The 121896-nt window shown below is 43.2% G+C and overlaps 2 protein-coding genes across 7 annotated transcripts; both read right to left on the bottom strand.

The window, feature by feature from the left end:
• Positions 1-3168: 3168 nt before the first annotated feature.
• Positions 3169-60215, bottom strand: lmo3 (LIM domain only 3). Of its 6 annotated transcripts, none has more exons than XM_082511572.1 (5): positions 60179-60215; positions 51135-51211; positions 50537-50750; positions 13831-13956; positions 3169-4670 (listed from the first exon to the last, which is right to left on the bottom strand). In XM_082511572.1, exons 3-5 carry the CDS (start codon positions 50740-50742, stop codon positions 4565-4567), a joined length of 438 nt encoding a protein of 145 aa, XP_082367698.1. In that variant the 5' UTR covers positions 50743-50750; positions 51135-51211; positions 60179-60215; the 3' UTR covers positions 3169-4564. The 6 variants fall into 6 exon arrangements, with proteins under 6 accessions (XP_082367698.1, XP_082367697.1, XP_082367700.1 ...); XM_082511571.1 differs by lacking the exon at positions 60179-60215 and adding an exon at positions 53041-54112; XM_082511574.1 differs by lacking the exon at positions 51135-51211 and having other exon boundaries at positions 60179-60208.
• A 40979-nt stretch (positions 60216-101194) lies between these two features.
• LOC309693058 (uncharacterized protein) lies at positions 101195-102846 on the bottom strand (the record flags this gene model as incomplete). Its single annotated transcript, XM_082512037.1, has 2 exons — positions 101974-102846; positions 101195-101859 (listed from the first exon to the last, which is right to left on the bottom strand). The coding sequence occupies exons 1-2, from the start codon at positions 102623-102625 to the stop codon at positions 101195-101197; spliced, it is 1317 nt and encodes a 438-aa protein (XP_082368163.1). The 5' UTR covers positions 102626-102846.
• Between the last annotated feature and the right edge of the window lie 19050 nt (positions 102847-121896).

Raw genomic sequence — 121896 nt, 5'->3', positions numbered from 1 at the left:
ATTTGATATTGTGTTCAAATAATTAAAATCTTACTCTCAGCTGATTCGTCCATTCTAACCATCATCATCTGGCCACTTTGAAGAATAGTGTGTGTGTGTGTGTGTGTGTGTGTGTGTGTGTGTGTGTGTGTGTGTGTGTGTGTGTGTGTGTGTGTGGAAGGTGGCTTGCTGTAATCTTCCGTTCATGGTTGAATTGGTAGGCTGGGGCCTAAATGGACATCTGGTAGAAGTTACTGCTACATCAAAAGAAAGACCCTGAGACCCAAGAGGCTGAAAGTCTGCACAGTCCTGCTTTCACTGACTGTTAGTTTGTTTCTATGTGTCCTCATTGCATCGAAGCTACTGACAGTGATAACTTGTGTAATGCTTTCCCTGGACACACGCACGCACGCACGCACGCACGCACGCACGCACGCACGCACGCACGCACGCACACACACAATGGTAGTAAACAGTGCAAAAGTTTGCTTATACAGACATAATAAGCACAGATGTAATGTCTCCACAGATAGTTTGAGATTAGGATCTGAGATACTTCTTTAAAGCAGAGGAAATCAGATAGATACTACTTTGATACAAAGAATCAGTTTTATGTTTGTCTTTTTAAGAAGCAAACATTGCGTTGTGTTTTGTGACCTACTGATTCTGCATTTTGTTGTCCTTTGGTACCGACAGCAGAGCTACGCTTTCGCTAGAAAACTCAAATCCCACACAAACAAAAGTACATTATGCCTACAATAAAGCGCTAATGATCCAACAACTGGGATATACTTTCCAGGATGCCTATCACAATGTAGGGGCCAAAGGATAAGGAGCCATTAAAGCTGTGTTATCTGTTCCAGATAGCGTTGGTATGTCTGTAAAGATCATTATTTTTGCCCCTGCAGCCACTTGGCAAAGGGAGCAGGACTATCCACACACCCAGGATCAGCTGTAAACCATGGATGAAGATGCTAACAATATGCAGGCTTGGAGCGAATCCGTTTTTGAAGGTTCTTAATAGCTGTTAAAGCTCACGAGTGAAGGGTTCTGCATCGTAGTTTTTCTTTATGCTTTGTAAGGTCAGTGAAAATGTCAAGGACATGTTTCTACTGCTCTCAAGGTTACATGTGTTCAGGAGGAGGGAGGGCAGTGCAGATCCCACTGAGAGCGTCTTACACTGTGATTAGAAAGACTCTGGAGTAAAACGAGGTGTTTAAACAGTCTCCAAAAAAGAATGGATGCTACCTAAAATGTAAATAACAGAATGCAGACAATGGTACAGAAAACACATCAGTCAGAAATTTTACTTAAAAAAATGCTGCTTTTGAATTTGATAACAGCATCATGTACAGTCTTATGGCACAATAATCAAGTAATAACTATTACTTATTTCTTTATCTTCAAACACTAATGCATTTGTCTTTAAACTGCAACAGCTCAATTCCTCACTTAGCGACACTGTTGTCAAAACAACAGTTTTAATTGTGCTCTAATATGTATACGTCGTCTTTAGGTTTAAAGCAATTTGCAAATTTTAATTTATTTTATTTGGTTTAATCCAAACTTTTACTGAGAAAAGGGTTTTCAAAAATATGCAAAAGACACAAGTGACTTTATCAAGGTTAACCAAGGGGTTAGATCCACTCACAAAGAAAAAGCGTGTTACACTGTGTTAGTGGTTACACTTTCCTTAGAGGGGCTGAAGCTAAGGAGAGAGAGCAAGTCACCTACTGATCGGTGCTTCGATCCCTGGCTCCTCCAGTCTGCATGTCAAGTATCCTTGGGCAAGATACTAACCCCAAGTTGCTCTGCGATGCGTCCATTGGAGTGTGAATGTGTGTGAATGTAGTTAGAAAGCACTACGTATAGAGAAAGTACTTGTGAGACTGAGTGTGACTGAGTGAATGTGGCATGTTGTATAGAGCGCTTTGGCTACGTTCACACTGCAGGCGAAAGCGCATCAAATCCGACAAATGCGACCATCTATCCGATCATGCTATGACAGTGTGAACGGCACAAATCTGATATTTTCAAATCCGACCTGGGTCACTTTCGTATGTGGTCCTGAATCCGCGTTTGCTGTCGCATTTTATTTGTCGTGTGAACGAGCACACACACACACACACACACACACACACACACACACACACACACACACACACACACACACACACACACACAAATCGGATTTGAGCATTAAGACCTGCAGAGTGAACGTAGCCTTTGAGCACTCCTGGAGAGTAGAAAAGCGCTATATAAGAATCAGTCCATTTACCATTTAAGTTGTTGCTATTGGTAAGAGGTGATTGGTTGTTTAATTGTGATTGCAAATGTTTTTATTTATAATGATGATTATAGAACTCCACACCAAACCTTTCCCGAGTTAAGATATGACATCTTGGAAAATATACAAAATCACAAAACCAGCATTCATCAACATTTGAATGGTGCCGACCATCACTGAGTTCCTCTTCATCATCACCGACACAAACAACATAGACAGTCCAATAATAATCAGCATCGAGATTCAGGGCTGAACATCTGACTTCAGATAAGTTGATAAGAGCACTTAGCATCTGTGAGTAATTCTTATTGGTGCCACACTTAAAATAAAAACACTATAACGTCTCCATGTAGAGCAGAGCAGCTTTAACATCATCAAAGATTTTCTCTCTTTGTCAGATTCAGTTAGCTTAACTGTAAAGTCATGGAAACATCTGTGAAGTCCAACTTCACATCAAATAATTTACCTTTCCAGATGATCCTAAACTGTCAGTGTTGTTGAGGGCTGCAAGAGTAACATGTAAAAGAAGCTTTGTTTTTTCTTTTGCTCCATGAAACATAATCAAAATAGAAAAATTTGACACAAAAAACAAAACAAAAACTCACCTAAGTGGAAAAATGTAACTGTCAACCAAAGCTCTCTGCTCTTAGGTTGTGTGACCCGAACATCAGAAGGAGCAAAGACAACAAACCGATAACTGCACTTCTGATGACTCGTATATCATAAGCTGTAACACGGCACAGAGAACAGCTTCATTCCTGAGGCTGCTTTACAACTAAAGCTGCATCTTTGGGTTTGATACTGAACCCTCACTGCTTCAGCAAACACTGTCAATCAACAGTCAAATCAATAGGAAACAGAAGAAAAACACCATAACCACTGGTTAGACAATAAAACTTTATTACATTTGTGTTTAAAATTATTACAATTATAGTATTTACAGGCATTGTCCTAAAAATAAGATTCTCATGCTGGATGACACAAAAAGAAATCATTGTACAAGCAAGCAGAAATGAATGTACATCCACAATTTACAGATTAGAGAAGCTTCTTCCTGTCGTCCTGCTAACGGTGCCATGAGCTCAGATGGGTTCATACAGAAAGATGAGATGTTTTCCTCTCAGCTGACGAGGACAACGTCCCACTGTGGGAGGAAGGCGTTGTGGCCATGTGTGAGTGAAATGACTGAAACTATCCATGTTCAAAATTCTACAAACCACTTAAACATCCTCGGTGTCCATGAGTATTTCACTTTGACTGGAGGTTTTTAATAAAAGAAAAGCCGTCCCCACCGAAAACAACATAACCCATCACAGAATCATAGTGGCAGCGTCCCAGTCCAAAATACTGCATTTTAGGAACGGCGATAACTCTTGTCAAACCATGGAAATATCTCACACTTATAATCCTGTAACACTTAGTTTTTCTTATAGAGGTTTTTACACACTTGTGGGCTGCAGAAGGAGCTGACATGCTGTACTATTCCCCAATAAATCTTTTGACTGAGGTGTTAGCAAACAATTGCTTATTTACACATCCAGACATGAGGCAACTTCAGCAGCTGGATGTTTGTCCACCTTATTCAAAATGTCCAATATCAAGTCCACAATTAACCTTCATTTTTACCCTGGTTAAGTCTGACATATCTCCCTTCCCTGTTTGCTCTGCTAATGCTGCATGGGCAGCATAAAGGTAAGTGTTTCTCACTTGACTGTTTGTCAGGTTTGGAGTTTCAGGTTTCTGAAAGGATCCATGCAAAGCCTTAAAGGACGTATGACAGAAGTCTGTAGCCTGAAAGGATGTCCATGGACCGACACACGCACTCCCAAAAGTATTATTTTGCCACACTTGAGACAAAATGGATGGATTTCATACTTTTATACTCAGTTCTTCAGCACACAGTTTTAGTGATTGACGATATCCGGGTCGAGTTCAGATTCAATCACAGACTGTTGAACTGTGCAGTGCAGTTGGGTGCGATGGTAGGTGGGACTAGTCTTTTTTAAAAGAGCAAACAATGCCAGCAGTTGGTTAAAAATTCCTTTTCAGGCCAGTATTTGTTGGTTGGTGGGAAAAGGCAGCATCCAAAAATGTTTTTCACACGATACATTTTGTTGTAGGCTTCCAGGGCTTTTCCCTGCCACGGCGTCTTTATGGCTATTCTGTACAACAGTGTGTTTGCCCTCTCAGGGAGTCTTTCTTACGTATGTACACGTGGGGAACATGGACAGGAAGGCATTAGCACTTTTTCTGGAGTTTCTCCCACTCTTCCTCTTCTTCCATGTTGGCCTGTGAAGGTCAGCGGACCTGGGGAGCATAGCCCTCCTTCATTAGCCCCTCTTCATAGTCTGTCTGGCACAGAATCATGTTGTTCTTCAGGAAGAACTTGTCTCCAACACAAAACCTGCACAAAGAGAAAAGAAGGAGAACGTTCACATCAGAGCATCAAAGTTTCATTAATGTGAGGCTTTAAACAGGCCAAGCTTCCTGACAACAAACGCTTCTCCCTAACTACTGTATCCCAACACTGTCCTTTCAACAGCAGTGTTGGGACTATGGTTGGAGATGATGCAGGGGCTGGTTTGAGTGTTTGTGTGTATGCATATGTTTATCTCCAAAGGTTGATTCTGTTCATCTGGACGTAGCGTTTTGTGGGAGAAACGTTTCGTCATCATCAGGCGACTCCTTCAGTCTCAGCTGACTGCAGGTTTCCCCAAATTTTATAAACAGCACATTTGCATAATGACTGAAACCAGCCCACTGAGGGAACAAATCTCATGACCATTGACCAACAACCATGAGTCCCATTCACAGAGAGTTGGGGAATGGCTCCAATCACAGCATTGTAAGATGATGACAGATGTACCCTTAGGCCCCTCCTCCATTCAGAGATGGTCTTTCCCTCCTTGACTCCGCCCTCAAACCAGCGTTCCTCCCTGTCCAGGATGTGCACGTCCTCATCATTGAACGAGTGTCCACTGGCCTGTAGGTGTGAATAGACTGCAGAGTCCTGGCCTGACGAGGTGGCTCTTGTGTGTTGTGCCGTCCGCTTCACCAGAGGTTGTTTTGGTCATGAGAATTGTTCCTTCAGTGGCTGGTTTCAGTCATTATGCAAATGTACTGTTTGTAAGATTGGAAACCTGCAGTCAGCGGAGACTGAAGACGTCACCTGATGATGACGAAACGTTTCTAGGAGATTTTTAGGAGATTTACTTAATGACTGAGGATGCATCAAGATGCATATGTTTATATTTACTAATGGAGTGTTTAGTGTATCCTAACTAATTATCTGTGTTTCTGGCCAGGGTTCCTTTACCCTTGCAGGAGAAACAAAACCCCACTGACCCAGGCAGCCCCACCTTCCTGTGCCTTGTTGTTATGGCGTTATTTTTGTGCCACTATTCTGAGCGCACGTAAAAACTATTTGCAGGTGCAAGTGTTGTATTTGGAGGAGAAATTTATTTTGAGTGAAGAAAAGCTGAATTTGAGTGAACAAAATTCATTGCTGCGTGCAAAAAATGTATTTCAGTGTTTGCTGTTATCCACACACACACACACACACACACACACACACACACACACACACACACACACACACACACACACACACAACAGCAGCCCCTCTCGCTCAGTTTTTGCATTTGCGCTCGCTCGCAATGTGTCGCTCGCACTCTCAACATTTCTGCCCGTGCCTTCAACTCTTTCTCTACACCGTTATATTTGTGCCACAAAACCAGCCAATCACAGACTTGGATGCAAAAACATCTGATTGGCTGTTCTGGTCTCCAATCAGCTCGAAATGACGAAATGCAATATCCCAGAATCCATTTCGTCCAAAACTCAAACGAGGCAGTGGCGGAGGAACACAGAGGGGCGGAGTTTGAAATATTACTCTGTCTGGGTCACAAAATAAACTTTTAAGATATTTTCATGTGAGAATGTTGCTGTGTAAACAACACATGGCGAGCGAGCGCAAATGCAAAAACTGAGCGAGAGGGGCTGCTAGTGTGTGTGTATAACAGCAAACACTGAAATACATTTTCTGCACGCAGGAATGAATTTTGTTGACTCAAATTCAGCTTTTCTTCGCTCAAAATAAATTTCTCCTCAGAATGCAACACTTGCACCTGCAAATAGTTTTTACGTGCGCTCAGAATAGTGGCACAAAAATAACTCCATATGTTGTGAGAGGGCAATGAAGGTTATGATGAACATGTAAGAGCAGTACGTTTTGTTGTATTGTCCTGAGGGCTGCTTATCTCCCTCAGTGTGCAGGCTCACCAAAGTCAGCAAGCTGCAGTGCCGTCTTTACCAGGGGGGAGTGGAGCTGGGATGTGGGGAGTGGGGGGGGGGCAGTGAGCCTCTGACTTCCTTTAGTGTTAAGACTGCTGAGTTCATTGCTGGGACCTCCACACAGTGAGTGGAGCTCGGGTACCTGACATGACCCACCTGTATGCAGGAGTTATTCAGGGCTACATTGCAGGTTCAGAGCATAATTTTTTACATCCACCTCAATGGTAACTTTAGTTACAGTGATTCAAACACACTGTACGAGCACAAACAACAACAACAACAACAACAACAACAACAACAACAACGACCCCCACTCCCCATCCAAAACTGCATTTTTAAATTCACCCTGATCACCCTTCAAGCCAAATGAACACACTATGGTAAAATGAATAATATTGATTTTGAGAACAAAATATTTTGGAATAATTCTGGAATTCAATTCAGTTTTATTCATACAGCACCAAATCACAACAACTGTAAGGTAGACCCTGCAATAATACATACAGAGAAACCCAACAGTCATATGACCCCCTATGAGCAGCACTTTGGCGACAGTGGGAAGGAAGAACTCCTCCTGAATGGTGCAGGGGGGCGGGGCCATCTGCTGCGGCCGTTTGGGGTGATTTCAGTTATAAATGGGAGGGCGGGTTTTCCAGGAAGCAGTCAAGTCACTAAGGCTGCAGCAGCTGGTGTGGATCAAAAGAAACAACTACAACTGGGCAACGACCAGTGAGGGGTAATAGCTACGATGCCAGATGTTGCTGTTGAGACCTCAGGGGCTTGAAGACAGAAGACTAAAGATGGAGAGATGGGCCTGATAGCCGCAGTGAAGTGGTTACCCACGTCTCGTTCAAGACACCAGGTAGGAGAGCAGTGCTGATTACTCAAGTGATTGTACCTTCAAATCCTACAAGCTCTAATTAAAAAACAAAATATTTTATGCCTGTCAAACTGTTACCTTTCGTTACCTGTTACACTTGCAACTATTTCATTTTTACGGTCGTTTCAGGCTTTTCCTCTTCTGCCAGCAACGACATATTAAACATTGAATTGTTTTACACACTGGCTGCACATGCCCAGTTACCAGCACAGGCACAAAGTGACAGAGACCTCTTATTGTCTGTTAGCCGGTGTCTCTGCTTAGCTATGCTGTCTGTTTTTTCCCTTCCACCACATCAGAGTGGAGCCTCCACCTTTATCAGCACTGGCCTTCTCCCAGACTGTCATCAGGCCTGCACTCCTTTGCGCCTTGCTAACTGTAACCTTCCCGAGCCTCTCTGAGCTGTGGCCTTGACTTATTGGAGAAACTGGGCCAGCACAGGAGAGATGATGAGACTTGACAACAGCCCCATTGATTAGCTGTCCCCCAGGGCTGATCTGTGGGTAACTGCTTGCTGGATGAAGCCTCATATCTCCTTCCCTATTCTTTACACCCAGTGTTGCCAACATCTTTTCTCTCCTCAGAACCAGCTACGTGTCTTGTTAGCTCTAGGACAGCACTATTGCTGAATGATCAGATCCACTGTGGGGATCCTTTGTTTTCACTGATAGACCTCGTACTGCATCTAGTCCCCTTTAGTCCCTCAGCTTGATGTCATTTTAAAGAAATTACTTTTCCTTGTGACAAACATGTTATGCCTGAAGTGGGTTCAGCTGCAGATCCTTTTTTCATGGAAAGTGCGGCTGTCAGTTTAATAATGGTGATGACTGTTACCACCCAGCAAGACCTCCTCCTGAAACTGCCCGTGTGGGTGTGTCCTGCTGGCTCTCCTGCCTTTTTGCACAGCTGACTCCCATCAGCAATTAGAAGTATTTAAGGCCAGAGAAAGGTGTGCTAAAGGGGCAGAGAGCCATATTGGTGGTTGCAGCTAGTGAGCTGTGCGTGTGGGTTTGGTGGGAATAAGGTTAATATTAAATAAGTTCTCTAATCCAGTCTCTACATCTTTGCTCTGCACTAACAGCCCCATCACATAAGCATGGCCCTTTAACAGTTAAACATGGCAGTGGCCATTAGAGTCCTGCAGTGAGATGTGTATGAAATCAGAGTAATGACTGACTTTGAGTTTTCTGTCTTTAATCTGTGGGATACAGTGGGCTGGGTGTACTCACAGACCTACTAATGGCATGAAGACATGCCTGAATGACTGTGCATGAGTAGCGGTACATCCAAACCCGGGTGTAGGAATTCAGCTTTAAAACTTCAGCATAGCCTCTAACTAACCAGTCTGCAGGACTGGGGAATAATTAGACTTCATAACCTCGAATGATCTCGGTGTCAGCTCGTTTATTTATCAGATTTCACATGTTCTGGTGCACCACTGAGACATTTCTGGGTCATTTATAAAATTGCTTTATTGAAGGGTCCATGGGTCAAGGGGACTTTCATGTTTGATGGAGGCGATAAAATTGATATAAGTGAACAGTGCATCAGATGAGCGTGCCAGACACAGAACAGTAACACATCTCCATGCTGACAATGCAAAGAAACTGTTCAGAGAAACTTCAGTAAGATGTCAGAACAGATCTCAAGCTGAAAAAACAAAAGGTCACCCAGTTAATCCAGGTTTATGCTTCAGAGACCAGCTAAGACCAGACTTTAAAACGTGTTACCAGTTAGTGCTGACCTCAGCATTGTTGACTTATAGACTTTTAGACGACAGAAATCACAACAACAGGCAGGCAGGAGCTTTATATGTAAGGTAGTCTCTACAGTAACACACTGTTGAAAATTGTTGATGCTAAAATAACAGCCTACCTGTAGACGGGTAGAATATTTTTTGCTTTGTCATTGTGGTTGGCACTGTCTTTTTCTTTGTTTTATTTTGGTAGTTTTTAGTTTTAATGACCTTTTTTCTCTTAATTATTTTAGCTGTGTTGCCCACCTGTTTCCTCTTCTCTTGATTAGCCTCGTTGTGTCTCGTTGTGTTTTCATGCATCAAACTGTTCCCCGTGTGTTTCTGTGCTTCTGTTACTTTTGTTATTTTTTCTGTTATGTTTCCATCAGCCAAATAAACGGGTCGACTCTTGTTTTATCAAGTCTGCCTCTGACATTTGAATTTGGGTCCTTTATTCTACACACAACATGAGAAGAGGCATCTAAATGGTGCTTTCAGTCTACAACATACATGAGACACACTACTTTTATTTGACAGTTTATGAACTGCCCTAATATAAAGAGGAGATATGTACGCTGGCTTAAATGTATTTTAATGTGGGAGAGAAGGGCTGACCTGCCCGGGTCTGCTGATGTCTGAATGATGTCCAGAAAGTAAATGATCAGGAAACTTTCTGCAGAAAACCTGGTCTCAGATCAATCCCACTTTAGGTGGAGCAGCTCTCATTTCTAAAGCATGTTAAGTATCCAGAGTTGGGACCAGGATGCAGACATTTGGTCCTCCCTGCTGTCATCCCCCTCCCCACAGAGACCCCAGACCATTAAAAGACAAACCTAAAAATCAGCAAAATTTAAATAAGTGTAAAAACAAAAATAACACTCAACTGCATTAAAAATGAAATGTTGTGTGCCGGGGTAGTGTCCTGTATTTATGGGAAGGCAGTCGATTTTGCCACTTTAGAAACGTGCTAGAGAGCGTCCCCACCATGAATGGTCCCACTCATACCACAATGAGTTTATTCATCTCCACTGATGTTAAAGTTGCTGAGGTGCTTTTTCTGATTTGGAAATATTTTACAGCGTTTGCCTGGGAAAATATTGTCAGTGCATGTGCTGATGTAGCTATTAACCACCGTTTCATATTCCTGTAAATCAGAACTGCTCTTTTTTAAGGCAGCAATCTTAAACACACCCGAGTTTGTGGCATTGAAGCCGTCCTAAAGCACCAAATCAGTGTCTTCACTCCAAACTTTAATATTTTATTTACTGGAGGGGCTGTTAGAGGAACTGCCTGTATCAGAGGAACTATAGCTGGGTTTGGGGCACAGCCTTCTCATGTTGCTACAGAACGCTGACGGGACTTTGAAAGCACAGTCAAGAAGTTGTAGTTGTTAAAACAACAAACATGTGGGTGAGCAGTCTCATGTTTGGTGATAATGTCAGGCTACTGCAGGATGTAAACAGGAAGTACAGACACAGCACTGAAGTCCCTCAGTAAATAAAAAGGTCTGCACTTCACCATCAGCATTTTGATGTTTGCTCAACAATCTCCACCACCTGAATATCCACACACCATCTCTCCTTAACATAAACTGATACACCTTCACCTTTATTTGCGCTCAAGGCAAGTGTGTCGTCTCCACAGTGAGTGGAGTGGGTCTGTAGATAGATGGCTGAGTCTGGCACACTTGCAGCAGTCCAGGTTTTTGTAAAAATGACAGGACAACACTGGTTTCATGTTGGAATCTTTCCCTGGTTCTTCGCTCCATCTTGTTTTTGAGAGAGCGGACATTAGCTAACAAAAGGCTACAGGCAGCGGTGGTCATGTGGCTCTCGTGTTTGGTTCAGCCCACCTGTTTTGCCACACCTCTGTCTTGAGTGCTGTTATTGATGGCTGCTCTGTGTATTTGAGCTTGGAAGTGTTACGACCCGGAGACCACTCCCTGAAGAGTCACGTTGTGATCGATTGTACGAGCGGCTTGTACTTTTGCTTGAGGAAGATTAAGCTGTGTTCAGATTTCTCCAGTGTGGGGGGAGCAGGCCCACGAGATGTCTGGTCTGTGCTTTACGGGCTCCAGGCCCTTTGAGCCCCAAGACTGGGAGTCATCTGCACACTCCAGACTTACCCTTTGTTGTGGGGGAGGTTTTAGGCTGCATTGGGTAGGGCAATACACATGGCTTTGCTGGCTGTACTGCATGGTGACCTGCCTCTTCTTTTTAATTACACTGGTGGTTCTACGGCCATGGAGGATGGGGTTGGCCCTCCCCATCATTCCCTATTGGATGCTGCTGCCCTCCCTGGGATGTTTGTTGGTTCCAGGGCACGTGGCTGGATGTTCTGATGTGGCTGTTGACGTTGGGGGTGGTGGCTTGGGCCTCTTCTGTGTTGGGGAGGGTTCTTGGGCACCTGGAGTCCTGGGGCCCTGTTCTCAACTCACACCAGGGTGACTGGACTCACCCTGGGGAGGCCAGGGTTGGCTGGCGGTTGCCTCTGGCTCTAAGGGACTCTCAGCCAACTGGATGGACGTGCAGTTGTTGCCGAGATGTGTGGCTTCAGGTCTTCAGTACTCTTGGGGGCTGCGCATGGCCTGGATCTTTCTCTTTCTGCCTCTGGCTCCTGGGGGGCATTACTGCGGCTTCCCACGCTGGTTATAAATTACTTTTCATGACAAAGACACATACACACACCACAGGGAGACAGTTGATTTGTCTATCTGAACATTTTCATATTTTTGTCTTCCAGATGCTGTATGTTCATTGCCATACAGCCTCTGGTTGGAGTCTCAGTTGCCTCATGTCTGCCACTAGACTTGTAGTCAAGACCGCCTAAACCGAGACCAAGTCGAGACAAAAAAGTCTTTGAACTGCAGCCAGGTGCTGCTTCGTTTCTGTGTTTCAGGCATATTTATGTGTTCTTGCTCTCGCACAGCCCTCCTCACCGCTGTCTCACTCACTGAGAGGACAGACGCTCGCTCCACTTGACTGTCGCGTCCATCACCCACATGATGATATTATCCTATATCCTCACATGTGATTGGCCACAATATGGAGGGATTGGAGCATAGCTGAGCCACTGTGTGAGAGCTGAGCAGCCAAAGGAAATTAAGTGAGGAGCAGCTCTCGTTCAGTGGGAGTCGACTCTTCTGATTCACTACAAAGCGCTCTGTAAGCACGTCTCCTACAACTGATGCTTTGGAAATGACACATCATCGAACGTTACGTCGTGTTCATGGACACTGTTGACTCCAGAGGCGGAGCCAGACATTTTATACACCCGGGGCGTAGTATGCATGGTGGGACTAAACCCCAATTCAACCAGACCAGACCCAGAACTGATCCAGAATTAAAACAGGACTACAACAGTTCAAAATCAGGACTGCTTATGACTTAACCGATACAGAACCAGAATCAAAACTCGATGATAGTAGCACTAAAAATCACCATAGACCTGCACTACACTTATTTTTTAATTCTACCAAAGTCCACTATTTAGATTCAGAAAGGTTTATATAATTATTTAGCCTTGTTGTGCAAACAAGCCTGCATAACTTAATACAGCGGTTCCCAAACTTCTTTTGCTAGGCCCCCCTTTTGTTTAACAAGAAAAATGTTGTCAAGAATGTGGGATACTGTTTGTCCGTGATTTAAACAGCCCAGCGCTGCTCCCGATGAAGGGAAAAGCAATCCTGCAGGGAGACCCACCTCGGCACGTGCAGCTGAGGCCAAAGGGCAGATATGCTTCACCATATTTTCTAGTCTTTGGCTTAGAATGAAGTTGGTTTGGTCAGAGGGCCCGGTGGCGCCAGTGTCCGGCAGCCTCGCCTCTGTCAGTGCGCCCCAGGACGGCTGTGGCTACAATGTAGCTGCCATCACCAGTGTGTGAATGTGTGTGCGAACTGCTCGCACTCTAGAGCCGTGAATAGGAGAGGCTGAAGACTGACGTGGCAGAACAATTACTCAGTGCAAACTGTGTATAACTAACTTCTTTTCCTTTAGGATGCTTAGTATGTCTGGTTTGTGTGTGCATGTGGCTACAACAAAGCTATTTGTGGAAAAGCAACAAGTGAATCATAAGGACCTTGGAAACAGATACGATACACTTCACATACTTATGGCAACATCCTGTTTTTGCCATTGCCTCCAGAAAGTGTCTTCAGAAACCCTCCACTGTTTCCATAATCGTAATGAAGTTCTGCGAAATGAAACCTCATGGGCTCCCCTGAACATTCAATACTCATATGCATGTCTCATGAGTCTGTGTATGACTGTTCAACAAATTCCAAGGCTTTTTGGACCAACTGCATCACCACTCAGTCATCTTCTGATCTGAGTAGATAAAACTGTGAGCGTGTTTCCTGTGGCCTCTGCCATCCCACAAAAGAGAAAACGAGGCGAATTAGAAAATACTGAAAACTGTTCAGTTCTTGTTTTTTAAATGAGTTTAAAAAAACTATAGCAATTCAATTAAACCAATCTCTGCTAACTATGGCCCTGTTTTTAACAAATCTTGAGCATCATGATGTGTTGCTATTGTTCCTTTTTGTGCATCTTGTACTGAACTGCAGTACATTGTAACAGTGTACAGTGCCTTGCTATCCTGACCAGCTATTTGTATGAGTACAGATATGAGAAAAGAGCAGAAGTTTGGTCCACTCACCTCTGATTGCAGAGCTGGCATGCGAAGCAGTCCAGGTGGTAGACATTTTCCTTGGCCCTCATAACCATCTCGAAGGCTGGGATTAGCTTGCTGCAGGCTGCACAATTCCCCGTTACACCAAACAACCTGAGGCACAAATGAACAGATGCAAACAAAAATATGTGTGTAAGTTATCAAATTAAGGAATCAGTGGAAAACTCCTTATATATCTAACTTAGCAATTGGCCTCAAAACTGTTTTCTAATTCGTGCCTGCTTTTATTTTTCATACTTTGTGCATTAATTCAAGGATAATTGTAGTGTGAGAGTGCTGTTGAGCCAAGCAAGTAGTAATGACTTTATGAACTTCTTCACAAATAAACTTTTAATCATTACAGAAAAAAATTAACCGTCTCACCGACACATTATTACTTTCAATAGCACTGACATTTATTTAGACTCTTTCTCAGATCGATCTTTCTGAGTTAACTTCAGTAATTATTTCCTCCAAACCATCAACGCGTCTTTTAGACCCCATTCCTACAAAACTGCCCAAAGAAGTCCTGCCATTAAATATGACAGTCTCTCTATTAATAGGCTACATATCAAATGCCTGGGAGCAATAATAAAACCTTTACTCAAAAAGCATCTCTAGACCCAGCAGTCTTAGCTAATTATAGGCCAATCTCCAACCTTCCTTTCATATCAAACATCCTTGAAAGAGTAGTTGTCAAACAGCTAACAGATCATCTGCAGAGGTTTATTTGAAGAGTTTCAGTCAGGTTTCAGAGCTCATCACAGCACAGAAACAGCTTTAGTGAAGGTTACAAATGATCTTCTTATGGCCTCTGACAGTGGACTCATCTCTGTGCTTGTCCTGCTAGACCTCAGTGCAGCGTTCGATACTGTCGACCAGAATATCCTATTAGAGCGATTAGAACATGCTGTAGGTATTACAGGTACTGCACTGCAGTGGTTTGTATCATATCTATCTAATAGACTCCAGTTTGTATAAAAATATTCTGTCTCAGAGCGATGCTGAAAAACTAGTTCATGCATTTATTACTTCTAGGCTAAAGTGTTATACCGACTCGCTTTGCTGAATAGTGATATATCAGGATGTCCTAAAAACTCCTTGAAAGTCTTCTGTTGATCCAAAATGCTGCAGCTGAAATACTGACAGGGACTAGAAAGAGAGCATGTTTCTCACAAACGGGGTTCTGTTCATTGGCTCTATGATTGTAGGGTCTTAGTCTTACAGTATCAGCGTAACTAACAGCTACAGTGATCCAACGACCTGCATCAGTTTGGAGAGGCCTACAGCTCATCACCCTCTACAGAAGTCAGTACCCCCTGATGAGAATTTCAGACTGGCTGATGACCTCAACACCTTCTACTGCAAACTTGAAAGACAACCACTCATACCTCCCATCTACTCACCCTAACCCCACACCCACAGAAAAGACTAATTGGAGTCCTCCTTCCCCTGCCCCTCTGACCCGCTTCCTGTGAGGAAGATGTGTGTCTGCTCTTCCAGAGACAAAGACCCGAAAGCGTCCAGGACCGGTTACGCTAATGCCTGTGAGCCTGTGTCAACCAACCCCCCTCATCTTCAACCGGATCTTTAACAGATCTCTGGAGCTGTGGGAAGTTCCTTCCTGCTTCAAATGCTCCACCTTCACAGGATTACAGTACTACAGGCCTGTCACCCTTAAGTCTGTGGTCACAAAGTTCATTGGAAGAATGGAAATTACATCACAGAGCACCTGCTGGGCCCCCTGCAGTTTGCCTACTGGGCAAACAGGTTGGCTGAGGATGCACTCAGTATGGGATTGCATTACATCCTGCATCACCTCAACCAGGATACTGTTTGTGAACTTCAGCTCAGCCTTCAACGAAGTAATCCCAGACATCTCCATCTGAAGCTCACCCAGCTTACAGTGCCCGCCTCCACCTGTGACTGTATCACGAGCTTCCTGACGGACAGGCAGCAGCAGGTGAGGCTGAGGAGCGTTACATCGCACACCCCAGAGGTCTGCTCTCTCCCCACTGCTCTTCTCCCTCTACACTAACGATTGCACCTCAGGAGAGCCATCTGCGAAACTTCTGTTCGTAGACGACAACAACGCCATCGGTCTGATCCAGAGCGATGAGGAGTCCACGTACAGAAAAAGGAGCAGCTGACCTGCAGTCCAATCCTTCATTAGTGTGCACAAACGTGGCCAAATAAAGAGGATTCTGATATAGAGCGCCTTCAGGTGACTAATGTTGAAATGTGGTACGATACAAATACAATTTAAGTGACTGAATCGAGATGCTTGTGAAGTGTGTTTGGAGGACACATGCATCACCTTATGTTTGTGTTTTGTAAAGTGTTACAGTGGGAAACACAACTTCTTATACCACCACTAATAGTAGGTAGTATTCAGATTTTACTGTGACCCGAGGCAGCTCTACATGTGTTCAGTGCTGAACCATCTGGAGAACAGGAGGAGCTGCACGAGGACGCTCTTCGTGGACTGCAGCTCATCATTCAACTCCATGATCCTCAACATCCTGACCACAAAACTGGACCACCTTCAGATCCCCCAGCTGGCCTCAGTCAGGCTCCCCCCGACGCAGGGCTGTGTCCTCATCCCCCCACTGTAGCCCCTGTTTACACATGACTGCACACCAATCCACTCAGCCAACGTCATCGTCAAGTAGGTTGCTGGCGCCATCGTGGTTGGGCTCATCTCTGACAGAGATGACACATCGTACAGGCAGCGGTAGAGAATTGACCCGCTGGTCCTCCGAAAATAACCTGATGTTGAACGTTCTTGAAACAAATGAACTCATCATGGACCTCCTCCGTGTCCTGACGAAGAATAACTAGAACAGGAGCTGCTGCTGGCCTCGTACCGCTCCTCGTGGAGAGCGTCCACTCTTACTGCTTGGGTGTTTGTTACGCAGGGACAACTGCTGAGAACAGGAAAGCTGTGCAGAAGGTAATTAACACCACCCAAAAAGTAATTGGCTGCCCTCTGCCAGCCCTGGAGGATATTGTAAGCCTCTTCTGCCTCAGGAAAACCAGCGGCATCACAGTTGACCCCTTGCATCGCACCCATCCCCTGTTTGACTCGCTGCCCTCCGAACGGCGCCTCAGGTGAATCGGCTCCACCTCCAGACTCACAGCTTCCTCCTCTGGGCCATTCGGATTAGTAACAAACATCCACCCATCTGAGCCACGGTCTGAGTAACCTCATCGCTCGGGCCGCTCACACACTCAGACCAAATCATCTGCACTACTTCCAAGATCTTTCCCACCTGCACTCCAACATGGGCCTTCCTGTTGTTTTGTTTATTTCTCCTGTTTGTTATTTATTCCTGCTGTCTTATTCTATTCGATTCAATGGCGACAAATCACAAACTTGTACATAAAATATTTGTATGTACAGTTCATGCTCAGATTTGTTCTTACACCCTGTTTATAAATGAGGCCTAATTATTTGTCTTCCCTTTATTTCCACATCGTTATACTTTTTAAAATGAGTTTTTAGTCGTCTCATAGATGTTAGAATATCTGTGAAGGTTCTCAGTCATCCAGCTCATCGTAGTCTAAGGAGCTTGGAAAGAAAAGCGTCTAGACTTCTTTAAGTTGCTTGAAGACGTTTCACCTCTGATCTGGATGAGATGACCATAGATGTTAAACCAGGTCTACAGGTGCAGCTGAAGCGGTCGGCTCGTTGGTGAACGTGTTCGGAAACAGTCAACTGAAATTTCTGCTTTGAGCTCAGGATTTACTTTCACCGTTGAACAAGTTTGACTCCATCTGTATCTCACGCATGTATTTTATTATTCTGGGAAATTCACTAAAGAGAATTATGGAGATGCAAATACTTCTGTTGCTTTTGGTGAACGAGAACGAGAGTGACAGGCGTCAGAGAGGATTTTTCCACTGAGACATACTTGGCCCCAGTCACAAAAATACGCCACAGTGAAAAATAGCAGGGCCACAGCTTGTGCCATCGAAATAGATGGGACGTGGCCAGCTCTGTTGCCCAGGGAGGACCTTATTATTGTGTTCCCTGCTCCAGGGACATTAATGTGAGTATTCGTTACTACACAGTGACCAAGACCAGGCTAGCAAGAGCAAACACATATCTGATAACAAAATCATATTACAAAATAACCTATTAGGCAGAGTTCTGGAGGCACTTTTAGCCTCCATTGTTAAAATGATAAAACAGCATGCCACTCAGTCTGTAAGAGATCACCATCTGATGAATGAACTCGTGGGATATGCAGGGTTGTTTATTAACCTTCAGAAAGGATGTTTCCCAGAGGCAAAGAAGCAGATAGATTGTGCTCATATGAATATCTACAGAACTAAGGGCCGTTGTCAACATACCTTCAGACAGTGAAGCATCTCTCTTGTTACACAGCAATTGGGTGAAAAACAAATAGGACCTATTTGATGGATTAGTGTTGCCTTAATTAAAGGAATTTTGCCTTTCCATCGGAGAAATGAAAATTTGGTGGCATCTCTTCTGATTTGCAGAAAACTGGATTCTGTGGAAGCTTTTGCTGATTTGTCCACTTGCAGAGACACTGAGTGTTTGTGGACAGCAGCTTTATACAACAACTGTTTGAACCTTAAGTTACACTGTAGCTTCCTCACACTGTACACGGGCACATGTGAGGTCTTTGTCATTCAGCAGCTGATCAGTATTTGGATAATAAATGATTGCCCTTCAAAATAAATCATTCAGGACTCTGTTTGAATCTAAATGGTATTCAGTTTTGCCATTTTCTGGGTCTGTCCATGCTCTCTTCTCACCTCCTGAAAATGTATGGCAGCCTGTGCAGTGGAACAGAACCACCACCTGAGGACTTTGCTTTAGAAAACTTTAGCTGAAAGTCCTCAGGTGGTTTGATATGAGGGATGGTTAAATCGGTAAATAAGCCGACGACTTTCCTCTGAGATTGATTGAATTAAAATGTAACACGAGAGCACAAAACCTTGACATTAGTATCATTTTATCTCACGTAATGCAGAAGTGATTGCAAACTGTGCAAGATCGTATGCTAAAACAAAGCCTTTAAATTCCCTCGTGATGTTTGCACAAACATTAACTGACTGCTGCACATACACACCCAAATATGATTGGTTCTTGTCCAAGATGTGTGTTTTGAACAAAACTTTAACTATAATCACTCAAATTTCAATAAAAAAAAAGGATTCATATAAAAAGTTGCACTCTTTGGGAATCTCTCCATGTGTTTTACCTGGTGAACCGCATATTATAAACGATGAATTAACTATACACTATAAATTAGCTTTTCATTGACTTTTCAATCAGCTGAGTGCAACAACTCATTAAAGTTTGTATAACAAATGAAAATAATTAAATGTAAATTTAATAAATTTAACATTATTTTTTTCTAAATGGGGAAAAAATCAAATTAATCAGTTTCGAGGAGACCCCCCCCCCACCCCCCACCAAAATAACAAAACAGTAATATTCAGCTATTAAACTAAAATATTTTTGTCTTATCAAAGATTTGTTAAAATCTTTAACGTTTGCTGCACTTTAATCGGCAGCTCAGTGTTTTATAAGTGTTGCCTCTAGCTAACAGAGTATTAGTCTGAATGAAAATGGTTAATTTTGAAATGATGCATTAATTGATTTTCTACTCAAAAAAATTAATTTAAACTTAAATGTTTCAAAAATGATATGCAAACGTCATCGCCTACCTTTCTGTATGACTTCAACCATCTCCTTAAAAGACTAAACCTTCTACCAACCTATACTAATGGGAACATATTACCAGTTTGAACATTTCCTGGAGTCTCTTAAAAAGCCGAGTCTAAGCAGGGTTCAGTCTTTGTTGTACTGTTGGCTGCCAAAGGCTGTTCAAACAAGTAGTGCACAGTAGACCTCGGCTCACCAAGTGAGGAAGGAGGATGGATGAAGTTTACCTGCCATCAGTCTTTCACTGCTAGACCAGTTGTACAAGACCCCGGGCCTGATGGTACCAGACTGTCACTGGTAACAAATACAGCAGTAAAATAAGTACTGAGGTGCTATTCACATAAAATTCTCCTCACATGTCAATAACAACAAATACAAAGAACCCAAACCATTGATGTCCATAAATGATGTATAACAATGACGGGTAAAAGTGATTGAACACGTTTACTGGAATCTATTTAAGACTTCAGGCAGAAGCCGTGATGAGAGCTTCACGACGCCTCCTGTATGGTGAAACTGGTCGCACAGAGTGTTCGAGTGATTTTGGCCCATTCTTCCACACAAAGTCCCGAAGGTTCGATGACGTTTCAGCACCGGAGTCTTGCACGGTGAGGGTACATGCAGAACCTATTGTTTGTTTGAAACAACCATAGCTGCAGGTGCTCCTCGGCTCTTAGGCAACTCTTCTGACCATTTTTCTGACTCTGTCTGAAATCTTGTGCTCGCTGGAACGACAGTAGATTATTGTGCGACCAATGCCACAGTATATTTGGCAACCACAAGTTTGTGACAGTCTTACGAGAGCTCACCATGAGGTGTTTCTTGTGTGACACATTTTATAGGCCATCAGCTGATCTTAATTTGCACTAAGTGGCAGGACTGCTTTCTAATCACTGATACTGTCATGACTCTACATGCCTTTATGCATCTGCCTTTCTTCATGTGTTCAATACTTTTCCCTGTGTCATTATTACTTTTAACTTAATTATGGACATATATGGTTGGATTTCTTTGCATGTGTGGATCGGATGGGTTATTACTGACATCTGGTGAGAACTGAATAGAAAATTGGTGACGTGTTGCTTATTTTACACACAGATTTGTCATCTGCATCTTGTCCAGACTGTCGGTGGTACAGCGGTTGGACATGTCTAGAACAGTGTTGCTTGTGCTTTAAGAGAACACCAGGCATCACATATGCTTCATACCTGAGAATAATAATGTATCTTTAAAGAGGCCAAATGTTTCTTTTTCTTGATAAAACACGTTTTTGCTCATTTATTCAGCTTCCATGACTTCACCATACTGTCCCACACCACATAGCCCAAAACGGTCGAGTGACACAGCGGCTCTAGTGACGGCTTCTCTGTTGACCTGCAGGCACAGTTAAATAAATAAAGAGACATCAGTTGACCCGTCTATCATTCATTCGTCTGAGTTTTCCAGCACAGGAGAACAATTGGATTAATCCAGCTTGGACAGCAGCTGCTGATAGCAGCAGAGCTTCAAGCAGCCATCTGAAATCCTGATAGCAGTCTTGCTCTCCACTTCCTTCCCCAAACCCCAATCTCTTCTATCCCTCTTATCACATCAGTTGCTCCAGCCTCAGCAGGCATTCATCAGCTGCTGGATTAGAATTTGTTTCCTAACAAACCATTGATCATCAGCCTATTACTAGGCAAATGACAGTTAATTACCCACTACATTAACCACCGGGACCTGGGGACTGACTCCCTGTGCCATCAGTCAACATGATGAATGTGGCAAGTTCAGTAATGCACAACCATTCCCTCATCCGCCTGTCGTGCTGAGAACAACCCCTGGATCTCACTTCTAGGCACCCAGAAAGAAATCTATGGCAATCTGCATAATTACAGACCCTGGGTTAATAACAGCCAAAGGATTTCTAGCATCTCACCACAGGATTTTTAATGGGGTTGTTCTTTGTCCAGTTTTGTCTGATTTGGAATTTAGTCACAGCCAAAAAAAGCTTAAATGCTAAAATACAACAAAAACCAGCAAAACAAACGTTGAGAAAGGCACAAGACGGAGAAGGCAAACAGAAATATGGATCTGCTGCAGGTGCTGATGTTAATGTTAAGGTTGGAAGATCTAATCAGACTCACGCAGTTTACATACCCTGCATGTATGACTACTGATTGTTATTAACACATTTTTATTTCATTTACTGTGGGAATAATCTGAGACTCTCCTCCTGGAGTCCTGAGGAAGTCCTGAACCTGAAGCTCTATTAGTGCTTATCTGCAACTGGACGCTCCTAACGATGAGTTATTGCTTGCTTTCAGAGACTGGAGCCACATGGAGGAACATTGCCCTGACCTGTATGTCCAGAAGAGAAGCCACATTGTTACTTATTTACCGTCTACAGAATTTGCTTAAAGAACCAATGAACTACTGGTGGCGTCAAGCTAAGTTACAATGAAACCCTTAAAAAAAAACAACTTGTGTTTATTTCTTGTTTTCTAACCAGAGCTATCCCAGCAACACCAGTGAACTAGGTCCAGTCTCTGGTGCAATGTGTGCAATGTCGCACACACATAAAGATTAACAGCAAACACACAAGTATGAATCTAGGAAGCATGAATGATTGTTTTTTACAACTGGAATGATCTAAAGTCTTGACTGGTACCAGGAGCAAACTTGAAGTGATCAATAAGTGTGTCCATTTGGCACTAGCTCACATGTGACTGCTATCGTCCAACCTTTCTATGAACAGCACATGTCAGAGCAGGACATTAAGGCACACTGTGAGTGAATGGACAGACACAGACAACTTTTCCAAGAGTTTCTGGGTCTCTGTTGAGGTTAACTTTCATAGTTCTTGATGTTTGGGCTGCCTCAGAGTGCCTCTTACTGATAGGTACAAACAGACTATGATATTTACCCTGAAACGCCAAAGCTAATTGCCCATACCAATCACTCCAGCATCAGTTACTATAGTACTGCGAAGCTGCAGGGCAGAACGTCTCATGTTATCCCAGCAGGCAGTGGTCTTCAGAATGATCAGTTGTTGTTGAGCAGTCCTCCTCTGCCTCGTTAACTGCTGGTTTATTATTGCACACTTGTCTGGTCGAGCTGTCACAACTTTAAAACCCTTAAGGACCCACAGTGACACTGGTGTCACTGCCCCTTTACACTTAGAGAAAAACTATTTATAATGGTTTTAACTTTGACTTTTAACTAATAAAGTCCCTAAGTGACGTCTACTGCACAAACTAGTTCAGTCATGTGACAAGTGAGGCACTCTGGGTGTTCAAGACACCATTTTCAAAGTCTTGGTCCACCTGGTTAGCTAATGAGACCACTATGCTAATTTTAAAATCTTTCTTTTCTTTTTGCAAAGGTAAGCTTTTACTCATTCAGCAATTCTAAACTTTAGATAAGATGTCATAGGTCATTTGTAACCTAGTTTGGTAATATTTCTGAAACAATTTGATCTAGAATCAGTTTGTTAAATATCGCTGTGACAAATATGTCACATCGGGCATTAAACTCCAAATTTTCTTTAAAAAACTGATGTCACATATTTGTCACAAAAAGACAAAAACTGATCCTTTGCTTAGTCAGTTTAGCTCATTCAGTTATTTTAAGTAAACGTATTCTTTGTTGTTAATTCTCAGTCATATTTAACTAAATTCAAGCATAACTAATTTATTAAATTACCTAAATTTGTGATGGAACTTTACTTTAGCTTTGTCGAGGCGTTTTTCAGTTACCCCCCATTTTTTTTGTCATTTTCACTGTTTGGTAGAATGGATAAAAAGAAAAAATATAGTGTTCAAGATGTGCTAGAGTTTATCACTGCAGAGGAGAGTGAGTATGAGGGATGTGAAAGATTCTGGAGACCCTAATTACATCCCCTACAAAGACGTGGAGAGTGATGAATCAAGTGAATCCAGTGATTCAGACAGTTGTGATTCAAGTGATTTAGAGACAGAGCCACAGCCATTTGGACACTGGGCAGCCCAAAGCAGCTATCAAAGGACAAAAATTCTCCTGGAGAAAGAAAACGTTCGAAGCCCCTGAGATCACATTCAAGGGACCCTGTGCCAAACCTCCAGATGAGATCCACACTCCACTGGAGAACTTCAAAAACTTCATCACAGATGATATGCTGCTGTTGTTAATGGAACAAACAAATTTATACAGTGTACAAAACTCCAACCATCTGAGAAATGTAAATACCGCTGTTAAAGAACTAGAAATACTCATTGGTCTCTGAGGATGGGTCTATGCCAAATGCCTGGAAATCGAGCATACTGGGAAAATGACACCAGGTGTCCTATGGTAGCAGATAACATGTCCCGCAACCGATTTCAAACCCTGTTGGGATCTCTACATTTCACTGACAATACAGATTTATTACACAGAGATGCAGAAGACAAGTGCTGGAAGATCCGTCCATGGCTTGAAATGTTTCGTCCCAGAGGAGTACAACTCTGTTGATGAGCAAATGGTACCCTTCAAGGGGACACACGGCCCAATCAGGCAGTATGTGAAGGGAAAGCCCCACCCCTGGGGATTGAAAATCTGGGCCCAGTGCTCATCCTGTGGTATGCTCCATGATTTTGTTGTTTATCAAGGTGGTACTGGGAAGAAGACTTTAGTTGGGATTGGAGGAGATGTTGTGGTGAAGTTGTGTGAAACTCTGCCAGCTGAGCAAAACTACAAAGATTTGCTGATAACGTCTTCTCCTCAGCCTCACTTGTGCTCACACTTCTTCAGCGACAGATCTACCTTGTAGGAACACTTCGTGGAAATCGCATAGCAGGTCGTCAGCTTGAAGATGAAAAAAGTCTTGCCCAGAGAGGCAGAGGATCTGTTGATGCCAGGGTGACTAAGGAGGAGAGCATGGTTATTGTGAAGTGGTATGACAACAAATCTGTTACCCTCATCTCATCCTATTGTGCAACTGAGCCTCAAGATACAGTCCGTCACTTGAGCAAATCGGGCAAGGCATTTGTTGAGGTCAAAAGGCCACACATTGTGGAGTACAACACATTCATGGGGGGTATCGACCTGCTTGACGCCTGCATTGCAAGGTACAAGTACCACATGAAGTCACGGAGGTGGTATCTCTACCTGTTCTGGCAAACCACCATGCTCGGTGTTGTCAACGCATGGTTGATTTACCGCCGTGACTGCAAGCTACGTGGTGTCCAAAAGCCACTGAAAGAAAGAAGCTTCCAGGCAGAAGTTGCCACAAGCCTGATCCTTTGGAAATCACACAGGGGGGCCCATCACAGAACAGAATTCTGTTTTTAAAAGCAAGAAAGTGTTTACAGAATTACTTTCTAAATATGGAACAAATTGTATGCCCAATGTGACGCATATGTGACATTTCAGATCTGGGGCAGTGGGTGGAGCTATTACAAAAAAAACTTCAGAAATGTGTTATATATGATTCATTTGATATAACTTACAACCCCCGTAATTTTCATGAAAGTAGAAATAGGTCTGGGTTTTTAAGGGTTAAGCTCCCAGTTGTGATGATGATCTGAATCTGGTGTGGGTCCTCGTGTGTGAGCACACACCTGAAGACCCGGAAATTCAAGGAAACTGTTTTGTGAGCTTTTAGCTGAGATTCTGATGTTTCTACCAGACCTGGAGGCACAGCTCGTAAAACCAGATGTTCTCCTGCTGCCCCGGTACCGGGGGCGTTGGGGCTCAACAGGTTAACAACACCGTGCTTGTCCGATACAGCCTCAGGACATCGAAGCTCTCTGCAGGCACGTTCAAGAGTTTCTTGATATTCAAGTAATCAGAGAGTCAGTCTCCTTTCTCTTCACCTATTGTGGTAATCCGGTTGTGCATACGCTATAGGAAACTCAACTTTCAGACGATAAAGGATGCGTTCACACTTCCCAATCTGGAAGCCACTTTGGTTGGGTTTTTGGGCCAGCTTGGGGTTTTCTTGACCTAAAGTCTGTTTATTATCAGATTGAGGAAGCAGATAAACCCAAGGCTGCTTTCATCTGCCCCCTGGGCTTCTGTGAATTTAACTGCATGCCTCAAGGTCTGACAAATGCACAAAGCAAACTTCAAAGACTAACAGACCATGCATGGTGGATAGGCAGTTGAAAGAGGTACTAGTTTCCTCAATGACTTGTTGACTGTGTTCTCCAAAACCCTGAAAGAACATGAAGCAAGGTTGTTGGAGGTTGTACTGGTACCGGGCTGTGACATTTATGGTTTTCAGAGTTTTTATCGTTATTTTTTTTTTAAAAATCGTTTTTATTGTTAACTCAGTTTTCCTGGGTCTTTTCCCAGGTGTTATGAATGAATCTTCTTTTTTTTTGGTACTGGTTTTATTTTGTTGTATTTATCCGCGACACCTTAAGGGCCGGTCCATGAAAAGACTGTCGGACATAAACCGGTTCATGGCGCAAAAAAGGCTGGGGACCGCTGGATTAAAACGATCACCTGTAAAATGTGTATTTTTCCAGATCTCAGTGTGGTACCTGGGGCATGTGGAGCCCCACAGTACAGTTGGGATGGTTTCAGAGAAGATCTCTGCCCCGTGCACCTGCCCAGGTCATCAGAAACTCAGAGAAACCCGTCCGACACAAGCCTGGATTGAAGGGTATCGATTCCACAGTTCCAGTTCACTGGATGCTGAGTCAACCCACAACTTTGATGTGACTGTCCACACATCTCTGAATCCAGGCCTATTATAAAATTGTTGGTGTCCCTGTGACAGATTTATTTGGGTTTCCTAAGGAGCCTACATTACATTTTACAGTGAAAAACTATAAATAAAAATTCACCACGTCATATACCATGTCTGCGTCAGGACGGACCCGGCCATAAAACTCTAAAATTTTAACCTCTAAAAATGGGGAACAGGGTATAAACTGGCTTCCAATCTTGGTAAAATGAATTAAAGCTTCAGTTTAGTCACATACTGACTGTTTGCACAGAGGAAAAACTACAAATAGTGTGTCTTTGTCCCAAACATCACTGACGACACTATACACAATGATCAAAAATCCAGTGGAAGGAAAAATGTGTCTTTCTCTTCCTAACTTTCACGTGGGTCTCTCATGAAGACTCTTTAAAATATGATTGGTTAATAGTTTGAATACAGGCTAAATAATAACTGTCGTTGAAGGCGTGCCATTTTCCCCATCAAATTATACAAAACAGAAAAGCGTCCCGCTCTCGACCTCTTCTTCAGTTAATGTGGCCCATCTCATCAGGATGTGAGACAGACATCCAGCACACGTGACCCTCCTTCAAAGTTATTCGCTTGTGATTAAGATCACCCAATTTGATCCTTTAGCATTTTAGCTTACATGTGAAAAGCCCAATTTAATTACAGGAACTCCAGAACACTCAGACTGAAGCATTATTGGGAAGGTAATCGCTAAATGTGTGAAGTGAATTGTGGTATTGGGAGGTTAATGGCAGCCAAGCTTCCCTTGACACAACAGAACAATTATAGGGTGTTTTGGGTGCTTTTAACATCTCTGTGCCACCTCACTGAGCTGCAAGGTGGAAATTGCACAGATAGACAAATTTGCTTGTGTTATGCTAAATGCCATGTGACCCTCTAGCATATGACATAACATGACATAGTCACACAGTATTTACAAACAAGTTATGAGACTACTTTTATGCTTAAAATATTAAATGTATATAATTTAACTTAAAAGCAAATTTGATGCAAAATGAAGCTGAAGCTTGTTGTGACCTGAAAAATGATAAATATGATTGATTGACACACCAATTGTTGCTCTCACTGTAACAAGCCATCAGAAACAATGTCTTTTTATATTTATTCCTAAGTACGAACAGCCTTTATATCAGAATCAGAATACTTTATGGAAGGAAATTATGTTTATCTATATATCACAGTGAGGCATTATGCACAGGAACACCTACATTTGCTGGAGTGTCTTGGCTCCTTATTGGTTGAAAATGCGGTGATGAAGCACAATGTGTGACAAAGAAAAGGCAGACAAATGAATTCTTGATAATGAATCTGAGCAAAGCCCGGGCCTGGTCAAACCCAACGATGACAATCCTCTAAGAAGCTTTCTGTAGCACAAATGTAGATCAAGTTTTTGTCACAAGATGAACAAAAAAGGCTGATACTAGCGTTAGCATTGCTTTACTCAGAACACTTTTCCCAGCTGAGTATGGTTCTGAACTTAACAGTGGCTCATGAATCGCTGCACAGAATATGCACATTTTTGGTAGGAATGTACATTATTGCATGATGTGAAAACATTGATTGTTGTAATATTTCATTATTGGCAGAGAGTTAAGAGCCTAACCTGATACAAGCCAGGAGGACCCCAAGCTTTACTTCAGTTCTTGCTGACTGTTGTTTGACTGTTTTAACAGCCAAACAGATGTTTTTGCCACCATGAGGATTATTTGACGCACCGTTTGTAAAGTGAAACATGTTGAAGTTAACGGCAACATTTTTCCACATTTAGCTCAAAACCTTACAAAAACATGTCTTTTTTGAGTCATTTTTTACAACATTTAGTAAAATAATTCTAAGTTTTTATATTTAAAAAACAGTTTTAATGTTAAATCTAAAATAATTAAAATAAATAAAAGCTTTATGAAAACCTCCGGTGCAAAAGTGTGCTGGTAGGGGTCAGATTTTGGTATTACCAGTATTTTGCTAAATGTTGTAAAGAATGACTTGAAAAAAACATTTTCTGTACGGTTTTGAGCTACATGTGAAAAAATGTTGCAGTTAATTTCAGCATGTTTCACTCTACAAACGGTGCCCATGAGGATTAACAATGAGGTCTGATATCAATGTTGTGTTTAGTGAACACTGAGAAATGCGCATAGAAAATAGTGAGAATAAGATAAGATAAGACTTTATTGATCCCACAACGGGGACATTTTTGCGTCACCTCAGCTCAGGTACAGATATATGAAGGAAATACAAAAATACAATTAAGTACAATCAATGAAAAAAAGTAAGATACACTATATACAATGGTAGCACACACAGTATGTGATTATGGATATAGTTGGAAATATGGAAGACATAAACTATATAGCTTGGAAGGTCATGGAGGGTCCATTATGCATGAAGTGGTGACCGTGGATGTTCACAGTGTCCAGTGACTCATCACATCGTGATTGAGGAGTTATAGAGTCTAACTGCTGTTGGGATGAATGATCTGTGAAAGCGCTCCTTCCTGCAGCTTCCTGTGTTTCAGTCTCTGACTAAAGGAGCTGCTCAGCCCACTCACAGACTCATGCAGTGGGTGATGTGGGTTGTTCATGATGGATGTCAGCTTTACTAACATCCTCCCCTCACCAACCACCTCCACAGACTCCAGGGGGCATCCCAGCACGGAGCTAGACCTCCGCACCAGTTTGTCAATGCTGCTCCTGTCCCTGTCCGTGCATCCACTCCCCCAGCAGGGCACTGCATAGAAAAGGGCAGATGCTACCACAGTGTCATAGAATGTCCTTAACAGAGTCCTGCAGACTCCGAAGGACCTCAGTCTCCTCAGCAGGTGGAGTCGACTCTGGCCCTACAGGACGTCTGTATTTGTTGTCCAGTCCAGTTTATTGTTGAGGTGAACACCCAGGTACTTATAAGAGTCCACTATCTCAATGTCTTTCCCTCGGATGTTCACCGGTGTTGTAGGGGGTGACTTCCTCCTGAAGTCTATGATCATCTCCTTTGTCTTGCTGGTGTTGATTTGGAGTACGTTGGTCTCACACCAACCAACAAAGTCACTGATGACCCCCCTGTATTCCTGATCATTCCCGTCTGATACGCATCCAATGATGGCTGTATCATCTGAGAACTTCTGTAGATGGCAATTGTCCGAATTATAACAGAAGTCTGAACAGGAAAGGTGAGAGAACCGTGCCCTGTGGCGCCCCCGTGCTGCAGATTACCGCCTCGGACACACAGTCATGGAGCCTCACATACTGTGGTCTGTTGGTAAGGTAGTCGATGGTCCATGCAGTCGGCTGTTTGCCTACTCCGGCTCCCTCCAGCTTCCCTCTCAGTAGTGTGGGTTGGATGGTGTTGAACCAAGATGGCGCCGCGTATGGTCGCCCTGGTGCTTCAGTGCGTTACAGAACCTGAATGCTCGGAAAGCTCCCGGCCCAGACGGCGTGTCTCCTGCCACCCTCAGACACTGTGCAAACGAGCTGGCCCCAGTGTTTTCTGGCATTTTCAACTCCTCACTGCAGGCATGTCATGTGCCTGCCTGCTTCAAGTCCTCCACCATAATCCCTGTCCCCAAGAAACCTAGGATCACTGGACTAAATGACTACAGACCCGTGGCTCTGACATCTGTGGTCATGAAGTCATTTGAGCGCCTAGTTCTCTCCCATCTCAGGACCCTCACGGCCCCCCTCCTGGACCCCCTCCAGTTTGCATACAGAGCCAACAGGTCTGTAGACGACGCCATCAACATGGCCCTACACTTCATCCTGCAGCATCTGGACTCCCCAGGAACCTACGCCAGGATCCTGTTTGTGGACTTCAGCTCTGCCTTCAACACCATCCTTCCAGACCATCTCCGAGACAAGCTTTCCCAGATGAATGTGCCTGACCCCATCTGCCGGTGGATCACTGACTTCCTGACGGACAGGAAGCAGCATGTGAGGCTGGGAAAGAATGTCTCGGACTCCCGGACCATCAGCACCGGCTCCCCTCAGGGCTGTGTTCTTTCTCCTCTGCTCTTCTCCCTGTACACCAACTGCTGCACCTCCACCCACCAGTCTGTCAAGCTAATCAAGTTTGCAGATGACACCACCGTTATTGGACTCATCTCGGACGGGGACGAGTCTGCCTACAGGAGGGAGGTTGAACGTCTGGTGTCCTGGTGCAGCCACAACAACCTGGTGCTGAATGCCCAGAAGACAGTGGAGATTATTGTGGTCTTCAGGAAACACACAGCTCCACTCCCCCCCATCATCCTGACTGACACCCCCATCACCTCTGTGGACTCATTCCGCTTCCTGGGTACCACCATCACCCAGGACCTGAAGTGGGAGCCCACCATCACCTCCGTCATCAAGAAAGCCCAGCAGAGGATGTACTTCCTGAGGCAGCTGAAGAAATTCAACCTGCCAACACGGACGATGATGCAGTTCTACACTGCAATCATCGAGTCCATCCTCACCTCCTCCATCACCGTGTGGTACGCTGGAGCCACTATCAGGGACAAACAGAGACTGCAGCGTGTTGTGCGCTCTGCTGGGAAGGTGATTGGCTGCAGACTCCCATCTCTGCAGGACCTGTACACCTCCAGGACACTGCGGCGTGCAGCTCGGATCTCAGCTGACCCTTCTCACCCTGGACACAGTCTGTTTGACCTGCTCCCCTCAGGCAGGAGGCTCCGGTCCATTCGCACCAGAACCTCTCGCCATAAGAACAGTTTCTTCCCCTCTGCTGTTGGACACATGAACAATAACCATATGACTGTTCCCACCACTAACACATGACCCTACGCTGTGTCACTGCATCATTCCATGTTTGGCACTGATCACCACCTGCACTCATGTATATATCTTTCTACGTAGCACTCTTAATTCTTATTCTCATGTATATATCTCATGTATAGCTCATGCACATATCTTTCTACGTAGCACTTTTAATTCTTATCCCTACTTTTATTTTTTCATGTCTATTTAAGTGCTATTTATGACACTATGTTTGCACTGAAGCACCGCAGCAATTTCCTAATGTTGTAAACCTGCTCAACATCCATCCATCCATCTTCATCCGCTTATCCGAGGTCGGGTCGCGGGGGTAGCAGCCTAAGCAAAGAGGTCCAGACCTCCCTCTCCCCAGCCACCTCCTCCAGCTTGTCCGGGGGAATACCAAGGCGTTCCCAGGCCAGCCGAGAGATATAATCTCTCCAGCGTGTCCTGGGTCTGCCCCGGGGCCTCCTCCCGGTGGGACATGCCTGGAACACCTCGCCCAGGAGGCGCCCAGGGGGCATCCTTGCCAGATGCCCGAACCACCTCAGCTGGCTCCTTTCGATGTGGAGCAGCAGCTGCTCTACTCTAAGCCCCTCCCGGATGGCCGAACTTCTCACCCTATCTCTAAGGGAGAGGCCAGCCACCCTTCGGAGGAAGCTCATTTCCGCCGCTTGTATCCGCGATCTCGTTCTTTCGGTCACTACCCACAGCTCGTGGCCATAGGTGAGGGTAGGGACGTAGATCGACCGGTAAATTGAGAGCTTCGCTTTTACACTCAGCTCCCTCTTCACCACGACTGACCGGTGCAGCGTCCGCATTACTGCAGCCGCAGCCCCAATCCGTCTGTCGATCTCCAGCTCCCTTCTCCCATCACTCGCGAACAAGACCCCGAGATACTTGAACTCCTCCACTTGGGGCAGGAACTCATCCCCGACCCGGAGTGGGCACTCCACCCTTTTCCGGCTGAGAACCATGGCCTCAGATTTGGAGGTGCTGATCCTCATTCCCGCTGCGTTACACTCGGCTGCGAACCGCTCCAGTGCGAGCTGGAGGCCCTCACCCGATGAAGCCAACAGAACCACATCATCCGCAAAAATCAGAGATGAGATTCTGAGGCCACCAAAGAGAAAGCCCTCCGCCACTTGGCTGCGCCTAGAAATCCTGTCCATAAAAATTATGAACAGAACCGGAGACAAAGGGCAGCCCTGGCGGAGCCCATCACCCACCGGGAACGAGTCCGACTTATTGCCGGCAATGCGAACCAAGCTCTTGCAACGGTTGTATAGGGATTGAATGGCCCGTAGCAATGGGCCAGACACCCCATACTCGCGCAACACCTCCCACAGGACGCCCCGAGGGACACGGTCGAATGCCTTCTCCAGGTCCACAAAACACATGTAGACTGGTTGGGCAAACTCCCATGCACCCTCAAGTATCCTCGAGAGGACAAAGAGCTGGTCCAGTGTTCCGCGACCAGGACGAAAACCGCATTGTTCCTCCTGTATCCGAGGTTCGACTAGCGGACGAACCCTCCTCTCCAGCACCCTGGCATAGACTTTCCCGGGGAGGCTGAGGAGTGTGATCCCCCTGTAGTTGGAACACACCCTCCGGTCCCCCTTCTTGAAGATGGGGACCACCACCCCGGTCTGCCAGTCCACAGGTACTGCCCCTGATCTCCACGCAACATTGCAGAGACCTGCTCAACATTTGGCAATAAACCCCTTTCTGATTCTGATTCTGAAAGCACTGGAGAAGTCAAAAAACATGATCCTCACAGTGCTCCCCGCCTGCTCTAAGTGAGAGAGGGATCGGTGTACCAGGTAGATGACAGCGTCATCCACCCCAATTCCAGAACGGTAGGCGAACTGCAGGGGGTCCAACACTGAGCCCACCAGTGGCTGAAGGTGGTGCAGGATGAGCCTTTCCATGGTCTTCATCAGATGAGAAGTCAAGGCAACAGGCCTGAAGTGGTTGGGCTCCCTGGGGTGTGCAATTTGTGGCACCGGAACCACACAAGAAGTCTTCCACAGTTCAGGAACCCTCTCCAGGCTCAGGCTCAGGTTGAAGATGTACAGGGCCACCTGACAGAGCTGGTCTGCACAGTCCCTGAGCAGTCTGGAGCAGATTCCATCCGGACCTGCTGCCTTCCTTGCCTTCGTCCTCTTGAGCTGATTTCTCACCTGATCAGCTGTGAAGCAGATGTGAGGCTGGGCTGGAGTGGGGGGTGGGGCTCGCTTTGTTGTGGATAGATGTGTGGATAGGGGTGAAGCAGGGTTGTGTTGAGAGGAGAGCTCAGGTGACAATGGCATTGCACCCGGAGGGGGGCGGCAAATGGAGGGGGGGTTAATGGAACCTGGGGGGTGGGAGAGGTGATAAGTGGGCTATTGTCAAATCTGTTAAAAAACAGATTCAAGTCGTTAGCCCACCCCCGGCCAGCAGACTCTGTGGCTCCTCCATTGTCCTGGAAATGTCCAGAGATTTGTTTCATGTTCCTCACATTTACTGTCTTTGTCCTGTGAACTGACCTTAGTCAAATAAGCACTGTGATGATCACATAATCTACACAAAGAAAATGTATGTTATCATAAATAATCTTATTTTAGCGAACAGGAAATAGAGCTGTGTGTGTGTGTGTGTGTGTGTGTGTGTGTGTGTGTGTGTGTGTGTGTGTGTGTGTGTGATGTTTGCCAGCAGATCTGCCACCTTTGTCTGTGTGAAACAGAAAGCTCAGCTCTCATTGATCAAGCACTCTAAGTCATGGCAGCTGAGAAATCGTCAGACTGACAGCATGGCTGCAGATTGCTTTGACTGCCTCTTTAGCATTTCACAGATTTAAGTCCAATGGAAAACTGATACCTACTATCAGCAATCAATACAGCAGGACCCCCTCAGCACTACTGTGTCTCGCAGCTGCTCACCACTTTGGGTTTTGATGTCGATGCAGAAACACACTAATCATTTCATACCACCAAACCAATCACACACTGGATTTCCTCTCAGTGGTGAAACTTTGGCTTGACTTACATTTTCAGGCTCTTAGCTTGAACAACCATTCTCAGATCTTTCCTTAAAACCATTCAAGCTCCGCCTTTACAGGTTCTTTAAAGTCAGAAAACGCATCTTCGGTACCTTATGTAGCAACAGATAAGGCTTGCAGCAGCCAGCACACACAAAGGGATGCAGAACTGGATGTGCTGTCAGGTAACTTAATGAAGTTGTTAATTCTTTCACTGAGTCACTTGTTTGTCAATGTGCCCTGGCCAAGGGCAAAGCAGTTTTGCAGTATTAGCATTCATCTCTTTGGCCTTTTCATGAATAAATCAGGCTGTTAAAATTGCCACATTTACATCTCATTTTACAGGAGCACAGAAAGACGCTATAACTGCCGATAGTTAGCTTTGCAAGGCTCTTTTCTCTTTGGAGTATCTGTTATCACAGATCCAGGTTTTAGATTTATTTCTTCGTTTATCATGATGCAGAGTACAACATCAAAAACACTGTAACACCTTACAACAGAACTTCATGTTCTTCCCAAGTCAGCACAGAATACATTTGAGCAGTGCTGATTATCTGAAACACCTCACTGGCATGTGCACTGGGAACAGCCTGGAGCTGGGGGAGGGTTACAGTGGTGTCTGACCAGCTAGTAACTGAGAACTCAGAGGTTCAGTACAGATCTCATAGCAATGCCACATACTGTCTGTAGGTGGGACTGCCACCAACCAAACCGACCTCCTCTAACACCTGTAGCCAGATCTGCTTCCACGTCTGTATCTTATGTTCATTTGTAACACATGCAGATTCTAGGTTTGATCAATTCTATTACCATGAGGTGATCGCTTTCATCAGACACAAACAGGCTATGGGATGCATCAGTAACACACAGCAGCAGTGCTCATCACACTGAACCGAACCAGCTCCAGCTAATCTCAAACCACAGCTCGACAACTACATCTGCACAGATCCTCACTGAGCTGTTAGTCAAAATACTCTTGATACAGAATGGCTAGCTAACAGGGGTCAATCTTTCTTTGTCCTGGAACTCTCTACATCCCCAATCTGTTCCATAGTTCTTCAATCCTCCTGTTGCTGGACATTCATGCAAGCCACATGAATCATGCAGATGCATTGATGTCACAATAACCTCCTGTCACCTGCAGCTATTAAACACTAAAAGCTAAAGAGTGTGAGAAGTACAGGTCCACGTGGAAGTTTCTCTCTATGTGACGCTTCACTTTCCAGAAGTGAGGGAAAAACATTTGTGATGTGTGTGTGTAACGTGCATACAGGATGAAAACTGTGGATGATTCTCCACCACAGTACAAAAACCACCTGTGCCAGAACGTGAGGGGCTTGCAGTAGGGTCCATGCTGCATGTCATCATGTGTTAAACAGCAGTGTGTTATCGTACTCTCACATGCCTGTAGAGGAGAAATGGCAGCCAAATGTGCTGCAGCCAGCATTGACTGTAGCCAGGCAAGACATGGAGCCCAGGCTTACACAGTGTCCATACAGGGCACTTTATTCATACACAACATTAAACATGACAAAAAACCCAACAAACAAAACCAACTAACAAAAATTGCTCTAAGCTACAGCTACAAGGCCTCCTGCAACGTAAAGGCACACAGCCCTTTGTGTCGTTCTTCAATCAGTGTCAAACCAACGGGTGTTAAGACCAAGTGATCCTTGAATTTAATAAAAGATGTCAAGAAACAGTTTTGGAAAATGCGAGTCCATCACATCACAGGTTACCAAGTCTAATCCTGTAACCGCGAATTGGATGGATGATGACTTTTGAGTTTAGTTTTGGTTTCTTTACTTCTCTGCAGTGGACAGATGCATCAGTGAGGGTGATGAGCTAGAGTACCGGGCTGTGGTTGGCTGCTGTGTCATGTGGTACAAGCAGAATCATCTATAGTTCAACGTGACAAATACCAAAGATTTGATTGTGGACATTAGGAGGACGCCTGTTTCAGTCGAGGGGGGCGATGTGGAGGAGTATTAATACCTTAGAGTACACTTTGACAGTAAACTGGACTGACCACTGCCCTCTACAGGAAGGCCCAGACTCGTCTCTATTTTTGGAGGCGTCTGAGATCTTTGAACATCTGTCGGACGATGCTCAGGATTGTCTATAATTTATTTCAGTTTGTTACTGCTCTTATTGTCTTGGAGCGATTGTAACCACACATTTTCTTAGGGATTAATGAAATATTCTGATTCAACAAAGGAAAAAAATAATCACAAATTTGTACATCGTGCACAGATAAATGTGTGTCAGCATCCCTGGTGTCGGTTTACACAGTTACTCTCATACTAAACTGACCTGTATGTGTGTTTTTCTGTATTAATGCATAACATCAATTTTTCTTTTTGTTTCTATGAAAAGTTTTCCAGTGAATAACTGAACAAATCTTATTTTTGATTTTCTTATTTTGCTGTAATAACGTACCTTACAACATAAAGCGACTGTTGTTGTGATTTGCTTCTCTATAAATAAAGTTGCATTGAATTGAATTAGTAACTTTGACTTCGTTTTGCAAAGAAAAATTTTTTACTCAGCATTTTTTGGAAGCCAGTCAAGTCCTTCAGGGAATGCAGTGATTGACTTGATGTGGTGATTTGGATTGAGGCCTGCGCCACCAGAAAAAGGCAGAGATCTGAAATATTTAATAATAATTTAAAAACTCTTTAAAAAACTATTGGCTCTGGTGGCTGCTGATGTTGATATTTTTTAAGCACTGCATTTTTATGTTACTATCATGACATTAAAAAAAACCCAACTCTCCCTAATTGTCTTAACTAAAGCCTTAAATATTAGAGCTCTCCTGCCTTAAAATACTCCCCACATAGCAGATTAAAAATAGGCTATACTTAAGACCCAAACCTGTCCTTAATCTGTAAAGCCTCAAGGATCATCAAGAGGAAAAGGGAGGCAGGTAATCCAGTAATATATGCATAGAAATGACCTGTGGCATTCCCCATAAAGATAGGGCAGTAAAGGTCAAATAGCCTCCAAACTGCACTAGAGTTTAATTAAAAAGACAGAAGTGCATTTTGAATTAGAATTTTGTAGTGGACGGGCACATTCACTGTTCAGTGAAAAGGTGAGCTGAGCCTGTACCTGCCCATAAGCCATAGCACCATCTTTCTATTCCTTTAATGTCAATATAGACCATTTTATTAAGACCATAAAGGTCAGTCTGGAAGGACAGAGGATATCAAATAAATGGGATGAGAGTAAAAACCACATAAGCTACCACTGGCAACTTAGTTCAACTGAGCTTGAGTCGTGTCAGAAGGTAGAGCAGCTGACAGTCTGGTGTCGATGACAAGAGTGGAACCCAGTTTCAGACACATGAATGGCTTCCCGGTTCTCATCTACATATGTTCCCCCAGTTCTACAAGCTGTTCGTTCTCGTGCCCCACCCTCCCTGCCTGCCAGGCCCGGGAACCGCTGCCAGCCCCCTTCGATGCCTTCCCCAGACTGCAGCTCGGTTCATGTTGAAGCCTTTCACCTTCATCTACTAAAACGCCTTCAAACCTAAAATGAGGACGTGGAAGCTTCTTCAGCTCTAAGAGCAACTGGTGGACAGTCCCAGATTTGAAGCCCTATGGGAGTGTCCCTAAGTGGGTCTTGGACCCCCTATTGACCCTCTACCTAATCACATGAGCCAAGGTGTGAAACTGGGTGAGGGTCACAATAAGCCAGGGTTTCAGGTGAGCTCATTGTGAAACCTGGCCCCACCCTATCATGTGATTTCCTGAGGTCAGATGGCCCAGGATGCGAGTGGGCGTTAAGGTGTCTGGGAAGACAGTTGGTGTTGTAAGCCCCGCCTCTGTTCAAAGATGGTCGCTCACAGTGGACATAGATGCTTCTTTCACTCCTCTCTCAAACCATCTGTCTTCTCTGTCCAACATGTGAACATTGGCATCCTCAAAGAGTGACCTTTGACCTTTAGATACAGATGGACTGCTGAGTCTTGTCCTGTGGAGGTGGCTCTTCTGTGTTGTGCGTTTGTGAAGTGGCTGTTTGGTCTCTCCGATGTAGAGGTCTGGGATACACCACATTGTTAAGTTTGTGTTTTGGAGTTTTGTCTTTGGGATGAACCAGTTTCTGAGCGTGTTGCTGGGTCTGAAGTAAACTGGGATGTCGTGCTTGGAGAAAACTCTCCTGAGTTTCTCTGGGGTAAGCCCAACTAGGATGACTGCATGTTTCAGAGGGAACCTGATTACTCCAAGTTTGTGTTCCAGAGGGTGGTGGGAGTGAAGGAGGAGGTACTGGTCCCTGTGTGTGTGGGCTTCAGGTAAACTTCAATGTTGAGGTTTGACATCCATGTTTGTGTCTGTAGATATAGAATATTTAGGACGTAGGACAAACCATACAATACTGTATAAGGCTCAGCCACCTATTTATTCCATACTTATTCTATACTTGGAAACAAGTGCAGCAATGTATTGAAACATACAGTGTACAAGAAAAACACAGTATTTCCAATTCACTGCCAGTTCCACCATTACCACTTTATTCTCCAATCCAGACTTGACCCTTTCTCAAGGTTTCTTGTAATTAATTAAGGTACTACTCAGGATTATTTCTCCAGGCTTCTTGAAGGACTTTCCAAAGCCTGGTCCAGGGCTTTCCATTAAACTGGTACTTGGTGCCACATGACCGCAGCAGTCATGTGTTGCACAGCTGTGCGCTACAAAGACTCAAAGTCCAAACATCTTTGCCTCCACTTCCTCTTTATTGTTCAGTGGACATGAATTGCAATTCCTCTCCCGGTTGAACATCACTTACACAACACTTCATTTTTTCACTAGTGGCATTCCTGCGACAGAGAATGTGGTCAAAGGCCATTCCCCTGTTTCCTCAGTGGGCACCTGAATATACTAACCTTTCCAATATAAACGCAGTAGTTCATAAATGGCTCTCATAAGTTGATCCTACACTGCTTCAGTAATGTGGGGTCTGGGCTCAGGGGTGCCCATGTCTAACCCATTTCCTGTTTTTCTACCCAGGTATGCTTTGACCTCACTGGCAGTTGTAACGCTGGACCCGTTAAGCATAGACAGGACGCGGACGTGATGACAGCACTACTTTATTTTCGAATGTGATCACACTGTGGTTTTTGTTGTCACTGGGACACAGACACTCCTGTTCTGCTCTCACGTCTCTGCCCCTCTGACTGTCACTGTGAACATATAAAGAGACATAATCACACTCATGTCCCAGCACACCTGTTCACCCCGCCCCTGCGCCGCCCCGAGCTCACTGCGTCACCCCTCTGCAGCCGGCCAGAGACCACACCCACGCCACAGCAGTATGTTTGGGATCACAGTCATCCTGAAAAACGAAGCCGCTGTCAATCAATCCCCCACACTACTGTCTGCAGTGCCGAACCATGACGTGGCCTCCACCGTGTTTTACAGATGGCTTTGCACGGGTGGGGTGGCTGTAGCAGGTCATTTCCTCATTGGAAGGTTGGTAGTTCGATCCCTGGCTGCAGCCCAAATATCCTCGGGCAAGACACAAACTCAAAGCTGCACTCTGATACGTCCATCAGAGTGTGACTGTAGACAATAGAGCTTGTGTGAATGTGTGACTAAGGCAAGTTGTGCGCTTTGAATGCTCAGAGTAGCAAAGTGCTGTATAGGAACCAGTCGCATTCACACACTCACTGTCGCATCTCAATCCCGACCTCTTTTCATCTATTGAACCAGAAATGTAAAATCTGCATCTATCACTCCATAAGAACTGTCGCCACTGATTTCCAGTCCAGTTCTTGCACAGTTTGAAACACCTCAGCCTTTTCTTCTTGTTTCTGACAAACAGTAGAAGCGACGACTGCAGGGCGAGATACAGCTCTCAGTTATTTGCTTGGTTTTTTCCCCCTTTTTCTTAACGACATGACGCTCAGATGCTGTTAATGTGCTATAAATGTTGAGCATAGTTAAGGAAACCAGTGCATATTTACTAGGGGTGCAACGATACTCGTATCGATATTGAACCGTTCGATACAGTGCTTTCGGTTCGGTACGCATATGTATGAACAATACAACATTTTAAATTTATTTTATCAACTTTCCTTCTGACGATGCTGTCTGTGTTGAGCGCTCAGTGGATCTGCGTTCGACTACTCCGCCTAGGCTGCACTGTCCAGCGCAGATCCACTGAGCGCAGCGCAAGCTAGCAAGACAGAAGCTAAGCCCGTTGCAACATGGCAAATTGAACCTCCCCCACCCTCATTCAGATCTGACCTTTGGAACTATTTTGGTCTTCATGTGACGTATGACCCTGAAGGTAAGCGCGTCATGGACTAAAGTAAAACAGTATGTTGGATGTGCCACGCAATGCTCAATTACATGGGTGGGAACTAGCGTGTTAGCGCAGTTAGCTCGTTAACGTGTTGGCCGTCCAGCCCCACGCACGGGGCGATCCGCGGTAGCTCGTTAACGGAGATTGGCCGTGTTGTGGCGTTAACGTCATTTCAGATTAACGCTGACAGCACTAGTGGGAACACAACGAATATGACTGCACATTTACTCCGACAGCATCCTAGTGCAAAGACAAAAACAACAAGCATGCATGCTACAAACTTTAGCCGAGTCATTTACAGCCGTTAGCACAGGATTCTCCTTATGGGGACCTGATATGTTTAATATGCTGCTGAGAATATAGCCCAGAAGAAGCGTATAGTAGAGCTTTTATTTTGAAAGAGCCATTTCTCTGTAATAAACTCTCTTTTCCAAAGATGAGGGATTCCTCAATCAGTTAGATTTAGTTTTTTATCCCTTTGTTGTTTCAGCAACATTAAATATTAAAAACTGCACTTTTGAGTTAAAATATATATTTATAATTTGAATAAATGACAAATTAAAAAAGCATGAACATTTTTTTGTATCGAAAAAATATCGAACCGTGACACCAAAGTATCGAACCGAACCGTGAATTTTGCGTATCGTAGCACCCCTAATATTTACTACACATTTGTCATATTTGGTTCCTAATTACTTTTTTGCATTTGGGCCACTTAAGGCTTACATCCAGCTTGTCCAGGGCAGAAGGCCATCAGTGCCGACTCACTGCAACATGTGGCCTACATCCACATGCTCACATTAAGAAGGGAGACAGAATGGATGTTGATGGAGCCATGAATCAGTGGAGTTGGTCTAAAAAGACTGAATATTTCAGAATGTCGATTACGACCTTCAATTATTCACTTGAATATCCTGTTCTTTAAAAAACAAGTAATCACACACTAAACTGCTTGTTACATTATTATTATAAATGTAATGATGGAAACAATTTGATCCGAATGAGATTTAAAATACATGAATGTTAGAGGCGAGAGGCTTTTCTATTCGCCGTCTGCCCGCCCCTGCAGATAAAGCTTGACTTGATGTCACAGTCAGGCCTGACACTGATATGGAAACTGACAATGCGTCATGAGCCAGATAAAAGCATGATGCATTTTTCATTTGTATTTACACACAGGGTTACACAGTGACTGTGGAGTAGAAAGTTGATCTCAGTGAGGAGAAAATGTGAACGATTAAACTGACCCATCATGTACATGGAGGCTTATCCCTCACTGATAGCCAGCTTTTCCAAACATTAATAAATCCAGCAGTGTTGATGGTGCTGTGCATTTGCTGGCAGTTACAATCTTACTAAAACCACTGTAGAGGAAAATTGAAGTTGGATTAAAAAATGAATGAACAGATAGATAAATGAGTGTTTTCCTGGTGCTGCCTTTAAAACGGATGCCTACAATTTACAGTTTTCCATTAACAGATGCCCAATCGCCTTTCCACTCCTGCATCCAACCTTGGACTCCTCACATTAGCACCGACACGCACGCCACAGTCTTCCTTTTCTGCACATTTTTAAACTCACATGTGTCAGTCTGTCTGCTCTCCATCCTCCGAGCTTTCATCCCTCTGTACTGTGGAAATCAAATATCAGCATAAACAGTGTTGTCATGCTATTACCAGTATCACCAGTGTAAGCTCTGGTTTCACAGGGGTCATAAAATAATCTTGTTGTATTTTCCCACATTCAGAGAGAGAGTGAAGCACAAAGATCATAGCTTTGACTGTGTTTGCATTTGTGCTGATTCTTCAGGTTTCCCCTGGTGTGTTTATTATTGTTGTTTTTAGTTTTTATTGCAGGTGTTGTGCTGGAGGATTACTATTTCTCTGCTGGTGGGACTACATCGTTCTGGGTTCCAGACGCCTGAAGAATTCTATTAACCTTGATTATGTCAGGCCTAATAACGTGTCACCCTGCTAAATAGTGGGGTTCACGTGGAGAAGGATGTGGGTGCATCATGCACTCGACAAAGCCAGCGGATTATAGAAATCTTCTTGTGATGTTGCTAACCTGAGTGGACAGATTGAGATAAACTAAATAAGTAGAAATAAAATAGTTAAGGTTGGTGTGTGTGTGTGTGTGTGTGTGTGATAGTGCAGTCACTGATTGCCCTGGGTGTGGCGGGCCCTGGGTGTGGCGGGCCCTGGGTGTGGCGGGCCCTGGGTGTGGCGGGCCCTGGGTCTCTTTGTTGGATGGTGGATGCTGCAGTTTGCTATATTTGCCATTCATTAATCCAAAGGCAGGGACCTCACATGACACTAGACATCCAATCAATTCAGTCACCTTGAACTTCGAAGATGAAAGAGTAACTAATCTCATTCTTCGCCGTCATTCCTGCTCCAAAATACTCCCCCCGTGTTACAGTCTAGATTGCTGTTGATCACAAACCGTTCACATCAAGTCAGTCAAGGACTTTTGTTCTCTGACAGATGACAGAAGCCGGCACTTGTCAGCAGGACTGGTCCTCAGCTTGAACAGTATTGTGTTTGAGCATCTTTCAATGCCAGTCTTGATCCGCAGTGAGCTCTTGTGCTCCCAGTAATCCCCGTAACCTGTCTTTGCTTTTCTTAGAAAATATAAAGGAATCTTTAAGTAAACTAAGTAAGGAATTAAAAAAAATTCCCATGTTGTTGCAGTATATGAATGACTAACCTCGTAATGTGGATGGATTATCTCAGTTGTTCTCCTGACTGAAGTTTGGTCCGTTTACAGCATCCTGCCATCATTCTAACCCTCAAACAGAAGACTTGCATAACATACATGTCCTACCTGCCACGGAGAACTTGTAGTAATGAGAATCGATCTGATCTTCATGTTACTCAGGGCTACCCTCCCGACACTGTTCGTGACTTGGGTATTATTCCAGTCTTGATGTACTCGTTTATAAAAACTGTCTCTTGACATTCTTAACAAACTACTTCTGACCTTTTATATAAATGCAGAGACAGAACGAATAAACCTCACTCTGTACCACCTACAGCTCTGTAAGGACCATCGGAGGTAATGTCCATGAAAATGGGAATTTATTAAGGTTGCTCCAGTTATTAATTGGAGATCTGATACTAGAGGCAGAGCCTGCTTGGCTTGTGCTGCTAAACTCGCTGTTGCTCCTCGACTTGACCAACAATCTTCTTTGTTCCTCACTTTTTGTGCTTTGCTGGAATTCAGCTTGAAAGAACAAAGTTTATATTTCAATGATATTATATATAATATTTAAATAAACAGGAGGTTTGTCCTGTTTGCTCATTGAACTCAGTTACTGCACTGTTCACATAGTCGCCCGCCCGAGTGTCGAGTTTAACCCTCAAAGGTTGATCGTCATCACAAGGCAGGCGGCGTTTTGAAAGTGATAACTCAGGAACGAGGCAGATGTTTGAAACTGATACCACAGCTGTATCTACTGAAACTCTGACAAGTTTCAATCTCAATGACCTCAAGGTCAGAGGTCAAGTTCACACTTTGTCATGTTATTATTCCAGAATGAATTAAATTGATCTTCAAACACAGTACAGTGGTGCTGTGATTAGCACTGTTGTCTCACAGGAGGTCACAGATCCACCAGGCCGGGGCTTCCTGTGTGGGTTCTCTCCGGGTGCTATGGCTTCCTCCCACAGCAGGGCTACGTTAGTGTAAGTGTCAATGTGAGTGTGAATGTCTGTGCTTGTTAGCCCTGTGACAGACTGGCGACCTGTCCATACCCTCTCCTCCTGTGACAGCTGGGCTTCCCTGTAACCTCAACCCTTCACACAAAAACTCATCATGACAAAGTTTAAAAAGAAAAAAGTTTGCTTGAAATTCTTGTGAATTCTGTTAAATTCAGAACGATGAGTCTGACGGAGCTGCAGCACGGCTCTGTGGACAGAGGAGAACCTTCTGGAAGGGCAAACAGCACAACACCAATCAGGCCTGTGTGGGGGAACCCACTCCTAAGTAAAAGCCACGTGACACCTGGAGTTTTCCAAAAGGCCCCCAAAGGACCAGAAACCAAATCAACTGATTCTGGAATAAGACCATAAACTGACAAGAATACCGTCTGGATGGAAATGACGCCTCTGCATGATCACAAGCATCAATAACTCCACACACTGGTACGAAGAATGTCCCGAACAGTAACAGCACAGTAACACTAACAATCAGTACATGAGTATTGTTACTAACATGATGGTTGATTCATTTGTGCTGGCTAAGGGTGAAACTCACCGAAAGGACACGAGAAAGATTTGAAAAAAACGTTAGTGTGTCCTCGTTTTTATGATCGACGGTCGAATGCATTTAAGTAACGTACATGTTTTGTACTTGAGTATATCTCACCACTCCACTGCATGTCACATGGAAATGTACTTTAGTCTACTGCAGCTTTTAGCTTAAGCTTTAATGTTTTTAAAAGATGAAACCAGTGGCTCCACCTAACCTGAAGCTGTGGTTTGGGTAATATTTCACTTATCAAAGTGGACACGAAACACTCCACATATTCAGGGTCATTCACATCACGGAGCCCTGCTCTAAAAACTGTCATAGATTTAACTCCATCCATCTGCTTCTGCTTCTCCTTTTCAGGGTCGCGAGGGCGCTGGAGCCTATCCCAGCTGTCGCAGGGCGAGAGGCGGGGTCCACCCTGGACAGGTCGCCAGTCTGTCGCAGGACCAACACACAGAGACAGACAACCATTCACACCTATGGGCAATTTAGTATCTGCATGCGCTTATATAAATGTAACTTAAAGTTATTTAAAGTAATCAAAAAACAACATTTACATTGTACTGTGTTAACAAGTGTTTTAGGCATAAATACTCTGAGTACAGTCGAGGCAGCTCCTGTGTTTTTTCCTTCATCACATTCTGAGTTACTTTTAATAAGTAAGAAATGTATTACACACACTTTTCATGTGGTTGTTTTTCTGTGAGCTGCATTGTTTACACTGAACAGCTGATGGCACTGAATATACCTCTGTGACTGGACTGAACCAAACCTGCTGTCCTGAATGATCTACAGAGGAAACAGCTGAGAGCTGGAGCTAAAGAGCAAAAGGGAGGAAATATGAACAGTCTCATCCTGGGCAATCAGACGTCTTTCAGCAATAAGGTGGGAATGCTACTCAAGACCACGAGGGAATTCCAGGAGTGCAGTCTGTCAGTTGTCCCAGTAGAAACCACAGAGCACTGAACCTGCTGTAGAGTCATTGTGTTTCACAGCAGGCTGAGCAAAGGCTGTAACTAAGGAGTTTTCAGGGTCATGTGATCCACAAGTTTTAAGTGTAATGTTAAAAGTAGAAACTCTAGAAGCACGGGACTCGATGTGGACACAAAGGTAGAGTGGGAAAAATAATACAGTGAGTTCAAACTAGTTTGACGGTGAGAACGCTGTCGAGAACATGTTTCCTGTTGGAGCTGCTGGTCGAATCTGAAGAGGGGGACGAGTCCAACGTTTTGGAGCCCAAACAGAAACAAACGATCCTACAGGAGGAAGAAAAGTCGAGCTGAACAGCAGGTTTATTAGAAATGATCGATGGAAGATGGAAGACAACTACAATGTCTGTGTCTATCGTGGGACAGGATGTTGCCCACTGCTATCAGGGAAGACGATTTGAATTTAAAGAAACTAAAATACTTTTTAAACTTTTGTTTCAATTACGAATAATAATTGAGTCCGATTTGACTAATCAATAGTGCTTTTCATAACACACTGTATAGCACACACACATGTGCATCTGCATATATCTGTGTGTGTCTATACACGCACCAGGCACTTATTATTATTATTAGTAGTAGTAGTAGTAGTAGTACTGGTCGTATTAACTGCAATAACAAAATAATTCCCAATTCGGGTTTAATAAAGTACATCTCATCTTACTCTCTCCTCTGGTCTGTTACTTTGCAACATCTAGCAGGGCAACACAGCAGACACACACACACTCGTTACTGTGTGCTGAATGCAACAAACATGACGCAGTGCAAAAATGCATGTTGTATGTATCACTTTTCAGAGTTTGATTTTGTAAAATTGTAGCAGAGCAGGAAAAGCAGAGTTTTACAGAACATTGGCCAACGACAGCATCCAAACATGAACTCTTACAGCAGGCATAGATCCTACAGTCCCACCCAGCTGTCACCCACTCTCACTGCAAAGATGAAAACAATCTCTCCATTCATAATTCATCTGACCAAACAGGTTTTATCAGTGGTCGACACTCAGCCAATAATACACACAGACTAATTAATGTAACAGATTACTGCTTCATCAGCAAATTAGGAGCCATGGCTGTGTCTTTAGATGCAGAGAAAGCTTTTGAACAGGTAAACTGGGAGTTTTCATTAGAATCTGCACAAATTTGGATGGTTCAGTCTTCATACATTGAATCTAAATGCAGTGTTAGGATAAATGATCTTACTTCCCAAACCTTCAATGTCAGGAGGGCCACCAGACGGGGCTGCACACTTCCCTCCTCACTTTTGGGTGTTTGTATGGAAAAACGTAGATGTTAAAGAAATTCAAAATGAAACTACAGACCATAAGATAAGCCTGCATGCTGACAATGTGCTGCTTTTCCTTTGGAACAAATAAACTTGTCTTCTTAAAACGATCACACTGATAAGTTCTCATCAGTATCAGAATACTCTGTTAGCTGGAGTAAATCAACCGGTGTGATCACCTCCACCACCCCACTGCAGCTGGGTAACATTACAAATTTATGTATACATTTTTCCACCAGCTATTGTTATGATCCAATGTTGTCAGTGTTTGTTTATGTGACTCCTCCCACCAGAGGATGGCTGTGGGTTTTTCCCCTTCTTCTCTTAGGAGGTGGACACCTGGGCGGAGTCTCTTCCTGTCCTGGGATTGGATAATTGGTTGATCACCTCCAGTATGTGTGTGTGTGTGTGTGTGTGTGTGTATGTGTTGTTAGTATCTTAATTTTGTAAATAGCTGTAATAGATTTGTAAAGCAGCAATTGTGTATTTTGTTCCCCTTGTATATATCCTTCACTGCAGCAGCCTGGTAGGCGTGAGGAGCCATTTTTGTTGATTGAGTTTTCTCCTGTTTGTCATTTAGAAACTTTGGTAAGTGAATTGTCTTGTTTTTCATTTGTGTAGGAAAGCATAGGGACCATCAGGGAGTTCTGTTTGTTATTTTTAACACTGCTCACTGCTGAAGCAAATAAATGGCTGCTTAGCACTTTAAAAGATACTGTTTGTTTTCTTGCTTTGGTGGAGTGGGAGTGGGAGTGGGCCAATTTCTTGTTGCGTTCAATACACGCCCAGACAAAGAACGTAACACTATTGAACTATATTCCTCTACTAAATATGGCAGAAGATGATATCACAGGTTAAATCAACTAAATGTTCTGTCATGGCATGAGAAGTGAATACAACATTTTCAAAATCTGGAATGAACAACAGCAGGTTTGTTGAATAGCAGCTGTCCACACGTGTATCCCAGCCTCAGCCAAGCTGTGCATCGTAGCCAAAGCTAACATGGAAACAAATACATCACACATACAGTCCTCACTGCCCTATGCCCAGTTTGTATATTACTCAGTGGTTGGACGAGTGTATTTCTCTCTGGTCCGCACTGATCACTTCCATCACGTGGCTGGTGGTGCTCAGCTGCAGCCCCAGCTCCCCGTGTCTCTTGCTGGGGGTCTGCGTAAGTCTAGCAGCCTCCTGGGGGCCTGGGATCTGTTCTGGGGGATTCTCCTTTTTCTATTTCTTTGCTTATTGTTCAGTCTGGTGTTCGCCCCCCGACTGATGCAGCATAACATCCACAAGACAATATGAATAATAAAGTAAATAAATAAAACAAAAACGTTAACAAGAGGAGCCTACAGCGAGGCTATGGTGCTCCTCCCGGGAGAGCAAATATGTTTGACACAACAAAGGATTCAGACCATAATTCTGCTTGGACAGGACAAAAACCCCAAACCAAAACGCTGCATAAGGAACAATCCGTTTACTATTATTAATAAATTTGTCCATAGCTGTCAAACTGGCCGAGGATGTGAGAACATGATCACAGTGCAGCATACTGCAGCCACTTCTCTGCAAACAAAACCCGCTAACATCAGGTTTTGTGGGACGTGATGCTGATTCGGTCCGGGCATGCTCTCTCAGGTGTTAAACTCTAACACTACTGAGGACAACACCCACAACATGCTCATTTTACCCCTGTGATGCTATGACAGCATGAACTCTGCTACAGCTTCCATGAACGGTTTATTGTCAGTCCCAAAAGTTGAATCTGTTCATCTGAAACCAGCACCGCTGATTAACAATGACCATTGATCAGTGTGGCTGTTGATCAATGGTCATGATAATTTCCGTATTAATGACCATGAAACTGACGTTGCGGCTCACCGTTAGTCAGAGGTGCTGCTTTCAGTCATTATGCAAATGTGCCGTTTATAAACCTGCATCAGCTGAGACTGAAGTCTCATTCAGTCGACTTTGATGGAAGAGCTGCAAAGAAGAAACGTAACGCTGTCAGAAACCTTCATGTCTTCATATCCTACTCGAACTCCATTAAAACATTTAGCTAAAACAGAAGAGTGACCTCATCACAGCGCTAAGCATCGATGTGAAATTACAAAACTTTCATTCTCACAAATCCAAAAATTTAACAATTTCACAAACCGCATGCAGATTAAACTTCAAGGTTGTAATGGCGGCTCGCCATAAACTACAAGCTGATTTAACATGAACGTAACTTCAAAAACAACAGCAGCTGTTTCCTGACATCAGCCCACAGGAGGCCACGACAACACAGAAAGGATCGAACTTAAAGTGTTTCAGTATCTTCAGAATCGTCTTTGTGATGACGTAAAGTCAGAAATGGATATATTTGAAATTTTAATAATAATAATAGTTACATTCTTTAAAAAGATTTTAATTGGAAATAATTCATTTTTATTGGCTCCAGCCACCCACGACCCTGATGGATAATTAATGTTTGATTTATTCAAAAGCTTCTAACAAAGATGATTGTTAGAAGGGAAACACTTACTGTTGCTAATGTTTACTGCATTACAGTGGATGAAAAAACAATTCATTGCAGTGTTAAAATAAATAAATAATTAAAACCTTGTCTGTAAAATTAAAAAATGATTAGTTCCAGATTTTATTCCCATTTAAAGAAGTTAAATGATCCAGTGTTTTATTATCAGTTATACTTACAAATATACCAACGATTGTGTTTCTATACAGGAGCACAGAAACACTCGATTTCTGCCAAATAAAATCTTCTATTTCTATTTGTACGTATCGAAACTACAGTCTGTTCCAGTGAATATGCAGACCACGTGAACACACTTGGTTACACAGTACTACTGAAACGCACACACTGATAAATAGATAAAATATTACACAAAAAGAGAGCATGAATCGTTTGGTCATAATGAAATGTTGCTGTGCACCAATTAGGTTCGAGAGATAATGAATTACTGTGACGAGGTTTATTGTTTCCGGTGCTTTGACTCTTTGTGACTGTTGTTACAGAATCACTAACTTATTTATTTTCTGCTGTTTTTGTACTTATCACACACGTGCCCACAGAGACAGAGTCTGAAAATGAAAATAAAATATTCACATTTTTAGATACAAACGAATAAGTTTCCTTTTTAAAATTTAGTAACAACAGTTCTTATGTTGCAGTTGCCGTCACAGTAGTAAAATACTCCACCATGTCCCAGTTTGTAGGCGAGAGAAGCTATAAAGGACGTGTCACTGCTAATGTGAAATAACGTTTCTATTTATGGGTCGGACTGTTTCTGTGCGGAAAATCAAGTAAAAGTTCTTCAGGCACTTTATTACCTTTTAACTTTATTAATCATGATAATGTTTCAATATCAGAGTTGCTGCCATTTCCAATAAAATCATCACATTTCAGCGAGTAGATACATTAATATTGTAACATCATGCTGTCAGTCTTTTTTTAAAGAATTATGTACATAACTGACCCTTGTTATTCCGATACACCGATGCAGTTACTACCTGGAACCAATTTAGGAAGATTGGCTCACACTCCTGTGATGGTTACTAGTGCCTGTTTAAAAAGATTATATATGAAACAAAATACTAAGAAGATAAAAATAAAATACACATTGAAAATACAATCGAACATTTAACACTTGGTGTGCTGCGTTCGCTTACTGCCAAAACGTCAGCGGTCTCTCTTACCGTAGGTAGTCTCTTCGACACAGGATGAGATTGGCTTTGGTGTACAGAGTGGATCCCACCTCGCCCAGTCTGCAATCACAGCAGGCACACTTGAGGCAGTCCTCGTGCCAGTACTTATCGAGAGCCTTCAGCAGGTAGCGGTCCTTGATCTTCCGGTTACAGCCGGCACAGCCTTTAGGCTTGGTGTCCGGCTGGACGGAAAGCATTTGTATACCTGGGAGAAGCACAAACAAAGCTTTAAAATCATCGAGCAGGTAAACACATGAAGGATCACAGAACGATTAAATGAAAAAAAATCAAAACCTGGATAAACAGAGAACTAGACCTCAAGTTACATACATGTAATGCACTGTTTAAAATCATGGCAATTAAGAACATTGACAAGAAAAGTGAAATAAGACATAAAATCAGGGATAATGTGCTTTGATTTTAATGCAGCCCTCAGTCTTACACTGTCGTGTTTGTACAGTCAGTGTTATCACAAAATGCTCAGAGTTACAGATTTGTTTTTTAATTGGGAACTGTGATGACATTTACTACATGTATGTATGTTGTAGGTATGTGTGTGTGGTGTTTTCCTTTATTTGGGAATATTTACAATAAGAGCTCCGTAGTGTAGTGGTTTACAGATCGGCCCCGTCCAGAGAAGACATAAATACCTTTGGGCTTTTGCACCTGTTGTAAGAAAAATCTGGCAAATCAAACATGCAAAGCTGCTGTGAATCAGGGAGCAGTTCAAAGTAGATCCAGAATGAGGTTTAGTGCAAAGACTGCAGCAGCTTCCATAAAGGTGTTACAGTAAAGACGAGCTGTGCAACATTTATAATTCAGACTGAAACAACAGTTTCCCTGATTAGCACATCAGTCAGAGCAGGATGTGGTGCATTGTCTGATTAAAGAAACACTTCTTACAGGAACCCGACACTTTTCTGACCTTAGCACACATGTTTGCCTTACATTTGATTATGTCCAGGCAGAGCAGCTTTTACACAACCATGAATGAAAACACTGAGTTTCAGTGCATGCCCACACAGACCCCACGCCACAGTTTCCCAGCTCTTTTGCACCTTAGTCTTTGGGGGTGTGGTTAGAGCCGAGGAGGTTTGCAGTGGCCTGTATTGTTTGGCCTGAGCTAACTATGGGAAGCCTTTGTTGGGCCGTTGAGGCGGTGAGAAGGTGGGGGTCACTGAGTTTTTGCATGAGGCTGGAATTAGTATTCTCCTGCCATTCTCCGAGGAGTGGCACGGTCCCACTCCCCTTTGTCCCCCACCCCCGCCCACACACACAGACCACAGTGTTTAAGCTGCATGTTTAGCTCGGGTCATCTTTAAATATTAAAACCTGTCAGAGTTTGAGGGCTGCACCGTGTCGCTGTAGTCGTTTGTCCTTTGAGGTTACTAACATAGTTTTATTATGTTAGTTGGCTTAGTTGTAAGTGCAGACTGATCAGTATTTATTACCAGATAACTTGAACCTGCTGTTCACTGGAATAAACACAGCGTCCTCTATCGTGTTTAAATGTCACATGAAAACTGCGTTGAATGTGTTCAGCAGCAGGAAACGATGCAGTTTGAATGACATGTGTTTACAAACTATTAATAATCTGTAAAAACAGATGTGCGTCCTTTTAATCTCCCACAAATTCTGTAAAAAGTTAGTTTTTCTGGCCGCGGTGCGGGAGGCGGCTCAGCTCGTTTGTGTTGTGTTGGGGCTGCCGATTTGTTAATTGGCTGGATTTAGAGAACGGAGCGCATGGCTGCTCCCCCGCGCCCGCTCAGCGGCACTGATCCGTCCGGCCTCGTTAACACTACAAAGTCCCCGCGACTCATTACCAAACCAAAAGAAGCAAGAGTTTCCACAGCCCTTTTACTGTGCCATAAACTCGGCAGAGAGGAGGGGAAGCACGGCAGGAATGTGGCCGCTTCGCTTTTTCGATTGCCGGGGAAGTGCTGAACAAAAGCTCCCAAAGAAAGCTCGGAGTACTAATCATATCTGTTCACTTGCTGCTGGCTCGTAGCCTCCCTTTCCCCCGTTCATTGTGGGCTTCTAAGCTGCTGCTGCTGCGCGTCCGCAGCATCATCGTGTGAATCCCGAACGAATGGAGGACGGCGAACAGAGACAACAACGGTGTTCCAGTGCGAGCTGATGCTCGCGTTTTCACCCCGAGTTTAATCACTGTTGTCGTGGGAGCGCATTATCGTTAGAGGCCAATGACGGATTTCACAGACTCGCATTTCCACGCACCTCGCACAAACACATGGAACAGCACCGTGTGGACCTGTCTGCCGTTTAATTACCGACAAACGCACACCGCTCTCACGCATTCGTGAGGTGCTCTCGATAAAATGAGGCAAGTTAGATAATGGATCGTTTCTAGCAAAAGCAGGTCAGATGTGAACGCGTCGCCTTCGACGCAGAGATGCTGTAACTTGTCGTCGCAGAACACTCCAAACACACAGAAAACGTTCCGTTCATACAAGCCGAAGCCAAAGAAAGCGTCTTACCGAAACTTTTCTCCCTTTTCTGCATTTGTTGAGCCGCTGGAGCAGCCGAAGCACCACCATGCAACCCGGAACCGCCTGGACCGGAGATCAGCTGTCTGCAGGCAGACTGAGATCAGGCTTTGTTAGAGAGGGAACAATCCAGCACGGCGGCCAAAGTGGAATGAAGAGAAGGAGAAACGCCGGCTAATAAAACGCAGGCGGATGCGTTTGCTCCCGTCGGGCGTCGCACAGTGTGTGAGAGCACGTTTATCGGTGCGCAGAGAGAGGCAGGCAGCGAATGACAGAACGACAAAGAGATGCTTCCCCTCCACGACACTGGCAACCTCATCACAGCGGCTCCTGCTGCATGCTGCTTGGCTCATCAGCAGGCAGAGCAGAGGTTACGCACAGCGGCTCCCTCACCGAGCAGTAAGCGCGCTCTTCCCAAACTCTTACACGTATGAAGCCTTGTTTTCGACGCTATTTCTGCCACCTTTGTTTTCAGTGAGGCTCATTCTTCTGATCACTCACCTCTCTCAGCAAGTTTCAACCGAAGCCTAAACTAAAGCAGCGAATTGAAGCAGCTACAGATTGCCAGAGTTGGAGCAACTGGCAGCGCAGGTCGCCACATTGACCTGGAGCTTGGAAACAAAGACTTCCAGGAGCGACTGCTTGGTGTGTCAGCAGCTAGCTACAGGTGGAAGCTGCAGGGAGCTCGGGTCTGTCAGAGACTGAAGTTTCTCTTAGTATTCTCCCACCTCCAGTCTTCTCAGCAGTGACACGATATGATCAGTTATTAGCAGCTGTTTGGTTAAAGGATGCCTCCCGTACACGCCCACTTTCTTTGATTTTGGAGGGTCTACATTATAGATACAGAAGCAAATGCAATAGTCCACGTGTAGGTAGAGCAGTTTACTCCTAACACTGACACTAATATTGAGATGAGCAGCTCTCAGAGAGTCACAGAGGTAACTCCTTGCATTGTTTATTTCAGCCTACAGTACATCTGCACAGGGTTCTAATTATTAACATTTAAAAAGATCAGTCCGAGTTTAAGCCCCCAAAAGAGAAAGAAAGCACTGTCTACTGCTTGCACTTTTGTTTGGTAAAAGACTAGTGTGAGAAAATGCAAACATCACAGTGCATATAATGGCTCTGTGATTACACCAGCCTGTGGCAAAGGGAGGTCTCCAGCTGGGTTAACATCAACAACTCTGATTATCATCTCGCCATAGTTGCTTTTAATCATTCTTGTATTAAAGGACAAATGCATTCGCCAGGTTTCCGTGTCAAGTCGTGCATCAATTAGCGACCTAGTTTAGATGAGACGAGGCAGCGAGGAGGCCCGAGTGTCACGGTATGGTTACCCCATACCTTCCTCCCCACCGCACCACTGCTCCCTATCACACACACAGATGTGTCATATAAATATGATGATAGACAAATGAAAGTGTGGAAGGCACTGAAGGAGGAGACACAAGTCAATAGTTGGCATGCAACTCCAGCCAAAAATGCAGCAATAATGAGTTGGGTCATAAAATGCTCTCCGCGCCATTATGAGTGATGAGATGCATTAAAGCTGACAGGGTATTACCTGCCAGTAATTAGGTTTTGTCATGGATTGAATTATTTCAAGGAGGCCTATCTCGGTAATCATGCAATCTGCTGCAGTGTGTGTGAGGCTTCCACCCCTCTCCTGGTGCCCTTCCACCCTCCTTTCACTTGCTGTGTTCAGCCAATTATTCATTCTCCGTATGAATATAAGATGAAGACAGAAAGCAGGAGTGTATGTGGAGAGCGGGGGGAGCGGTGAGCATCGCGCGGCTAGCCGGGTCTTGTCATGCACCATACAGTACTCTGCCAAACGCAAAACCGGAGAAAGGGGACTTCTGCTACACACTATGACCCCAACCATCAGCCTGTAATGAAGACACAAACGAACGTGCACCAACACCAGACACGCTCTGAACAGCCTTGCATACATGACATTTCAGCAGGAAGCAAATCTGCTACATTTCCATCCGATCTCTTCCCTGGGAGCTCAACCAGCTCTTTACACGCAGCCCTCGCTGGGGCTAAGCTTTGAACCAAGAGAAGCAGAGCACTGATAACACATACCTTGAAGGAGCTACAGCCAGGGATGCCCAAAACAAATACTGCCGTGGTTTCGTCTTCTGTGTTCTCTTGACTTTGAATGAAAATCTCCAGAAGGTAACTTTGTGAGAGCTCGGCCAGCTCCCGCTTTTCTAAAGAAAACTTTGCCGCCAAAGTTTTATGGTTTGATAACTGTTAATAGGTGAGCTTTGACCCTAAACTCTGCTCCCCTCGCTGCTCTGTGGCTCCTGCAGCTCTCTCACAGAGCATCCCTTTCCCCCTTCTCCTTCCCTGCTTGTATCTCTGTGTGTCTCTCTGTTTCTCTGACAGGGAAAAGCAGCGCACAGTCGAGCCTCCTCTCCTATTTAAGCCCCTCCACCAGGTCCCCAGTCAGCAGCACACTCCAGCTCATCCAAGAAGCTGACAAGCACCGTTAGGGAAGGCAGCGCATGTTGCTCTAATGGACCTCATTAAGCTCTACTTACAGATGTTCTCTTAACATAATTGATCTGCAGCGAGTTGAGAGGACGGCAACCTATTCCCCAGCCCCCAATTATGGCCCGGTAATTAGATCCCCAACCTCCAGTTCTCCACATTCACCCTTCTAACATTCCGAAATATCAAAGTATCTCTTTCTCTCAAAGCGACCACCCCTCCCTACACCACCTCACCTCCGTGTCTCCTCCCTCCTCCCCACAAGACACTATTGACAGTCAGATCTGCTAACCTTTGTAGTGTAGCCAGATTAGCAGTGAACTCACTGCTATTGACAGCGCTCACTCAGTTTTCTATTCCTCCTTTCTCTCTCCTTGCCTTTTCATCCCCGTTGGGAGACAGAGAGAAAGTGAGTGGCACAGATGGAGGAAAGGGAGAGCGAGCGAGGGGGGAAACTGAGTCGGCATACACCATAAAACATCCTAATGGTAATATTTGTCTTCATCTTTTACCTCAAATAATTCCTCTGATGCCAACTTGGAATAGAAAAGGTGTTGGGTGGAGATGCCAGGAGCTACAGAGTCGTGATAATGTAGCTTAATAGTGCCAGTCAGTGTCACTCCTGTAGCCCCAATGTTGAAACAGAAAGCGGTTGAGTAGAATGTCCTACTTTTGCATCACGTAAAAAACAGTTTATGATGAAAAGTAATAAAATATTGTTCCCAGATCTTTAAGTTTTCACAAATGTAACAAAATAGTTTTTCAGGATGTCAGGAAACGGGACACATACTCATTTTACATCGAGTCCACTTTGGTCCTAACTGATCAAACTCAATCCCTGATCTCAACGTAAGCTAAAGAAGTGCAGTTTCAAACACATGCATTCATTTTTCTACATGATAAATGTGTCTAAGTAAAAACTTTGATGTTTATTGTTTTATATATATTCAAAAAAATTTGATGAAATTTAAAAACTAACATTTCTATTTCCAGCCACCAGGCTGAAGAAAGAGTCCCACTGGGCTTGGTTAGCCTGTGGGACTCCGGAGGCAGCTGACAGGTATCGACAGGCCAAGCAGAACGCGACGCGGGCGGTGGCGGAAGCAAAAATTCGGGTGTGGGAGGAGTTTGGAGAGGCCATGGAAAAAGACTTTCGGACTGCCTCGAAGAGATTCTGGCAAACCGACAGGCGTCTCAGGAGGGGAAAGCGGTGCTCTACCTGCACTGTGTGTAGTGCTGGCGGAGCGCTGCTAACGTCGGCTGAGAAAATCGTCAGGCGGTGGAAGGAATACTTCGAGGACCTCCTTAATCCCACTGACACGTCTTCTTCATCTGGGGAGGAGGGGAGAGACCCGCCAATCTCTGGGGGCGAGGTCACTGAGGCAGTTAAACAACTCCCTGGTGGCAGAACCCCTGGGGTCCACGAGGTCCGCCCCGAGTTCCTGAAGGCTCTGGACGTTGTAGGGCTGTCCTGGTTGACACGCCTCTGTAACGTTCAGAATCAGAATCACTTTATTGATCCCTGGGGGAAATTATTTTTTGTTACAGTGCTCCATTATAAACCAACATTAAGACAAGACAGACAATACACTAAGTAAGAATAGTACAATATATACATACATACATACATAAGTCACTCATTAATAAAAAGCTGGAAAAGAAACATGTGTAGTTGTAGCAGTAAACAGTGTGTTAAGTGGATGCGTTGTACAGGGAGCCACAGGCAGGAATGATTTCCTGTGTCGTTCAGTGGTGCTTTTCGGTAATCTCAGTCTCTCACTGAACGAGCTCCTGTGACTGACCAGCATGTCATGGAGTGGGTGGGAGGTGTTATCCAACATTGTCTTTATCTTGGACAGCATCCGCTGTTGCGTGGAGATCAGGGGCAGTACCCCTGGACTGGCAGACCGGGGTGGTGGTCCCCATCTTTAAGAAGGGGACCGGAGGGTGTGTTCCAACTACAGGGGGATCACACTATGGCAGGGTGCTGGAGAGGAGAGTCCGCCCGTTAGTCGAACCTCAGATACTGGCTCTGTCAGGGCTGCCCTTTGTCACCGATTCTGTTCATATTTGTTTGGACAGGATTTCTAGGCGTAGCCAAGCGGCGGAAGGCTTCCACTTGGGTGGTCTCAGGATCTCATCTCTGCTTTTTGCAGATGATGTGGTCCTGTTGGCTTCATCAGGTGATGGCCTCCAGCTTGCACTGGAACGGTTCGCAGCCGAGTGTGAAGTGGTGGGAATGACAATCAGCACCTCCAAATCTGAGGCCACGGTCCTCAGCTGGAAAAGGGTGGAGTGCCCACTCCGGGTCAGGGACGAGAGCCTGCCCCAAGTGGAGGAGTTTAAGTATCTTGGAGTGATGGGAGAAGAGAGCCGGAGATTGACAGACGGATTGGTGCAGCGGCTGCATTGATGCGGACGGTGCACCGGTCTGTTGTGGTGAAGAGGGAGCTGAGTGTAAAAGCGAAGCTCTCAATTTACTGGTCGATGGTGGTTCGGGCATCTGACAAGGATGCCCCCTGGACACCTCCTGGGTGAGGTGTTCCGGTCATGTCCCACCAGGAGGAGGCCCCGGGGCAGACCCAGGACACGCTGGAGAGATTAAATCTCTTGGCTGGCCTGGGAACGCCTTGGTATTCCCCCGGATAAGCTGGAGGAGGTGGCTGGGGAGAGGGAGGTCTGGGCCTCTTTGCTTAGGCTGCTGCCCCCACGACCCGGCCCCGGATAAAACTGAAGAAAATGGATGGATGGACATTTCTATAGTAGACAGTGAAAAACAGAACCTTTCCTTTAATTCTTTATCTATTAATTGTAATGAATTAATGTAACGACTGTGGAGGAGCTCGGTATCAGCAGGAAAAGCTGTTAAAATTTATAAAGAAAACCAATTAAAAGCATGGCTGCCTTCATATTTTTCAAAGCCATGCAGGGGCCATATCCCAATCCTTGCTGGCCGATTCTGTTCAAGTCGAGAAAATTTGGTAACCTGACACTCAGCACATGTTATTAGTCTGTGTCAGTGACCTTCAGTGTTCATGTTAGAGACATGTGCCATTATAGACACACACACACACACCAGAGGTGTGGACTCGAGTCATTAATTTTATGACTTTAGACTTGACTTGAAAAAATGTTGTAAGACTTGGGACTTGAATTGGACTTGAACCGGTTTACTTGAAAAGACTTGATATTTCACCCCAAATATAAAATTTAACATGCATATTATATAGAGATTGAAAATGTGACGTCATTCATGGGTAAAACCGCAAAGGATTCTGGGAACTCGTGGCAAGCGGTACTAGCGCACGCAGGCTTTCAATTGAAATCAGTTATACAGCGATAAAAAGAAACACAAAAATGTCAAGAAGCTGTTGTATTATTAACTGCAATAGCCGGTCGCATGACAGCCACGGGAAGCCGACGGGTAAAGAGATCGGTTGTTATCGGATTACGTCGTTGAAGAGAAATTGTTCGAGCCATGTTTCCAAAGTAACAAAGAGGCGACGGATGGCCTGGATTGCAGCCATTCTAAGACCAAATATAACGTCCCAGAACCCTCCAGCTCACAGGTTAGTCTGCTCCAAGCATTTACACGAAGGTCAGTCTGCTGTTGTAGTTAATGCGTCATTTTCATAACATAATTAGTGATATAGGTTACAAGTCTGGCGCTGAACAGAAATTGTCGCGCTATGCTCCTTTGTTTATTGTGCATAAATAGTGAATTGTCCTGACACAATATTGCGTTTCGCTTCTGTTATTATGGTACATTGACAAAAACATATAGTTTTATTCACAGGATAAAACAGTTGTTTTGTATCACTAATTGCCCAGTACGATTACAGCATACAGTATTATTGTCACTGCTACATTTCTGTGATGCTACCAGAAATTATTTCCACTGCTAATTAATTACCGTTGAGCTCAAAGGTCCTATTAATAAACGGTTAAGGAATGTGTATTTATGATGACGATTTGTGAGACTGGTAAACTTATGATACGTACGATGGTCTTTACTTTCTACACGGTGCGTTTCAAGGTCCTGCACCCATCCGTCGGTAAACTGTACCTGGGCTTGTTGCAGTGACCTGAAGTTACTAAACTTCATGAGTGTATGCACTCACTCCAAGAACCGTATGATTATAAATATGCATATAAATATGCTACGATGAGATAGCTGACTTCATCTAACTAGCAAATGTTGTCCAGGCTACGTTGTTGATGCAGTTTTTTTTAATGTGTATGATATTTTTGTCATGCGATTTTAAAGCCGGTCCTACAACCGCATCCAAGAATAACATGCAGCTTATCTCAGAACTGTCGGTGAAAATTATTCTTGGAGCTAGGTTTAATTGAGCTGCATTTTAAAGAGGTGCAATTTCACAATTTGTGTATATTTTCTAAGTTCACTATTTTGTCATGTGTTGAGAAAAACACAGATTTTAAAATTACATGGTCTAATATTTACATTTAGCATAACTGCAACATTATTTTTTCATTTTTTTTTTAAAGACTCGAAAGGACTTGAAATTCAAAGTTTCAGACTTGAGACTCGACTCTGACTTGCCTGACATTACTTGAGACTTCACTTGAGACTTGACTTGAGACTTGAGGATAAAGACTTGAGACTTACTTGAGACTTGCAAAACAATGACTTGGTCCCACCTCTGACACACACACACGCACACGCACACACACGCACACACACACACACACACACACACACACGCACACACACACACGCACACACACACACGCACGCACACGCACACACACGCACACACACACGCACACGCACACACACACACACACTGTAGGCGTTTGTTTCTAACTGTCCTGTAAGTAGAAATACTCTGAACACGCTGCATATGGACGGATTTGCAAATATAAAATTTAAATTTTACAATAAAAACAAACATCAGGTTAAAAAAACTTCCCAATATTTTTGTACATTAATTTTTCTTCTGATATTCAAATATTAAACCAAAAATATTTGTTTATTGTTGTGTAAACCTGTTTAAGCAAGTCGTTAAAAAACATTAATATAAGAAATTTTGATATAAATTAAGACTAAACACTAAAGGAGGCAGCGGTTAAAATCAGGCAAAAGCCAAAGTTAATACACTTAAAAACACTGAGTTGTGTTGGAGTCATTTGTCCAAAGGACCATGTAAAGTAGATTCAGACCAGCTGATTATTCAGACCCAGAATCAGCTGACTGATTTATTTTTGATCTTATTATGAGACTGAAGGACGATTTATAATTCTTTTTATGTTTGAATGTTTTTTTCTTATGCAAAAATAAAGATTATGTGAATTATAGAAATGTGGATGCTATGGTAATGCAATTCTGCATAACCGTCCAAAAACCCAACACTCCCAGAGGCTGGCATCCAAAGTGGGACTGAATCAGGTGGTGAGTAGAGCAGGTCAGTTCACTGGAAACCAGAACAACAAACACTGAGTCGCTGGGCAAAACTGGCAGAGATTCTCAGGCATAGCTGGAGGTAAATACACAGCTGATGATCACAATGTATGCAAAGAGCCAGCTGGAGGTCTGGCTCCACCCAGGGCGTGGTTACCTGCTTCACCTGCAGCAGAAGAGAGAAAAACAAGCATGCCTGACAATATTTCAGTAATCTGTGCTCATTTATTTATTTATTTAAGATTCTGATGTTTAATTATTACAGATATGTTTCCAGTAGCCCGTGTCTTGTATCTCAAATATTACACCAGAAATAATTTGTTTGTTCTTTTTCAACCAAGTTATTAGAAAAACATGCTAATAAAAGACTAAAAAACTACACCGATCAGTTATTTATTGTGGAACATGTAGCTCGACGTTTGTGTGTAAAGCTTGTGTATGAACAAACTGCCTGGTCATGTCAATGTGCATTATTTCACTATGGGAATAATAATAGCAATAATAATTAGTATTATTCTTAACAATATTACTGAAAATATGAATAGAAATGATGAAGAAACAGAGGGTCTGTGTGGGAACTGGGAAGAATAATCACCCTATGCTGGAGATGACACAGGGACACAGACCTCGTTGGTCGTACTGTGTTGTTTCAGACGGGGGTGGTGTCATTATTGGTCAGGTGAATAGTGTTTTTGTTCTTTTCCCAATTTCTATTGTTCTGTTCGATCCCAAGCACACCAGCAGACAACAGAATGAATGATCAAGGTTGCAGCAGCCCAGTAAAAGTCCGGACCTCGGCCTGACTGACGCTGTGATGGGACTTTAAAAGAGCTCTGCACAAACACAAGCCTGCAAACGTCAGTGATCTGAAGCAATGTTGGAAAGTTTCAGTTTTTCACACATTGCTTTTGCATTGCATAAATGATGACATGGTGTGACTGTCCCGTGTTGTAATCTTTGTTTTGTTGTGTTGTTATTATGAGCAAAACCCAAATCCTGCTCTAACTACGCGCACATCAGCAGCACATAGAGCACTAGAGACGTTTAACTGGCTACAACAAACAGGACTGGCTAGTTTTGTTTGTTGTAGTCATAATTTTTAGTATTTTATATAAATACTATGTACTCTTTAATTTTCAGTATGTACCCTTGTTGCCCTTGAAAATGAAACTTTTAGCATTACTAGTTAGAAAACTCAAACAGGAACTAAAAATGTGTTTATCACAGTGCAAGATGAGCTGTTACAAGCCAACAGAGACACGCGTCCTGTAAACTGGAAACTCTTCTTTCATTTTTTCATCTTTACTTCAAAGGCTAATTGTTGCTAAAGGTTATAAGACTCGAATTCATTTTTTAAAGCAGTCTTCGAGACATTACTCAAAAACATCATGTATTACACATTATTTATTATTTTTCTTAAAAGTAAAGGAGTATGTTTGGTAAATACCAGTTAACAATAAAACTTTAGGCTACAGTCTCACACACCAACACAAATCTGCACGCTATCAAAGACACACAAACAATCTTTCTTTAGTGTTTACATATGAACACAAAGCAAAAGTTAAAAATCAGCTGCGCAGTGATTGGACTTTAGAACGGAGTCTGCTAGTTTGAATGCTCATCAGCTCGTTACCTGTTGAGGATCAGGTAGTCATACTTCAGTCAGTCAATCTGGGGATTATGTTGCTTAACCAGGGGTGACCGAGAACCAAAAGTGTGTTTGGAGTTTTAAAAAGGTATAGCACTGTTTGATCTGAGTGATTACCTGAGAGAGAGATACTGGTTTGGTGCAGTGAGTGATTTTCTGGTGTCACGTTCCACCCAGTGCCTAAACCGTAACGTTTCAGGAACTTTCTCCAGCCACTTCCAGCAGAATCAAATGAACTCGAGTCTCGAGGTTATCCGTGTTCCCAAATGTTATTGTCCATCCAGAGACACATGGCTACCGACAAGTCTAGTGAGTCAGGTAATTTATTTGCCAAAGCAGATAAAAAAGCGGATAAACTAGAGCCAATTCCACTAACTTTTTCCAGTTTCATGATTAGGCATTGAATGGATGTCTTCGTCCAGCTTAACTAGGAAGCAGTTATAATTATTCATAGGTGGGTTAATCATATCAGGTGCATAAACTGACAGGCAGGAGCAGGTGAAAGAGCTGCCTCTAAAAGCGTGTGGTTAATTCACCCACACACACCCATTGTTTCCAGCAGGGATGATTCACAATTCTCCATTTGGCAATCTGATGGATGCATCTGGGTCTGGAGATTTCCAGGACAATAGTACTTGTCGGACTGCATTGTGCCAAGTGTAAAGTTTGGTGGAGGGAGGATTATGGTGTGCAGTTGTTTTTCAGACTCTTAGTTCCAGTGAAAGGAACTCTTAATATTTCAGCCTACCGACACATTTTGGACACTTTCATGCTCCTAACATTGTGGGAGCAGTTTGGAACAGGAGGTGCCTTCCACAATGTGTGCATCAGTGTATAAGTGCACAAAGCAAAGTCCATAGAGACATGGATGAGCGAGTTTGGAGTGGAAGAACTTAACTGATGTGCACAGACCCCTGACTGCAGCTCCACACAACACTTTTAGGGTTTATTAGAGTGGAGATGGCCTGCCAGGCCTTCTCGTCCAACATCAGTATGTAACCTCACAAATCTGGTTCTAGAGGAGTAGTCAAAAATTATCGGCTAGCATCGTATTAAACCCTATAGATTATCAATAAAAGCTCAATGAGTAGCTTGGAAGAGCTTCACAAGCAGGGGAAGACCTCGAGCTCATTGAGGTTGTGCTTGAGGATGACCCAGGTGTCGGATCCATAGCAAAGAATGGGCAATACCAGTGTGCAGTACAGGTGGATTTTGGTGATGAGGGTGACGTTTGTCGTCTTCCAGACGCACCATCAGAGGGAGGCGAAAGCCGCTGACGCTTGACTGATTCTTGAGTGTATTTCCGCCGTTGATGCCACTTTCCTTGAGTTCCCGCACTTGTTCGATTTGCACGCCTTCGAGATGCACGGAGGCTGCCGACCCATCAGTAGTAAGGACTTTGGGCTTCTGAGCACTGATCTTGAAGCCATATGGTTGAGTAAACTGGGCGACGTCGTATAGGATGTCTGTAGCCTCGGCGTCATCTTCGGCAACGATGGCACTGTCATCTGTGAACATCAAGTCGGTTGCAGATTGGTCATCAGCGAACTGGACTCCGTGGCAGCCGTTGAAGGTCCTGCGCATAACTGCAAAGTTGAAGAGCCGGGGGGATACCACGTCAACGTGCCTGACGCCAGGACTTGAAGTCGAAGGCAATCACTGTCCGCTGTCCACATCGAACCCTTCGCTCGATCAGGTGGTGAAGAACAAAGACCTGATCGCACATGCTGCGAGACTGCTCGCAATGCTTTTGTAGGCTTGACTGAATGATTTTCATGAAGACCTTACCAGTGATGGAAAGGAAATTCCACGATAGTCCTTGCACTTGCAGGTGTTGTCTTTCTTGTGAAGTGGGATACTGTCTGTATCGGTACCCTTTTGGCTAAGATTAGCCAAGGGGCTGATCAGCTCTGCAAAGACAAGCTTTGAGACAAACAACGTCTGTGTCGCACTCTTTGCAGAAATGGTGCACAGCAGCACTGTTTCGGGATACCGCGTTGCATAATCTACCAGAAACTATACAGAGCAATATCCATGTGTGCTTGGAAACAATGTGTTTCATACAACAGTGCATTTAGATCAAAATTCTGATTGCAAAAGCTGCCAGACAGGTTTAAAATGAATATAAATACATAAGCATGTTTTATTTAAATTATGTGACATCCCTCAATGTCATCTTCTCATGCATCTCACCAACATTAATGCTGAGCTTCATCACTGGGCTTGAGCGCTAGGACTCCAACTATAATCAGGAGACCAATCAACATTTTTCAGTTTCAAAGTCCACATTTTCCAAGCCTCAAAGCAGTGTCCTTTAAGACTTTCACAAGGTTGTGAATTCATCCCCAGAGTCAGACTGGTAATGAAGAGCTCTACTTCACAGTCCTGAGATGTCTGAGGAAGCACGCTCAGAGGGAATGACCTGAGCTTTGGTGGACAACATCCAGCTCACATTGCAAAGGCACAAAAGAGCAAAAAGTGTTAGAATTCTGACAAACAGACTGTTTTAAATAGAATATCAATCAAATTTGTTCCTATATTTATGGGTGAAGCCCTGATACAGCTCACCGTTAAAATCCTTTCTGACACCAAGACTAAAACAATCTGTTGCCAACGTGTCATAAAAACAGGAATAGACGATGACTAATATGTCCATTCGCTTCCGCTTATCAGGGTCGCGGGGGGCGCTGGAGCCTATCCCAGCTGTCATAGGGCGAGAGGCGGGGTACACCCTGGACCGGTCGCCAGTCTGTCACAGTGACAGACAACCATTCACTCCCGCATTCACACCTATGGGCAATTTGAATTAAACAATTAACCTATCCCCACAAGCTGCATGTCTTTGGATGGTGGGAGGAAGCCGGAGTACCCAGAGGGAACCCACGCAAACATGGGGAGAACATGCAAACTCCACACAGAAAGACCCCGGCCTGATGGTGGAATTGAACTCAGGACCTTCTTGCTGTGCGGCAACAGTGCTAACCACCGTGCCACCGTGCAGCCCGGTGCATCAGTAAAAGCAGCATATATTTTTACATAGCTTGTGTTTAAGGTTAGATTTATCGCCCTCTATCATGGTTTGGTGAAGCAGTCCTGAGTTTGTCTGACTTCAGGTAGCAGCGAAAGGACAGTTGGTAGAACCTTCACTGAAGTTTTAAACTGCAAGTTTTTTTATGTAATATTCTGAAAACAGATTCTATAAATCTGGAAAGTTCAAAAGTTGTATTTGCTGATATAAGATATATCGCTGAAATCAGATTCAGATTCTCTAGTTTCTGCAGAGAAATGATTTAAAGTCTTTGATGATGCTGATATTAATTTAACATTATCCTGAGCTTGGGACTGTTAGCAATGAAAACACAACTAATGTCCTGCACAACAGTGGCAGAAGAACTTATTGTCACGTTTCAGGAGTAAAATATTAAATAAACTGTTATGTTTAGTATTGTGTGAAATTCTGGATGTAAAATACAGAGTTGAAAATGAATTTGATGATGATCTTAAAGTGGATGATAAATAGAACTTTATTGGGATTTAAAAATTCTAAAAACAACAAAACAGGCTTTAAACAGAAATACAGGAACACCAGGTTAATGAGACACAGCTCCAATCAAATCCAAGAAGACAAGACAGCGAAAGCAAAACTGGAAACAAGGCAAATGAGTTCATGCTACCAAAATAAAACAGGATATAACAAAATAAGAGCACATTTAACACAGAAACAGACACAGAGAACACCGGGGGAGGCAGGATAATGAAATCAGGACGGGAACCAAAACAAAGGAGCGAGAAAGTCGAAAGAACAGTGACGGCAGCCAGGAGGCAAAACAGAGGAGCGGCCAGAGGCCAGTGTAGGTGGAGGGGACAGGATACCCCAGGAGGCTCAGGCTTAAAGCTGCCGAACGTCGTAGAAAGCCTCAGCTACTCTGTGATGTGATGAATATTTAGAGCAGTGTAGTTAGATAAAAAGATGAAGTCAATTTAATTTTATCTATTTATCACAAGAACCCTCAGCGCAAGGTGCTTTGTTTTTAAGGTAAAGACCATAAAATAATACAGTGAAAACAATCTGATGACCTTCTATGAGCACTTGGTGACAGCAGGAAGCAAAAGCAGCCTCTGCATTAAGCTTAGGAGAACCTTCACTGAAATGAGAATAGTCCAGAGTGTGGAGGCTTCAGGCTGTAGGTGAATGCATGCAGACTGGGCCCGGTGAAGAGGAGACGAAGGTAGACGGTGTGATAAGCCTTCACCGCTCTACCTTTACAGTAAACACTTTATTAGTGGGCAGCTGTGTGAGGAATTTGAAAAGCCAATGATTGATTCAGTGTGTTACACAATCAGTACTGATTTTTATCGCTTCTTTAGTCGCATCTATTCCCCTGCTTTAGTATTACTAATACAATGCATTATTAACATTTTCAGACTCTTCTTATTCTACAATAATTTAATAACTTAAATGTGCTGAGTATTGTGCTGTCTGTAATAAGAATCTCAGAATATGTGAGATCTTACTTATTATAGGAGAAATAGATGAAAATAAACAAGAAATTATCAAGAAAGTAGGGCAGCTTTCTATTAAAGCTGAAGTGGTAATAGCAGGGTAACAAGGCAGAAACAAGAGCATAATAATGGGGGTCATTTCTAAATTATTACCACTCAGTTACCAAACTGATAACTACTTAATATCCAAGTAATATGATGGGAGCAACAGTGGCTAACATGTCTCAGGCTTTGGTGTTAGACACCAACAAATAACTGCATTTCAGAAATGAAAGATCTGACATTTTAGAAAGCACCAGCAGTTAACTAATTACAGTTGATTTATCTTTGTATTGTGCGAGTGTGTGAGGATGATTAGTTTTTCAGTCATTACAGACACCATTCACCCACATAAAGGTGATTAATAAAGTTACCTCTTCTTGGATGTAAAGGTATTTGGAGAGCATGTCGTCTTCTAATGGAACAAATGCAAATTTGCAGACAAATCACAGCCACATAAGCAAAGCACACTAACAATCAAATAATATAAAAGAGACGTTTTAAAAAGCCTGTGTGCCTCTGTGCTGTCTACATGGATCATTATTGAAGGAACCTCCACAATGTCAGCTGAGTCAATCAGAGTTTATTCCATTGGTAGGGATAAGACACAGAGGCTTGCTATAATGGCTCATGTTAGATAATAGCCAAATGGCACTCATTTTCCAAGAAAAATATCAGCAGTCAATCAATAATGCATTCAAGGTTCACTTTGAAAGTGATCTTCTGCTTGCAGCTAATATGTGGCTGCTCAGCTCCAGCCCTCTGTCTCTAAATGAATTACCTGGCTAAATAATCAGCTGCTATGGTGTCACTGGCTGCTGCACAGCAGATATTTATCTCCAGGGAGGACAGCTTAATATTGCCGGAAACATTCATATGAGAGGAAGATAAGTAACTACGTGTGAAGATAAGATGACTGCTATCAAGCAGCCTAATGATTTTCAACTACCACATGTCAATAATAGGAAAGCTTATGCATTTGTAGAAGTTCTGCTTTATTGCCGATTTGCATAGAAATTGCCTTATTTTAGACTAAATAAGGACTTTTCATTCACTTAATATGGTTCTTTATCCAAGGTCTATTATAAGATATGGTATGGTTTGTGTGTCTGTGCTAGTGTGGAGCCCACTGACCGATACACAACACTTAGGAATCACCTATTCGTTCAGTTGTTGCTTACTCAATACAGTTATACTTTATGCTCATTGTGACTTTTTTCATGCCTTTCCATTCACTGTACACTACTGGAACCTGAATATACTAAAATAATGTATTCAAATATTTATTCAGTATAAGCTTTAACTTTAGGCTGGTGTAATGTTGATTCAAACAAAAATAATATTTTAAATGTTTTTGACCAAATATAAAATGAAGGGTACAACTAGTCCTTGCTGCAGTACTGAACAGGGACAGTTCACTTAATGCTCTAAAAGCCCCTCAGATATATTTAGGTATAGATATTGCAATTAAAGAATCTGTATTGTATCACATCCTGATAAAACTGTGTAGAGGAAATATGTTATCCACGGCACGGCTGCTGACATGCATGAATTACAGCTGCCTCCATAGACCCTACAAATGGTTACTGATGAAAATATAATGGTGGACTGCGCTCTCCCTCTGTGGTGCAGCGTTGGCACATGAAGACCAGAGGAATAATTATTATTTCAGGAGAACAAATATTACCCCTTGGGCTCCAATTATTTTCATGCATTGGCTTGTTTGGTGTCTGACTAGGGTCTTTTTTAATGGTAAAAAAATACTTTTGAATCCACCCCGTGTGTGAACATTGAGCTACTACTGATGCATATGATATTGACTTGATATTCTCACTGTATCTGACCTCTGCACAGCTAATACCACCATGCAGTGTCAGTTTATCTTTCAGTATTTTCTAAAACTTTATGTTGGACATGTCTAAGGTAATCTGTACATCTACGTAGTTCTCAGCGTTGTGGAGCCTCCCCGTCTGTGGTAATAGTGTAGATGTAGTACCTCGTAGTGTGATCAAGATTCGTTTATGTAATAGATATAATTCGTAAATGACACACATCAAACTGTTCCCTGATGCTAACGCAGATGCAGAGCTATTAGTGATTAAAACATGCTTTGGGACGTCACTCTGTTATTAGTACGGTGCGCGTACGAGTAGGTGTTAGCTATGGAAAACGATTTGTTTAACACCACCAATGAGAAATGCAATCGAAGAGTACAAGGCCTTAAAGCCTTCAGCTGCTTCTTCTGTACAATCTCTACTTTTAAGATGTGGTTTAACATTTTCCTATTTAATAAAGCTTTTAATAAATGCTGCATCAGGGGACCCTGATGCAGCTCAAGTAACCATCCCTTACTTGAGCAGTTGGGCATCTATCGATCGATCGATAGATCGATCGATCGATAGATAGATCTGTATCCAGTAAGGGTCCTAAGGCTAGACCCCCTATGCCATAGGTGTCAAACTCTGGCCCGCGGGCCAAATTTGGCCCGCAGCCTAATTACATTTGGCCCGCGAAGCCATACCAAATTATTATTAGAGCTGGCCTACTGGTATTATACAGCTAATATATCTATTGTTTAGTATCAAGCTTTGCTTGTTCCACATTCAGTTTTTCAGCAAAACTTGTTTGAGTCCATAAGAAGAGATTCATTCTTAAATCTGGAGGAAGATATTTTTCAATAAATATTAACGTTAGCCCGCGACCTTGTTCCAGTTTTGAATTTTGGCCCACTGTGTATTTGAGTTTGACACCCCTGTGCTAAGCGAGCCTACCACAGACATGAGCGAGACAGATAAATATGAAGGCGTGCCGGCTCGGACGTCGCCCGGATCAACAAGGTCCGCGTCAGGTGTTGAGGAACCAGGGCACCCTGACGAGAAGTGGGCTACTTCGATCATCACCAAGGTCCAGTAAACTCCGGAGTTGAGCGTACAGTTGTCTCTACAGTTCTGCCTAGAGCTGATTGTTGGTGTGAACCAGCCATCAGATTATCCAATCCAACTGTATTTATAGAGCACTTTAAAAACAACACGGCTGACCAAAGTGCTTTCCAGTAAAAAAACAGAGATTAGTTAAAAACCATACAGTAAACAGACAAAGAAATAAATATAAAGAACAATAAAAGATTATAATCATCTTTGAGTTCATCACAATCACTGTAAACTATCACAGAAAATAGAGTAGAACCACTTAAAAAACAATATTATGTGTAATCTGTTATGTATCAAATGAAATGTATTAATATATAACATAGAAAAGGTTACACAATAATCTTTTATGTGTTATGTTATCACCATTACTCACAAAGCTGTTGTTTATTGTTTTATACTGAAATATTAAAGGATGACAAACAATTAGATATGCACAAAGCTATTCTTTACCATGTTGTGTCCACTTTGTTTCGTGTATGACTTAAACAGAACAGAACAAGCAGCAGAGTTTAAGAGGTCATTTAAACAAATCAGCTGACCCGTGAACATTAATGTCTAATGGATCAGATATAAAATGATATCTATAATTACCTGTTACACACAGTTTATTCCAGTTATTTGGGAACAACAAAAACAAGACTGAACACTGGAAGAATAAAAAGCCGAATATTTTTCTTGCTCCTTTTTTGTTTATTTGTTTTTAAATGTGTCTGTTTTCTTTGCTCATTAATGATAAAAGAGCTCCATAAGTCCCATGTTGATTGACGATCACTGAGATGTATGACACCTCTCAACTTGTCATAGAGGAGTTATTTGTACTCTGCTGCAATCCATTCTGTGCGGAAAGACCAGATGTCTCGTCTTAATTAGGCCGGCAGTGATGTTTTTAATGACATCTAGCCCATTACAGACAACAGAAGAGTTTTCAGATCTTCCTCCTGTCACTCCTGTGGGCCTGCTGCTCTTTGTCTCAGACTCAAATGTGAGTTTTGACACATTTAAATCCTCCTAAGACATTCATAGAGAGAGAGAGCATGTGTGTACGAGCACACAGACACATGAATGACAGCAGAAAACAAAGCTTTGTTGAAGAACAACTAATGTGTCCACTGTTCATTTATCATGTATACTTCATTATGGGAATTTGAGCACGCATTGTAAAATATGTTGAGTTCCTATTCTATAAAGTAGAAAAACTAGGTCATCATAGTTGATGGAGGATTTGCTGTGCGCTCCTGAAATAGTGGAACAGAAGTTAAAAAAGAAGAAGAAAAAGCAACCTCTTAGGAATCCGTGCGGTGCTCTCTCTAAGGTTTTGAGTCAGACAGCACCTTCTTTCCCTTTCTTCCCTCCCCCTTTGCTTCGCTTTCTTTTGTTTGGTTATTCTGTTGTTCCTCTTCCTGATGTTTTTCTAGTTTTGTTTCTTTCTTTGCTTTTTTGGCACCAAAATATTGACAGTAAAAGTCTTTCCTCTGATTAATTTTGTCTGGATTGCTCATGATGAAAACCATCTGAAGATGCAGGAGATGAAATATGAATGTAACCTATTTGCGGTCGTGTCCTGTGATGAGGCGTGGCAGCGTGTAACATCTGCAGACTCATGTTAGCGTTAGCGCCCACACCACCTTTCTATTGTATCTGCAGCACACGAACCACCTAAAGGTAAAAGATAGAAGTTTCTGAACAAATGTTATTGCTTGCTGTAACGAGGGTATAAAATGTTATTAATATTTTAGAACAAGCCCTATTTTTCATTTCTGAAACCCACTGTGGGGCCTCTTTTCAAAGGGTTCAGTCAAAACCCAATGGGAGATTCAATTGACTTTAATCTTGCATTCGTTTGAAAATTTGAGCCCATTAGTTAACTTTGCCTTCTCTGTGCAGTTTTCATTGCATTTCAATGAATCCGCTTTCCTGTGGTGTTAAAACACTAATAGTTGCTTCAAATAAAGGAGAGAGAGAGGATGTGAGTCTAAGAGTGAATAAAAGAGGAGGCAAAGACGAAATGGTTCAAACTGCAAAAAAAAAAAAAAAAACAGATCCAAAAATAAATCATGAAATAAAAAAATAACTGCACAAATACTCTCTCTCTGCTGGTTATACATATATGTATGCATATACAGGTGGTCAGAATAAAAACATGACGGGTAAATAAGGATGCGACCTGAACTGCTCCCTCTGATGTGAGATGCTCTCCAGTTTCCATGGATCGGTCTTTTTCACACGTTGTGGACGATGTTGAACACGTCTGTCTTCCCTCTGCTGTCACATTGTTTGAATGACACTTGAATCTTGCACACGATGAGCACTTATCTCCCTTTCAGACACTAAGTAATAAGGGTCTCAGAAAAGCACCTTAATGGGACTGATGCTGTCATTTGGTGCTACATAAATACAGCTGAGCTGAATTTGCAGAGCAACTCTCCCAGCAATGTTTTCACCAAAGAAAATTCATCTTGCTTTTTAGTGAGCCGCCCGTTCAAACCTGCGGCATCGCTCAAACACGATAGAAAAGACACCAAAGGGCAGCGGCAACTGTCTGGCCATCGCCTTTAACCAAATGTCATTATGCTTTTCATCACAGGCTAACCAGCTCTCTTTTCCACTCCGAATCCCCATTAATGAAAAGTAGGTCAAGAGCAGCGCTCCAAAAGAAATGCCAAAATCTCCCACCCCTGCACTACTCCTTCTCCTCACCAGACCCCATGGAAAAAACGTACACAGAAGCAACTCCCCAGCGATTTGTCATGCTTCTCAGCCTGCTTTGGCTCACATAAATGTCCGTACACATCAAAGGAGTGAGAATGGCTATTTCACCACCACTCTTTGCATTGTTACTCTACCTAAATGCCTGTTGTGCTGCGAGCAAGGCTGTGTCAAAGTGAAGCGAGTCAACAGATCTCATAGAAATGGATTTTATAGCATCGGCCTCAGCGCGTTGTTGGATTCCTCCCATCTCATTGTATGCGCTCCTCAAATGAAAGCGCATGTTGCTGTGTCTTCTGCTGTGATCGAGCAGCCCCCCTCCCCAACATCATCACCAGCTTCTGACACAGTGCCTAACTAAGCCTGTACCCAGCTTTGGGATATGGAACCCACACAGTCAAATGAGCAAACAAAGAAGCTTAGAAGTCGTCCATGATGGATTAAGAAGGTGTAGGAGTAATGGTGGGCCGCAGACACCCAGTCAGTGAGCACGAGAGTAACCCCAGCCCCCTGTTACAAACAGCCAAGTGTCTCAGACTGTCTGAGCCTGGTCTGGCTGTGTCCATCTGTCAAGTCTCGGTCATGTTGTGATCGTCATCAACCTCGGCCGTGTTCGTCGTCTTTTCAAGCACCGTTACCATAGCTGTTAAATGACTGTCAGCGATGTGCTCCTGGACAAACATGGAAGCTTTAATAAAAGCTAATTCACACATTCTGATCAAATCTGCAATAATATTTTATAATGTTATCATTTATTTAGAATATTATTGTCTCAAAAATAGACCCAACAGCTGGCTGCTGGCCGCGTTGTTGCAGCTGTGTCTTGTACCCTGGTGTTTCCATTATTATGTCATGTGTCTGTTTAAAGCCTGTGTTCCTGTAGCGCGCCCTTGTGTGTTAACCCTGTAAATGTATTCAGATTACCTGCTTTGGCTGTGACATTGCCTTTGCCTTGCTAAAGCTGTGACTCTGGGATTTTGGAATAATCAGTAACAATAATAATATGTGCTGTGTGATGGTTTCCATGGGAGGAGAGTCAAAATCTACAGGGTGGCCATTTATATGGATACACCGTAATAACATGGGAATGGATGGTGACATTAAAGTCCTGTTTGTGGCACATTAGTATATGTGAGGGGCAAACTCCTCGAGATGGGTGGTGACCATGGTGGCCATTTAGAAGTCGGCCATCTTGGATACAACTTTTGTTTTTTCAATAGGAAGAGGGTCATGTGACACATCACACTTATTGGTAATGTCACAAGAAAAACAATGGTGTGCTTGGTTTCAACGTAACTTTATTCTTTCATGAGTTATTTACAAGTTTATCTTTGTTCACAGCCATTGACATGTCGAAGAGGTTAACACGTGAGGATCGAAATCGTGTTGATATCTGGTGAACGCAGTAACCGGGTCATTGCAGCAGATTTCAATGCAAGACACCCTACGAGACCACCCATCTCCCATGCTACAGTTAGCAAACTTCTGTGAAACTGGTTCAGTGTTGGATTTGCCAAAATGTGGACGCAAGAAAACTGTCACTAATGTGCCACAAACAGGACTTTAATATCACCAACCATTCCCATGTTGTTACGCTGTATCCATATAAATGGCCCACCCTGGACTGTCACTATTTTCTTCAGCTGCTTCTTTCAGTTAGCACTGTGTAATGTCAGAGCGATAGTTCCTCCTCAGCACAGGGCAGGTGTGCTCCTGTTGCTTCAGCGTTCACTCTTCTTGCCAACAGTTGATGAGATGCTTGAACTTCCCGAGGAGCAGGACACACAGGAGCCTTTAATGAAAACAGCCGCATGTGACTGTTGTTCCTGTGTTTTGCCAGCTTGCAGTACGTTATCTTTCGTCTCGGAAACATGCAGTTTTACTGTAACTCGACAGTCGGAGAAAGAATTCCCAACACAACAGCTAACTACTGGCCCACCGGTTTATTGGCCGAACAGAAAGGCTAAAATAAAAGAACGGCTTCAGTTTGTTGTTTGAACCAAATATGTTCTCAGCTTTACCGAACGTAAAAAATAAAGTTCAGAAGTAACAAATAACAAAACAACAATCTTTACATACATGGAAGGGTATTGAAAAGATGTTTGTAGAGAGAGTCCACATTTGCTTTAGATTATGAAGCGAGTGCGATTTAATGCTCAGCAGGACTGTTCAAAGCTGCTGATCTGGAACGACGCCTATATTCCTAGCTGTGTGTGTGTGTGTGTGTGTGTGTGTGTGTGTGTGTGTGTGTGTTTAGAGGCTGTATTTTTGGAGATGTATATGTGTGCCACGTACAACCATTTAAAGACTCGGTCACTGGACCCAAAGGGAAAGGAAGTGAATGGAAAGGCACAGGGCAAAGTTGCAGTGTGGGGGTCTATATCGAACCGGGGCCATCTACCCACGATCCCTGCTGCATCCAATTTCAGCACCGACGCTTCCTGTTAAACCCCATCAAACAGTCACACTGTGGCACAAAGGAAAACCTCATCTCCACGGGAAACTAATCCACCGGTGTGCGCTGTAAGCCTGTCAGAGGTTGTTTTTTTTTTTTATTGAAAGAAGTCATCACTCATTTTGCCAAAGATTAAAAGTATGGCTAAATTGAGAAAATCCGCTTAGGAATTCTGAATTTAAATAGTGACTTGCGGTGGCAGCTAGGAGAGATGCCAAGGCTTGTGGGGAGCAGGCAGGTATGGGAGGTGAGATAAATTGAAAATATACATATTTGTTTTTGTAGTTGGATTTTCATAACAGTCAGACTGTTTTTCATTTTTTTAGAGAAAGCAGAGGGTGGAGGGGAGCTGGAAGCTGGAGGCCCAACCAACAGCACATAAAAGCTGTAGGAAATAAGTGAACCTCACCGCTCCTGATTGGATATTTCAGCCGTAGATACACACACATGCAAAATGACTTCCTGTAACTTTAATTGCCTTGTGTTGGCAAGAAGTTTTTTCCACAGGGACATGCCAATTTCTCACCAGCTTGCCATCAATCAGATATCTCTGTAACATGCAGCTCATGAGGTTTCACCAGTTTAGCAGCGATAAAGAGAAGCATCGTTCTTCTATATCCAGTTTTCACCTTATAGGAACGTTTACATTTCTGCATGTAGATTTTAATGAGGCGACAGAATCGATTCTTTAATGTCTGGAGCCTTAGGTCTTACTAATGAAGGCTACTTTTTCAATCCCACACTCATCGGGCTGAACTGTGATTTTTCACTGTGGGAATACTCGCATCCCTCTCTCTGTTAGATATTTCAAGCCCTGACCAGAGAGCCTGTGTCTAAGGTGATAATTATGTCAGCTCCTAGACCAAATGATGTATTATTTATTTTGGTGTAACTTCTGCTCCCCTCTCCCTCGAACGGCTGGCTGAGACGTGAGCCCCTGGAGTGGTCATTAATCTGATATCTGGCTGGCCTGGGTGCAGCCCCTGTGATCCTGACCCAATCTCAGATCCTAATCCAAGGAGGAAGAGGGCTGCAGGCCAGGATTTGGAGGCCTCAGCTATCTCGCCCTCTATAATTGATAGGTTTTAGGCTATTAAACATTTCACATGATTACAATCTATAACAATGTATTGATTGTCCTGTACTGGGATCCAGCCAGGCGGGTTTTCATGCCAGAGACACCTGCACTACCCCAACATCCAGGATCTAGATGCTGCAAATTCAGTTTGGAGTTATTTTTGGACAAATGATTGCAAGAAGTTATTAGCTTGAACAGGATTAATGAATAATACAAGGCTGCTGTGATCTTGCTCTATTATTCTCGCTGACGCGCACCCGAGTTATCATGTTTCACTGATAATGATAAAAGGTGTTTGCTGTGTGGACTGTGTGACTATATGATGAGTAATATAAGGAAAAAACATCACTACTGTCAGTGGAGCTGTCCCTTTTTCCAAAGTACTGTAATCTGATTTTTGTTTCACGGTAAGAACGAGCAGCTTTTCTCAGATTTGTGTTTGTGTCTCATTAAATTTACTCACTGACATTTGGATCCTGATATAATAAAAAGAAACATAGAAAGATAAGAAGTCCTGTTCAGTGCTCAGTCACATCGCATCACGATTGTTGATTTGTGTATCTGTGTTTTTCCTCCATTCTTTGTTCCTGTCTCAGCTCTGACATGATGTTCAATAAACTTCTATGTTAGACATTTACTGTGAGCAATAACAGAAATAACAATAATAGAAATAGAACACAAGAATAAATCTGTAGAGCTTGTCAGACTCAAACTACTACACAGTATTTGTCACGGCCTGCTCTGGTGACCTGGTGCTCATATCTATTTTGTTTCCTTGGGCTGGCGATCCTCTCTGGTCGTCCGACCCAGGAATCTTTAAGTTTTTAAGGTTATTGTTTGTGTTGGTTGTACTCTCTCTCCTGTCTTTCTCCGCGTGTGTGTGTGTGTGTGTGTGTGTGTGTGTGTGTGTGTGTGTGTGTGTAGGGCTTTGGAGCGTGAATTCACGGGAGGGGGCGTGGCCTCCGAGGCGCTTTTTTAGCAGGCCAAACAAAGGGCTAAAGGAGCGAAAGCATCAGCAATGGTTCGCACTTGCTGTGTGGTCGGTTGCAATGTTAGATCGTGCGATCGGGAAGGGAATAAACTGGAAACTGGCTCTTTTTATCGTTTCCCCACCTGGAAGCAGCGTGAGGGAGCTTATAGGATGTTACCAAAAGAAGGCGTCTAGCCTGGATAGCAGCTGTGAGACGAGCTGATATGACCCTTCTGGATAAGATGGCGAAGGTTTGCTGCGTTTTGGTGAACATGTGCCCCAGAGTGGCAGTAAAACCAGGGAAAAATGCGCTTGTTAAATACTCTTAAAGGTCTTGTCCTGTATATGTAGTGATAAGTTTTCAAAAGAGACAGTAAAGTTAAATGCTGTCGTGATTTTATGTGAACATTTTGTCATTTTAAACTATAAACAACATGGATTCCACATTGTAGAACATCACATCAGTAACAAAGTGGTTTTACTAATAAAAAAAAAAGGCAAACATTTGTTTCTTTATTCAACTTTTGAACAGTGGTACTTAGTAAGTACATATTCAGTAAGTGCAAATTTACATGGCAGCGCACTACAGGCACAAATGTAGACCCCTAAATACAACATTATGGCTCATTCAGAACAGAACTATGCTTGGAGAAATATTGTCCCATCAGTTGATCCAACTCCTCCACAGTAGCAGGTGGAAGCTTTCTTTTTTGAGGACGGCTTCTTTTACCTGTCACTACAGATGGTCTGTTTATGTTTTGATCGAGAGCCTTTTTTTGGGCAGCTGAAGAGGAGAAGTCTATCTTATGGCCAACCTCTGGCTGTATCTCAAATTCAAATTCAAATCTTGGTCATATTACCAGGCAAACCCAGTATGCAGGTTCATCTGTAACAGTCCTTGTGCCACAGATCAGCACTGTTGCTTCTACATTAAACAGAAGAGCAGGGACATGGCTGCAATGCTGGTTCATTCAGTCTTTGAGAGTGCAGCACCTGAAACACAGACAGACAAAGTTAATTTAAAGACAAGAGCTATGAGCCAAGGCCGACACAAATGTGGTTGATCTACTTTCAAATCCATTTATCATAAATGTAACAAAGTGTTGAGAAAGTTAGCACAGACATGTAATTTTTTATCTTTTTATGTGTCCATCTATAGAACGCTGCATGGTATACCCTAAATCTGCCTGCTCTCTTTTTGTTTTGTGGCATCAGAAAATGAACCTAAAGTAAGGATGTCATCACTTCAAGAGGGAGAAAGCATAACGTTCGACTTTAAGTGACAATTATGAATCACTTAATACGATAAGGAGATTCTGCAGGCCATTGATCAATGTATAAAACTAAAATAGAATATTTTTAGTGACAGCACACAAACAAGGAAGCAAGATGTGTAATTAGGATTATTTATAATTAATATGAATTGATTTGTGCAATTTCTTTAACCATAGAGAGAATGACTAAATGCTTCAGGACAATGTCACATCAGTGCACTGAGCTCACTATGTTTTCCCTCTAACAGCCTCCACATGTTCTCACTGTAGTTTCCCCTCATGATTGAATTCATGCTGCACTAATCTGAATGTTCGGAGGGAAATCAAACGCATTTTACTCGCAGTACTCGAGCTGACTTACCTTTGTTTGGATTATATATTCACGACGTAGAGGCTTGAAAATAGCCAAATCTTGTACCCATCCTTGGTGAATTGGATGTGCGCCTCCAGACATTGATAATTGCGAAATTGGTCCGCCGTGTACGCGCTGACTCCACAGACAAGGCACGAGAATATATCAGGCTAAGTCAATAGCAGTTGGTCTTCAGGATTTCTACTCCACTGCCGTTATTTCATACAGGTACACATTTCCAATGCACGCTATTTATTGCAAGTACCGTCTCTTTGCATCCAGACGCAATCTGTCTCCATACCGTCCTTTTCTTTTGAGCTGCTTTTAACTATTGTTCGTAGCAATCTTCCTTCCAACAACGTGTGTTTGTTTTGATTCGTGGCCTGCTGAAATGGTGCCGCGCTCCCACAATGTTTATTGGGTCGCTGGAAGGATCGCGACCCCGGAAGTCCTCCTGCGCTGGAGGCGGACACACCTGCTGCTCGTTACCCGCAGCCAGCTGCGGCAGATTACGCTCCATGCACATTCCATGTGACAGACCTCAGTGTGCCCATAGTTGTGTGTGTGTAGCTAATGTTGCACGCTGATGCTCAAACGAGTGAGGAAAATGGAAATATGGGAGTCAAGTGTAAAAGAGGAAAAAAAAAAAGTCTGATTATGTGTGTAAATGTTAACTTATACTTACTGATGGTTTTTATTTATTATGATACCATGTTGAATTAATAATAATAATGACAATAATACAGAGTCTTATCTGGAATGGCTTTAATACAACCAGGGAGTGGTGTCGGCTGCTGTTTTTAAAAACCACCATTTTTAAAGCAGACAAAGAAGGAAATGGCTCCAAAGACGCTGCCGTGGTCCCTGAGTGTGACGAAAAGCCAGCAGGTATATCCTCGCATTGACGTCCATTCTTCCTGTAGCGTTTGTATTGCATACTAATTACATCATGGGATGCTCAGCCACGTTGCTATAACGACAGCCATGCGCAGTGGGTGGTACTCGATTGTAATGGAAAACCAGTCGAGTCGTGGAGAGTCGACCCAAGAAGGTATTAATGTTAAAGAGGCTAATGTGTCAGCCCTGCAACAGACTGGTGACCTGTCCGGGGTGCAGCCGGCCTCTCGCCCCGTGGTAGCTGGGATGTGCTCCGGTCGCCCCGGATGAGTGGGAAAGAACAGCTGGACGGATTTCCAAGATGCAACACCGACTTAAAGATGGGACACAAACGTCTTATGATGTGGTTCTCATTCACCTCCATGATACACTGCTGATATTCCAAGTTGCTCATGTTTCCATATTAATGGAAAATGTGTAAATAATGGTTATACTGGAAACCATATTTATTAATGCATTTCAAAGTAATACTGCACAGAGACAAAGCCCCGTCGTTTCCTCCCAGAGTGCATTTCTCTCAGCAGGGCCAGAATCACCGTCTCATTCCAACATTATGGCACATTTTTCTTTTTATCCTGCTCTGTCTTAATCTCTATTGAGTGGCTGTCATTACCCTCTGGCAGTAATTAGGCACGTACTCTAGACAACAGCTGAGCCAGCCTAGCTTGTCTTGAAAAGCAAATTACCTTTAGCTTATGGTGAGCAATATTCCATGCCAGACAACTTTAACTGCTGATTAGCAATTAGCCAAAACTAGCAGCAGCCAAAGCGCTAATGTTTAATTTGCTCCTCTAATGAAATAAAGTGTAGAAGTGAAGGCAACTAGAAAAGGAAGGAGAGTAAATGTGTGGATTTCTAACTAATTCCTTTGCATTTATGACCTGACAGGCCACCAGGTAGGAAAGGGGAGCGTTTTTGTGATCAGTGATGGCAGCAGACGAATGCTAAGAGGCCCACACACAGACAAGGCTCTTCCCAGCACAGGCTCAATTATTTACTGTTTGAATAATAGGTTCTTTTATTAGTGCACACATCTGCTTCTGTAGGAGACGCAGTTGTTGGGAAGATGAGCTAAACGGACCCCAAAAGGTATTACAGAGACCCCTCCGAGTAAATGATTCTGGCACACTGTCAGTGTAACGTTGATTCTGCCTCCTATGGCCTTCAGAAGTATCCAGAGAAAATAAGCAAAGTGTGAGCAGGGGAACTAATAAAGCTTTTAATGGAATTATGCAGAGCTCTGTATTTGTGTGATAAAAAGAATTTTTATTCCAAAATGTCACTACTTACACATAAGAGCATCGTTGCTCAGCTGTGGCTGTTTTGTGCCTGATGTCTGGTTTGCTGCAGAGATTTTGGTCGTTTGCAAATACAAGCTTTCAGTATTAGAAGAGTAACTCTCAGAGGACTCCCATAATGTGGGGTTGATTCTTGTCTAAACTAAAACGCATCACTGGGCTGGACTTGACAAATCAGGTGGTCTGGACAAACCTCCGGTGGGCTGTGTGTGGAACAGGGGCTTGTTAAAAAGTGCAATGGGCACCGTGGGAGTAGACCTTTCCTTCCCCGGGGTTAGGAACTCCTCCTCTCTAATGAAGCTGGAGGATGAGGCTTGTTATGTGCTGCTGCCTGTTATTCTCCAGGCCATGACTTTCTCACTGTCACTCTCTTCCACTAGATTTAGAGCAGCAACCACAGCGTGAAACCAATCGGGCAGACCAGTTTAGGTCCTCCTTTGTTTGCTTTGCTCTAATAACTGCTTTAATGTTGTAAACATTTCAGGGGGGAGTGATTTAGACATGTGGCCCTGAGGACGTGGAGACAAATGGAGGCAGTCAGTACTGAACATCCACTCTATGAACAGCTGTAGAGCTTCCAGTGTGATGATGACGATAAGATTAGTATAGCAGGTCATTAAAGCTGTAACTATGACAGTCACTCACTGGCCTCAGATTCATATTGCTGGATCTCAAACACAGAAACAGCCAGTTGCAGTTTTCTGTTCTTTATGCCCACATACTAGTGGGTGCACAGGAGCGAGTGTACGATCGATGTATGATTATTGTTCACAATTTGTTTACAAAGACTTTTAGCAGGAAACCTTCCAGCTAACAGTTCAGACAGCAGAATATTCAAACTTGATATTCTAGTTCTGTAATCATGTTCTTCCACACCTGCTGTCTGTGGATGCATGCAGGCATGAGATACAGTGGTGGGAAAAGTGTTTGGCCCTTCCTGATTTCATAGTGTTTCGCATATTTGTCACACTGAAATGTTTCAGATCATCAAACAAATTTTACTATTAGACAAAGATAAATAAATACGAGTAAACTTAAAAAATCTAGCTTTTAGAGACTAAGGCAGAAAAGTTATCCAAAGTTTTCCTTATGAAAAGGTCATTGCCCCTCTTGTTAAATCATAAAATAACTGCGATTAACCACCAGCTTTATTGATGGGAAGAAACTGAACGACACAGTGGAAGAGAGGGTAACCTAACCCTAACCCTATACTGAGGACGTCATCAAGGAATTAGAAACCGAAGGGGAACACAGCTGGGAGGAATGAGACCTAACGAGACAGCAAAGCTAGAAACACTGACGTCACACATGAACATGAACCTTCAAAGTAAAACAGAAAACAAGACACTTCACGAAGACACGGACTCGACAGAGTGAGACTAGACACTGAACTAAACCTGCAATAATAACAAAATACAACCAGAACATTAATCATAATACAGAAATTTACCAGAATCACTGAAACATAGATTTATCATAAAAATCAGCAAAGCACCAGAGAAACAGAAAACAATCCATCATTCAAAAATAAACCAAAACATAAGAAATTCAAAATGACCCAGAACACAATCTGAAGAAACATCTGAGAAACAAAGTCACTGACATCCCCGGGGATAAATATAGGCGCTCGAAATAAAAGCCTGATGGTTTTTCAAGAATCCAGGGAAGAGTGGCAGTCTGCTGATGAGCTCATCAGAGTTAGATGGCTGATTTCCTTATGTGTGCAGAGCCGAGGATGGGAACCCAGAATGAGAGAGTGAGAGCACAGACAGCAACAAACGATCTCAGATAGAAGAGAGGAGAGATGAAACTGAAGCAGAGAGAAAGAGAAGACGAAGCCTGGCATGTCCAAAAGTCAGACATGACATAATGCTTAATACATTTTGTATCTCACTGAAATGTAACTGCCTGAAACACGTGACCAGAATTAGCCCCATTATGTGAGGTCTGCAACCACAACATGCGGACAACAGGACTGCCTTTCACATTGACTGCGCAGTGACAACAAGGATGTGTCTTAATATCATTACTTTGATGCAGATTTGTGTTATTCCTCTGCTCCAGTCAAGTTTGAAAATTCAGATCAATTCAGTTTTATTTATATAGCACCAAATCACAACAACAGTCGCCTCGAGGTGCTTCATATTGTACAGTAGATACAGAGAAAACCCAACAATCATATGACCCCCTATGAGCAAGGACTTTGGCGACAGTGGGAAGGAAAAACTCCCTTTTAACAGGAAGAAACCTCCGGCAGAACCAGGCTCAGGGAGGGGCGGGGCCATCTGCTGTGATTGGCTGGGGTGAGAGAAGGAAGACAGGATAAAGACATGCTGTGGAAGAGAGACAGAGATTAATAACAGGTATGATTTAAGACAGGTGAATGAAGAAGAAACACCCAGTGAATCATGGGTGCAGCAGCATACTGTGAGGGCTCCTGGGGTGCTGACCCGGTGTTTTCGGGTCTCCCATTGTCACCCTTTAGTTTTCACGTTTCCTGTTTTATTGTGTTAGACATCTGTCTGTGTGTATTACGTCTAGTTCTACTTCCTGTGTTATTAGTTAGATTAGGTTCAGCTGTCTATGGTCCACCTGGGCCTTACACAGAGTTTGTCTGATTTCTCAGACTTTTTATCTGATTCTCAGCTCAGATAAAATAATTATTGTGGGTGATTTTAACATCCATGTAGATGCTAAGAATGACAGCCCCAACATGGCATTTAATCTGTTATTAGACTCAATTGGTTTCTGTCAAAATGTAAAAGAACCCACCCACCACTTTAATCACACTCTAGATCTTGTTTTAACATATGGCATAGAAACTGAACATTTAACAGTGTTTCCTGAAAACCCTCTGCTGTCTGATCATTTCCTGATAACATTTACATTTACAATAATTGATTACACAGCAGTGGAGAGTAGACTTTATCACAGTAGATGTCTTTCTGAAAGCGCTGTAACTAAGTTTAAGAATATAATCCACCCACTGTTATCATCTTCAATGCCCTGTACCAACACAGAGCAGAGCAGCTACCTGAACGCTACTCCAACAGAGGTCGATTATCTTGTTAATAATTTCACCTCCTCACTACGTACGACTCTGGATACTGTAGCTCCTGTGAAAACTAAGGTCTCTAATCAGAAGTACCTGACTCCGTGGTATAATTCTCAAACACGTAGCCTAAAGCAGACGACTCGTAAGCTGGAGAGGAAATGGCGTGTCACAAATTTAGAGGATCATCATTTAGCCTGGAGAAATAGTTTGCTGCTTTATAAGAAAGCCCTCTGCAAAGCCAGAACATCTTACTATTCGTCACTGATTGAAGACAATAAGAACAACCCCAGGTTTCTCTTCAGCTCTGTAGCCAGGCTGACAAACAGTCAGAGCTCTGTTGAGCCAACCATCCCTTTAACGTTAACTAGTAATGACTTCATGAACTTCTTCACTAATAACATTTTTATCATTAGAGGAAAAATTACCAGTAATCATCCCACAGATGTAATATTATCTACAGCTACTCTTAGTACCATTGATGTTAAGTTAGACTCTTTTTCTCTAATTGATCTTTCTGAGTTAACTTCAATAATTACTTCCTCCAAACCATCAACGTGTCTTTTAGACCCCATTCCTACAAAACTGCTCAAAGAAGTCCTGCCATTAATTAATGCTTCGATCTTAAATATGATCAACCTATCTTTAATGATCGGCAGTATCATTAGAAGACATAGCATACATTTACACTGCTATGCTGATGACACCCAGCTCTATCTGTCCATGAAGCCAGATAACTTTTTATTTACAACAATTTAAAATTATACACAAAAGGAATTACTAATGCAAAAAAACCCGTGGTTTTACATATATGTTTATATATAAATGTATATGGTGGCCCCTAGAGACAAAGCACGTACAAACTCCAAAGCACGTTTCTAGTGTTGACTGAACTTCCAAAACAGAGCTACCTACAGTGGCTTGCAAAAGTATTCGGCCCCCTTGAACTTTCCCACATTTTGTCACATTACAGCCACAAACATGAATCAGTTTTATTGGAATTCCAGGTGAAAGACCAACACAAAGTGGTGCACACGAGAGAAGTGGAACAAAAATCAAACATGATTCCAAACATTTTTTACAAATAAATAACTGCAAAGTGGGTCCCCAATCTCAGTCCACGAGGGCCGGTGTCCCTGCAGGGTTTAGATGTGTCCTTGATCCATCACAGCTGATTTAAATGGATAAATTACCTTCTCAACATGTCCTGAAGTTCTCCAGAGGCCTGGTAAGGAGCTAATCATGTGATTCAGGTGTGTTGACCCAGGGTGAGATCTGCAGGGACACCGGCCCTCGTGGACTGAGATTGGGGACCCCTGGCCTAAGGGAAGCATGTATAATGTAAGCAGAATTGGTCCTAGCACTGAACCCTGTGGAACTCCATAATTAACCTCAGCGTGTGACTACGACTGGTTTTTGATTGGTTTTGGAGGTTGATTAATTTAAACTAACATAATCATCCTGCTGTAACCAGGTTTCTGTAACGCAGAGTAAATCGATTTGTTGATCAATTGATCAATTATTAAGTCATGTACTAACAGAGACTTGGAGGAGAGAGACCTAATATTTAATAATCCACATTTCACTGTTTTACTCTTTGGTTCAGATGTGGATACTGTATTGTTCTTTCTTTGTGATTGTTTATCTTTTTATGTCGTTTTTTGCTGGTTTTTAGTTTGTTTTTTGTCTGTTTGGGAGCTGACACAGTCGCTGTGGAGATGGGTTTTGGGGGGGTAGCAGGAGGAGAGAAGCTGCAGAGAGGCCTGTAAGACTGCAGCTCTACTTCCTGGTCCCAACTCTGGGTAGTCATATTTGGGGGGTTTAATACATTTGGCCAGATCTCTAGAAATGTGAACAACATTGTAATACCAAAAACATACACAGAGACAGATGCATTATTGAAGTCACCATCTCAACATGACAATGGGCATATCGGATACTTACCTCCCAAAGAAAGTTTTTCATTGTGTTAAAAAAGTAAAACTGTGGTAACAATTTCTGATATAATGGCAGTGGGCAAGGACTTATGACAGTAAAATCTCTGCAACAAATCCTTAAAGTACTCCTTTGGTATATCTTTACTAACTTCTATGGGCTGTCTGAGGCGGTCCAAGGATGCTGCTCTCTCTTTGTTAGGCTCTAGCATGTAGGCTAGCTTGCTCAGTAGCTGCCATTTTTCCTCCTTTGCCAATGACAATTCGATGTCCCGTATTAGAACATCTGAACCTATGATGTCACCTTAGTGTTGAACATCTGCGTGTTATTAAATCTCTTGGATTTCTGCATTGCTCCATTATGTGGACAGAAGTTGGCATGCTATCCCAGCTGACACCACTGCTCTGTGGTTCACCAGTAACAGCTCAACATTTATGCTTTTGAATAGTATAAACTGAACCAAACACGAAGTGAAGAAAAAGTCTAAATTTCCTTCTTAATACTTCATGAAACAGTAAATGTAAAAACCTGACTACTGATCCAGATTAGTGGACAGCACGTCGAGGGACAATTGACCTCCTGCATGTGTGGAGAAGCCTAATCAGCTGATCACTTATCCTTTACTCCCACAAAAGGCTTTGAGAGGCCAATGAGTCAAGACAACAAAGACTGCCGTAAGAAGTGACACCCAGAAAGATGGCTTCTGAAGAAGAGGGACCCTTCACAGGAGGAGAGGGATGAGCTCCGTTTGAGGATCAGGAAAAAGAAACAGAAGATTTTGAAGGTGACCTCTGCATCCTTCACACAATCAACCGATCCAGGACAGAAATGAACCTATTTGAACGAGAATGTGTCTGAAGCAGTCTACAGAAGCCAGGTCTGCTGACCTGAGGGGGTGGAGTGCTGGTTATGGTGGTGATAAGACTGGACAGTCTACTGAAACAGGTCACTGAAACTCCCTAGTGCTGTTGTGAAAGGGGAGAGCCTGTGAAACCTCCAGATAAACCAGCAAATTATCACAAAGAAGATGAAAGAATTTGGTGAAAAGTATGAATGATTGTTGTATCATGCAGTGAAGCAATGATCTCTGTTGGTTCTGAGGGCTGGTGTGTGAGGTGGTAAAAGCAGACACAGTGGAATAACTTATTGCACGATACAATTCTTCATAAATCTCCATGAGCTTTATATATATATTTATATAGACCGTGGCTCAGGGGGTTGGGAAGCGCATCTGTAACCGGAAGGTCACCGGTTCGATCCCTGGGCTCTCTGTCCTGGTCGTTGTGTCCTTGGGCAAGACACTTCACCTACCACCTACTGGTGTTGGCCAGAGGGGCCAATGGCGCGATATGGCAGCCTGGCTTCTGTCAGTCTGCCCCAGGGCAGCTGTGGCTACAACTGTAGCTGCCTCCACCAGTGTGTGAACGTGAGAGTGAATAAATAGTGGAATTGTAAAGCGCTTTGGGTGCCTTGAAAAGCGCTATATAAATCCATTATTATTATTATTATTATAAATGCTTTAAATCTGGCATCAGAGCACACCACAGCACGGAGACTGCTCTCATCAAACTCACCAATGACCTCACTGGTGCACATTCGGCCACATCCTCATTCTCCTGAACCTTTTAGCAACTTTTGACAGATTCCCTTTGATCACTCGTCTAAGGAAGCGGGCCTCACCGGTGTAGCACTCTCTTGGTTTCAGTTGTATCTTGTTGATAATAGAAACAGAGAAACTGAAGAAAATAAGCCCAAACATAGCTGCCCTCCTTGATCAGGTGCTGCACACCCAGGTTACTTGAATTTATTTTTTATTCTCATGCACACTGCTGAGCAATGCCTGTTGTGTATGTTGGTGTTGTGAAAGTTCAAAAGCGAGGTAGCTTCCCCCCCACTCTCCTTTTAAAGTCCACAACCTCAAACTTTTCCCAACCTGTGCTGCAGGTTTGCCCAGGCTCAGGGGAGTCATAGTGTGGAGGAGGAACAGGGAACTCGCTCTCATCTCCTCACACAAAAACACACAAAAAGGCTGACAGGCAACTGGTTCAAAGCTCTCTCTCCCCTCTCCCTCCGCTCTGTGCAGAATTTCAATCTTCCATTTTTTTCTCCTGCAAACTTTTTTTCCAGTGAATATCTTTAAGCCTCTCAAAGCTCACAGAAGAATTTACATAAACATCAAAATCTTGGCAACATTGTTCGCTGCAATTACATTGCAAATGCAAATGCAAGACATTTCCTGTGTTTTGTCTTAATGTGCAAAATAGGAATTTTCTACACACTAGGGAATTACATACTCATTACAGGAGAAGATTGTATTTATCAGCAGGTAACGTGGTGTCACCAGTATACTCAGCAACACAGAACAACATCAGCTGTGGCTGCTTTCCCAAACATTTCTACACAATCGATTTCTAGACTTCTTTTTTCAACCTTGGGAGTTTTCACTATAAAGTTTTACATTTGAACTCACAAATGAATATATATATATTTTGTATATAGTCTGTAGTTATTTCAGGCAGAGTGGACAATGTGTGCGTTCAGCTTAAATTTGAAACATAGATTAGGGTAATACGGTAAAGTATATGTAAGCGTAGCCATGTCTTTTAAACAACGACACCAATATTCAGTGTTAACCTCCCAATGTTTTACCCTTTCACTCAGTTTTGTAACTCTTCTTTAATATTTCTGAGAAAACAAACAAATAATCTGTCAGTCCTTTTTACTAATGTTACTCTGCTCTTGATTAACCCTATAACACAGGTATTGAGAGTACTTTGCTTTCATTTTTGTAGCATTTCTAGATACAAGACTTCCTTTAATTACAATCTGTCAGCAGTACACTGTAAACAAAAATAAAGATAGAATTAAGGCAATTAAAATTTCCATATTTTTGGGACAATGCATGTATGTACAGTAGTTTTATGTTTATATTGACGTGAAATCTTGTGTATTTTGTATGTTAAATAAAATGTAATTGCATGTGTAAAAACAATGAAACGATATAACTCTGTTATTAGTTGGGCTTTATTATTTAATTTTATGTGAAAAGTCATGTACTTCTATTCCAAAATTAGTGTAATAATGTGATGTGCCACCCATTAAACAAAAGTCAAAATCTTTTTATGAAACTAATAAATGGGTTTAAAAATTAGAGCAGTCTACGGTTCATTATGTCAACTGTAAAATGGGTTTTTACGTGTTTTCTAACAGATCTTATGAAGCGCATACTGACGGGTGTGGATGTTGAAGTGAGTTGTGCTCAATAAAACATTAGCTTTACTTTGTGTAATACTGCTGTAATACAACAGTAAGACATTTCACTTTCCTGTATTTGCTCTTGAAAAATTTTAGTAGTAAAAATAATCTACAGCTGTTGTGAGACTCTGTGGTTGAATGACATAAATTAGAGGATGATGAGATTATGAAACTTTTAACATTTTTGTTATAAAAAACAAAAGCGCTCTGTTCAAGAGGCTTTTAATGAGCAATAAAAAACTAACAAAATTCAAATAATTAAACCAAAGTACCCGAATCACAGTGAGCATAGCAAGTTTCCCTCGTGCACCGAAAGATGTTTGGACACGTTTCAGTGTGCGTGCAGTTAACAACAGGTGCAGCTTTCAACTGCAATCAGTAATCAGTGACTAAAATATTATATCGTTTGTATACGCGTTTGTAACCTGTCATAAAGTGTGGAAAAGGAGGCCTGAAAATGTAGCACTAAATTAAGATGCGAGCCAAATATCCACGGGGGGGGGGGGAATAAAAGCAAAATCCAAACTGTAAAACTGTAAAACGCACTTTAGTCTAAACCAGGCTTTGTTGATTACTACTGATACTGTTCATCCAGCAGAATTGTATTAACTATGGTTGCTTTGGATATTTTTCTTCAGAATAACCAGTTGGAGAAAATGACTCTGCAAAAGTTACCCTGCCTTTGGGAGTACCCGACTCTGTACTTAAAAATGAGATTAAGAGACAGTGTAAGGTGTTGGGAGAATTTAGACTACAATACAAGGACACTGGTTTTGATGACTTTACAAACCTGACACCACTCTGACATTCAAAACAAGGCTACTATTAAAGTAGGGTACTCCCCAAGTGCTTCATCCACAAGCATGGTTCCCATTTGCCTGTGGGATTCCCAGGTACTTGTAGCTGTCCTCTGTGTCTGCAATGTTGCCTTCTGGTAGTTCGATCCCCTCCTCTGGTATTGCTGCGCCCCACTCATGTATTGACCCATGTGCCTGTTCATCTTAGCCGCTATGATGCCTGAAAGGAGCTTCCACGTGGTGCTGAGGCAGGTTATTGGTCGGTAGTTGGATGCGACCGGTCTCTTTTGGTGGTCCTTGAGGATCAGGACTGACCGGCCTTCGGTTAGCCATTCCAGGTTACTCTCATCGACTAGCAGCTGCTTCATTTGTGCTGCCAGACACTCGTGGAGTTCAGTCAGCTTCTTCAGCCAGTAGGCGTGAACCATGTCAGGGCCTGATGCTGTTCAACGCTTCATACTGGAGACCCTTTCTTGGATGTCTGCCACTGTGATGGTTACTGGACCCTGTTCAGGGAGGTTGCTGTGGTCTGCCCTCAGATCCACTAGCCCCTGAGCATTGCTGTTATGGGTTGTGTCCATCTCCCATATGCTCTTCCAGTATTGCTCTCCAGCCTTGGTGGTGCTGTTCTTCTATTGTTCACCTGCCACTGAGAGGACAGCTTGGCTGGTTCTGTGAGAACAGCTGGTTTATCCTTCTGGCTTCTATTTCTCAGGTGAACCTCTTCAAACGGGTAGCCAAGGCTGTGAGTCTTTGTTTGGCAGTTTCCAAGGACTCAGGTATGGACAGCTTATTAGACATACATATACACTGAACAAAAATATAAACGCAACACCTTTGTTACTGCTCCCATTCCCCATGGGATGGACGTAGAGACCTAAAATTCATTCCAGATACACAATATAACCATCCCTCCCAAACAGTGGTCACAAATCAGTCCAAATGTGTGGTAGTGGGCACATCTGCTATATTGAGATAATCCATCCCACCTCACAGGTGTGCCACATCAGGATGCTGATCTGACATCATGAGTAGTGCACAGGTGTACCTCAGACTGCCCACAACAAAAGGCCATCCTGGAATGTGCAGTTTTGTCTCACAGCAAAATGCCACAGATGCCACAAGCAGTGAGGGAGCGTGCAACTGGCATGCTGACAGCAGGAATGTCAACCAGATCTGTCGCCCGTGCATTGAATGTTCATTTCTCAACCATAAGCCGTCTCCACAGGCGTTTCAGAGAATATGGCAGCACATCCAACCGGCCTCACAACCGCAGACCTCGTGTAACCACACCAGCCCAGGACCTCCACATCCAGCAGGTTCACCTCCAAGATCGTCTGAGACCAGCCACCCAGACAGCTGCTGGAACAATTGGTTTGCACAACCAAACAATTTCTGCACAAACTGTCAGAAACCGTCTCAGGGACGCTCAACTGCATGCCCGTCGTCCTCATCGGGGTCTTGACCTGACTCCAGCTCGTCGCCGTAACAGACTTGTGTGGGCAAATGCTCACATCCGATGGCGTCTGGCACGTTGGAGAGGTGTGCGCTTCACGGATGAATCATGGTTCACATTGTTCAGGGCAGATGGCAGCTGAGAATGTCCCAGTTCTTGCATGGCCAGCATACTCACCGGACATGTCACCCATTGAGCATGTTCGGGATGTGCTTGACCGGCGTATACGACAGCGTGTACCAGTTCCCACGAATATCCAACAACCTCGCACAGCCATTGAAGTGGAGTGGACCAACATTCCACAGGCCACAATTGACAATCTGATAGACTCCATGCGACGATGTGTTGCACTGCATGAGGCAAATGGTGGTCACACCAGATACTGACCGGTTCTGGGTCCCCAGACCCCCAATAGCGCAAAAAACTGCACATTCCAGGGTGGCCTTTTGTTGTGGGCAGTCTGAGGTACACCTGTGCACTACTCATGATGTCAGATCAGCATCCTGATGTGGCACACCTGTAGGTGGGATGGATTATCTCAATATAGCAGATGTGCCCACTACCACACATTTGGATTGATTTGTGACCACTGTTTGGGAGGGATGGTTATATTGTGTATCTGGAATGAATTTTAGGTCTCTACGTCCATCCCATGGGGAATGGGAGCAAAAACAAAAGTGTTGCGTTTATATTTTTGTTCAGTGTATATACATGTACATATATATGGTAAATGGTAAATGGCCTGTATTTATATAGCGCTTTTCTAGTCCCTAAGGACCCCAAAGCGCTTTACATATCCAGTCATCCACCCATTCAGACACTGGTGATGGCAAGCTACATTGTAGCCACAGCCACCCTGGGGCGCACTGACAGAGGCGAGGCTGCCGGACACTGGCGCCACCGGGACCACCACCAGTAGGCAACGGGTGAAGTGTCTTGCCCAAGGACACAACGACCGAGACTGTCCGAGCCGGGGCTCGAACCGGCAACCTTCCGATTACAAGACGAACTCCCAACTCTTGAGCCACGATCGCCCCATATATACATATACATATACACTAGGGGTGCAACGATACACAAAATTCACGGTTCGGTTCGATACTTTGGTGTCACGGTTCGATATTTTTTCGATACAAAAAAATGTTCATGCCTTTTTAATTTGTCATTTATTAAAATTATAAATATATATTTTAACTCAAAAGTACAGTTTTTAAATTTAACCCTAACCCTTGTGCGTGTTTTTTATTTTGACAGCGAATGCGCACCTGCGGACCACTTATGTGCAGCCCTGGTTATTTAGCTCGTCATATTGCTGCCACAGAAATTCTTTTGTCCATGAAACCATAAAGCTGCACTTTCTTTTTGCCTTATAGTCTGATTTGTCATAACTTCTCCGTTTTGTGGTAAGCTTTTCTTTGGCTGTCACTTCTTCACCCTGACCTGTCTTGTTTGGCTCAGCAGAACTGAAATGCTGAAAAGGGTAACACCACCTGGGTCTGGGTGCAATTCCCCCCTCCAGGGACAAGGGTACCTAGACCCGGTTTGTAGAGTACGCTTGGGGAGTGTGATTGTGTGTACAGCGTCTCTTTATGTCTGTCTCCACGTTGGTTGAGTGTGGAGTAAGTGCATATGAGAGCATGAGGGTGGGAATGGATGTTTGTGTCTGTGTGTGCCTGTATGTCTGTGTCTATATGTCAGGTTGGGTGTCAGACGCCACCTCTCTGGGGACACCTCAGGCCCTCCAAGGTTTGGAGGCCTATCTCCACCCACCACCACTTCCCCTGCCGGTGGCGGACTCCCTCAGGTGTCGGTGTGTTGGTGGTTCTTTGTGTCTGGGGGTGGGCGTCCAGGTACACACCGGCTCACTCCTTGGCGGCCGCTTGTCGGGGCCTGGGGCCTGGGGCTCGCTCGGGCCCCTTTGGAGGTGGGGTGCCCCCGGCCTCTCGGCCTGGGGCTCGGTCACTCAGGCGCAGCTGGGGGCCGGCGGAGCTCACGGGCGCGTCACTGCAACTGCCCCTGACTTCTGCTCCGCGGCTGCTGGGCGAGCCCTCATCTGGGACTCTCCTCAGCTCTTACTGGGACAGTGGCGCGGCTGCCCCTCTGTTGGTCTTCCATGGTCTCTTGTGTTCTGGGGGCCTCTGGATGTCTGGAGTTTTGATCTCCTCCATACCCGCTTCACACCCTGGAGGACGGGGCTGTGGCCCCCCCACACTCCCTAGCAGATCATTACATGGAGAAACCTTTGGAATGCAAGCATGCTGATCCACACAGGTATGCACACATGGGTATGCACAGACGTGGACTAAAGCTTTCTTGGCTGCTGCCTCAAAGCACACTGTGCGCTGTCTATCTTGCGTGCTGCACAATATCGTTTATTATTTAGTAAATATTGATATCTATAACTAGCTAGTTTATTGTGATGGTGCTTTGTTTTCTCTATTATTATGTTGCTCTTTGTTGTTTGCTGTCTCCTCTGTTTGTTTTTTTTGTTTGTTTGTTTTTTTTCTCCATACAGGTGACCCAGGAGTTTGTTTTTTTTGTTGTTTGTTGTTTTTTTTCTCTCTTCCCCCCCTTCTCACCGTCTCTTCTCCCCTTTGGTTTTCTTTCTTTCTCTCATTCATTCCCCCTGTCCTATTTATTAAAAAAAAAAAAAAAAAAAAAAAAAAAAAATGACAAAGGATGAACTGAAGCTCTGCCATCACGTAATGTCGCATACTGCTGTTTCTGATGTCATTTAAAAAAAAAAAAAAAAAGAACTGAAATGCTTTTACACACGCACTCACATAAGCTCAGCGATTCTCTGCGCGATCAACCTCTCACATGTTTAAGCTGCAGGAGATTTCACTTGTCATGTTTGCATAGTAAGCTAACGATTAATAAGACGATGTCAGAGGAATTGGTGCACAAATTATCATCACTCACAGATCAGTGCTGTATATACATATATATATGTATATACATATATGTGTATATGTATATATATATATATATATATATGTATGTATGTATGTATGTATGTATGTGTGTATATATATATATATATATATATATATACACACACACACACACACACACACACACGTATACCACATATATACATACAAATATACTGCAGCCACCCATCCACTTATTTTTCTGGGTTTAATCGTGCAGCTATCTGAGCGGAGAAGCACAGACTTCCCCATTCTGGCCACCTATTCAAGCTCATCTGGGGACACCGAGTTGTTCCCAATCCCAGTCTCCCCAGCAAGTCCTGTCCCAGGGCCTGCTCTCAGTAGGACACACCCAGAATACCACACGTAGTAGGCTGCCTATTATCACGTTCTCTTAGGACATTTCCACACCCTCAGTTAATTTCCGCGGGTCCAAATGAGTTGATGAGCTTATAGCTTTCCCCCCATTTTTGGTTTCTTTTCACACATCGAAGACAATACATAGCTACAGGAAGTTATTTAGCTCGGCTTACAGCCTGGTAGTTTGGAACAAGATCAGATTGTGTTCACACCATGAGCAGACTGCTCTGGAGTTTATTTGGAACTGCGCTGAGACTCCCTTGAGAAGGTGGTCTTAGGCTACGTCTACATCTGGACAAATTTGAAAATGGTGTTTTCGTCTAAAAGCCCTCTGCGTCCATACTATTGTTTCCGAACAGTTGCTCATGCACACTGAAACGATCGAAAATGCTACGTTCCAGTGCTGCACATGGGTGAAACGTAAGAAGATTCGACCTGCCTCATTTCTGTCTGCCGTTTATTTACTTTCCGGCTCTTTGGAACGTCGCGTCTTCATGCCAGTTTACAGAGAGCTCACACTCTTTGTGGTAACCATCCCCCACAATAATGACACAATTACTAGTGCAGATACTGACTGTTAGCCTAGGGCGCTAAATGTCGAAGAAAAGCACCGAGTTTGTTAAATGGACTCACAATGAGGTGGAGTTGTTGCTGCGAGTAACACAGAAGTACAAAGTTGCAAAAGCGAGTGAGAATTAAAGAATTTGAAGAAAAGCTCTCTGGAGCACGTGCAGGCTGATATTAATCTTTAATTGGGCTGTCAAACAAAACAACAGCTGTATAACGCCCTCCACTATCTTTGTTTAATTGGTCACATGACTGCATCACATGACTAAAATACGTCATCGTTTTCAAAAAGGCTCACAGTCCACACTGCGACACAAACACGATACTTTCAAATGTAGCTGCTTTGGAGAGCGTATTCAAAAAGCTCAGTTTTCTTTGACTGGAAACTCGTCTCAGTGTGGACGGACGGCCAAACGGAGAGAAAAAGATGCATTTTCAAAAGAAACGTGTTAGTGTGGACGTGACCTCTGTGCAGTTCGTTGTTTCATTGTTTTGTTTGGTTCAAACCCAAGTGTGATTACTGTGGTCACATCTGCAGAAACGATCCACACCAAGTGGGAAAACAAACCAGTGATTAAATGAACAGTGCAGGTGGGAAAATGCCCAAAGTTACCAGTTTACAGAGAGCTCACACTCTTTATGGTGACCATCTCAACAATAATGACACCATTACTAGTGCAGATACTGACTGTTAGCCTAGGGCGCTAAACAGGAAACATAACATGACATGAGCGCAAGAGCGATGAAGACTGGTTTGGTATCAATCTTGAATTTTGATTGATTGGTATGGTAATTAGCGCATTATCAAATATCATAATGGGAAACTGCACTGATGGAAATCCCACCACAGGTCATCATCATCTTGTTCACTTCCACGACCTCTCTTTGCCCCCACAGCTCACACAGACTGCCCTACCCACTTTTGCCTGCAGATGTTACTGTTGGGTCATTTTAATCTGAATTTCAATTATGAATTTTTTTTTTTTTTTTAAAAAGAGAGAATTTTTTAAAATAAATTGTGATAAGATTTTCATAAAGATTTATTTCAGCCAGTTACTCTTCTTTTTAACAAGCTTTTACTTCCTTCCTCTCATTCACAGAAGGTCGTCACAGTGGATGAATCCATACACAACAGATTTGTACACCAGATACACAAATGCAACCCTCTCAGGTGTTTGCACCTCTCTGTTGATCTGTCATATATTAGGGGAACGTTTTAGCCACTATTGCTCTTCCTCAGCTCTCTCCAAAAACAGAGGACGAGCGACCACAACACGTCACAGAATAGAGCCTTGATGTCATAAACATCATCTGCATGGATGGACTGCATCCTAATGGAACATCCAAGCATCATTTAAAGCTAAGCTGGAAATGTACTTTTACTCATAGACTTATAGCTGTGATTAGTATGAACAGCTTATTGAATTTAAAGCTCACTGGAGACAGAATCTGCTTTATGGAAACAATTTAATTTAGAAATTTAAATTTATAAAGTTCAAATTTTCAAATGACAGTGAGGTACGGGTTAGAGCCCCCCCCCACGCACACACTTTACTTTACACATTGTGGCTGCTACCGACTTTAACTAACACCCACACACGCAAACGGATGTTTCTTCCCATCCTACACTCCCTTCCCCAATCGTTGTGCTGTTCCTGATTAACCATAAACGAGCAAATATTTTCCCAGTGTTCGCCAGGTTAGATCCCCATTTAATTAAACTGGCTCATTATGTCGGTCTCTGATGAGTGGAGGAGAATCAATTATTCAATTCACAAACATAGGCCGCAGGAGCTGGAGGTGCACAACGAACTGCTCATTTAATTCCAAGGACACTAATTAGCTACAAAGCAAGCACTAACTTTCCCTCTCTGTTTTCCCCCCTCCCCTGCCTTTTTTTCCAATTACCGGACACGCAGGACACTTAAAGTTTGCAAACAGAGGAGGAAGAATCGCAGGCCTGCCAGTGGGTGGTGTTTTAAGGAGGTGTTTTGGGAGAAGTAATGGGAGAGGGGTGTGGTAGGTCAGTCTTTTGCGTATCCACCCGGATTCTCTTCTAGTTAGTGAGGTTAAGGAGAAGCAACGGGCGGGGGGAGCTGATATGTAGATCACTGAATCTAAGCTTTCAGGAAAACCCCGGAGATTTGAGGATGTGTTGAGTTTGTTACTCCGACTTTTGTTGTCTGCAGTCAAAGAGCAGGCAATTATCCAAATTATTGACAGCAGATTTCTCATTTTGACTGCAAATTAAGCCTATCAATAAAGCTTTCTGATGCAAAAGTGACTAATTAACCAACGAAGTGGAGCTCTGGAGCCTTGATATAAATAAATAAAAAAATCCAGTCGGCTGCACGTTGTGGAAACACAGGGGAACTAATTAGTTTAATTATCAAAACAGCTAATTAAAATTACACAGTTGCCTAATTAGTTCTGTGCTTCTTGCTGTCTCTTTCTCCCCCTCTTCCTTTTTTCTTAGCTACCCTCTCACTATTTAATTGACAGGTTGAAATTAAATATGAAATTATAGGAGGAAAGAGAGAAGAGTGTAAATGTGTTTGTGTGTGTTTGAGGAGAGAAAGAGGAGCTGCTGCGCCAGAATCCAGCGAACGGACGACTGTTGTCCTGTCGATGAGATGATTCAGTTCCCCAATAATCTGTCACCCAGACTGAGCATGGAGAGGGAGCAGGGACACATACAGACGCTGCTGTTAATCACATAATAACGTGACCAAATACTGCTGCACTATTGTACACTTAAACCATAATTGATGTTGTGAAGTTATATACCACCCATAAATACAGTTGTAGACATTGTTGTGCTGTAATATAGGTTTTTGCACGTAACATTACTACAAATCTTCTATATTTAATAAATCATTACTGTTAAAAAGTCATTTTGACCTATGAAGCTATGAAGCCTCATCTTTTTAAACATATCCAGAAAGTGATATTGTTACATCAGGTACAAATGAGATATGATACACTCAGGTGCATTTATGGGATAGAAATGTGAAAGACTTGCACTTAATATTAGCTTTACATTATTTAACATGATCATTTATGTCTCTGAGTATATTTTTGTCTCACGGTAGATTTGTGATTAGATGTCATGTGTTATTCCTGTTTCACTCTTAGTTGAAGTCAGACATTATTTATCATTTTCTTCTTGGTTTCTGTGTTTGTGTTCTTGTCTAGTCTGCATGTTTCCTCTTTTACTTTGAAAGGCCTTGTTTCTTGGCCTTACTCTCGCTTTGTCTTTATGTCTCATTCGAGTCAGCTGTGTCCTCATGTGTCTCCACTTCCCCTCATCACCTCGTGTGTGTCCTCAGTCTTCCTGTGTTCAGCGTTGCATCATCTGTGTTACTTTCTCTACCTCTTATCACAGTTTCCCCAGTCAAGTCATAGTTTCCCAGTTTGTGTTCAGGTTTTCTCTCAGTTTAGCCTTGTTGTATTTTCGTGAGTTTTCAGCCCTAAATCAAGGCTCGCTTTTCATCCAGTTTTGTCTCCTCGCCTCTGTCTGCACTTGTGTCCCCTGCTCGCTCCACACAGCCTGCCCCGGCAGCCCGTGAAAACTATGTTGCTATGTTGTCTTTAAAATATTAAAATAATCTACTGTTGCTGTAAAACCACTTTATGACTTCATATATACATGTTTATTAAAATTGCTGGTAACATAAAACAGCACAAAGTCCATTCATGGTGAACATCTGCACCAGGATGGCGCTTCCTGAAGTGCAGCTGCAAGATGTTTTGCTGTTACACAACTGCTCGTCACCTAAAGGAAAAAAAGGGCTATGAATAAGATAGGAAATAAATATGAAAATTAAAAAGGGTCAATTTAACTATAAAAATTAAAGTTGAAAATGAAATAACTGTACAACAAAATACACAAATACACAGTATAGAAATATATAAGAATGTATGAAGACATATGACGAGTATTTGCTTATTTGTTCCAGGAGGAACAAAACACGGCTGGTTCCTAAAATGACCTCGTGCAGAGGTGATCAACGTTTCACGCTCGTACACAGACGATGAAAATTGGTGGTGATGGTAATCAAGACATTTCAAAGCATCATGTCTGAAGCCAACTAACGTGCCTGCATGTGCCGTATTTTGCACAGACCTTGATAATGTGCACTGATCAGTATTTACTTTTAAAGTCCTCATGTTTTTAAATTAGATGTTGGGTTTGTACATGTGACATCATTTTTTTTCTCTCATATTGTGAAATGTGCTTCGAAGCAAACCAATGCAGACTGTCTTTGAAAGGCTGAATGAAAATCACTCACTCAATAAATTTTATATGTATGAAGGAAAATTCCATTTGAAATTGAAATTCCCTTTGCTCAGCACATTATACTAAACTAAATCGAGGTGTGTACATTTATTAGATTTTGAATAAACTACAGTTTATTCTGATCTGCTAATAGTATTTTATTATTACATTAATATAGAACAAGGTTCAGTTTATTTTGAATGAAAATAGATGATAGAAATGTCCCCCAAAGATCTACGTCTTACGTTCTCAGAGTGGTAAATGGTCTGTATTTGTATAGCGCTTTACTTGGTCCCTAAGGACCCCAAAGCGCACAACACTACATCCACACATTCACACACTGGTGATGGCAGCTACATTGTAGCCACAGCCACCCTGGGGCGCACTGACAGAGGCGAGGCTGCCGGACACTGGCGCCACCGGGCCCTCTGACCACCACCAGTAGGCAACGGGTGAAGCGTCTTGCCCAAGGACACAACGACCGAGACTGTCGGAGCCGGGGCTCGAACCGGCAACCTTCTGATTACGAGTCAGTATGTTTTGTCTTTTACTTGAATACATTGAATCAGTACTTTATCTTTTACTGGAGTATTTTTTTTAGCATACGTATCTGTACTTTGACTTAAATATAGAATGCCGGCACTTTTTCCACCTCTAATGAATGAATAAAAAGAGAACAAACCCTGAGGAACAACCACACTCAACTACAAAGAGCAGCTAACTAAGCTCTAGAGATAAAGACAAAGGAAAAACAAAGATAAATGATAAAAACTAAATATACAATAAATCAAACAGACCAGACATTTAATAATAAGTCCAAGAACTCAAGTCTAAGATCCAGGACCAGGATAGTGCTGAGCTGGTGTAACAACAAGCTAATGTTATGGGCTTTTAGAGCCAAGACAAAAACATTTTAAAATTGCATTGTGTATTTACTAGGGATGATTTTTTTCTTTTTTTTAGTGAGCTTGATGATGTGTTATAGATGTCCTGCTGCATACCTGAAATCTGCCTGAGCTTCAGGGCTCGAAGTGATGGCTGGACGTTCAGCTTCAGCCTATTCTGCTAGAAAGCAGAATTCGTGGCTCCATCAATTACAGCAACTGGTCCATCACATCTCCAACACGGTTTCTAACTGGTGGCATTATGGGGGGTTTTGTTATGTCTTTCTAAAATATTACTTTTATGCCAAATGTAACGGGATGTAAGCCTTCTGGAAGTTCAACTTTTGTCTCATGAGTCCACAGGATATTTTCTCAGTCTCAAAAAGTCTAAAGTCTTTAGTTCAAGACAGGAAGAGGTCTGGCAGAGCCAAAGCCACCACTGAATCAGAGGAAACGTTTCTGAGAGTTAACAGCTTGTGTGATCGGCGGCTCGCAGGACAACAGCTTCAATCACAGCTTGATAGTGGTCGTAGTCTCAGTTTCACCTGAGAAGACTTCAAGCTGCAGGTTTGACAGGAGAAAGGGAGGGGGAGGAGGGTGATGGCCTGTCAGGGGTTTGGGGGACTGGGGAAGGTCGTGGTCCCTTGTCCTGGTCGTTGGTGTTGTTGAGAGAGTTGGAGGCAAATAGGGACCCCTCTTCTTGCCTTAGATGTCTCTCCTTTCTGAGGCTCTTCCTCAGATGCCATGGATGTCTCTCCTTTCTGAGGCTCTTCCCGGGTGGGGGCAAATGGAGCTCCTCCTCAAGGTTTCTGCTGGGCTTTGTCTGTTCTTGGAGTACTGTTTGTTCCTCTTTATGAGATAACTCCTCGTTTATCTCAGCCTTGGCACCAAGCACGGATGGATGACGTATGGAATAAAACAAGTTGGAGGTGAACAGTTTCACCCCTGACTTGTTAAAATTAAATCCATTTGCTTTGAACAGATGCCTGCGTTCCCAAAAAATATTAAAGTTGTCGATAAAGTGCACTGAGTGGTCAGCACATGCTGATATAAGCCATTTATTCAGTGTAAACAACCTGCTGAATCTCTCGTCTCCTCCTCTGACCGGCGGTACAGGTCCACTGATGAATACAGCTGCATTCAGAGAGTTTACAGTGTTTAATAATCCAGTAAAGTCCCGTTTCAGAACCTCCGACTGTTGTTTGGACACATCGTTTGACCCTGTATGCAGAACAATGTTTGTCACAGTTGGATATTCATCTGCAATTTGAAGAATTCTCTCCTTCAGGTTGTTGACCATATCGTTAGGAAAGCAGAGGACTTTAGTGTTCTTACCGCACATCCTTTGTACATCCTTTACGGCAGAGTCACCCACAATCAGAGTTTCAGGCCTAGCCTTTAGCTTTCCCTGTGGCCTTTCACTTTTCAACAGATTTTCAGACCTTATTTCGCTGCTTTTAGATGGATGGTTGTCCGATATAGATCCAGGGTCCTTTGATAGTGGAGCAAATCTGTTCTGCAGTTTCACATTCAGTTGTTTTGGAGGTTTGTTGTTAACCTTCCTATTCACGGTTGTCCAGTCCTGTTTCCTCTCGTATACAGGGGTAGAAGAGCTTCTCTGTCTCGTAGGAAGTGAAGGCCAGTCGGTTTCAGAGATTTCAGCTCGCTGTGCCCTGCCTGTGATACGTCCTCCCCCTTCCAGGAGACATGATTTATGTCTTGGTTTTGCACCAAGACAGTCTAAGGGGGGATTATCACTTGAGGATTTATAATAATGCACAGAGTCTACTTTCTTGGTCATGTTATCTGTGCTCCTTAGCTGTGTACTAGCTTGCTCATCGCCATTGTTTTGAATCAAAGGCAAGGTTGTTTCATTTCCACACAGTCCATTTACCTCCACGTTTACTTCTAAGCGATGAATTTTTGTCTCCAGTACTGCAATCTTCTGCAGGAGGCTGTGGTAGTCATCTGTGGAGAGGGAAGGCATCTTGTTGCTAGTTAGCCTAGCGGTTAGCACCTTTCCAGGCTATTGAGGCTGCTCGGTGCCCAGACGCTGTAATCAGGCTTCAGCTGTGTCTAGGCCACAGACACACGGAGCGCTGAGGACAAGGTAACCATAAAATGTTGCTGTTTCTGTTAAGAACACTCTAGTCCTAATGATCTACAAGTGTCCAGAAGTTATCGCAGGTAAGCTCACACGGAAAAAAGGAAAAAATCAGCATAAAAATCAATAAAATCAATATAAGAAGCAAGAAAGCCAGACGTCAGAATCAGACATGGAGGCTTGAAACGCCATCACTGGACTACTGCAGGCTGGAAGAAGGTATTAATGACTGATGGATCAAAATTGGACATTTTAATTTAACCTTTATTTCTACAGGTAGTCCCATTGAGACCTAATGTCTCATTTGCAAGAGAGACCTGTTCCAGACGAACATATTCCAATTACAAATTAAAACATTCCCATTAAATAGTTATTAATAGAACAAAAAAGGCCAATGTACACAATCATGTCAAAGACAAGAACAAGTTCCCAGAGATAATTTCACACAAACATTTGAAGTCTGGAAATCAGCTGCGAGAGCTTCAAATCCTTCTGCAATGTTTTCCATGAAGACGGGGCAGAAAAGGAGGAACCGTCTTCCCAGGATCTCCTGATGTCCCGAGACCGCAGTCTATGCCTACACTGTTTGTGTAACATGCACTGTGACAAATAAGATATAAATCAGAAACAGATTTATAGTTAAAATGATACCAATGAGCCATCCTGTGTAAGACCAATGAGGACCAGTCAACCAGAGAACGTGGAGTACAGCGGTGTGTTAAAGGTTTACAGCCAGTTATAGATGAGACAGAATCCAAAGATGAATAACGTGAACAGAGGCTCTCTTATAAATGAAGTCACCATAATCCAGGGTGGTAAAAGAGTGGCAGCAGCAAGCCTCTTCCTTGCTGTGAAAGTAAAACATGATCTGTTCATGAAAAAGAAGCCCAGCTTCAGCATCAATGTGTGGTTTAAAGGATTTTCATCAATCACAATACTGAGGTATTTGTATGAGGCCACAGCTTTGATACAAACACCATGAGCAGATACAAGAGAAGGACGTACTGCCGGCACCAGAACCCTGCGATACTCCATCAGTGACCTTTTAAAAAACTCGGAGAGATCATTGAGCTGCACGTACAAGATAATTAGAGAACCAGCGGGGTGTCATGATCCACAGCAGCTGGGTGTGTTCCACTGTGGATCCTTTCCTCTGGTGTCCGCCTCTGGGTGGAGCTGCCATTCTCTCACCTGGGCAGCTCACCTGGAACTAATCATGGCAATCATCAGAGGGCATTCATGCTGGTAACAGGCTCTGTCATCTCGCTCTGCATCCTCGTACTTACCTTGCTTTATGTGCGTTAGTGTGTTTGAGTGCGCTAGGTTTTCTTGTCACGACCTCCACAGCAAGTGTAACTCTGTGTTGTTGTTGTTTTTGTCCTGCACTGTGCTAAACAAAGTGTTTGTTAAAACAACTGAGCGTTCGAGTTCTGTCTGGCACAGGAGTGGAGTCAATAACTAAGAGAGGAGTTAGCGCTGAGGAATGAGAACTGGCAGAGACTTTATAGTTTGCCAAAACCTTCTGGAGTCGTTTAGACTCTTTTAGTCAAAAACTAGTCACATTTGGTCTTCTGATGGAGGCAGTAACGTGATTACACAGCTGATGAAAACATAGCCAATCAGCATCTGTTCGCGGTCGCTGCTGTCAGCTGTTGCTCGTGGTCGCTCAGGGTGCAGAGAAAAGTTACAAACCCGAACTATAAGACGGCACCAATGTTGTTTGCGTGAGGATGAACTATTTACCAAAATGTTAAATGCAAAGCAGAATCACGGCACTGCCAGCGATAACCACTCAGCTGAAGCTTATTGTTTCTCGGGTTCTCTGTAACGTTTGGTTCTCGTGGCCTGAAGATTTCATGAATCAGCCGTTGGGTATATTTTCAAGGCTGAAGAGGTCAGAGGTTGGTGTCATCCTTGACAGTTACAGGAAAAAACTAACTGCACGTATTACTTTTACATACTTAATATAAGAGATTGTGGGAGATACTGATATATTATTTTGAGGCATATTAAATTATACTGCACATCCAGGTGTGGATGTCACCTGCTTCATTTACAGTTTTTTACAGCCGCTAGGACACATTTCCCAATACTTAGGTCACTTTTGCAAAACACTTCACACAATCCTCCTAACTGACCCTCAGCCTGGCAAAGCAGTTCATTTCACATTCAAAATGCACTACAACTACCAAAACACTTCATTCAGGTCTCAAATAAACTCATTCTTCCAGAACACTAGCAAAGGTTGACAGCCGACAAACACACTTTGTCACCCACAAAACAATGACCTAAAAAACACTAACAACATGTAGCATTACACAGTGTTTTCTTGTGTAAAACAAGGACACATCTCTGTTTATAATTTCAATATATGTTACTGGAATGAATCAGACATCATGCAGAATTCGTTAATATTTGTTTATGTATTTTTTTTATTTTTTTGCACTAAGTAATCCCAAAATACAAGAATTTGTATACACACCATCCACTGATACACATACAATAGTAATGCTATTCTACTCGGTCTTCTCCATTTGGCCACAGGTTCTCATCCACATCACATCTTATGTCATCAGGGCAACACACCTAGGAAAGAATCTTCTGGCTGCCAGAATTGAAGGAGTTGAAAAATTGGAGGAGTAACACCTGTGCAGATGTTCATCTACAATGAGAATCAGCTGTGGCTGGTTAAACTGCATTTTTAGATTTAAAATATGTTTCAATAAAATATTGCTGTTGGATTTTGCTCTTTTCAAGTTTTGCATTGTGTTATTGTTTTGGCCATAAGTTTAACAGTTTTGAAAACAGTATGTAAGCACATGCAAAATGTCCTGTACGTACAAAGATTTTTGGCAGTTGTTGTGTCTGAGTGAGAAGATAATTCATGAAATTTGAGAGATGTAGTCATTGAATGCATTTTGAGCCAAGACAATGATAACTGGTCCTCAGTTTAGCCCACATAGACTTCTGTTGTGCTCACTGTGTGAGGAGTTTTGCAAACGTGACCTAAGTATTGGGAAATGTGTCCTAGCGTCTGTAAAAAACTGTAATACAAACAACACAAATCTCAGGATTGGGGACTTTAAATTTTTTTGGTAATGTGGAACATATGTGGAAATAAACTTGAATATTATCAAACATTTCCATTTAAAGTATACTCTAGAAAGCTCCCATGTAAATCATGTTGGATGTACTTGTACATTTCTTGACCTCAACATACAATGAAAAAATGAATTTGCTGTATAAATTGTGATCCAGCTGGGGTGAACTAGTGAGGGAAGCATGTAGCCTACAGGGTGAACTGCCTACAAAGCTCTGTTGGATTTGAATGGTCCCATTTGACTCATATGAGACTATTTTGGCTTAGAGCAAAGGCAGACTTCATCAGGTCCTTTTCTGTTACAAATGCATTGCTTGCAGTTGGTTTCAATAGAAAATAATAATAGTGTTATTTTTAAACATTAGGGTCCCTGGGTTTTCTGTACTGGTCAGCAGTAACCTGTATGAGTATGGAAAAAGTATATAACATGTCCAGTTCCTCTTCTCCAATATCATGAATGGTGGATTATTTTTGTCCTTCTGATTTTCGGAAGGAAAAAGTAATTTTCATCTTGTAAGAGATTGCATTTGTTGCACCTCCCGTCCCCGGCTGGTGTGTATTGTTGTGGAATGAAAAAGGCTTCCTTCTCCATTGATACATCATTGCAGCCAACCACAATCGTTGTCTGCATGCTGTCAGCAGAGATGGCTGTGGGCCGACTGTGACACTTACAAAAAGCTTATCTCATGTTAAGTCTTCAGTGAGAGTTGTTGTTACAAAGAGAATTAATGCTGCTGCAAAAAACTATCGCCAACACAATACAGAGAGCGTGTGTGTGCGTGCGTGCGTGCGTGCGTGCGTGCGTGTGTGTGTGTGTGTGTGTCCTCCTTTGGTAAGCAAGGAGAGTGTGTTTCACAGCTTTAATGCTAGCCAGCTAAATGGATGACACCAGCAGCATCTCGCTCTGATATCTCAGATATCTCGAAAGTTTGAACTAAATGATGGATTGAGTGTCAAGTACGAAATTATGAGTAACTTAGGAAGTCGTCAGTTACACCATGGACATGACTGTTTTCTGCTTCTTGTGACATCAAAGCAGCAGCGAATTGTGCAGCCTGTGAACAGCAGTGAAGGTGCAGCATTCAGAGAAGAAGAACTGTGGAGCTCGGAACAAACAACACATTACAGCCAAAGCGTTTGGATTATAGAAACACTGTTTCCCCATTAAAACAGTGGCAACACTCAAAGATATACTATCACAACGTGGCGATCGTGGCTCAAGAGTTGGGAGTTCATCTTGTAATTGGAAGGTTGCCGGTTCGAGCCCCGGCTCCGACAGTCTCGGTCGTTGTGTCCTTGGGAAAGACACTTCACCCGTTGTCAGAGGGCCCGGTGGTGCCAGTGTCCGGCAGCCTCGCCTCTGTCAGTGCGCCCCAGGGTGGCTGTGGCTACAACGTAGCTGCCATCACCAGTGTGTGTGAACTTTGGGGTCCATAAGTAAAGTGCTATACAAATACAGGCCATTTACCATTTTTACCCAACTTATTTGTGGGTCTGAGCAATCAGCAACATGATTATGAGATACAACATTTCACTCAGACACAAGTATAAGCCATCATAGTCTGTGTCAGAGATGAAAAAGCATACGCTCACTCATCAACATCCAAAGGATCTCTTTAACAGTTCCTGATATGTTGGTTTCAAAATTGCACCTTTCTGTGAATGCAAGGTTCAACGATGTGTCCGTCTGTTTCCTGACACTGAATAAGGCCAGTGCATCATGTAAAGTTCCTTTGATTAGCCTTGCATGTGTTTTTGCATCCAAAAACAATAAGCTGCATAATCCGCCTCATTTCTGTTCCCATGTTCATAGCTGGTCTGTTCAAGACTGGACAGAAAGCAGGAAATGCACAGGAAAAAAACGAGTTCCAGGACCAAGATGCCTGTTTTTGAGTGGAACGTTTTGTGACGGGGGAGAAGAGAAGGTGATAATGAGAGCAGAACTCCTTTCCAAGACAGCCACATTGTTTTAATTGTTCCGTCCGGAGAACAGAGGGAGAAAAAAGCAGACTGTGTTTTCTCCAGCCAGTGCTAAAAAAAAGAACAAACCTGGCTTTCGCTGGCAGTGTGTTGGAGCAATTATGTACAAACCCTGTAATTATGCGTATCTTTTGGAAACATGTAAAAGCTGTATGGAAATGAGACTGGGCTGTTTAAACAGCACCCCCCACGGCTGTGCATTGTTTGATATTTTAGGCAATTTTAGCCAAGTAATGAGGAGTTTAAGACACGGTGCTGTTTGGCTGCACGTGTTTATTCATGAAACGGTGCTTGTGTACAGTCATGAAGGAGGCGCGCTGCTTCCATGTAGACATTAGCTGTGAGCAGAAATGCAGCACAAACATTTTCTTAGCCGAGCTCCACATCCCCCACTCCAGCATGATTTCCATACATTTTGTCCTCCACAAATTCAATGCTCTTTCCTTCCTGCTTCTCTTCACTCATCTCTGCATGTACTGGGTCCCACCCTTAATTAAGTCTGCTGGGGTTTAAAGCGTTGAATCTTGTTTAAAGCGCATCTCAGCACATTTAACAGGACTGGTAGAGTGTGCGTGCTAATCAGGATATCCGTAGCTGCTTGGCAAGGAGCGTTAGCCAATAACAGCCTGATTTCAGACGTATTCCTTCAGTTTTTTCCTGAATGTATTCTTTAGAGAGGGAGTCATTATTTCCAGCTTTCATACAGTATGTATCTTTTGTAAAGACTCAAGGCTCCAGCTGCACCACAAGTTCTTATCAGAGCAAAAATTAAATTACTTTTATCAAGGTTATTTCTTAGGCTACATAGGTAACCAAGGTAAAACCTATTCTGCTCACCATTGTGTCCCTTTGCATGTATCTCTGTGCCAATAATTGAGCTGCACTTTTACCAGAATATTGTGTCCTGAGCTGCAACAATGTAGCAGCACTATGAGAAACCAATAATGGCACCATCGCTGCAGCTCACCTTGGGCTGCGCACCTGTTACTGTGTTTCTATTCTGTGCTTCCAGTGACATTTAAAATGGACATTTTCAGCCTTGATAACAGGTCGGTGGCACGGCTGCAGCCAGGAATCTGATGAAGGCGATTTAAATGCCTGCAAAGTGGTGAGATTAACATTGAATAAGTGTAGCTTTGTCACTGCCTTTTTCTGCTCGAGTTATCTGGATTTGTTCACCTAGACCAGGGGCCAAAACTCAAGGCACACTTTAGGTCGCGGGCCAAACAAGAGAAGCATTTATTGAACACACTAAAACAATGTTTTTTAAACATAAATATGAATAAGCTTCACTTTGTGGTTTTGCTCTGGTGACAAACGTCTGCTGAAATGTCAGATTCTTCTTTAGCTCGTCTACTTTCTGTAGTTTCTGTGTTTAGGTTTTTCAGCTTATCCTGACGTTTTGTCTCGCAGTGCCGTCTTAAATTAAATTCCTTCATTACAGCCACATTAGCTCCACTAATAAGACGCACGGTTTACCAGCATGTCTGTAAACATATATTCAGTCTCTGGCGCTGAAAGGCTCTGCTTTCAGAATCAACTTTTCTCTCCACCATTGTGAGCGGCGAGCTGCACAATAACGTTCAGCACGGAGGCTGCAGCGCTGCATTATGGGATCTGTAGTTTGTATATTATTAGCGCCTCACATCGCCGGGCCATGCATGACAATAATAGTACATCTGTATAAAATGATCTCGCGGGCCGGATATAAATGTCCGCCGGGCCGGATGTGGCCCGCGGGCCACGACTTTGACACGTGATCTAAAATAACAAGCAAATCCTTGAACTTTAGGGGCGTAGGTATTCACGTCCACTCGTGTGATTACATTCATTACATATGAATTCATCAAACCATGTGCGTAGAACTCAACAGCCGTGCACACAGAGAAGCAACCGCACACATGAGTGTTTGTGTTTCCAGTGCTGCAGCAGATCTATGCTCTTGAGGGTAACTCTGTGCTCGGAGCTGAATCCCGCTCCCGTTACTTAACTGACTTTTGACACTTTGGCAAAGCCCAAAGGAATGGGTCCTATTGTAATTAGTCCCTTTCAAAGCAGTGACCCCACAGCCACGGATAAAAAGGTCCAGGTTACTGCTTTAACTGAGCTAAGTGGGACTCATAGTCCAGCAGAGGTATGGTTTCCCCTCCACTCCAGGGATGGCCCATCTTCTCTGTTGACAGTGGAGGCAGTCTACAGCTGGTCTGTGTGTAGTGCCTGTGCTTTTCATGCTTTAATTCATGTTGTTGAATTTTTCACATTCCTCCCGTTGCCCATGAACACTGCTGCCACTCATGTTCTATTCCAACCCAGTGGTCAACCAATCAAGACTCAGCAAATTCGTACGTCATCCACTTCCAGCGATGTGCAGTCAAGATCTTGACTGCACGAGAGCATGTCTGGGGTGGGTGAAATATATTTGAATGCAGAACATTTGTACTTTGACTTCAGAAAAGGTTTGTACGAAAGAGAAGAGACGAGGTTAAAGAATAGAAGGGGGGAGGGACGGACGTAAGCGAGAACGAACAGCTTGTAGAACTGGGGGAACCTGTATAGATGAGAACCAGAAGGAGCGTGTTTGGAGGCGTGGCCCTGCTCCTGAAATTCTGATATTTATCTCCAATTATTGTGACACTTTGGTCAGCCTGTAGCCTCGATTAATAATTCAGGGGGAACACATCATTACTCACTGGAACAAAATCAGATTATTCAGGATTAGAGGATCTTTGTATTACAACATCATTAAATGTATTATTGTAACTTTCAGTACTTGAGAACCATTTACTTTGTTTAATTTGTTCATTCTCAGATGATAAAGAAATAAGTGATTCATGGAGCCTTAAAGCAGTGTCAGAAGCTGGATGAGTGTTTGTAACTGAATATCTAACTTTTCATTTTGTTTCATAAGCTCCTCCAAGGTGTCAAATCTCTCATTTTATTATATTATATATATTTTACGGTCCTTTTGCAACCTTTCAGTTTTATTTCCCAAAGCCTTTGCAGTGAGTTTGACATTTTGTTCTGAAGCCAGAGCCTCAGAACATTCATTAGCCTCACTCACACGGACTTTATCAAAACTCCACAGCTCAGCTCATGTATTATGGCAGATTCAGTCCACACTGTGATAGACTGAGCAGTGAAGGACATTCAGGCACAGGTTAAAGTCCAAAAAAAGGATTTTTATTCAACTCAAAAACAAAATTTGGGTAAATTATATTAAAAAAAATCAAGATCTTGGGCCAATAAAAGAGGTCAAAGTAACCGAACTCTACTCAAAAACAGGCAACAAAGAGACGGGAAGGCGACCAAGAAAGATCACAAACTGTCAGAGCCAAGTCTCCCTCAGAGGTTAAATCCAGGATTCAAAATCCTGCTCCTCACATACAAGGTCTTAAATAATCAGGCCCCATCTTATCTTAATGACCTTGTAGTACCATATCACCCTATTAGAGCACTTCGCTCTCGCTCTGCAGGCCTACTTGTTGTTCCTAGAGTATTTAAAAGTAGAATGGGAGGCAGAGCCTTCAGTTTTCAGGCCCCTCATGTTCATTTTGATGAACGGAAGAGATCACAGTTGAGTCTGCATGGTTTTCATTTTTGAGCACAGTATCAGTGTCACTGGTAGGTGGCCGAGCAGACTTGCTGGTTCTTTAGCAGAAGGAATTGGGTCCTGAGGAGATGGACACAGCTGTCCCATGAGTGAGTCATGTCTGACTTTGCAGCCAGCTCAGCACTGAGACCTGGGGCTGAATTCATATCGAATACAGAGAAAAAACGACTCAGGCTGAACTCTGAACACATAGCAAACAGTGTCAGACATGATCGAACAGGTAACAATGACACGAGAAATGAAAAGAATGACAAGACAATTGAATAAATGAGTCTTAAAGGGAAAATGACAGCGAGCACAGACTAAAACCAAGGCGAGTGAGGCTTATTGGCTCAAAGGCAGTGAGCAAGAAGATGATTGGACTAGAGTAATGATGACAGTATTGAGTTTGACAGTGTGGGAAAGTGGTAGAGAGGTAAATAATAGACTAGCAGCCCAGGAAAGGCAGGCAGATGAGTGATTACATCTTCCTTCATATGCTTGCAATGAGCAAAAGCAAAGATATCAGCATCCTGAAGTCTGTCCTGTGTTTTCATGCAGGATTTTGTGCTGCTGAAAACAATAACTCATAATGGTGTATATGTTAATAATAATAATAAAGTGTCTAACCTTTTATTTTGCCATTTTCAAATATTAATACAGTTTTAAATCTGGGGCGCTGCTTGGCTTAATGCTTCATACTTTGTATTTGATCGTTGCTCCTAGATACCCCTCTGCTGCAGAGCCATTTTTAGAAGCTGATGCAGGTGAAATACCCAGAAAACATCAACGCAAAGACATTTACTTTGAGGCCTTTTTAACTGAATTATTTGAATTGCTCGGTTATTCGTTGCAGCTCTGGTCTTGTTTGCTGAGCACATGACGTCTGTTTGGGTTTGTTTCACACGGGGTTCCAGTAGCACTTTGTCTTAGAGCTGATGGTGTTTCTCAAAGCCCATGCTTCTAGTGTTTGGTATCGTCCTTTTGACCAATAATCACAATATTGTGTGTGTGGAGGAGCTTCGCACGTGTTTGGAGTCTACAGACTGGGACACATTGAAGGCTGCTTCTAACAGCTTGGACGAGTTTACGGACACTGTCACCTCCTATATCCACTTCTGTGAGGACAGCATTGTGCCATCACGCACCAGGGTGAGTTATAACAATGACAAACCCTGGTTTACTCCTAAACTCAAAAAGCTGTGGCTGGAAAAGAGAAAGGCGTTCGGAAGCGGAGACAGGGTCTGCTACAGAGAGGCCAAGTACAGGTTCACTAAAGAAGTGGACGTTGCTAAACATCAGCACTCTGAGAAGATGCAGCAGCAGATCTCAGAGAATGACTCGGCCTCTGTGTGGAAAGGTTTTAGGAATATAACAAACTACAAGCCTAAAACCCCCCACTCCACTGATGACTTGCTCTTAGCCAACACCCTTAACGACTTCTACTGTCGTTTTGACGAGCCATCAGGCAGCCTTCACACCTCCAACGGCCCCAACAATAGAGGCACTTTGGACACTAATTCCCCCACCTCTCCCCCCTCCATAGAGCCATCACCACCTTCAAACTGTTCACCTACAACACCCCCCTCCTCACCCCACACAAAAGAGGATTTCACACCACCTCCTCCGACCACAACTCTTCATATTCATGAAGCAGATGTGAGGAAGCAGTTTAAGAGTCTGAATGCTCGGAAAGCTCCCGGCCCAGACGGCGTGTCTCCTGCCACCCTCAGACACTGTGCAAACGAGCTGGCCCCAGTGTTTTCTGGCATTTTCAACTCCTCACTGCAGGCATGTCATGTGCCTGCCTGCTTCAAGTCCTCCACCATAATCCCTGTCCCCAAGAAACCTAGGATCACTGGACTAAATGACTACAGACCCGTGGCTCTGACATCTGTGGTCATGAAGTCTTTTGAGCGCCTGGTTCTCTCCCATCTCAGGACCCTCACGGCCCCCCTCCTGGACCCCCTGCAGTTTGCATATAGAGCCAACAGGTCTGTAGACGACGCCATCAACATGGCCCTACACTTCATCCTGCAGCATCTGGACTCCCCAGGAACCTACGCCAGGATCCTGTTTGTGGACTTCAGCTCTGCCTTCAACACCATCCTTCCAGACCATCTCCGAGACAAGCTTTCCCAGATGAATGTGCCTGATCCCATCTGCCGGTGGATCACTGACTTCCTGACGGACAGGAAGCAGCATGTGAAGCTGGGAAAGAATGTCTCGGACTCCCGGACCATCAGCACCGGCTCCCCTCAGGGCTGTGTTCTTTCTCCTCTGCTCTTCTCCCTGTACACCAACTGCTGCACCTCCACCCACCAGTCTGTCAAGCTAATCAAGTTCGCAGATGACACCACCGTTATTGGACTCATCTCGGACGGGGACGAGTCTGCCTACAGGAGGGAGGTTGAACGTCTGGTGTCCTGGTGCAGCCACAACAACCTGGTGCTGAATGCCCAGAAGACAGTGGAGATTATTGTGGACTTCAGGAAGCACACAGCCCCACTCCCCCCCATCATCCTGACTGACACCCCCATCACCTCTGTGGACTCATTCCGCTTCCTGGGTACCACCATCACCCAGGACCTGAAGTGGGAGCCCACCATCACCTCCGTCATCAAGAAAGCCCAGCAGAGGATGTACTTCCTGAGGCAGCTGAAGAAATTCAACCTGCCAACACGGACGATGATGCAGTTCTACACCGCAATCATCGAGTCCATCCTCTCCTCCTCCATCACCGTGTGGTACGCTGGAGCCACTATCAGGGACAAACAGAGACTGCAGCGTGTTGTGCGCTCTGCTGAGAAGGTGATTGGCTGCAGACTCCCATCTCTGCAGGACCTGTACACCTCCAGGACACTGCGGCGTGCAGCTCGGATCTCAGCTGACCCTTCTCACCCTGGACACAGTCTGTTTGACCTGCTCCCCTCAGGCAGGAGGCTCCGGTCCATTCGCACCAGAACCTCTCGCCATAAGAACAGTTTCTTCCCCTCTGCTGTTGAACACATGAACAATAACCGTATGACTGTTCCCACCACTAACACATGACCCTACGCTGTGTCACTGCATCATTTCATGTCTGGCACTGATCACCACCTGCACTCATGTATATATCTCATGTATAGCTCATGCACATATCTTTCTACGTAGCACTTTTAATTCTTATCCCTACTTTTATTTTTTCATGTCTATTTAAGTGCTATTTATGACACTATGTTTGCACTGAAGCACCGCAGCAATTTCCTAATGTTGTAAACCTGCTCAACATTTGGCAATAAACCCCTTTCTGATTCTGATTCTGATTCTGAATAAACAGCACCTTTAGTTGCTAACTTTAGTCGAACATCTGGTTTGGGGGACACCCTTTTAACCCTTATGTTGTGCTTCCCATACTCTTGGACTGGATCTTAACGAAATAGTCTCGTCCAGGATTTTAGCATTTTATGGAAATATTAAAGTTACCCTGTGATTCAGGATGCTTTTCTTGACAGCAAGAGGACTGTCGTGAATTTTGCACAATACAGAAGAGGTTCTTCATCAGGTCAGGATTTTAATGTCTGTTTACATCTATAGGCCAGTCGCCATACTTTTATGATGGATACGCACATTCTGGACAACGAAATCGCTTTATTTGTTCCGTATCTCAATAGCTAGCCAACAGAGGAATTTAAGCATCTATTTAAGCATCTCAGGCTCTTGTGAAGGGAGAGGGGGTCAGGAGATGCGACTGCATTTGTAGTGATGTGGACATTGGACGAGTCCATCATGGTGAAGAAAGAGCTGCGTGTGAAAACGAAGCAGTTGATTAACCGATCGAGCTGCACCCCTACTTTCACCTTAGTTACTTATCCACCTGACAAGGATGGGTCAGGTGTTTCATGCGTGTCACACTGAAGAGCTCCAGGGTAAACCCAGGACGCATGACACGCGACCCTGCACTAAGCAGAAGATAATGGATGGATGCTGATTTCACATCTGTGACTCCAGCTCCACCTAGTTAGTGTTTTTTCCGCCTCTTTTCCTGATTTTTCAAGGTTTTTTAAATTACATTAGACACTTTTTAGATGCTGCTCAGCTCAAGTTCAAGACTTGTCTCTAAAAATGCTCCAGTGACACCTGCATCTTAGAGAGAGAAATTAAGATGCCATACTAAGATGCCACACCTGCATCTGATCTACTTACTGTGTGCAAGGCTGTCACATCATCCTTGCCACAGTGGTAAAGCTCGGGCCAGCCCTTTTCCTTGTGACTAGAGCATCTCTGCTCTTTCCAGCAACCATGTGTGTGTTTCTCTGGAGTTCCCTGTTCCTCGCACTAGCGAAGTTATCCATTCGGTCTTGCTTTCCCCAACTCAGGAACTCTGACATCTGTGGGACAAATAACATACCTTCTTACCCACCTACCCACTCTCCATCGGCACCACTTGACCTCCTGTGGAAACTCGCCTGGCACCCTGGTGTTCCCCCGGGCCTGCACTCGCCTCTCCTCCAAGATTGTTTCCAATTATTACAATCCTTCCCAGAAGCCACCCCCTCCCTTCCCGTAATCACTGACTCTGTTCCTGTGTGCTGCTGGTGCAGCCCAGTCCCTCCGCTGTTCAATTTTTCACCTGATTGTAAACATTAAGCACATAACCACTCACTCGAGTGTGCATCTGTACAGGTTATTAGTATAGGGTTGATCTCCAGCTCTTACTGCCAGGCTGCAAAACTAGTCTGCCCGGCTCTTTCAATGAAATTATATAAATTAAATAATGACTTCAAAAGATCTCAGTCCCTGATGTATTTCAGACTTTGTCTATCCAAGGTAAGGCTTGAGTCATTGAAGTGGATATTTGAATAGGCCTGACAAGGTCGAGCTGCACATTCAGATTTAAAACTTCTCCAGGAATCTTTGTCAGTCATATTACACCAGCTGTCCCAGAAAAGCACCGATAATCATAACTGAATAGTGACGATGGCTGTCACGACTGCAATAATGCAGAAGAACTGAACTTCGCTAATTAGCAAATCCATAATGTTTTCACTCCTCTAAAGCATTTCCCTCGAGGCTGTTCTGAATCCTGTTGTCAAATACCAGTTAACATACAGAAATGAGATTTCTGTGTGTTAACTGATATTTTTTAGGTTTGTTTGTAATGTAACTCTAATTTGATGTGTGTGTGTGTGTGTGTGTGTGTGTGTGTGTGTGTGTGTGTGTGTATAGATAGATAGATAGATAGATAGATAGATGTATATAGTAGGGGTGCAACGATATTCGTATGGATATTGAACCGTTTGATACAGTGCTTTCGGTTCGGTACGCATATGTATCGAACAATACAAAATTTTAAATTTATTTTATCAACTTTCCTTCTGACGATGCTGTCTGTGTTGAGCGCTCAGTGGATCTGCGTTCGACTACTCCGCCTAGGCTGCACTGTCGAGCGCAGATCCACTGAGCGCAGCGCAAGCTAGCGAGACAGAAGCTAAGCTCGTTGCAACATGGCAAATTGAACCTCCCCCACCCTCATTCAGATCTGGCGTTTGGAACTATTTTGGTCTTCGTGTGACGTATGACCCTGAAGGTAAGCGCGTCATGGACTAAAGTAAAACAGTATGTTGGATGTGCCACGCAATGCTCAATTACATGGGTGGGAACTAGTGTGTTAGCGCAGTTAGCTCGCTAACGTGTTGACGCCGTCTAGCCCCACGCACGGGGCGATCCGCGGTAGCTCGTTAACGGAGATTTTCCGTGTTGTGGCGTTAATGTCATTTCAGATTAACGCTGACAGCACTAGTGGGAACACAACGAATATGACTGCACATTTACTCCGACATCATCCTAGTGCAAAGACAAGTGGAAGCAGACAAAAACAACAAGCAGCATGCTACAAACTTTACCCGAGTCATTTACAGCCGTTAGCACAGGATTCTCCTTATGGGGACCTGATATGTTTAATATGCTGCTGAGAATATAGCCCAGAAGAAGTGTATAGTAGAGCTTTTATTTTGAAAGAGACATTTCTCTGTAATAAACTCTCTTTTCCAAAGATGAGTGATTCCTCAATCAGATAGATTTATTTTTTATTATTATTTTGTTGTTTCAGCAACATTAAATTTAAAAACTGTACTTTTGAGTTAAAATATATATTTATAATTTTAATAAATGACAAATTAAAAAGACATGAACATTTTTTTTTGTATCGAAAAAATATCGAACCGTGACACCAAAGTATCGAACCGAACCGTGAATTTTGTGTATAGTTGCACCCCTAATATATATGTGTGTATGTATGTATGTTGTGTGTGATTCAAACATAACATACGATGTCAGCAGTGATTTGTATAGTGTCCTATACTCCTGTATGTTATGCTTACAAATTCACAAGGACTAAAATCAAAGGATTTCCTGTAAATTTTCCAAAATATTGTTTGTCATTTTCTTTTTTAAATTTCAGGTAAGTAGAATGTTTTTAATCTAGTTAGTATTTAGTTTTATAAAAGTTTAAAGTAGTTTAAATGCAGGAAAAGCACTGCACTGTTTAACACATGGATGTGTAGCAGTATTTAGTCTTAAGGTCAGATGTGCGTCCATCCATCTATTATCTTCCATTATCCCAAAGTCAGGTTTTGGCAGCAGCGAACTAAGCAGGGTATTCCAGACAAGAGGGGCTGACCACCCAGTTCCATGGATGTGCAGTAATCTTCACTCGATGTGCGCATCATCTCGGAGAGCTGCTTTTGTTTGCTCAGAGCTGAGTCAAAGTTTTAAACTGATGTAGAATTATTTATTGTCCATTTGATGATAAAGTCTCTGTTTTATTTAAAATACAAAACTGTGTAATAAACATTTAACAATGACCTTTTCAGAGTTGGAGCACACTTTGTAAAGTTTAATAAGGCACTGATGTGTTGCAGTTTATAAGTGATATTGTGTTCAATGGTGCTTCACGGACTCAGGAATGATTAAACAGCAGCTGAGAAGCTACAGTACGACACCAAAGCACTCATTGCATATTCAAAACACTCAAAACAATCAACAGCTAAAATCGAAAATATGCTGAAATCTTTCTTTGTTGTATTGTTGTGGGCCTCACGAGTACCCACAAGGAGCAACACGAGCACACACTTTCAATAACAGGGGTGAAGTGGCTTTTTACAGGCAGCGCAGTTACCCAATAAATCAACCTATAAAAGCCGACACAGAGTGTCAGTCAGCTTGTGTAATTGAATAATTACTGACCAACGAGCTCGGGCACAGCGACGATAGAAGCTGTTCTTCAAATGTCAAAAACCAATTGAAATAAATTACACATCTCTAGGATCACTCTGGCAATTAGTACAGCCATAACAAGTCATTCTCTTACCTGATACACGTCACAGCACTCAAACACAAACACACGCTGAATAACAGAGGACTGAGGTGGGCGGAGAGCTTTTGCTTTCAAGGCTTTAAGTGGGAAACGAGGTGGCAGCACAGTCATGGATGATCTTTTTCAGCTAACTGGAACAACTTAAAGAAGATATCAACGGTGATACAAGTAATCTTCCTGTCATCATTTAGATAATAAATGTGACCGGCCTAATCAGCTCAGCCGTGATCTTAGACGATGGCTTTTCTCATTGTCTAATGGATTCATGAAGGTCTGATGCAGGGAGGTAATCCCCAAAACAAAGTGTTTTATGTACATGATACTATCAGATTATTCTGTTATTATAGGTTACCTTATATATGTAATCAAAGTAGTTTAATTAAGTTAACTGCTGTAGGTCATATATTATCCTTTAGTTTAGATGGTGTGTTGTGTATGTAGTTTAGTTCTCATTATACTTTTGAGTTAACAGAACATATTCACATATTAGTTCATTAGATAAATGTGCATCACTCTGTATCCTTGATCTGCTGTGAATGTGTTACATGCTTTATTGTTGAATCATGAAGAGAAGGTTGTAAGCAGGAGACTCTGTGTCTAAGACAGGGGAGATAGACAGACCACATTCCATACCCCCACCTTACAGAAAGCAGAGAAACAACTGCCGAGGTCATAACTTCGGCGCTGTAAGAGAGAAAGAATGTTAATGTTTGGTCTTTTACGACTAGGTGGGGGCCGCTAGGAGCTATAAAAGGCTGTGTAACCCGTCACCATTTTGAGACTTGCTGTGACCCTCTTCAGGCAGGTCTCCCCATCATGATGGTTCTAAATGCTCTTTGTGTTGAATTGTATGGAAATAAATGATTGTTGATTGAGCATAAATACACCGAGTATTGTCCTTCCTTCAGCCCAAAGATTCAAAGAATTGGGAGATTACAACAATACGCATGCGTTGGTCCAACAATATGCAGAAATGTTTCAAACATTTGTTAATATAAACAAACACATTATTATAATCCTCCTGATGTTATGATGCTAAGTTAGATAAATGAGAGACAGATGCCCAAACATTTATACTGCCGTCCTACTGAGGTTCATTTTACAGTAGGCTCAGGTGGGTGATGCCCACCTCGAGATTCATCCAGACGACTCAGAGCAGCAAAGAAATGCCTGAAAAGAAAAATATAATTATGTTAAAAAACATTGTTTTCTCTCATTTTGTCATTTATCAACAAATGAAATTATTCATAAACCAAATCAAAGCATCCAAAAACCCCAAACAAACAGTTAAATGATCAACATGACGTGACAGAGAAACAGAACAGCAAAAAATATTGAAATTTCACACAAATACTGCTCTTTTTTAAAAATATGTACCTTTTAGTAAGAGTGCATACTCCATCACGGGACATAATCAGACCCAGTGACTCGATATTCAGTTACGTCTGCTAATTAAATGCCACACTTTCTTGGCCATTAAGAATGACCTCCTTTTTGTTGTTGACACCAGGAAATGATTAAAAAAATAGTTAAACCCAATGTTTTGGTTTTAACTCTGAATCGAGGTTTTGGATGCAGCGATGGCTGCTCGGTGGGTCCAGCAGAGCAGAGACGTGGCAGCGCTGCTCGTGGTGATTCTTCAGTGTTTGATCAAAGCACTGATCTGTAACATTGTTAGTTTTCTGTGTGCTGACCTCACGCTGCCTTACACTACAGCCTTCAGGATTAACACTGCAGAACAACAGGCTCTCCTGTCAGGTTTAATAATAAGCATCTATAAAATGTGCCTGTAAACGATGAATAAAGCGTCCACCTGGCTACCACGATGTGATATAAGTTATGTGAGGGGAAATTTCCACTGCTGTTCCAGAAATGTTCACACACAAAGTAATTCAACATCATAGAAATATGAAAACTCCAGAAAGCAAACGTTACCACTGATAACTTGATTGAAGGGGACCAATCATGTTTTTCCTTCTTCTCTGTCAATATTGGTCCAGTGGTGGATGCTCTGCTCTAAACGCACCCCAACCACTGACTCCAAGACAGTTGGGTACTATGAACATCACTTAGGCACATAGGCCAACTCGAAGGTGCAGCGAAGCAACCCTCTCGTCTACTGTGAGGAGTTGGGGGTAAATATCCTGGCAAAAAACAAAAATACTCACCTTGACCGCTGCCTTTCACCAAGGGCAGGGGTACAGAGTCCAGGCCCTCTCCAGGACTCTGGTTCTGGCGTTGAGGTGAACCCTGCCATAACTAGCTGGTATAGCTCAGCCTGCTTCCCCACTAGAGAGATGATGTTCTGTGTCCAAATAGCCAGGCTAGCTGGGAATCAGACCACCAGTGCTGCCCAACACACACTGCACATGCCTCCTACGATGCCTCCTGCAGGTGAGAGCAGGCCCTCTCACCTCTTCACTTTCTCTGGAGCTCCCTCCCCAGACCTGGTACCACTGTGGGGGCACAGTAACTCTGTACCACAGACGTTAAACAGGTTTGCACAGGGCTCGTGTCAGTTATTCCTTGTTGGGCCATTTTGCCTCGCCCAGGTAGCAGGTGTGAAACACTGGGATCACTGGGACACACAAAGCCCGGCACTATGATCAGGTGGCAATTCACAGAGCGGCTACATAAATTCTAACAGTGTAATCGATGCAAATATATTTCAAGCCCATCTGAATGTTACATTTCAGCTTTAGTGCACAGATTTGTACATAGAGTCAGAGCTGAAAGTCCTACAGGAGAAATTAAACGTCTAAGAAAACAGTTCATCTACAAGCTGTATAAATATACTGTGTGTGTGTGTGTGTGTGTGTGTGTGTGTGTGTGTGTGTGTGTGTGTGTGTGTGCTGCTACGAGTGAGCTCTATCAAGTGGCATAAATCTTTTATTTTGGAGATCAGCATTAATGGCTGAAACAGCCTTAGATCTGGGCTCTGCTGCCTGCTTTCATCATCTCGGCCGGGGGAATTCCATCAGAGGAGCGAATGGGGGCGAATACGCAATCGTTTGCTCCCATAAGTACACAAAATTAGCTGCTTATCAGTTGATCTCTGTACATGATCCCTCAAAAATCTTTTCCTCGCACGGCCGCTGCCTGTGCTCGAGCCCCATATCCCAACTGGC

Source organism: Aulonocara stuartgranti (assembly GCF_965226115.1).
Source record: "Aulonocara stuartgranti genome assembly, chromosome: 17".
NCBI lineage: Eukaryota > Metazoa > Chordata > Actinopteri > Cichliformes > Cichlidae > Aulonocara > Aulonocara stuartgranti.
This window is presented reverse-complemented; position numbering and strand designations above follow the sequence as displayed.

Coding starts and splice junctions, on each gene's coding strand:
- lmo3 (XM_082511569.1), bottom strand. CDS start 50,939: ATGTCTTATTTCACTTTTCTTGTCAATGTTCTTAATTGCCATGATTTT. Junction 50,751..50,875: donor TTTTAAACAGTGCATTACAT/GTATGTAACTTG, acceptor TGCTTCTCCCAG/GTATACAAATGCTTTCCGTC. Junction 13,957..50,536: donor TGTCGAAGAGACTACCTACG/GTAAGAGAGACC, acceptor TTTGTGCCTCAG/GTTGTTTGGTGTAACGGGGA.